General features: G+C 41.1%; 12 protein-coding genes across 13 annotated transcripts; 8 read left to right on the forward strand and 4 right to left on the reverse strand.

Annotated features, from left to right (window-relative positions):
* Positions 1–473: 473 nt before the first annotated feature.
* LOC135498589 (CDC42 small effector protein 2-like) lies at positions 474–19,003 on the reverse strand. The gene is made up of 6 exons (XM_064788907.1): positions 18,865–19,003; positions 13,725–13,820; positions 11,609–11,705; positions 10,694–10,795; positions 10,209–10,321; positions 474–7,691 (listed from the first exon to the last, which is right to left on the reverse strand). Exons 3-5 carry the CDS (start codon positions 11,666–11,668, stop codon positions 10,214–10,216), a joined length of 270 nt encoding a protein of 89 aa, XP_064644977.1. The 5' UTR covers positions 11,669–11,705; positions 13,725–13,820; positions 18,865–19,003; the 3' UTR covers positions 474–7,691; positions 10,209–10,213.
* A 982-nt stretch (positions 19,004–19,985) lies between these two features.
* Positions 19,986–25,637, reverse strand: LOC135498591 (protein disulfide-isomerase A4-like). The gene is made up of 9 exons (XM_064788908.1): positions 25,324–25,637; positions 24,850–24,939; positions 24,341–24,448; positions 23,696–23,849; positions 22,957–23,010; positions 22,767–22,862; positions 22,178–22,303; positions 22,011–22,047; positions 19,986–21,814 (listed from the first exon to the last, which is right to left on the reverse strand). The coding sequence occupies exons 1-9, from the start codon at positions 25,523–25,525 to the stop codon at positions 21,710–21,712; spliced, it is 972 nt and encodes a 323-aa protein (XP_064644978.1). The 5' UTR covers positions 25,526–25,637; the 3' UTR covers positions 19,986–21,709.
* Positions 25,549–28,709, forward strand: LOC135498593 (leucine-rich melanocyte differentiation-associated protein-like). Of its 2 annotated transcripts, none has more exons than XM_064788909.1 (6): positions 25,549–25,667; positions 26,191–26,330; positions 26,582–26,721; positions 26,867–26,987; positions 27,489–27,621; positions 27,970–28,709. In XM_064788909.1, the coding sequence occupies exons 1-6, from the start codon at positions 25,653–25,655 to the stop codon at positions 28,102–28,104; spliced, it is 684 nt and encodes a 227-aa protein (XP_064644979.1). In that variant the 5' UTR covers positions 25,549–25,652; the 3' UTR covers positions 28,105–28,709. The 2 variants fall into 2 exon arrangements, with proteins under 2 accessions (XP_064644979.1, XP_064644980.1); XM_064788910.1 differs by lacking the exon at positions 25,549–25,667 and adding an exon at positions 25,864–26,052.
* Positions 28,710–29,385: 676 nt separating this feature from the next.
* LOC135498594 (signal peptidase complex catalytic subunit SEC11A-like) lies at positions 29,386–35,047 on the reverse strand. Its single transcript, XM_064788911.1, has 6 exons — positions 34,969–35,047; positions 33,875–33,984; positions 33,219–33,368; positions 32,754–32,873; positions 31,962–32,019; positions 29,386–31,624 (listed from the first exon to the last, which is right to left on the reverse strand). The coding sequence occupies exons 1-6, from the start codon at positions 35,026–35,028 to the stop codon at positions 31,574–31,576; spliced, it is 549 nt and encodes a 182-aa protein (XP_064644981.1). The 5' UTR covers positions 35,029–35,047; the 3' UTR covers positions 29,386–31,573.
* A 3,307-nt stretch (positions 35,048–38,354) lies between these two features.
* LOC135498759 (uncharacterized) lies at positions 38,355–65,013 on the reverse strand. The gene is made up of 3 exons (XM_064789164.1): positions 64,783–65,013; positions 40,113–40,223; positions 38,355–39,696 (listed from the first exon to the last, which is right to left on the reverse strand). The coding sequence occupies exons 1-3, from the start codon at positions 64,856–64,858 to the stop codon at positions 39,560–39,562; spliced, it is 324 nt and encodes a 107-aa protein (XP_064645234.1). The 5' UTR covers positions 64,859–65,013; the 3' UTR covers positions 38,355–39,559.
* A 2,274-nt stretch (positions 65,014–67,287) lies between these two features.
* On the forward strand, positions 67,288–81,767 carry LOC135498842 (protein C-mannosyl-transferase DPY19L1-like). Its single transcript, XM_064789322.1, has 17 exons — positions 67,288–67,553; positions 69,347–69,371; positions 71,285–71,372; positions 72,021–72,158; positions 72,715–72,835; positions 73,675–73,826; positions 74,345–74,436; positions 75,102–75,279; positions 75,514–75,600; positions 76,748–76,987; positions 77,769–77,908; positions 78,380–78,407; positions 78,716–78,835; positions 79,344–79,521; positions 80,110–80,209; positions 80,505–80,630; positions 80,820–81,767. Exons 1-17 carry the CDS (start codon positions 67,370–67,372, stop codon positions 80,965–80,967), a joined length of 2,145 nt encoding a protein of 714 aa, XP_064645392.1. The 5' UTR covers positions 67,288–67,369; the 3' UTR covers positions 80,968–81,767.
* A 24,632-nt stretch (positions 81,768–106,399) lies between these two features.
* On the forward strand, positions 106,400–108,598 carry LOC135498691 (uncharacterized). Its single transcript, XM_064789074.1, has one exon. The coding sequence runs from the start codon at positions 106,400–106,402 to the stop codon at positions 108,596–108,598; it is 2,199 nt and encodes a 732-aa protein (XP_064645144.1).
* Positions 108,599–109,021: 423 nt separating this feature from the next.
* Positions 109,022–109,891, forward strand: LOC135498692 (uncharacterized). Its single transcript, XM_064789075.1, has one exon. The coding sequence runs from the start codon at positions 109,022–109,024 to the stop codon at positions 109,889–109,891; it is 870 nt and encodes a 289-aa protein (XP_064645145.1).
* Positions 109,892–110,390: 499 nt separating this feature from the next.
* LOC135498694 (uncharacterized) lies at positions 110,391–111,830 on the forward strand. The gene has a single exon (XM_064789076.1). The coding sequence runs from the start codon at positions 110,391–110,393 to the stop codon at positions 111,828–111,830; it is 1,440 nt and encodes a 479-aa protein (XP_064645146.1).
* Positions 111,831–113,680: 1,850 nt separating this feature from the next.
* LOC135498695 (uncharacterized) lies at positions 113,681–117,172 on the forward strand. Its single transcript, XM_064789077.1, has one exon. It carries the CDS (start codon positions 113,681–113,683, stop codon positions 117,170–117,172), a length of 3,492 nt encoding a protein of 1,163 aa, XP_064645147.1.
* Positions 117,173–117,671: 499 nt separating this feature from the next.
* LOC135498696 (uncharacterized) lies at positions 117,672–119,111 on the forward strand. Its single transcript, XM_064789078.1, has one exon. The coding sequence runs from the start codon at positions 117,672–117,674 to the stop codon at positions 119,109–119,111; it is 1,440 nt and encodes a 479-aa protein (XP_064645148.1).
* Positions 119,112–138,193: 19,082 nt separating this feature from the next.
* Positions 138,194–139,633, forward strand: LOC135498697 (uncharacterized). The gene has a single exon (XM_064789079.1). It carries the CDS (start codon positions 138,194–138,196, stop codon positions 139,631–139,633), a length of 1,440 nt encoding a protein of 479 aa, XP_064645149.1.
* Positions 139,634–143,577: the final 3,944 nt, after the last annotated feature.

Below are 143,577 nucleotides of genomic sequence, written 5' to 3' on the forward strand. Positions count from 1 at the left end.
CATCCTACCAATTCATAGAGTTCTTGGTCTCTTTGTGATGGCTCCTCCAGATCCAGGGACAACATTCCAGTGAGGACAATCACATCCAAGTTGTGAATTCTTCCTAAAGACGCTGGTTCGCAATTGGTGAGGTGGCAATCTCTCTCAGGGAATACATGGACACAGTCACATCCCACCAATTCATAGAGTTATTGGTCTCTTTGTGACGGATCCTCCAGATTAAGGGACAACATTTCAATGAGGACAATCACATCCATGTTGTGAATTCTTCCTAAAGACATTGGTGCCCAATTGGTAAGGTGGCAATCTTTCCCAGGGTCACGAAGCCATCACAAAGAGACCAATGACATTATGAACTGGTGGGATGTGACTGTGTCCTTGTATTCCCTGGGAAAGATTGCCACCTTACCAATTTGAGACCAGCGTCTGAAATACTGTTTCCACGGATAAGAAACCTGAATTGAACGCCAAACTATAAATGTTACAGTCATGCTTCTTTTATATCTCATACCGTGATATTATTACATCTATGTACAATTATTAAATAAGGTGCAATATAACATTCTCACAGAAGTATCATTCATCGGAGTTGCCCTAGACTGCGAGAACTCCTGCCTGGGTGAGTTACTGTCATAGAAAGGGACATGCACATCCGTGACCTGGAAAAAGCCGGCAAAGGAGGGTTATTTCTATCCAAGCAACGGGCCTCTGTGCCTGTGCTGCTCAAGTTCATGGCATTTTTAAACCAACCATCTATGGCGTTTATCTTTACTAAAAACACCAACACAGGTGACAATGAAAAGCAGACAACCCAGATTTTGAAACAAAAATTACTTGGTCGACTTCCAAATTGTAATTGCAACATTGTCGCTGGGCAGATTATACCTCTCAATCCGCTAAAAGGGGTGTGGATTAAAGCTGCTCGCTTCAGGCGCCTGCCCGCCGACAGGTTTTTAAAAATATTTCCATGGACATGGATGTGCATACTGACCCCAACAGGGCAACTCTCCTTTTCTTTCACAGGGTTGCAACAAGGCACACTTTTAGAAGGGACAACCTAAGGAACGATACATGAGACCATATATTCAAGCATGACATTTGCGTGTTCAAAACATCTCACCTATATACAATACCACTCTCATCCCTCACAGATAGTCATACTTTTTTTTAAAACTAAGAATAAGTTCTCCCTGGCAAAATGTAGGCCTTTTTCGAGACCTCAAAGAGGTAGGCTTCATTCATGGCTGGATTTTAAAAGGCAATCGAAAACTACATACTCCACATCTTTTAAGACAAATAACCGCACGCAAAAAAGCCACGTTTACCTGCAGTCTCACGAAAGTAAACATTTTGGTTCGAAATCCATTTTCAACAGTTTTTTGTAAAGCACTTTAAAAAAGACCTCGGCAAAAATGAAATGGCCAGGCGCCATGTGCTCTGTTGTCATCAGTGACAGGAATATGGTAACTGTTATGGTTACAGAGAATGTTCACCTCTGTGACTTTGTAAATTAGGTCAAGGTGTGAAACGGTTGTGTCCTCAACACTGTGACTGTGAGGGTAGAGCTAAAAATGAAGGTCAAAATAGAGGTGATTTGTGGAGGTTTAAAGGCAGAATGGCCACTCCACCTGGGAGGTGCTTTAAGAGGCAACCTATACCGACAGTGAAGTTTCAGAAACCCCTCAAATAAACCAAAATACGATCCTGACTGCTTCCATCAGTTATGGTTGCCCAACTAAACTGCTGCTGCCAAAATGAGGCACAGTGCATTATACAGTATAAACAGTGCTATATAATGCAGCCAGGGTTTACTAAAAGACCATCATTCCGTCCCCTAAATCTTCACGTCTGATAACAAATGTCCTCCAACAGGTTCTAACAAATATTCCAGAATAAATACGCATTCAACGACATGATTACACTCTCCGTCAAAAGTCAATTTAGCTTTACACCCCCACTTTCCGATATGGACTGTTCTAATGCATTAACTGGAAGAGTCCATACAGGGAAATGGGGGTGTAAAGGTTAAAGCACCCTTTCTGCTCATTTGATCCATACACTATAAGGTAAAACCACTTTCCACTTATACACTGATCCTTTAAATGAAGATTTTCATTGCAAAATGCGATATGCGTCATATCCAAAATTTCGGCATTCCTGATATAATGACTGATCTGCCTCCAAATTTCAGGACATTCAAGTCAACAGTAAAACTTTATAATCGAAAATGTACCAAATTTTCCAATGCATTTTCAGTTAAATTCAAAACTTTGATGCCAAAATGGCAAGAACCTCTCGTTTTGCGATGAAATTCTTTGCATGATTGCTAACTGAACAAAAGTGGTGTTTTCAACCTTTAGATCAGGAGAATCTCACTGGCCACCATGAAAAAAAATTCATATTTCAAATGTCTTTCCCAGCATTAATATGTTATTTCTTCATTTTCGAACTATAAAAATATATATCAAGAGGAACTGGTAACAATAACATATTCAGGAATGAGGTAATGTATTTCTCTCATCAGGTATCAGTGTAGCCTGTGCTCACACTGAGCATGCTCACAAGTGTTTTCTCTAATCCACCCCCCCCTCCACTTCCCACAGCCTATTTACAAAAGGTCCCAACAAAATTTCTCTGCTGCATGTAATCCAGGGCCCAGTGGTGTGACATACATTTGTATACTTTTTTAATTTTTTGGAGAATTCAGGTTAACCAACCCATTATAGCTGACCACCGACTAAGTTACATTTATTTTGAGACGTACAATGTTGCTTTAATTGAGGTTTTCAGATTCTGGCCCCCTGGCGGCCAAGTGACGAATCAGATTTGACTGAACTTCAGTGTAAATTCAGGGTATATATTCCATTGCTATGTCTGGAATAATCCTTGAGATATTTAACTCCTAAAAGCTTGACATTCTTCCAAGGCCACCAGATGATATAATGTTGCTTCGAAAAGGCAAAAACAAATTTCAAAGATGGCTACCAGGAGGTCAGACACTACATGTAGGTTATGTTGCGAAAAACGAAAATTATCTAGGCACATTACCCTACATGTAAGCTGTCATAATAAACACTGACTGTCATTACAACAAATTTTGGTAAAAAAGCCCTGGTGGTTAAGAAACATGCCCCAGTTACACTCTAAAATTTATGCCAGTTGACCGTGTTATATGCCAGGCTCTTTTCCCTACTTATTTTCAAGGTTACGCCTAAAGTGACCTTGAAAAGTAGTTAAAAGAACATGGGGTATTAAGTCACTTGTCCTAATTTGAAGTGATAAAGATTTTTACTCTTGGTGAGCCAATGAAACAAAATAAATTTTTTTTTTTACTAATGACTGAATTCGAATCAAAATTTCAACGTTTGAACGCATGGCCTGGGCCTTTTTCAAAATGCTTTCACTGCACAGTGAAGGGGGGGGGGGGGTTTAGAAGTTCAATTTTCCTTTTCATGGGCCCTAATCCATGTTTCACCTGTTAATAAATCAAAATGAAAAATATAAGACCTCTTAGTAGTTTAATTGATGTGATCCTAAGGTTGATCCTAAATAAAATACCAAAAGTGTATGACTTACACATGAAATTTTAGGCTCTGGACATAAAGGCCAACACCAGTTGAAACCAGCACTGAATGGTCAATACATGGCAATACATTTGAAAATATATCACGTCATACACAAGTTTACAAGTTATCAAATGCTTTCTCTTCAAAGAACAACTTTGATCAAAATCTTCAGAAAATTTACAAAATATGATGTATCTCAGCAGTGTTCTTGCCAGTCTAGCAAAGTGATTTCCAGGTGCTGTTTGTGAACCAGGGATGTCAATAAGGTCAGGCAAAAAGTCTGACACTTTTTATTCGTAAAAACCTCATTCTTTGGTCAGCACTAAAATGCTTATTTTTTGTCCAATCTTGAGAATTCGAAGATCTACCGAGAGTTGAGATGGATGTCAGTTCATTCCAGCTATAAAAATTAGCCTTTCGTGAGAGGAAAAAGTCTGAAATCCTCAAAGCACTGTGGCTTTTAGATCCCACCGGCATGTTTGGTTATGTAGTGTCTAGCTGAAGACTTTGAAAAGGTGCTATGTTTTATTATGAAATTACTGTACATGTATGAAAACACTGAAGTTCAAAGCATACAGTTTTGTGCAAATTAAAATGCACCCAAACTTATCCGTCCCAAGCTGCAAGAATATGATAAATCATTTAGTACAATAAATAGTGATAGGACTATCAGACTGCTGCAGCAAAGGGAAGGCCTCGATATATGCAAGCATTGGAAGACATGATCGAAAGGTCACAAATTATTTGATGCAAAATATACGTGAAAACTCGCAAATAAATTCCATTTCGTAAAACACAGGAGGAGAAGATCTACAAATGCACACATGAGAAGCCAATATATTCCCTGTGCCCGAAATGCTAATAAAAGCCATCATTACGTCCAACCCATTCAGCACTGATCAACCACAAGGGGCCTGATAAGCTTATGTGGTATATTTTTGTTCATAACTCACTTTTGATTAGTTTGATCAACCCATCATGTGACATCAGATTTCTTATCATTTCTTCCCACTCAACTATAAGAAAACAAACAACAAACTTGAGAGCACCTTCTGTCATTTTCCAATCTATGGCCTGAGGATTTCTGATTTCAATCCCATCAAAATTGAACAACATCGAATTTAGAACAAAAATACTTGATTTTCAAAAGAAAGGCGGTAAATTTTGCATCCAATAATTTTTAAGCGACTGTTTCATTATGGCCAAATATAATTAGGTTAGAAATATGTTGTAGAAAATAATGTATACGTTCTTTACAAATTACACAGCTGTGATATTGGACCATGTTGGACTGCATCTATCAATGTTGCCTGTACATCAAGTGGTGGTCAACAAAGGTGAAAGACTCCATCCATGGATTTTATATTCTACTATGACGCATGTGGATCTATAATGGAGAAATACACCATAGATCAATGGATAACACATGGTTGTTTCTACCACGGGCCTATCATTGATTCTATCAGAATTTCTGATGGGTGATAGAAGAATCGCTCTTAGAATAGGTGAATTATTCTTATTTTTCAGAAATCTGAAGACTGTTACTCAAATGGGTTTTGTACTCTGCTGTTCGTGTGCATTTATATGGGACCCACTGTCATTGGATCTACCATGGATCTACCATGGGCCATCATTGGAGCTATGATATCATAGAATCTATGATGGGCCATTATAGAATCTTTAGAATCTATAAATCTATGATGAGCCATTATAGAATCTATGATGGACCATTATAGAATCTATAGAATCTGTGATGGGCAATTATAGAATATTTAGAATCTATGAATCTATGATGGGCCATTATAGAATCTATGATGGACCATTATAGATTATATATATAGAATCGGTGATGGGCCATTATAGAATATTTAGAATCTATGAATCTATGATGTGCCATTATAGTATATTTAGAAGCTATGAATCTATGATGGGCCATTATAGAATCTATGATGGGCCATTATAGAATCTATGATGGACCATTATAGAATCTTTAGAATCTATGATGGACCATTATAGAATATTTAGAATCTATGATGGGCCATTATAGAATCTATAGAATCTATAATGACCCATCATAGATTCTATGATGGGATCTGAGTGTTAAACCTAGTTTGTGATAATCATTCCATCCATGGGCCTATCAATTATTCGAAGATGGAAAGTTTTGTCTGTGAAGTGTCTGAAGAGACAAACATGTCGATACCACAGTCACAAGCACGGCCAAACATTATCAAGTGATCAAGACATCAAGAAAACCACTCAAGGCCATTTCTGAGTGGAAATATCACATATGTAGTTGTCTTGGCCCAGACAACCACTCATGTGATATATTCACTCAAAAACAGACGAGTACTGTTTTCTGTTTGATATCACATACCATTATTCATGAGTAGTTTAAGGTTTTTTCAACTGGAATCCATGCAAATTTCATTCCAGAGTCCGAGATGAAATTGCGTCGTGATGACCCGAAGTAATGATGCAATGTCGTTATAATAGTAGGTCAATGAATGACGTCAATTGAGCTCGACGAAACAACGACCACGACATATCAGAGAGGTTGTACATCACAGATTTCATTTGCACCCATGTGATGCAAACATGTGATCCAGAAGCATATTGGATTTAACGCTTGACAAAGTTCGAATATAGTTGTTTTGCTGCTTCTAAAATCATTTGTAATAAAGTTCAGCTGATAGATCATGAATTAACTGCCACCATTGGTATCACATGCGATTTTGAGACAGGTTTGCGCTAAACCTCGATGGCGTCTTGGCATGTGATAAAATCAGGAACCTATCTGCCCCACAAAAACATTTTCCACTGCAAAAATTGCGGAGAGACACATTTACAATTTAGGTTTCTGCCCATATAACTTTGTACATTACAAAATAATTCGAGTGACTTTATACAAAGTTGAGTGTCCATTACTGCAAATCTGCGCAAGAGGGCTAAAACTTAAACCGACTGAGATCCTACACATTCCTACATATTCTGTTAGAAAATAATTCTTGGATCGGGTAATTCTTGACAACATGTGATCTATTGATTCAGGTAGATAACATATCATCTTGACAGTGCCAGGACAGCCGGTAGCAAGGTCTCTCACTCCAAGACCAAAGATAGATGACGTTAGATAACAGCAGCAGGCTGCCGCCAGCTATCGAGGAAATCAGGATTACAAACCGAACTAAGCGGGAAGGATATCGAGATGATAATTCATCGCTGAAAGTTTCTCGAGCGCAGATTTGCCCTAATGTCCTCTTGAATATTACAGTGCTGTACATTGCAGGAATCGTACCAGTGCTGTACATTGCAGGAAAACAAAATCATGACGTCTGGTGCTGTTTTGGTGAAATTATTCCATCTGCACTATCTATAACGCGTGTGATGGCCTTTCCCGAGCGTCACACACACTGGCCATTTCCTCTCTAATTATATCATGGAGAACTCAGACCCATAAGCCACGGAATAAGATGGACGACATTAGAGAAGTTTAAATGTACTGACTAAGCTTTGAGATAGACATTATTAGCTCTTCAGACAATATTGGGCGATTGTAATGCAAGTAGAAGGAAACCGGAGACCCCAGAGGAAATCTACGCTGTCGAAGGAATCGCCCTCTCTATCACACGAGTGTGCCAGAACCGACTAGGAATCGAACTCGGGACTTCAGAGGTGACAGGCACTGACGCTACCACTGCACCACTCCGACAGCCTAATATTCTTTCATTGTGTTTTTGTCAAGTCGACGTAGAGTAACCTGCACTCAGGTTGATATTACGTCTGAACATGAACTGCGACTGGTTTCGAAAAACTGTTTAAGGTGACACCATGTGGCTCTGAATAGGTACGGTCTTATCATTCCAGATTCCAAGAAATTCTCATCACATCTGGTTCTTCAACAAAATGATTACATCCTGTACACAGGTGGAACTTGTCTCACCAGCATCTTTGAAATTATTTACAAAATTGCATTTTTATTCCTGTCTCGTTCCATCCGTCACGTTATAAAGGAATGCTTCGAATATTGATCCATCATCACTTAATGTTTCCTCTCATTGCCACTAGGTGGCACCACAAGTCCAATGAGATGAAGTGTGAAAGATCAACGAGGGAAAAGACAATCTGAAACGAAACAGAAAATCATCAAATATCAATTAGGAACTAAACCGGTATTTTCATCAAAGGTTGACCATAGGCTAGGCCATTTCTGCTAGAACTTGAAAACCTAAAGCAATTAGAATGATAATAATAATGAGTCTTTTATATAGCGCAATTCCGTGAGACTATAGTTCTCGCTCAAAACGATTTGGGATATCATATTATGACCCCGGTCTCCACAGAAATCAATCAGGGATTTCAAGGAGCAACCAGAAGGTGCTCACTTGAACTCGACCAGAAGGGGAACTAAGCAGTGACTCGGCCGGGAGTCGAACCCACGACCTCCTGATCATGAGGCCAACTCTCTTCCACTGCGCTACCGCTGCCCCAAAGAACTCTTTCAAAATGAAGTGAATGTAGTGTCAAGGGTGGGAGACTGTTCTTTGTTTTCCCCGAGAACAGACTCCCACCCTTGAAATTAGCATTCACTTCATTTCGAAGGATTTCTAGGATTTCAAGTTCCAGCCACAATGGCCCAGCTTATGGTCAATGGCCCAGCTTTTGCTTTCTGGAACGCACAGCTAGAGCCACCTATCAGCCGACTCTATGCACTAAATTTCTAGGAAGCCACGCCCCCACAAACCTCAACCAATGAAAGCGCAGATAAACAACAACAAACCTGAACACGTTGGGGTATCGCGGCTGACTTTTGTTAAGACGTAGCGTAAACTACATTCTCTGTTCGCAATAGTACTTAACCTGGTTGACCAAATTTGTAAAGTCATTCATTGAAAAAGTACCAATTATATGAAACGTCTGAATAGACTGGAGTCGTTGCATTTGTTTATTTAAACCCACACCAGCTTATGGTCAACCCTTAAAAACACAAGTCCATGAAATCACGTCCATCTCATTATCTTGCTTGACTATGGTCTGTTCCATATTTTACACCAACCCAAGCGGTTTTGGCAGCCTAACAAAAACCAATGGCGATGAATTCAAAGCAAGGCTTCGTAGGCGCATTGTGCATTTACATTTATTTGCAATTCATTCGAAATCCAGGTGTTTAGAATTACTTGCCGAGGTTTTGCCCAACATTTCAGCTCTACCCTGAGGTGTTTTGGTGAGACAATCAATACCGCCAGTGAGGTAGGTATGAATTTCTATTCTAAAACACCTCGATTTAAAATGCTTTTTTGACAGCTTCGATTTTGCACCAATCCAAGCAATTTTGGTTGAGTCGTCTATACAAATGAATTCAAAATGAGGCTTCATAGGGCCATAGTGCATTTAAACTATAAAGTTTGATCAATTCGAAATCCAGGTGTTTTGGAATTAAATATCGACAAATAACATATACCAGACATTTATGGCGTTGTTGTTTTTTATGCCTTGAAATACATTGTAGTTGAAACGCTCACAGTATTTCCCAGAGGATGCAGCCCTGTCGAATGGGGTATTTGGAGCCCCGGTTTATTTGTAGCCCCTGCATTGTTTGATGCATGGGGATATCAATCAATATCATAGGCAGGGGCTACGATTACCTTACTCTACCTTATAATGTTCATCCTAAAGCGACTTGGGAAGTGAGTAGATGAACATTATAATATATTGAGTGGAGAGCTGAGCGTCAACTGGGACACTATTACCTCTACAAACATATAATTGGGCAATTGTAATGTAAATAGGAGGAAACCGGACACCCCGGAGGAAACCTATGCTGGTGTAGAGTTGCTCACTCTATCACATGGGTGTACAGGGACCGACAGGGCATCAAATCCAGTACCTCAGAGGTGACAGGCACTGGTGCTTTCCCTGCACCATCAGAGAGATCAGGTTGAACATTCCACAGCCGCACTGCGTATATAAGTCATTGTTTTTAAATATATCTCAGCTGCCCAGTTGCATATTGATCTAATTGCCACTCGAGCTATCAATGGTACTCTATTCGTTGCTCTCCCTACCTCTAACAGGTGGCTCGATTATTTCAACATCGATTGCAACGAAATGCAGGCAATCTACTGCGATGTCATATAGTTCAGAATATACAAGGATGTCTATAGAATACTGAATCAGTTAATATCTTCTTTAAAAGTTCATATCGGTAGTCGTGAGGGGGCACATTACTGGTACCTAGCCTTGGGGAAGGAGCCTCCTCAACTGTGGTACCTAAGGGTAGAGGACTACCAGGAGACTTGCCTCCATAGCCTGGTAAGCAACCAGTCCTGAAGAGACACCCAAAAGACAAATCTGGGAAATGTAACTCATTTGCCTTGGCAGAATCTAAAGTCCAAGAGCAGTCTACACTCATCGAAATAAAGGTTTTTGAGCTATTGAAAAACTTTACGAGGGTGTATATTTAAATACTGTTGGCGAAAAAAAATCTTTCAAAAGCTAGAGAACCTTTTTTCTGAGAGTGTGCCTTAGGGTAGTGGAATCCCAATAAAGTACCCTTGGAACGAAAGGAATCGGCACTCGACGCATAGCCTACGTAAGCATCGTCACAGAGGCAGAGGATAAACTTGATCGGGGTTAACTCACCTGTCTCATGATTCGCGTTGATTCTGTACTTCAACTACCTTTAGATCCACTTGTACCGGTGACACATACTCGTAGCCACCTTTAGACGACATCTGTTTCTGTATAGAATTGAGCTGCAAAGAGAAAGAAGGCAGTGCGATTTTTTGGAATCTTAGCCCATGCAAGTCATGCTATAATTACTGGATAACTTCACTACGCTCCTCCCAGAGCATAGGCCACTTACAACTCTCCCCCATCGTCTTTTGCCGCTGGCGATCCTCTCCAGTTTCTGCTAAGAGTGACTCATGGCCGCCATGTCACTTTTGAGACACAAACCTCTCTGATTACTAGACACAAGCCTCGCTATAATTACTAGACACAAGTCTCCCTATAATTATTGGACACAAGCCTCTCCCACATCACTGAACACAATACAAGCAGGGTCAGAACAACCTCAAATATAAAGAGTTCCGGTCATGCGCAAGGACAATGGTGAGTGTCTTTACCTGAGTTCCATTGGACATCTCCCCGGATCCTATGTGGCCTGTGTGTCGGAAATCTGTCGGTAATCCTATCATGCTCCGATCAATATTCGGACGTCGTCGCTTCTGTTATGGACAGAAATGATGTGTCAATTTGCAGTGAAATTCCCTTTTGCATCACCAACACAGCTAATAAGAGCACCCCGCCCCTCCCCCTGCCCCCTCCCACATCAAACAACAAGGAAACACACCACCCGGCAGTGAAATTCTGAACTTTGACCATTGTGACCGTGAAAAGTATGTATAATCAAAAACCCATGGATCATGTGACATATCCTTATCAGATACACCTACCATAAAAATTTGGAACCAAAGCCATTGTCAACCATTCCACAAATAATCCTTGGTTTACTCCAGGGTCAGTGAATGAGTGATGTGTGTGAGGAAAGGAGCATAAAACTTGCTGGTCCTGGTAGTCGAGGGCGGGCAATGATAGGAACCAATCTTATTGGGGGGGCGACCTGTACATTCACCCATCAGAATAAACTTCAATCCGCTACGCTATACATCAACCCCATGTGCGACCTCGAAAAAGGCCAGGAATATCAGCCATACGCAATTCAGCCTACAGTACTGTCCAGCCACTCGCCCCGGCTCTGTAAGGTTTACTATGTAACGCCCATGCGTGGAGCCATTTTCCCCCCAAGATAGCTGTTTTGAGAATGGCCAGACTATCCCAGCACTATTTTTCGAGATGACCAAACATTCACCAAGTGCTTGCCCTGTTATCTTCGAATCAATGCGCGTTTGGCGATTTGAGATCGTGGGCGTGAAGTGGAGTGTTTACTTTCGGCTATTCGAGGCCAATTCTCGTTGTAGTGGGGCAGGCCAGTGCCGGTCTTACCCTCTAGCTCTACGGCTGCTTGATAAACTACTTACCGCTGGCTGGGGCTGCTCGGTTATACAACATGTAAAACACACCATGACTTCTGACATCATAATCAGACACTACTGGACGTGTAGCGTGGATTCAAATCTGAAACAATCAAGAATAGAGGTACACAAATGAATTGAATAGTTTTACTATAGACATAATACATCCATCAAAATGTTAGTCCACTCTTTATCACGGACCCGTCAAAAAGACTATAAAAATCTAGGCTACATAATCTCTGCCACTATAGTCAGATGTACCTCCAGGCACATACATTTTTTAATATATGTGACCAGTCACAGCAAAACCAGGCGCCTGTCGCTCTGAGCTTGGCAGGTTGAGATGGTCTGCTTGTTCATTTCTCTGTTGTCTGCCTTTTGTGAAATATGAATATCAATTTCTTCCATTACCTCCTGGTGTCATTTAGGCTATCTTCTGTGCGACATGCGCCTGGTTTTGCTGTGACGGGTCACATATAAAATAAATGTAGTCAAATGAACCTTTGGCATGTCCGGAGACATTATATCAGTACATGTTTGTTATACTTTTTTTATAGTGCCATTAAAAAGGTGATTTTAAGGACATGTACATACCGGTGACGCATGCCTAGTTTTTTAGGTGTTTTTATTTTCTGAATCGAGTGTGTGTTTTATTTATTGCTGTACATGTATTGACACATAAAATAAACTATGTCATATAGACAGTTTGTTGTTAATGCTACCTGAATTGGAATGAAAATTACAAGGGACCTTTTTATCAGTACGATATAGAATCAGGACAACACTTCCCTGAGGCCATGCCATGATTCGACCATTCTGGAAATGTCATCCCTACTATGTATTAAATCCAAAGGTAAATCTTGCTGACCTGCACACATGACAGAAAATGCCAACATTTTTACAGTCCCGCTGGGAGGGGTCAAAATTATATGATTACGGAGATGGGGGGGGGGGGGAGTCATTTTGAATACAAAAACTACAAGCACTGGCCTCCTCTTAAATTTGCTGAGTGGGAGGGGGTTATCAATGCATGATGCACATCCCCCCCACCCCCACCAATCGACCCACTTCGGCTGGTAGTTTTAAGAGACATGTATCAATGATGCCTATCTAGGCCATGCTCAAGTTGATATTTAAACAAAATTATCATGCGGACCAAGATGGGTCAAGTGGTGGTTAGAATGGTTGCAAACAGTTTTTTTGTTAAATCGTTCAGTTTTTAGGCCAATGATTATGAATAAATGTAACAAAGAACTTAGTTTTAGAATGGAAACTCATGAACAGCATTTGCGTGTCCAAACAGGGTTGTTATAAGCTTTTAAAAAAAGGACATGTATGACTATGAGGTCAACTGTACATGCCACAACATGTGCAATGCCAATGGACTCATGGGTATTGTCACTGCAGCCTCCTACAACTGCAACATGGAATCATCTGCTGACGGCAGCAGCTTTAAATAATCTTTGCTTTTTTAACTCAATTAAAGAGACAGGAGCAGCCGTTACAGTCAGAATTCAATATCAAAGACGGCAACATCGCATCTATAGCATGGGGGTCGAATAAAAAATTTATACAAAACGTCATGTATCTTGGTTTGGAGTACACAATGTACAGGTATCCTACAATTTTACCAAAAACAAATATCACACTTTAAAGTTTTTGGTTTTGGCCCCCTAGTGGCCAAGTTAAGAATCACACCTATGTGAAATACAGTGTCCTCGTTCATCTGATGCGCGGGGGGGGGTTATGTGTGCATAGTTCATAGCACTACAGTGTAGCGGTTTTAAAAAAAACGTGCCAATGTTTGAAATAGGATACAGACAGCCACCAGATACTGTACCAATATATTAAAGACTCCTCTACATGAAAGTTGAGCCAAAAAATGACATTACTTACCCACAAGTCAAGAATCACACCTAAGTGAAATACAGTGTCCTTTGTCATCTGATGCGCGGGGGGGGGGGGAGGTTATGTGTGCATAGTCCATAGCACTACAGTGTAGCATTTAAAAAAACGTGCCAATGTTTGAAATAGGACACAGACAGCCACCAGATACTGTAGTACTTCATCATAGACTCCCCTACAGTACATGCACGTTGAGCCAAAAAGTGACATTACTTACCCACAGATGATACCCTGTTTCCTGTCGTACACCCCCAAGGGTGTAGGAATATCCTCGGCGATGTGACTCTCTGCAGGTTGCAGGACACATAGGCACCTGCAAACAAAACCAGATAATAACACATAGTCGGATGTTCACCCCTTAGCGGGAATCGTGTGTGTGTCAATTGTCATGTCTGTAGTGTAAACAGGAAACCCTATCTGTCACTTTCATTGCTTTGTTTTGGAATTGGTAATTTAAATAAAATTTACCTAGTAATCAGGAGACCTCTCTAAAAGGACAGCATGATTTATCAGTCCCATCAATCACTCTCAATTTGAGACAGACATCGGCAAAGGCCCAATTTCTGGGCCACAACGCCTAAAATAAATGATGATGATGATGACGATGATAATGATGATGATTACGTTTTTTGACCCAACCGAAGCAGATTCAAAGCATGATAGAATCAACAGTGATGAGACACTGCTTGGGAGTTTCGATTCATTGGCCAACTCCTACACGACATGCACATCTGACTTGAGACATGACCTAATCTTCGACACAGTAGATACAAAGTTTCAAGTCCACCATCTTGACCCTCAATGTATTGACATCGCTAAGCTTTACAGACAACGCGCGTCAATGCCTTGAAGAAAAGTACAGCATGCATTTGTATGCAATCTACATGTATTTCAAAAGAAGTTGATCGGCTATTATGGTACATGTACACACAATGGAAACAAGTTAGCGTGATGCCACTGACCATCGCTAAATTGCTCAAATCAGTGGTCTGATATCTTGGCACGTCATGTGTAACATTTTCGTGTCTCATTCAAAAACCATAATATGCTTTGCGTTGAAACTTACGCAGTGTCTAGAGAAGGTAAAAACGGCCAACCCTGTGAAGATATTTTAAAATCCATTTCTGTTAGCAGCACAGTGGCCATGGAAAGTGAGGTCGGGGTGATCGAAAAACGGATTCACCATATGTCGTTATACCGCATACGGATATTGTACATTGCATACAGCAGAATCAGATCAAAGTTGGGTGCAGTGCATCGTAAAGTGAGGCGCGCAAAATACAGAAAAATTACACGTATTTCTTCAGTGGTATGGGCGGAGGTAACGGAGGCAATACCACTGGAAGTCAGTATGCAAGTCCACAGGCAGCGGTGCTAACAGAGGGAACCGCCGCTGCTGAAAGATTTAGAAAGAACTCATCAGGTCAGCTGATCAATTTACATCACAGCACATTTCACAAGATCTGACTGCACTTCAACAAGATTTGCTTCTTCTTTGCATCACTGTCATTATGTCCTCTATCAACCCAGCAGACAGTATACTACTTCATCTTGAGTTGTAGACAAATCATTACTAAAATACTAGATTCTGACTCGGTGGAGTAGAACATTTTGACTTGGTGGTAAGGGCCCATTTGACTAAGTGGTTTCAAACTTGGACTCTACGGTACATGTAGTATGTAGGCAGGCAACTAATAGAAGGAAGAAAACACGGGATAGGATATAGATGGGGACACAAGATGCCTTGCTTGCACACAGGATTGCGGTGACATGAACCTTTTTGTGCTCGGCACAGAGATTACCACCGAGTGCCCTGCTTTCAGCTCTTCCCTTCCACACCTCTTGGCCAAAGTCAAGCTCTCTTTCCACTGTTTATAATATTGATTTTGTGTACATGTGACATCAGTTTGCCACCAGCTGGCCGCTATTGACATGACTGAGGCCTACCTCACAAGTTCGTCATGTTTTCCTCATCTGTCTATGTAGAGTGGAACCTCCCTTAGCAGACACCTCTGTAAAACAGGACTCCTGTCTTTAGTCCTGAACTGGTCACTTCTATTCAATTTGACCTCTGTAATCAGGACACCTCTCCATTCAGGACAGCATTTGCCAGTCCAAAGATTGTCCTAAAACTGGTAAAAGAGGTTCTACTGAACATGTCCATATACTTTCATACACGTCATAATCCCTTTCCCAGTGAAAGAAAAATTTGAGACCGGCTAGCCTCCCGAAACTGCGTGGTTGAAAACTTTTTGCATACGTTTGTGACGAGGCTGGTTTGTCTCCGTTTCGTCTTGTCTCTCTGTCCTTGGTTGTGACGAGTGTGATTCACTTCGGGCAGATGGCACCACTGTTCTAGGTCAAGCGCCGCCATCTCTCAACCAGTGAACACGTAGATTTTCTTCTCTCCAAACTTCTGTACATTTCTCTATACATTCTCAAGTTGTGTTCATTAAATTATTTCTATTCGATTTCTATGGTTTTGTGGATTCTTTTGAGGCCACGATACTTTCGCGAGCCGTTGTATCGTGACAACGTTGCTCGCGCTTTTTCCGTGAAGCCCTTTTGAGGTGGATCTAGGCGGGATGGTCGGTAGCATGATAAAGGCCAAGGTGTCCGCAATAGAGAGGTTTTCGCAATAGAGAGGTTATGCCAAATCGTCCGATAGGTGGATTTGAAGTTCCCGCCTTACAGGTCTTGGTTTTCTCTGTGTCGACATCTAGCGTAGAAACTTCAAACCTGTTGGCTGATCGGTATTTGCTTGTGATGTTGCGTTGAATGACGTGAGCTACTTTGGAACTCAGAGAGTGAATAATCTCTCTAGTAAAAGGTGCCCATTTTATTGCAAAATCTTCTCGACATGTCATAATGTGTGAAAAAACACCATAATTTCTGTCCATCAGCCACCTTTGATTAATAATTAATTTTTTCTAATTTCTCTACTAACGCATATTCGCCGCAACACTGACAAAACCGCGTGGGTTTATGAGTGTCCGTTGACACAATAGGCCTATGTGATTAGCTGAAAAGATGAGTAAACAAATGCCGCGGCTCAATTAGGATACAAAAACACAATGCCATGGGGTAATTACGTTGATTAATTACGCAAATATCACACCTGTCGGGCCTAGTTGACTCTCCAAGCGCACGCGGGAAACCATTGTTTTTGCCCACTGTCCGTAATTGGGAGGGAATTGGACCAAAAATTGGCTATCGCCCTGTCCGCAATTCAGTAGAGTAGAGAGGTGTCCGCCGTACAGAGGTTTTTGTTATTGGAAATGACTTAGAAAAAAATCGGGACTGGCCGGACGTGTCCGTAATGTAGAGGCGTCCGCCTGGCAGAGGTGTCCGCTAAGGGAGGTTCTACTGTACACAACTGCCTTCTCACCTGGTGCCTGGCAATTCAGAGTTAAAATGAGATAACTGTACTCGCTAGACCTCTAACTACATGTAGGGGTGACACCATATTCTATGATATTATTTCATAAATAAACTCTTCTTTCGTTATACTGGCAACCTCAACTAAAATTGTTTGTGGCAAAACATCATGGCTCTACTTTTTTCAATGAAAGAAATAATATGTTACATGTACGGTAATCATACTTTTTTTACTTGAACGCGCTTACCAAGGAGAAATTCTACATCATATACTTTGTAATCTAGGCTGAGAAGATAGTAATATAGTACATACATTTAGCAGCTGTGAGTGATCGCATACGTAGTTATCTACTGGTAAAATAGCGGCTCCAGCTCTATAAGATGAAGCTTTTGATTACTGGGCATAAGCAGAAATGCTCAAAAAAGTAAATGATTCCCTTTGATAAACCCTACATGTTATTCTTCCCACAGCCTAATCTCATCTCAAAGATGCCATTATTTATGAGTTACCATGGTAACGATCAGCGGGAGCAGGAACATGAGTCATCATTTCAGACATCTGATACAAAAGCAGATCGATGAGTGCTCCTCTGTCTCACCAAGCAGGTGAGAAAAATCTGAGCTGTCTTCGTAGATCTCATTCATGTTCATGGATTCAGAGAACCTGGTGAGACGATATTTCAGCAGCAGTGTATGATGTCACACAGCTGAATTTAGCCAATATTAAAAATATCTAAAATTTATTTTTAATCCTAATACTTGGTTGACCTTGAACCAGGCCTGCATGAAAGACTTTAAGAAATTGCTGATGAAGATGAGCGAGGTTGTGTTTTTTTATTTACCTAAAGTATTTTTCCCATCATGCAGATCGTGCCAAATCCTCTAGATCCAATTCCACCAGCATTTTTACAGAGATTTTATCATCTGCACACATGCATGACATAGTAATGATATGCCCTTGACTTTGAAGGACTGATGACTGTTACCGATACAAATGTAGTCTACTTTATCTCTGATTATTATTTCAATAAGTTATGAATCTGATTATCATAGGTACATGTCTCATGTAGTTGATAAAAATAATGACTACGGTGATGATGATGCATTTATAACTGGTATGACGCTATTGCCAATACTTAACTTTAAACTAAAGGGACAATTTAGGCGTTGACAAACTATGACATAATGTACATGATCTACGTACGCTGGAGCCCGGCAAGTAAAACTAAAAGTTAGCTTTTTTTCTTTCATGTTTTCTTCTGCCAGTTACGCCGTAACCAAATAGGGTCAGCAAAAAGTACGGTCGATGCCAGAAAATGCCCCTCTCGGGCCATTGTCTGGGGTCTTTTTCTGTGAAGATCTAATGTAAAGATGGTTTCTTTTGCCGACCCTACGTGATACCGGTCTATCTGGCAGCCAAAGAGCCTACCTGGATACGATTTTTGTCACAATAGCAGTTGTACATCATCGCCATCAGTTAAGCATCATAATGCAAGAGAAATATCAACAGGAGGGTAGATTGCGTGCCATCACTTCTGGACGAATCTTTATTCGGACTCCCGAGTCCAAATTAAGACTCCGGAATAAAGAAACGTTTCCGAATAAAGACTCGTCCAGAAATGCCATGGGCATGGTTTTTACAAATTTGCTCCGAGTGTTGATGTCATTCGATATCATATTGAACCATCTATTCCAGGCCTAGGCCTATTTCAATCCAAGGGCAAAGGGCAAGGCATTGCAGTTGCACACTCACTCCTCCACTCTCAAGTTTGGAGAGTAGCGTAGTGACAGTGTACCTACACATCACAAGAATGACATATGCACATACCATGCAATGCTAAATGTACATGTGTACTGTAATGTACTACCACAGTTACACGCATGCTTCCGGGTTAGGCCACATCTCATTTCAACTTCCGGTGAAATTATTGGACACAGTCAAGTACAAAATCAACGTATTTAGAGACAAGCCTTCTTACCACAAATAAATAAACTATTGGTCTCTGTCTTGGTAAAGTTGTCCTTGAAATCAGATTTCTAAATCCAGCCGAATCTGTGAAAATATTAGACAACAACTACACCACACAGTCAATGTTGTCAATATCGAGTCGAACTGAAACACGCATGCGCAAGCGCATTGGCGTACCGATACGCGCACCTGCTTTAATCTCAATTTGCGGACGAGCACAGGGCGTGGTTCAATCAAATTAAATCAAATAAATTCAAGCGTTTGGCATTGACGAGAGCTGGTTTTACACTTTATGGGTCATATATAAGTTTTCTTTAAGCTTAACACAACTTGAAGGATTTATGACAGTTTCTTAATTGATAATTTGCCTTTTGGTTTAGGCTCTATTTTTCAAATTGAAGTATGATTCATCTACGTTCATCGCGCGTCGCCCATTGTGGCAGAGGTGAAACGGGTATCTCGAGTAGGCCAATCTCCACACACAGACACGTGTATTCAACTATACAACAAAATCGTCATGCTGCACGAGTTTGTGGCCTCTGCACAATTTCGTCTAACTTGTATGGTTGGGTTGGATGTGGTGGAGTCTCTTGGGAGGGTTCGTTAGTCTCTGGTGAAGTCAGGTTATATTTGATGCCGTCTCTTGGAGGGATTGTTACTCTGTCTCTGATAAAGTCAGGTTAATGGATGTGATACTGTCTCTCAGAGAGTTTGTCTATGAATCATGAAGTCTGGTTATGTTATGCTGTCTCTTGGAGGGATTGTTATTCTGTTTCCGATCTGGTAATGTTAGGTTGGATGTGATGCTGTCTCTTGGAGGGTTTGTTGCTCTTGTCTCAGATGAAGTTGGTAGGGATGCCAATCCTGAGCCAAGGCATAAAGTCTGAAGTTTTTTTCTTGCACAAACCTTGTGCTTGGAAAAAATGCCTCTAAAATGTTTAGTTTTGGTCCAAATTTGAAATTTCAAAGATCCACAGGGAGTTGAGACAGTGATATGGCAATTTCAAACATCAACTGGAAGTTTTGAAACAGCCCCCATTCCGAGGCAAACTTCAACAGCATTACTCTTCTCAATTCACTCACAATGATTACTGAGGCAATATATATCATAACAGCAACATGTACCCCATGTAAATAATGGTAACATATTTATTCTAAACCATTGTGCCTGTCAAAGCACTGCAGCACAAAACGAGTTACTAACAAGCAATGATAGCCTTGGAAAGAACAGAAGTTTATAACCTTGAATTCTGATAATGTACCACCACCAACCAGCTTCCTCATCTGAAATAATATCTTGCCCATATCCAATTGGGTTTTAGCTGACAAATTCAGTCAGTCAGAGCTGGTCTTGAACAGTACATAATAATGCCTACTAGAAAATGTGATAATCCACCATCCAGGTTGTGATTCAAAAGATAGAATGTTTCTAGTAATTTACCTGACAGACGACTCTGTCTAGACGCCATGTTACACAGTGATTGTTATGTAGAAAAAAAAAGTTCATATGATTACAGTACATGGCCTGCACAACAAAAGAGACAGAACTCCATGCATTCCTGGAACAAAACAAATAAAAGGCCCGACACCATGAACTGGAAGTAATACAAGGACCTACAGCAAGCACTGGGAATCATTGAAGACCTAAACCAGAACCAGTTATGGTTTCTATGAGTAATCAGCATAGCAGTGACCCGGATCATAAATTTCATTGTGATAACTCCAAAATTTCTCCAGTTAGAGCAAACATGTAGATGCAGCAGACAATACAGAAACCAGCCAAGAACACAAGCCCCCCCCCCCCTCACTTCATTGAGTGGGTGCATTATCAAACAAGATTATCAGGTTGTTGAACACATACTTAAAGTGTCATCGAGATGATGATGTGAGAAAATGAACCATCCAGGCCATTGTGCTCACCGGAATGACATTGAAATATATGGACAAGTAGACTAGGCCTATGCATAAAACATTAACAACACATCCCTTTCCCAATTGACCATATATGTGACCCGTTCTAGCAAAACCAGTAGCATGTCACACATAAGATGAGCCCAGGTGACACCAGGAGATAATAGAAGAAATTGATGTCGTCAGACTTCACAAAAGGCAGACAATAGTGAAATGAACAAACGGTCCGTCTCAACCTGCCAAGCTCCGAGCGACATGCGACTGGTTTTGCTGGAACGGGTCACATATGGACACATGACATAGAGATTTTAGCATAATATTTGAAGGTAATATGGCCAATGATATTGAGAACGATAAAAGTAGAGAAGAAACTTCGAGAAATCAGCATGTCAAAGTCAGACTTATTTTATAGGCCTACACTGCTCGACTTGAAAATTTCCATTTGCGTAAATTAGTACTGATATGAATGAGAGCAAATTTACGCAATCAGAAATTTTCAAATCGAGCGGTGTAGGCCTATAAAATGCCTAGGATTTCCAATCTTGATTCTGCCTCCAGTATAAATGCATTATCAATGTCGATGGATATCTAATGATGTCACAAACAATTGCAGTTGTGTTGCGTACACACCCCAGATGCTCTTCAAAATGTTTTTTTTAGAAAAGCTGCAACAATGCAGTATCCTATTGATATTTTCCTTGATAACATAATGTAAAGTTGCCTTTGAATCAAAATCGTATTTGGGTTTTATAAAAAAAAGCCACAAGTCATTAGATAGATGAGAAAAACTCTCCGTATCCAAGTAAAACTAGCACTGATTGCACAACACTAAAATTGTTGTGTCACGTCACCCTCAGTCGAGTGGTGTAGGTCTCAAGTGGGGGCGGCGAACAAATTTTGGATGTCATTTTGTGAACAATGATATCCATCTCTAACAATTGCTTCTAATCCTCGTGAACATGAGGTCCTGGCCGCGAAGTTACCACCAATATCACCAACAAAGTCAGCAGCAGGGCTCCTGAAGTCAAACCAAACAAGACCGGATATTTCTGAAAAAAGAGAGATTCAGTGACTTGGTACATCTGACAGCAAATTTAACTGACGCCGTTCGTTAAAGATTTGAAATTTGTAATTGAATCAGAAAACCTCCAATTGCATAAATACATACTGAAGTGCACACCAAGTCCAGGAATTATGTCTGGCTCAATATGCAACCCTGGTTTTGCTCTTGGCTGTACTGCTTACCTTTAGGAAGCCGGCTGCTGCCTCCACAACTTTGTCACTGAAAGTAGAATAATAAGAAATAAATACCATTTGCAAGAAGCAGGCATTTTATGGCCAGGTTTAGAGACAACCCAAAAAGCCATTCAATAGAGTGTAAAATAACTTGGTCTACATATACGTGTACTTACAATGGTGATGGCACTTTCGGAACTGGTCCTGATTTAGCATTCTGATAGACAGATAGAGCAAAGCTTTCTAAAGTTTTCGTGTCATCTTTTGGAAGCTCATAATAATGCATCTTTCCTTGTCGAAACCTAAACACATAAGACATTTATTGTTAAAAATCAGAGATAAGTACTAATAAAGGTCAACACCGTTAGTCATAAATTTGAAATTTGTAATTTGAATTTGACTGGAAAGATTTTAAATTGCGCAATACTGCCTGAATAAGAATTTCAACATTGCCACTGTGTAGACAGATTATACTAAACATGTGGTTTAGCCACGATGTATGCATGATAACTTCACTACAGCATTGTGTATATGACTGTAAAAATCAGAAGGCATACCCCTTTGAGTAAGTTATGTAGCGGTCAACATGAACTTTGTACCTCCCCACCCCTGGTTCAGACACTCAACACCTATTCGATGCTAGGAAAAAAACTGAGAGCCAGACATTGATACTTCTTTGTGACGTCTTCAGATGTCCATCTTTGAGAAAACTGGCACCAGCCCTACATTAAAGGACACACAGCATGACTAACTGGTAACACTCACAGGATCAGCTCTGGACACTTCTGGATATTCAAACGTTGAACGAGGTTGGGACTCGATGCCTTGTCTACTCTACCTACTGGCTTTTTACCCTTTAAGCTGAAAAGACGAGGTAAAGATAGATACATGCATATTTGGGATGTTCATGAATCGGTGAAAACAAGAGTTTGTAGATGAAATCAATTCGACATACCTTACAGCGAGTGTCTCCCATCTTGGTAGAAGTTTATCACAGCTGCTGTCATAGCTGAAGCAAAACAAACATGACATGATTCAGTACCAAATACTGCATTTTTGCGGGTGGTTAATTCTGGCTCAGAGAAAACTGACAGTTGTGTAAACAAAACATTGTGGCATAACAAAAGAAGGGGGGTGGTCGCATGAAACGGTGCATCAAGTGTTTTGTCACTAATGCTGATGTCACCTGTCGTGAAGAGATCAAACCTGTATGTTTGTAGTACATGTACATGTAAGGTAGACTAGAATGGGGTAATTGTAGCCTCGGTTTAATTGTAGCACCTGCCTATGATATTGACTGATATCTCCATGCATCAAACAATGCAGGGGCTACAAATACCCCATTCTCCCTTACATCGAATAAAAACTTTATAAGCAAGCCCTAATAAAGTGATCATCTTTCGTCTTGAACACCATTTTATCCCCCCACCATACGTAGTACAGACTGGTGCTGATCTCTACGATTATTTGGTCAGTGTTGCGAGGTACTTTTGAACATGGCTTGTCAATTTCAGCTCGCCCTGGTACAACCCATTCTATTGCATTGTTTACCGCATGCACTTCAATGATTTTTCAATAATCCTGCTTGGAGTAGTCACGGTCATACTGGCAGCTATTTTTGTATAAAAGATATCTCATGCCCAAGTTGTCCTTTTAACATGTGAGCTAGAATAGAAGCTGATGGACCTACTCACAACATGACAAACCAGTCTCCGGTGGTTGCACCTGTCGATGCCTGTGTGTCGTGTTCAAAGTTATCATCGTTGAGTAAAATGGTTGTTGTTGACTTGGCCGTCAGGAGCCACAGGATCACATCCTGAGCTTGTAAACGTTTAGACTGGCTCACACCTGCAAGTTTGCAACAATAATAAAAAGTTATATAATCACTATCAAGTATGAATTATGCATACTTGTCACTATGTATACATCAAGTAAGCTTAAATTCACTCCATGGAATGTCCGATATGAAATCCTCATTGTTAGTTATAATATTCTGTCTTCTGGCATAGAAATTGTTCCTTGGGCTAGCCAGACCTAGGCCATGCACTTGGCCCTGTACATGTAGGATGGTTCTTGCAGTAGACCCTTCAAAGATCCTACCCTTTCCCTATGACACCCTGCCCAACCTGTGGTGTGGTCTTTCACTCTCAGGGATTTATCAGCTGCAACTATGAATGATGTCGGGGCTTGTTCTTCCAACCACTGCAAGGTCAGATGGTTGACAGGTGAGATCTCCTGAACATTTCAGACTTTCAGATTTAATACATACATAGTTTTTTGTTACAAGAATGTAGGAGTATCGTAAACCTGAATCTCAGGATGACACATGGCCAACTCACCTTCATATGGCACTGGGACTCCTTCGCGGAAGAAGATCAGGACTGGGTGGCCACTGATGCCAAACTGCATCATCTGTTCAGGTAGGAAAGAGGCGAACGCCTTTAGCCCTGAAACATATACAACAAATGTTACAGCCCGAGCTAGAAATTGTACCCAGGCAGGCGTTGGCTGAATGCCGTACCCTAGCTTTTTTACTTAAGTTTCTTGTCACAAACCAGTTTTAATTCGTCACTTGTGGGGTCCCAGAAAAAGGCAAAAACTCTGCTTTCTACTGTGCATCTGATACATTACCGAAACCCAAAGTCATGAACACATTGCTTTTGACCTCTTAGCTTCTGAAAATTGTTGGGATTGTGATGCCATTGTTTCTGGACCATTCCTTCTTGGTTTACACATTACAGGGTGTTCTTGGATCACCATGTGTCGGGTGAGTTGTGGAATCTCAGCTGGAAAACGAAACTCTCTCATTTGAGTTCTGGGATAACAAGAGCTGGCAAAGTTATCTTACCGGCAAGTTCTGGAATAGTTTCAGCCGCCTCGTCTTGGATGGCCTGAACAGTCAACAGATCGTGCAGGCATTCCGAGCAAGCTGTCTCATCTACAACAATACAAGCAACATTTGAATTTGAAAATGAAACTATTAGCGAGAATCCACATTTTCCCTGGACCCAGCCACTTGCAAGCCAAAACAAATATGGCGACGGTAGCCCGATTCGGCAATCGATTGGCATGCCTTCATTCATTGATTCAAAATAACTCAAAAACATGACCCTCAAAATGACTGAAGTGAAACTATGGTATTTCTTCAGAAGCATAATATATACTATTTAAATGGTTTTAAACCGCATATAATACTCTGTTTTGAAGTGTTGGTCACGATTGGTCATGATTGGTAGTGATTTAGTATTACCGATTACATTACATGTTCTTATGTTGTGTACAAAATGCACGACATTTTTAGATTTTATGCACAAAAACTTACACACATAGAGCAATATGTGTTTGTGCTCTTTTAGAAGCCGTGAAGTAAGATCCTGACCGGTAATGTGCTGAATCGGTGCTAGGGCCTCATGAGCGGGATGAGCTTCTCCATCCCCCGCCAGTACCGGACCGATTACAGGCAGAATTAGCAAGATTGTTGCAAAATAAATGCAGACGAAATTCACGAACGTGGTCGTCGCCATCTTGGTTTTTGTATGCCTGTCATTCTTGTCATGTGACCAGACTTTGTTCAAAATGGCTGCGCCCCTGATTTGCGATTTCTGACGTTTTTTCTTCAAAACTGCGTTTTTCGATCTTTAAAATGAACTAATGACTTTGTTGAAGGTATGCTGATGTTCCTTAGATGTCCATCAGTTATTGTAATTCTCCCCAGTATACCCGGTAGTGCGTCAAAATAGTGGATTTCCACCATTTCGGCCAAAAAAACGGTCTTACTAAACAGCGTCAACCAGCGTTCACAAACGTCCACCAGATTTAAAAGCATATTTAAAGTCATCAAAATAAAATCTAATGGTCAGAAACGAAATAAGCAGGACATTTTCCACAATTCCTGATCGTTTCGTGACATTATATTAATTTAAATACATCAATCCCGATTGGTCCACATTGGAGGAAGTATAGTATGGACGTCATTTTAGTATGACATCTATCGCTGGAATAGGCCTTTTCGAACGAGACGAATCAGAGCCAAACGAACTTCTTCAAAAAGGTCAATGATGAACAAAGGATTCTACTTTCGTTGTCTACTTTCATGTAGCCTAAATGAGCACATACATCCATGACATAGGAACATTTCCAATGGTTTGTCAAATGCCGAGTTTCATAATTCAAATATATCTTTTTTTAGAACGAAGAAATGAATGTAGATGTAAAGGCGCCAAAACGGTTCTCCTTGGCATATCAGAATGTGACCGAGATACCGGAGAAAGTGATGAAGACGTATGGAGGAACACTGGAAGAACTCGATCTCACACACAATAGCTTCTCATATCCTTTGAGTTAACAAAACAGAAAGATAGCAGAGGCTGATCATCCAGAATTCTGGATTAGATCCGGGGGTCGCATGCGAGTGGAGCCTGGTATGACAATTGCCAAGGGGGATGTACATGAGCTCCAACAGAGAAATTTTTATACATGTATTTGTAATCAGTCAACGGGATTTCAGAGCAATAAACAGTATGTGGTTGACTAATTCTTGTTGATGTGTAATGACATTGAACCTCCTTAACCATCTTCAGAGATTTCAGGTTCTTAATGGATCTACCGTGCCTCACCACATTAATTCTCGATCACAATCACATTGAATCACACGTCAAATTCCCATCATTGCAGAGTCTCCATACATTATGGATGAACCATAACGACATTGCTAACCTGGGTAGGTATTCACGCTTCGATTCTTTGATTGGAAAAACCAAAATGTGCAATACACCTGGATAAAAAAATCCAAAAAAATAAACTTTTTTCAGAAATTTTGTGAATAGCAAAATAAAACAAACGGCTGTGTGCCATTCTTGTTTCAGGTGTCATCATCAAGACATTGAGCACATACTTCCCCAACCTTCGTTATCTTAGCCTGATGAACAATCCTGCGGCTCCGAGTTATTTTAATGGCGGTACACTCATCCAGTACACAGACTACAGGTAGGTGATCTATTTGTCCCGAGATGGCATCAAGCTTCTTCTCTATTTGTCCAGGGTTCTCCACTATGCTTTTTGTCCAGGCGCAGCACCCGGGCAGAATCATCTTCCCCACTTCAGCACCCGGACAAAAAAGTTAGCACCCGGACAGATTCATAGAGTTGGTAATGGTTTTACTGTTATAGCACCCAGACAGATTTTGCTGCCAACCTGGACAGAACTGAAGTGAATTCTCAATTGTGTCAAAATATGGCGACAGCACCCGGCCCAAAAAAATTGTTGGGGAGAACACTGTTTGTCCCGAGATGGCATCAGTCTTCTTTTCTATTTGTTCCGATATGACATCATGCCACTTCTGTATTCATTCCAATATGCCATCAGGCCTCTTCTCTATTCATTCCAAGGCCTCTTCTCTATTCGTTCCAAGATAGCATCGGGCCTCTTTTCTATTTGTCCCTAGATGGCATCAGACTTCTCTATTCCTGTTTCTTAAATTACTTTCAGGCAGTATCTGATCAGCCAGCTGCCCAAGCTCGAGGCTTTAGATGACCAACCAATCAGTAAAGATGATCGCCGGGAAGCCGAGCGCATATACGGTAAAGCTGTACCCGCCGACAAAGAGGTGGTCGAGAAAAAGGTAGGCTTACTCTGGCAAGGCGATTCATCTTTATCATGACAAAATCAGCAGAAAACCAAGACTGAAATACATTGAACCAGCAGTGTATTATAGAGGCAGTATTATCTGGCCTAACCCTACACCTGCAGGTCTGCTATTAGCTGCACAGTCCACCTCTTTAGACAATGGGTGATATGAATAAAGACGAGCAAATTCTTTTATCTAAAACTACATGTACATTTACACTAAGCCTTTCTGTACAAAATTGAAGTAAAAGCATTTGCTAGACTTTATTCATATCAGCCAATATAAACCCAACTTTTGAATATTCATGTAGCATTTGTTGACTTCTTTCTCTTTTTACTCCAGGTTACCGATAGGAAGGCAAGCGTTGCCAGGGAGAGCAAGACGTCACGGAGACGCTCATCCGCGCTCAATGATGGAGTCTCACTGATTAAACCAAAATCAAGGAAGTCTCGAGCAAAACTTTTCGATGATGACTGAGTTTTGTCGATTGAATCGTACTGTTGCAATACAATTAGTATAAATTATAGTCAATTGAATCACAGTTTTTTGTGATAATCAGAGTCTCCCTTTAAAGCAGAATAACATAACCTTCTTGATCCTTTAATAACTTTACCTGTACCTCCTGGCTGTTCATGGTGCTATTATTCATAAGTGTAAAAGGGGCCGAGTGGATTGCGATAGTACCAAAAAGTACAGAGCAAATTTATTGAGACAAAGCAGGAGAGATTTTGACGTTCTCAAAACCCATTTTGCCATTCTTTCTGAAGGAAATGAGTACTTTTCACCGTTGTTGAGTGGAATATCACAACAATTAATATTGTGCTAAAAACTAGCATATATTCAGATATTTTGGTAGTTTCAATTGTGACAAAAAATGTTACTACATGTAGGTCAAGGTTAAGTGATTACATCTTATATTACTTTCTTCATCACATGCAAGTTTCAGGAAAATTGCCCTTTAGGCCACCACAATCCAAGGGATTGTTTCTCAACCACTCAGTCCTTTATCATCCAACTATGTAAACAATATTTATTATATATTTGGTGCTAAATTTAATAAACTGATTGTAGTCGTTTTAAAAGTATGAATTTGACTCTTAAGTTTTATGGAGAAAATAAGAAAAGTGTTTTCTTCTTGACAATTTTATTCCAAGTCAACACACCAAAAATTGTCTTGAGCAGATCAAACGTACACCTAGAAATGGATGGAAACCAAATTCAAGATGGCTGCGATAATTGATGGAAAGAAGGAGGTCAACAGCACCGAGGCTGACACACAGGTCGAAGGGTGAAAAAGATTAGGTGTTGCTAACAGATACAACAGCTGTAAGAGTAAGTTCCCTGCACTGAAATCGAGAGTGTTCTTTCAACTGGTCTGCATCCTGTAATGAACATTAAAGGGAACTGAAACCGCCAAGCCAGTTCGTATGACCTCGTTTTCATTTCCCGCGTATCGGGTGATCAGAACGAGGCATGAATGAAACATGGGCCTAGCTGTCAATCATTGAGTGACGTCACTACTATGGAATTTACTACGAAAACTCATGAATGAAAGATCGCATGACTCACGTGATTCTCACATGATTCTCAATAATAACAAATTGAACTGCGCATGCTCGGGCACTGGGGGCGGAGCTACAAATCTGAACTCGAATAGGAAGTTGGAAGTTTGACTTTCTCGGGCGGTGAAAGTCGAAAAGTTGAATAAATCGCTCGACGGTTCCAATTCCCTTTAAGGAATCAACAAATAGTTATGTATTAATATTTAAAAGACATTTATTGATGTTGAATATAAATGCATACATCTAACATGTAGTTTCTCAACTTGTACAGATTTACTGGGATGTCAATATTCTTGAATATTTGCAGAGGATCAACGCTTGGTTCTCACATCACCCTTGTATTGCAAAGCATTTCCTCTTCTAAATCTAATTTAGAAAAATTTCTAATTTAGAAAAATTTCTAATTTATCGTTCCAGACAATTCCACAGGAAAATGTATCTTGAACCCATTGCAATACTTCATAAGAAGCACCTTATCAATTAAAGGACCAATCAGGGCATGAGATGTGTTGGTTTTAATTCAAAATGGCTTCCAGCAGGACCAAAACACCTCCAAACAGGATAATTGAAAAATTTTTGAACTGCAATATAAACCATGCACTAGAACGGGATGTAACTACAGGCCCGCCTAAAATTCAAAAGCCATGTCTGAAACTGCCTGGCAACACTGGCAAAAATCATTATTAGAGACCAGCCTCGGTGTGATACTACCAGTGGCGGAGCATTGTGGCAAGCAGGGGTATTATTATTATCCTCCTGGCCAGATAAATCTCATGCCCAAGTTGTCCCTTTAACGACAATTTATACCACAAAATTGATATCCAGTCACTACTTCTTTGAATAAGAGCGTCGCCAATTAAACAAAATAATCAAATTGATGTGTTTCCGACACAGGGCACAAGACTTTCACCACAAACAATAATTCATCCAACCAATTAAAAACCCTAACAAAATTGAGAATTGATAAAGTAATCAGGCCCAAGATACTTTTGTGATCATCTTAATAGCAAGGCTACAGCTGGCGTACACGCGCGAAAAGGTTAGCAACCTATGTTTAACTCCAGCAGTTAACTAGAAGCAGTATACATCTGGCCTACAACCCCATATATCTTAATGTGCACAGAGCTCGAGGATAGTATGACATAGATTTATCTGTTTCTCCCCATGATTCTGTATAGAAATACATATTGATTTTAAAGTAACATCTGCTTAGCAGTGTTCTCCACAAGGCTATTTGTCAGGGCGTCCCACCCTACCTCAGAAGCAGCCACTCTACCTTGCTCTAGAACTTGTAAAATGTTTCAACAGGGCCACCCTACCTTAAACTGCTTGCCACTATACCTTGTGCTGCACACTGGCAAAACTTCCTGATGATCAATGGTACAACATTACCTTGAGAAAACCTTGTGGAGAACTCTTCTTGGTGCACGACCATCAGCAGATTGGGGTTTATGAATGGATTGTCCGATCAGGTACACCGTGCTGCTAATCGCAGATCTGCATGTATAGGCCAGATGAATACTGCTCTAATTGACTGCTGACTCAACTGAGGCGAAGCACAGTATTTGCTTAAATCCGTCTTGATAATCAACGGGACGATATAACTAGAACGCAACATAGCGAAATGTTTATGGGCAATGAATGAGATCCAATTTTTCTGAAGCATATGCAGCACTTCTTGTGCCAAGATCTTAGTTCTCTCCCCGTTTTCAATGAATTGAAATAAGCAAACACACAAACTACTACCGGACTGAGAAAAACAGAACAGGCCACGATATTCAACCCCACCAGAATAAATAAGGGACAACACATCCAAGAGGAATAAATGATTGCGTTAGATCATTATGTGCCGAGACGAAGCTTAGTGGCGTCTCATTACACATGATTTTGATTTGTCCTCATTTGACTGCAGATCCAATCAATGTTCATTCTTATTTAATTAAGAAAGGTGTAGAAAGTGACCCAACATCATTTCCAAAAATGCCACCAAACATTTTTTGAGAATGATTTGATGGTTCAACATTTTTGGTGTACTTTTCAGAATTTACGAGATTTTTTTATTGAACACTATAATCAAATTGTTTTAGTCGGAACATGATAAGTCGTGACGTTTATTACGAGTACCAGTACCATGTATTTTGAAAATAACTGAAAATTTATTTTATTCCTGATGGCTATCAAAAATCTACAGGTGCCAAAATGTATTAATGCAATTGCAAGGTAAACCACAATTCAACTTGTGAAAAATAAATTGCCAATGCCAGCCTGTTTTTCGAAACTGATATTAAAGGATAACTTTTTCAACAAAAGGGCCTAAAATTTACAAAGATATAAGGTACTCCTAGGTGTCCTCACTCCCTCTAGGTGGCCCCTTTCTCCGAATATCATTCGCGATGTATTAGCACGAATATCCCAAGGAATGCTAAAACAAAATACTGGAAGAGAGAAAAGACGTGGGTTAGATATGAAGAAATCAACTTGAAAGGTACGCTGTTCGTATTTAATCATTGGTCAGGAAAATAGCATGCCCGGATGATCGTATCTTCAGATGATCACCCACTGGGATGATCACTGAGATAATTACCAACTCCGATGATCACCAATCATAATTAATTGATCACCAATTCGCCAAGTTTGCGGAATTGATACCGAACTGGAGTTATTGGTTGTCTCACCCAAACCGTGGGGGTTTGAGCTAAAATGTTGACCAAAACCGAGGCAAAGCTGAGGCTTTGGCAAACTTTTTTTCGAACTTTTCTTTGGCGCACTCACCTTTAGTTTGGGGTAGTCGTTCATTAGTATAGTCACTATTCCCACATACGGCAAAAATCTGAAGTGAAAGAAAAGCTTTCATACAAGGGTCAAGGAGAAAAGGGCAGTCAAACCTCCCTTAGTGAACACCTCTCTATCAAGGACACCATCTCTTTTAAGGACAGTTTTGGTACCAAATTGGATGTTTCCAATCAATTTGACCTCTCTCATCAGGACACCTCTCTATTACGAACAGCACTTGTCAGTCCCGAGAGTGTCCTTAATAGAGAGGTTCTACTGTACTTTGAACTACTGAACAGAATGCTTTATAGTATACTGCTTCTAAACAACTAGGGGAATAAACTTTTCGTACCAAATGAACAGATAAATCACATGACCAGTTCCAGCCGTTTTTAGTATCCAAAGCAAGTCAAGAGCCAAAATATGTTCACTACCATCACTCTACAAGGGCTTTCAAGGAACTAAAATTCCTGGCTCTTCACAGTCCTTCGAATGAGACTCAAAACCGAGGTTCCTTGTACCTGGTATCTATGCCAGGGCAAGCTAAGACCCCACGAGAAACATGAGTAGCTTGCATGGACTCTATCTCTCTCGCCAAAGTCGGACCACAAGGCCAATAAACCCAATTGGCGCCTAACCGTAGTGGCACGCAGGATACGCTCATTCCGCCTTGGAGGAGGATTACTCCTAGGAGAATGACCCCTCCAAGTGCAGAGCGAACGCTGAAGAAGAAGAAGAATCACTCTCCAAGGAAAATGCCCAAAACAGCCTATTTGTGTTTGAAACACTCACCCTTTAGCTCTTCCAACCACATCCTTCTTCTGCAACCAAAGTTGTCCATGGGCATACAATCCTCGATCATCAACTGAATTATTGTCACCTTTTGTCAAAAATTTCACTGAGCCAGTCTCCCTGGAAGAGAAGAATGCACTCATAACCTCATTAGAAATATGTGCATTTACACTACTCACCTGAAGACCGCTTTCGAAGAGATCAATTCCTAATATTTGCTACTGCACATTACACAAACCAGGGGACTCCTCAATGAAAAAGTTTGTGAAGGCAAAGTCTTAGGAACTCCGATGTGACCCCCCACAAAAAAACACCCTCCACCAGCCTGTGAGTGACGAACACCCACCTGATGAAAACATTCGAGGCCACACTGTCAGAGTGCCAGCAGGAAGAAAATAGGATGAATCTAAATGGTAGAACTGAGGACAGAGACATACAACTTTTATGACATCAACAGCAACTTACTTTTCATGGATTTTTAAAACTCTATGAACGATTGGAATTTCTCTTCCCTGAATTTTGAAGACGACAATGTCACCAACACGGATGGGCTCCTCTTGGTAGTTGGTGAGGAGGAGGAGGTCGCCACGATAGAAAGCCGGTTCCATGCTACCACTGGAATGTGAGACAATCTCAATCTTCAATGACATCAAATTTGCACAGGCATATTGTGAACATATTTTGTATGTTCGTGAGAAGGACGAGATATTGTCAATATGTAATCGTTTACGAGAGTAAACACCCGGTCCCAGCTTTTGGATTCCGTGCAACTGCGGGCCACTTTAAATGTTATTACACGACCAAACAATACTCTACAATGCCACAGGGTAAAAACATCCATAACACCCGACGGTCAATAAAAACTAATGTTAGCCTGTTGAAGGTTCTAGGCTGTGCCCTCCGACGGCGATGTGAAAAGTGTGCTTCAGCTTGCTGTGACATTGCGCCTTTCGAGTACGAAAAGTTGTCACGGGCATTAAGAAAAACCAGCTCTGCGTAGGTAAGAGAAATACCATTCTGCACCACAACTCTAGGACTCTCACTGCCTATGATCACCACCCGTAGCACCATGACTATCAAAGGACTATCCTATTCCTATTGCCTGTGACCACCATTCTTACCTTAGCACCACAACTATAGGACTCTCACTGCCTGTGACCACCATCAGCCCTTTCCATATCATGAGAGCGGAGGAGACTATCATAGCAAAGTTTAACACCTGATAGTAGAGCTGGAAGGCAAAGCATGAAGTTAGGACATGTAACTTTATAGTAACATCATGATGACTAGGTACTGCCACAGAAATGTCTGGTATCACAGACGAGCTTCTATCTTCTGGCAAAATATGGATGGGTGATATTGATAAGAACATGGTACCTTGTCTGGGATATCTTGGCCACATTCTCTATGTTGTTTGCAACGAGGCCAAGGAAGGAACCAGAAAAAACCCGTTTCGTAAATTGTTGAGATAGTCCATCAGTGAAGTGCCTAACATTGACATGTTTGTTTTTAAATACCAATGACGTCCCAGTAACAGACTATTTCAACAAAGTTTGCTTGGGTGCTGACCAGTAAGTACAGTCGGGAATGCAATATGACAGTTCAGAACCTCTCTCCGGATATGACGATGGTACAGTTTGGACTTTGGGCATACAGATATGACCTCCACTAACACATATACTGCGTTGCGCCCTGCAAATTATTCAAAATCAGGTGGATACGACGTTGGAAGTTGAGCGCAATGCAGTACTTTAGTTGAAGGAGATATATGTTAGAGCCTGTCCGATGCACACACCGTTGACCGTACCATCGTCCTCATTAATCCTGTAGACTTGTATTGTAATACTAATAGCCCTACTACTTACTAGTAATCGGATACAGTAATGTACACGGGCCAGAAGTTCCAAAGATTTTGTATTTTAGTGCAAATATATCCGTATTTAGAACGAAACCTGTCTTTGATACGAGAGTATTGTGTAGGGCTACATAGTGTTTAGCCATACAATCAATGACACTGATGCAGTGCATAACTACCATGCATATATGTGCACGAACGTGTGTAAATGTACACCAAAGTACAAAACATATGGACGAAATGATTTCGAGTTCGACATTTCAACTTCGCAAAAACAGCAGAAAACGGCAAAAAATTACAGAAATTGTATGTGCCACATCTTCTATGGAATACAGTTCATCTACAGATTTCATACTATACCTGGCGTTTATTCATGCGCCGCACATCGTCAAGAAAACTTAGATTGTCCAGCATTCCCATCTTGCCGGTTTTAGTGCTTAGGTGGACTAAGAACGAGATCTCGTCCACCACGAGAGTTTAGCATTCTGTCTCACTAGCCAGTGCGGTGGATCCCTCCGGGCCACGTACCGGTACTAAAGTTTTAAGCCATTTTCCATTTAAAATGGTACTTTCTACCTCCTCACAACTCTTTCCGAGACGTAATCTGAAGCCGGGGGTGATTTTTGACGGCGTTTTTCACCACGACGGGTTAAATGGAGCCTCAAAACCACATATTAAGTATGCCAATTGGACTGAAATTGGATCATTTTCTTCATTTTAAACACACCTTATTCACAATTCAAGAAGAACTATATTTCAAATAGAAATTACCATTAAACTGGCACAGTGATCCTAAACTGAACTATGGTCTCACTAACCAGTTAATCTCGGTCGCCACTTTGTAACCCCCCCCCCCCAAAAAAAAACTAGTTCTTCAGACGCCGGCCGTTTCCATGGTTATTACCTTAATGGCGTGACCTTAGGTCTCATGTTCCTAAAATCATTGATTTCTCGGTCCTCACAGTATGTCAGTGTTGATTCAGCAGTTGTTTTTTTGGAGTTTCTGAAACCTAGAGCGCTACTCAATAGGCGGCTAACAAGAAACTACGCATTTACTGCTGTTGCCGACGTATGTGTACACTGAACTTGGGATGTGCGTCGGCCCCGTGTTGAAATGCCGTCCAATGCTAGTTGATGCGTTTTTCGCTGATTTGTGCAAAATTCAACATATCTCAAAAGTTCAATGGTTGACCCTCGATTTTTTTTGATTTTTGTGTAGCGTAAGCAACTGTCTTTCATGGGAGAATGGTCACTGTAAGAATTATTCAGGAAGAAATGTATGATATTTGGGGGTTTTCAGGATTGTCCGGCCCAATTGGCAATATTGCCATTTGGGATGGTGAACAGAGCTAGGAGCAAATGCGACGCTTATGATTTATTTAAAGAAATCAAATGCCCGATTCAACATCCTGCAGAATCAGGGGAATCGGGCGTTTCCAGTGATATACGACACAAATGGGTTGTCCTCATGCATTCGCTTTGGAAACGCATTTTAAAATAGATGTTACGTCCTGTAAATGGGGCACGTCATCATCGCGTACATTTGGGAAAAAACTCCCTAACGAGACCTTAGTTTCCATGTACAGAGGATGATTTGGCGCTTTAATGAGGCCATCTTGTGACCGGTTCACTACCTAGCTTATTTGGCGGTCATACGGTCATACGGTAACCATACGTACAAGCCACAGTGCGAGATTTGGCCTAGTTCAACGTGTGGCAATTCATATGGTTCGCTTCAAGCTACATTTGCATTTTTTGATGGAATTTAGAAAAGTTATTTTCCTGGCTATCGCAGGGTGGTTCCGTCTTTCGATCAGGTGAAAATAAATATGTTTTCATTATGTCTTTGACTAGACACACATCAGCATCATAGCGGGAACTTTCATTGCCACTTTTTGACCGTTTGTAGGATCTGAGGGTATAAGAGTGAAGCCACCTATTGGTTTCGTATTACATTAAATCCGTCCAAATTGCTCTAAAATGCGTCGCTGGGTCTCTACGAACCGGTCGCCACGCCCACACAATAAACACTTGGACGCCAACAGGCCTTTCCTCGCCTTTCTACGCGAGCCTTCAATCTGCCGATAGTCAATTCCTGTCATTTCAGTTCAAGTCATGCAAATTTGATCAATGAAAAGCCACAACACCTATATGTTTTACTTTATTTGATTTAAGAATAGTGTTCCCCTGGCTATCACATGGTTGTTGTTTTACTAAGAAATAAATATAATTTCACCAATCTATGACGAGGCGAACTTGACACACATCAGGCCTATTTTGGACCAATTTCACACCATTTCTATGACCCGTGTGGTACAAAAGGTGGCGCCACCTAGTGGCAACTATCAAATAGAAGCCATCGAAAGTGCTCTAAACGTCTCCCATAGATCTCTATATGTTTAGTGGTTATGAACAAAGGATTGACCTCGGAAGGAGGTCACCCCGGAGGTATCAGTGACCAAAAAATGCACCAAAGTAATAGGATAATGCAATCTACGAATATCTACGATTTGTCGTAGAAAAAGGGCCAAAATTTGGGAAAACACAAGTGTTTTCCCAAAGTTGCCTTAATTCCAATACAAAACCGAATAATCTAGCATCCAGTATCCTATTACTTACACTTGGTGTGATGATGTAACATAACTTAAAAAGATAAAAAACTAGAAAGTGTAGAGTGAAATTTGATAACTTTCTTTAAGCTAAATGTGATAGAAACCAAAAGGTTCACTGTCCTACTTGTGATAAATACGTTTCATACAACAATATGGCAGCTCACAGGAAGACTAAGAGACATTGTATCATGTGGTAGGGCTATGCCGGTTGACAATTTGCAGTGAGCATATAATGCTAATTAAAAGCTAAAGTTATAAACCAACCGACTGCCTTAGCTTTGACGATCTTTAGGGAGGTCAATAGGTTATGACAGTGGGTCAGTTCAAACAAATGGTATTTATCATGAGCGAATTTTTGGATACCTAACACGATTATACGCGCTGGCCCGCCCCCTACAAGTTGTAGAGCGTAGCGGATCGAATATTTGGTGACGAAAGTTGATCAGTGCAAACTTGTTTTTATGATGATAAGTTCTATTTCTTATTTCTAATGATCTTAATAGGTAAGTAGGTCAGTAGGTCAGTAGGTCAAGAAAGTGGGTCAGTTACACTTTCTCCTTAGCTTTTTGGATGTCAAACACGGCGAAAGCTCTGACGTGCTTGAGGAAGGGTCTGTCAAAGCCAAGAAAGTGGGTCAATTCAAGGTTATTTCCCATTAGAGAAAGTTTGAAACCAAAAAATACGTCAAAAGATGTTATGGTGTTTGAGATGGCCAGCAGGTCCCGGAAGTAGAGGTATGTTCAAACCGTCCTTACTCCTCATATGCTAGATTTGATACCAAACGCGGCCTTCTCAGCTCTGGCGCTCTTGTACTAGCAAAATATTGAGATTCGATGGCAATAATGTTGAGAGCCATATCGTGGAACGAAGGCGTGTTGACCATACTGACAGACAAAATCAATTGCTCATTCGATCGATCGATCATCACCCTTTGTCGGAAAAGGGCTCAAATCAGCATGAAAAACGCAATTTCCGAGACTTCTTGGGGATGTTCTCCCCTATAACTCCACCGCTGAACATAGCCTTTGCCAATTGGTGCTGTCCTTTGCCCAACAGCTGGTTCTCAGTTGTAACTGGATTTCCCTTTCCGAGAAGTTCCAATTAGTTTTTGAAATAATTCACATGTAGATGTAGTTGTATATCGTATAACTTTATTCAACATAAAAATATTACATTTGGAGGAATCAACTGCAGAATACCCGCGGAGAATAGCCGCGATTTCATTAATAATTACGATCAGTTAACAGTTTACTTCACTTCCCGCTTCACTCGCGTCTACCAGATTTGTTAGGTTGAAATTTGTCCTGTTACCATGGTATTACATCCATCCTGTTTCTACATATATATTATCATGGGCCAGGTTCCCGTGGCTTTTGTTCATTTGCTTGATCCAATAAATTTTCCTCAATTAAATGGCGATACCATTATGGTGCAGTCAAAATTTGCCAATAAAAAACTTACTTGATATAAATACAGTATATATTACACGAGGTGGTCGATTAGTTCAATAAAAACGTTTTTGTTAGTCCTGTTTTCAAATCCACGTTCGGGGTGTCGCAATAGGATGTCCCTATTTTGAAACTCTTGTTAGAAGCATTCGAGAAATATCTTGAACATGTTATCAAAGCTCAGTGACGTTTTTATTCTGTCGGTTCATTTTGAAATCGCAAAATTACGATTTTTCATTTAAACAATAAAGAGAAGATAGATGTTTATCGTGGTTCAACACCATACAAATATTTTCTTACCCCTCAAATTAATTCATAAGTTTTCAATGTTTGGTGTGGAGCGAAATAGCCCATTCGTTTATATCAAACTGCATTGTCTTATGAGCAGTTAACAACGAACTATGATATAAAAAAACACCTAAGCTTTAAATCTATGCAAGTGTGTTTGAAAAGATAAAAGAACATGTTAACATTCTTTTTTAAATGTCAAAATAGGGACACTTATTTTTGACATCCCATGATACATAATACTAGCAGTTTTGAAAAATCACCTACTGCGAAGTAGAAGTGTGATTTAAAATATTAGAAGCGAAAAAAACAAGAACCATGGGAACCTGGCCCGTACAATATAACAACTGATCGATGTAAACAAAATAATCGGCCGGAACAAAATCAAAGTCAGCGTCTGAGAGGTCGTTGCGTCATAGCTATTTTGCATATTATAATAGTCTCCTCTGACGTCATCAAGGCGCAACAATGCCCCAAACCAAGTGATAAACATAAACAATCCTGTCCATGCGAGGAGCATGTACCCAGTATTTATCTTCTGATATGAACTTCCCGGCAGTCTGCAGTGGACGACTGTGGACTTGAGGTCACTTCCGGTCAGAACTACCAATCTGAGAAAAATGGGTTCTGGTCCATTTCGTCGGCCTGTGGGTTGACGACATCTGGACTGGCCCTTGTCGTGATTGGCCCACCCACCTGATCTGGTCTTGGTACTTCTGGACGTCTTGGCAATCTTGGGCCTAAGCACGAAATGAAAAAGAAAAGTTCATTAAGAATCGCCCAGCTATGCAGTGTGATGCGGACTACTGGTTGGATTTCTTTGAAGTTTTTAGGGGGAATTTTCGACCATTTTTGACTCGTGAAACGACTTTTCGGCCGCGACGAGTTAATTGGACCCCTGAGATCACAATATTTAGGCTACTGAACTGAAACTTCATCATTAATTTCCTTTTATAGAGAAGAAATTCATAATTCATAAAAGTATGTATTTTTTAATGAAAAACACGTCCATACTGGTGACTGAGACCATGTATCAGAAATTCACATTCACTTTTTACTATACAACCTAGTCTCGCGTACTGAATTACTATGTGTAACCCACACGTAAGAACTTTGCATTCGACGGTCTACCAATTAACCAGGACCGTGTACCTACCACTTGCAACCCACTCTTCATCATCCATCCTTGGTGATCTGTCTGAACCCATCCATCGGTAACTAGACCATGGATACTTCCCCGGTAATCGTTTATGTCGAATGCTGGCACCTAAAATGAAAAGAGGAAGATTCGTTGTTGTCAGAATTTGAAGGGACAACTTGGGCATCAGATATCTTGGTTTTTCACACAAAATTGGCTTCCAGCAGGACCGTGACTTCTGAAAAGAGGACTTTTGAAAAAGCTACACTGAGAATACATTACTAAAACTGGAAACACTAAAACAGGTCAAAAGTCAAGAGTCAAGGTCATATATGGTCCAAATCAATACGCCAGGGGCCAATTCCTAATCTCCGTAATCCTGATTTTCCGAAGGTGTGGTGTCCACTTAGGCTACTGTCGATCTAAGTGTAATATTTTATTTGCCCTGGCACAGACACTGAGGTACAAGGGACCACGGCTTTGAGTCTCATGTCAGACTCTCTACTCATTATAAATCTATCTGATTAATCTATATCATATTGAGCATCAAACTTGTTGGGTTGGGTTTTGAGTTACTTGGAAGCCACGCCAGGTCATCCAGAAATGCACTCCTGGGTTCTCCGCGGGATCAAAACCGTGTCATATTGCTTGGTATTAACCACTAGACTGAACGGCTCATTAAAGCCATCTATTTCTGGCCATCTGACACAACGAGACTATTTTCAGACACTGTTTCATGCAAATCTGCAAATCTGTCACATACATTTTCTCGCCAAATTTAACTGTTTTTATAAATGGAAATATCCATTTCGAGTGTCGTGAATATTCAACAGACATGTCTAGAAGGTAATGTCTGAGTTAGTGTAGCAATCAGTTATGATATAACACGAACATTACGGAAGTGCACTTAGAGTGGTGACGTATTACTCAAATCGGACAAAAGAATCAATCTGGCATTGGATCCATAAATACAAATACGTGGGAGTTCTCAATCTTGTTTGGCGCATATTTTTCAAAAAACTTCCGGTTGGAACGCTTTCTGAAATGGCTAAAACTTGAAGCGTTCGACGTGGTCGGAGAACGGCAATGTTTTTCTCGTCGCCTCCGAGCATGGTTAGTTACCTGAAAGCACGCGACGGAGGAAAACTTGTCGGGTATTGCATATCAATTATCCTCGTGTCTCGACCATTCTCGTGGGTCGAACTTTGAGGTTGCAATCTTTCTGACGTGGTCATTTCTAGTGCAACTTTCGGCGGGGGACACGCTCAAAAATATGATTGCTCTACTCTCTCTTCTCTCGACGCTTAGAAATCAGGAGGCGTTTGTCTGACTACACCGGTATATCTAACATGAGCTAAATATTAAGACAGAGCACCCAATGAAGTGAAATGTAGTGGTTAAGTGGAGTTTAGCTGTCTTCTGGGTGTACCAAGTTTACTGTTACACAAAGTCATTCATGTTTTACTTTAGAATATTCGTTCTCTGAGGTCTCACAGACCCAACCCTCCGTCCCCTCAGTAGTTCCTCCAAAAAACCACAAAACTTGAGGGATTTCCCAATTAAAAAAAGGTAGCTTTTGCCAAATAATTCATGTGGTGAACACTGTATGTGGACAATTGACACGTCTTCACTCCTAGAAATAGCGTTTTTGAGCTTTAGAAAACCATTGATGGTTTTTCAGCGAAAGTAATCAACCCTTGAAGGTTTTCAGAACCTCAAAAACCGTTAGCGGTTTTTCCTTTTATTGAAAAAACCCTAACGAGGTGCATATTTTTAGTAATGTCTAGTTTTTTATCAAAAATGCCAAAAATTGTTTTTTATAATGTACTAAAATCTACTTCTTCTATTTCTGTCACACTTATTGTACGTCTTTATATAAACATTATCTTTTGTAAAGTGCTTAGGTAACGATTTTATTCGTTATTGTAGCACTCTAATTTAATAAATATTATTATTATTATTATTATTATATTTATACAAACTTTTAAAGATTTTTCTAAAGCTAAAAATACTTTATCTCGTAGAGTTTTGTTGCGGGACGTTTGGGTCATTTTACAGTCTGTTTCTGATAGAAAATCCTCTCGCTTTTCACTGATGGATGATTACTGGCAGTGATCACTGGATGCCTTCTTATCAACGAATGGATTGTTATACACTACCGACTGTTGACCTTTTAAGCGATACGACAGGCGCCGCCATTCTTTTGTTTTTATAATCATTGAATATCAGGGAATCGGCTTTGCTTCTTCTATAAATAACACATAGCAGAGATGGTAATTCAAGGGAAGGAGATAGTTTTCCAAAGAAGATGAGTTCATTTCTTTCCACCTGGATTTTTTCCCCCGTGGGCAGGACGGAGAAGCCCTTGACTTTCGGGCTTCAAGCGGTTCTGCCACGATGCAGACGACAGAACCAAGGTTTTTTCAAATAAATTTATTTAAAAGACTCTGATAGAACATAACCACCGCTTACGTAACAAATACCATGGAATGTTTAATGCAAGTAATGACTACAAGTATGGTTGATGGTCTGATTTTGATCGTGAGGCTATACGTGGGATGAAAATAAATTTGAATAGTGCGCCACCATCTGGTGTCCTCGAAACTGCTTGGATTTAAGAATGAGAACTTTATTATGATATTTGCGCCTTAGGTTTTTACCGAACATTTCAAAACTGTCCTTTATATTAGCATTTCGCGACAGGTTTTCTTCAATAATATTTGTTATCATCTGTCGAATATCATTCCCATAATTCAGTTACGCAGTTTGATATAGATGGTTGTAAATTTGTGAAAGGAGGCATCAACCCGGCACTGAACCATGTAATAGTGTCCTTTTTAAAGGATGGCCCCGCTAATCCTATCGTTCTTTTTGACTGGTTTCGCTTCGCGCACAATGTTTCCTCAATATATTGCAATCTTTCAGATTTAGTTAATTAACCCAGAAAAGTGCAGAAATAAGAGTTTGGTAGGCTTTCATCTCTGTGGCAACTAATGTCTTGGCCACTGATTCACAGGAACATAAACATCATGTTTTTCAAATCTGAAGCCAATTACTGCGCCACGCGGCATGTTATCACGAAGAGAAAACGTCATTAAAATCGCGTCAGAATGTAACTTCCAATAAGATGAGACCTCATAATGCGCGTAGCGCCAAGAAACACCACACCGCTGCCCTGAAATGTAGGATTTTTGCACATTTTTGGACTTCTAGGACAACACATGTGAATCAAAAACACAATGACACTTAGAAATAAAGGTTTTTGACCTTTAGAAAAACCTTTTGGAATTTTTAAGCCGACACAAATATGCGCCCCGTACCGGTAGAGGTTTTTCAGAGAAATGAAAAACCTCATGACCTAGTTTGGCAAGCCCGCCTTGCCAAACAGGTAAAAAATTCTACCCTGTTGGGCGTGCCGGCGACGTTACAGTACAGTACATTAGCCAATCAGAGAGAAGTGACGTCATAATTATTTGCATACAACGTAATATGCGCATAATTAACAATGGCCGATTTCTCGCTCTCGCTCTCGATTCATTTTCTTTTACTGAACTCGTGTTCTTGTCAAAAATTGATGGAGATGAATATACACGAGTATGCGATTAACTGATAAGCGTAATAAATGCATTGGGTATTGCTTAGGTCCTTCGCTACAACTCCAGGAGTGTTGTTGACCGCTTTCCCATTGAATGATAATGAGTTGTTCGACAACTATAAATATTGATGAGTTCGGCTCTCTATTTAGGGCAAAAAAGTCGCTGTTTGGTAAGCCGGGCTTGCCAAATAGTCACTTCCTAAAGGTAAAGCCTTTTGAAAAGCCATTTAGCATCCCGTATAGGTTTTCAAGGAAATGAAAAACCCCAGAAGGTGTTTGAGCAACCTTTTTACTTAGGGTGTGTAAAGAATAGATTTACAGTGAATGCGATTGCGACAAAGCATGCTACAAGTAAGACAGCTTTGAGATATCAATCACGTTCCGTGCCTTGGTTACCAATTATAGGACGTAACCTCGAAGATGATTGAACCGCTGGTAGAAAATAAGAGGCGAACATTTCAAAGTTGCTATGAAATCCTACTATTGCTTTGAATATTTAATGTGTTTTTATTAAAACTGATATTCATGCGGGTAGGATGGTGAACAAGAGCAAGAGGTAACAATGTACACTTCGAAATAATTTGTTATTCAGAAGAAAGAGTTGATTATCTCGGTACAGCCTAGATACGGTAAACAAAAGCTAGATGCGTCTCGTAGATGTTGCAATGCGTGTTTCATCCTAACTTCAGCATGGTAACCTGCCCTTTTCCTTACTTACTGAGTCCTCTTCGTCCCTGGTTCGGGGGCATAAGGCCTTTTACAGAACAACTACGTGTATTTCGACTGATGCGACACAAGGTATCGGGAATGCGTCGCGTCGATCATACACCTGCATAATGACCCAACTAAGTCATCAGCTTAGCTCAAGTGGATGGGAAAAAAGACATCAGAAACAACTGATTACCCTGCTGAACAGTTTGAGTGATTTGGGTAACAAATGTGTTTTATAAACGTGCATTGCATTTCTCGAGCATGTTGTTCATGTTGCCTCGAACTTTGCTTTAGATTTAAAGATTTATCAATGGATGCTTATTCCAGGTGTTAACCGGTGTGGCGGGGAAAGTAGTCCTAGGGCTGATAGTCCGTGTAACAATAGCCCGCATTGCTAAATGTTTTGGTTAGGGTTAGCGGTACAATAGATCATGCTGCTTAATTGGTCAAATACAATGCTACCGGACTATGACTCCAGGGGGACTATATCCGCTGTCACACCGGTCTGTTCAAAACTCCCCTTTTTACAAGCGTTTCGTGATATGATTTCTTTAAGTGCATAGCCCGTCATGTGTTAATAAGTAAATATCCCCATTAGTGATGATAATGTAGCAGAGACTGAAACTAAGCTTGCTCTTAGCCTAAGACAATAACATGAATACTATTAACACAAACAAATCCTCATGCATAGCGATTGATCCGATAGGGTAATGCTGAGAAAGTCGGGAGAGTTGATTTAACGTTGATGTTCAAAACCCACACATACTTACAGTCATCTCCTGACACATATCCGAACAACACTCATTTTATGGTGTGTTCACACTGGATGCGGATTGATGAGATCGGTATGAACCGAATTGAGTGTGACGCCCCAATACGTATCAACGTTTTAATTCGAATTCAATTCGTGTTAAAACCCCAGTGTGACCACAGCATAAGTCTTCGATCGATTCTCGGACAAGAATCCTCTATCGGCGGGACAGCCGATGAAGTGGAGGAGAGCTATATTTTTCTGTTCACTCTGCCACCTGCACGACCTCATCACCGTGTGATCGTACCCGGGCCGATTGACTTTTCAGGGCTGAGATCACTATTGACTGTTAAGTGGTATCATGGGAGATGATAAAATGGTTAAAAAGCCCTGACATGCCTAAATACTGCCTCGAATGTTAGTTATTTGGTTGGCAAACATCATTTTGGGCTTTTTTGATTTTGAAAAATATCAATTACATGTAACAGAATCCAGAATTCGATTTTGAAATACGAACTCCTTTTCTTGATTTTACGGGGTCGGAAGATGTTCTCTCACAGGCAGTAAACGCGGCCGCGTATCGTGTCAAATTCTAACATGTCTCATGAAAACGCCAAAAAACAAAATATAGAATTTTCGGAACTTTTTCAAATTTACTTATGACGACGACAAGATATAGGACTACACGTCCGTAAAGTTTGATGAAAATCCCAGCTTTGATTTTTTTAAATCACGAAAATGTATATGCATACAGAATGTACAAGGACCCTATACATGCTTCCCGAAATTGCTGGTTTGCATTGGAACTAACTTTTTCCCCCTTGTCCGTCATCAAAGGCATTTAAGTGTGTTGGTCAACCATGACTATCTCCTTTGTCCCTCCACCATAAGGCCTAGTTTTCCCTTATGACATCACTATTTCGGACACTCAGCGCCCCATTTCTGGAAAGGTGTATAGCAGATTTAATTGTGTACTGAGCAAATTTTCATTGGGGCGACAACGTTTGGGTTTACAGGTACTGCGTTTCCAAATCTCGTTCACAGGTAGCGACTTCCTCGAATGTGAAATCTTTACAGTAAGTTTCGATCCCTGCTTTGAGAAGCAAACGTGACAAAACTTACTGAGCAGATCCACTTTTTTCTTCCGAAAGATGTTCTCAAAATACCCGCAGGTGCTGAGCTGTTAGTAAGAATGCAAAATCGCTCCAATTAACCAGACGACTTCGCTTGTTGTCTAATGAATGATCAGCCATAACTCGCGGGCTCGCCACTCTGCTGCACGCACAGTTTAATCATCGTGACTTCCAGGTCTGAAGGGAGGCCATGGACCCAAACGACTCACTTCATATACGACGGGGGCGGGACGGACAGCAGATTTCTTGGTTAGGATGCTTATTATGATCAGCAACTGCCACATGCTCGACCTCGTCAAAATCAACTAAGAAAACCTAGTTTTATGGAAGAAAACCAGATTTTCTTCTTTCGAAACTTAGCTTCATGGAAGAAAACCAGGTTTTTGTTAATGAAACTGGGTTATATGGAATCCCTTTGTTCTAAATCCGTGGTATACAGCGTCTCTATTGAACCATAACCTAACCTGTCACCATAGTATACAACTCAGAAGGAACCAGAGGGACATTTAATTCTGATACACCGGTAACGTTTCTATATGAACTTGGTTAAAGTGATTAAATTGGCTTTACTGTTTTTGATGACGTTTCTGGTGTAAAAACCGACACGGTGTTCAATGTGTGTATTGCAATACCAATCCTTGTATTTGTGCCAGGATGAATTATGATGCATTGTGACCGAGGATGTCGATATTTGACTGATGGCCTGTGTTTGCTTACAGAACAAGTAAACTCCAGCCTCGTCCCGAGATATGGCTTCCGCAAATTCCTGACACATGGATTGTAACTAGTACGTTGACGGGGCGATCGACCAGCAGCATATCACGAGATCTCGCTGGGATAGGCACGTGGTTTTACCAGACTGAAGGACACTCCTATTGCCCCAAGCCCCAAATGAATTATAGATGAAACAACTGTTGCATATTGCTTTTGTTTTACCAAGACGCTGTTAATAGAACGACAGAGTATTTTCAATTATCTGAAGGGTTCGATCCTACCCTTTTATGCGTCGACAAACTGATTAGTCTGGCACTTGGGAACATTGCCGGGGTAATGGCAAGACTGGCGATGGAATACCTCGAATGTCTGTATGGGGAATCGTCGCCATACAAAAGAAAAGGCTTCCTGGACAGCTGGGCTTTGAGCAAGGAAACAAAACCAACGAAATGGGGAGCAATCACTATTTCTAACCCGACTGTTGTTTTGTTTCTGGAAAGAAAACTTTGAACTCCAGAACTGCCGTAATGTTTATGAATATCGGGTGGATAAATAAAAAAATCGCGTCGAACTTCATGGGTTAATACTCCTCGATTCTTTTCTTGCCGACGATAGTGAAATTTCGGTTATTCATAGCAACGTTATTTTTATGCTTATTCTGGAAATTTTATGCAGAAAACTTGTACCAATAATTATGCTGTAATTTCGGGATTTTAACCAATCAATATGGTTCGACTGAATCATTGGCCTTAAGCTAATATGGGTTTATTGGCGCGATTTACTCTGTTAGTATGTATTCTTGGTAAACCTTGATACCAATAAGGACATTTAAACCATTGGCTGAAGTCAACTCTCTGTTGCTACCCAGGATCATGATCAATATTTTGAAATTGCTATCATAATATCAAATAGCATAACAACTTTGTTTTTCTCGTTGTTTTCAATCTTATCAAACCTTTAAATCTTCTTGAAGTCTCAAGTGTTTTCGTCTCGCTGGTTTTCAAATGGGTGGCATCAATCACGAACAGTAAGTGTTATCAGGCTGAGATTTGATCGAATCCGGTGTACGCGTGATTGATATAATTATGATGAGATACACACGCTAAGTCATGACACTTAAAGTGAAATATAAATTATACTGGCGAGCAAACATCACAAAGAATTAAGAAAAACAGTCATTATGATTTAGTTGATGTGATTCATTGTACCAATTTACTCATTACATTTGAGCGGGTCCGCCATTTCAGTGTTCACGGCAACCACATCAAACCTAATATTATTGTAATTAGGTAATGAAGTATGTGCCAATCTTTATCCACTTTACGATTTCTTAGCTGCTGGATTTCAAATAACCGCGATTCAACGGTAAATTGGTCGCCACGGTGTCGCCGACGTCACAGGAGTCTCCTACGTGACCACATTCGCTACACTTATACTCTGTTGGCTTTTTGCTTTCTTTTTTATTTTCAGGCGCCATTTTAATAAGCTTCCATTATGGTACTTAATGAAAGGATGAAAGTCCACGGTAATACATCCTGAGATACAGCTTTTTGATATTCCTGCGTCATACACAAGATTTGAAATATCGGGAGGCGGAGTATATTGAAAACCACTGGTGCAGAATGACGGTAATAATGCCAGTTTATTAAACCAGTCTCTGAATAAACACTCGCTTACATACTTTTTTTATCGTACCCTTCCATCAAATTTAGCAGCCCTCGATTCTAAGGTGAACCATTATTGAACTTGCATATAAATCTCTTCAAACGTGGGGTGCCAGTGGTTTTTTTGGTGGCCCATTAAGATAGGTTCGATCCACTACGCTCTCTACATCTTTTGCTAGGGACGAAGCATTCACTGTTCTAGGTTTTATGGCAGTGCCGTAATAAGCGTCCCGGGATGTAGGCAAACGACAATGAACCACTGCTGTTAACATGTGGCAGCTTGATAGAATGATTCCCCTAATGGTACTAAGTGGTTCTAGCCATCATGGCATAAATCCTGACATAACTAGTGGTTATCAATATACTCCGCCTCTCGATATTTCAAACGAGGCAGGAGTATCATAAACCTGAATCTCAGAATGCCTGGCATCATAACTCTAACTGCATGCGAATACAAGCCAGTGTACAAGATACTATAAAATATACGGCCGGGTCTATTTGGCAAGCCGCTCGCCGAACAGGCATCTTTTTTTGTCCTGTTTGGAGAGCCGCTTGCCAAACAGCACTAAAAAGCCACCCTGTTCGGCCAGCCGGGCTTGCCAAACAGGTAAAAAATCTACCCTGTTGGCGAGCTGGACTAGACTTTACTTTAATATTAATGAGTTCGGCTCTCCATTCAGGACAAGAAAAAGTCTCTGTTTGGTAAGCCGGGCTTGCCAAGTAGTCACTTCCTAAAATATACAAGGCATACAAGAGATGTACTGTCTTGATTCTATTTTACATATTCGTGTACCCGTCTACCACGTTCTTGGATTCAGCGATTAAATTGGCCTAATTACTTCTCAGCGGAGTAACCAGAGTTAGTAACGACACGTATATAAACCTGTGACACCTGCAGACAACGTCTCGCGGACTATTTGAACATGACAATTTTTGACAAGTTTTCATCAGCTGTCAAAAAGGGACTACTAGTACCCGGACAATTGACACATGATCGAAGACAATGGCATAATCAGCAACGCATAAACTTTTGCCTCTTCTTATAGGCATGGTGAGGACGCAAAGCTCTTGCAATTTGTTTTTGTTATTAGCAAACGAGAGATTATCTGTTCATTTTCACAAAAGCCTCCCCCCCTACCCACCCGGAGAGCTCGTTACAAAGAAAACCCTACACAGTCATCGCGGGTTACGCTGCTATAATAGGAATACGCATTGTAAGATTAGCGTCAAGCAAAATATCACAGAACACGAAAATCTTGCGTTTTTGACATCATTAATCCGAAATTATAAGACAACGGTTATTATTGCCAGTCACGTGGGATGACTAGTATATGGATCCCAGCTTAGAATGACACTTTTGATTGATTTTCTGGCAATGAGATACATACATATGCATACATACATACCAAATTTATTATTTAATTATTATTTATAAGATCACTCAGCAATGATTTTTTAAGAGAGTAGATATTAACATATCAGTATGTAGGACTACAGACACCGTATTGTGCAGTCAGTGCATTATCGTCATTGTTGTTTTGGATTAGTTGGAGTGTTAAAGAAAGTTTGTTACTTAATAAGAGAGAAGGAGAGTGCAATATAAAGTAAGTGCTTCGGGTAATTCATTGACCTTGAGACTTGACCTACTTTAATTTTTTTTACTTGTTTCATAATTGTCGTATAAAAATTAATTAATTTCAATAACATAAGTTGCAATAACGTTAACTGTGGAGTGATGAGAACGCAAGGCAATCAATGAAGATAACAAAAAAAAGTTACGTGTAGGATCCGTACGCGTATCTGTCCTGTCCTGTCAAACAACTATAAACAAGTCCTACTGATATTACGGAATTTGATACCAACACCATATATGTGACTCGCTCTACCAAAACTAGGCGCTTGTCGCATCTGAACTCGACAGGTTGATACGGACTTGTTGTTCATTTCCCTATTGTAGACATTTTGTGAAATCTATTACAAACTGATTTGGTCACATTTCACAAAAGGTCTACAATAGGGAAATGAACAACAAGTCCGTATCAACCTGTCAAGTTCAGATGCGACAAGCGCCTAGTTTTGGTAGAGCGAGTCACATATTGCATTTTTATTGATACATCGTATCTCACCGCTGATGAGCATGACATTCTAGTGGTAACGCTTAATCTGCGGGATATACCGCATTCGCATCAGACGCAAAAGAGAGGAATAATACTTGATGAATATGAAAAAGATGGTTCGAGCAAGACTCGTAAGACTTATCATGGTATCAATCTACGCAGAGAGATTCGAATGGAAGTCGATCTGCCACTTGATGCGAATCTGATCGGCCGTCTACTCAGACACGATCAGAGAACTTCCCACTCGCTATCATTATTCATCATCCCTGTTTTGCTTAGGTTACAGTGGCGACCAGTGCGTGAGCGCATTCAATTCAAGGTTCGGCTGATAGTGTACAAATACTGAATGGGCTTGCCCCCAGTATATTTCCAATCTAGCGACGCCGTACTTTAAGCTGGAGCACTCGCGTTCAGAATCAGCATATGACTTGGTGCCCAGACCAAGATTGCGATAACATTCAGTGGAAGGGGATTTGTGACACTGATTCCCGAAAGTGGAACGCTCTGCCGATAAGCATAAGAACTGCCGATAAAATCGACAGTTTCAGGACTTCACTCAAGACATTCCTCTTCAAACGACACTTCAATGTTTGACTATTGTTTGAGCGGGGATGTGACTTCTTGAGCAAGCACTTCTGAACATCGGTTAATTTTCAATGGAAAGGGCGCTATATGAAATGTTATTTATTATTATTGTTATTATTATCCAAGGCCCGCGTTTTGGCAATATCAATAATAAATGTGAAAAACTTGTCGGCTCTGAGCATCAGGTATAGCCTACCTCGGCAACAACAAGAGCTTCGACCCCAGACAACTCATTCACTCGCTGTTCTGGCCTGTATGGTCTTATAGTCAAAATCATTAAACTTTCCTCCGTAGGTAATACGTTTATTTTCCCTTGTCGGTTTAGTTGGCCTATCGTCCGACCCCCATGAAAGCTGCTTTGTCAGTGGTGGTCGTTGTTATCAACATTTCGCTGATGACCCTTTGATAAGACTGTTGAACAATGGGAATTTAGGCCTAGGCGTGAGCGGGCTTTGTTTGGAGACAACGTACCCTGAATCGGCCTTGGCCTCGATTCTTTTAACTGCGAATTAGCGTAATGTTCCGTCTGTAACATGAATCAGGCGCGACCGTAGCCGTAAAGGGTTATTGCTGCACCAGTAAACCACCACTTACTAATGATCTACGGCTCGTACCGTCTCAAGCATTTAAAAGAGAAAAATATCCTTATTAAATTTCTTACATCAGAGGATTAACTCAGAATCAATTTCGGATCAGAGTCATTCCCGATCGGTCTAAGAAAATTGAACAATCATGACGCAATGTGGCGAAATTGGAATTTGTCTAAATTAATTCGTATCCTTTTATCCTCAGGGCTTCATATTGGTGGCGAGCGAAGGAAGCCTTAGTCATAGACCGACTGAACAGAATGGTGTACCCGCCGTAAACAGGCAGTGATTTTACTGACGAGACATAAAATTGCAACTGCCAGCGTCATTACATACACGTCTAACGCTGGATTTGATCGATGATACTGTCGCAAATTTCTAGTAAAGCGCCGCGCAAACTGGCGATTTTCAACGCTACGACCTGCGATGGATACAATCGTCGCAGGTCGCGGCCACAGAAATCGCTCGTTTGGCATTGCACGGCTCAATAAAGTGCCTCGTGAATCTTGTCTGAAGGTAATCATTACTGTTACTGAGCAATACGGCCGAAAAAAACATTCATGCTGTGAAACGTATCATCAGTTGAAGCCGATAACATGAATCAGCGGCGGGTTCCAACAAAACGAACCTTGACATCATATTTATAATAGGCCAATATCGCTGTGAAACGTATCATCAGTCGAAGCCAATAACATGAACCAGCGGCGGGTTAAAAAAAAAACGAACCTTGACATCATATTTATAATAGGCCAATATAAACTTAACCCACACTCTTTAAGGTGGTTTTCAGCTTTTGAAAAACATCTACTGGTTTTTCGGCCAACATAAATATATACCCCGTACAGGTTTTTCAGCGACAATCTCGAAAATACCTAATTTTACCAAAAGAAACATCTACGGGGTGCATATTTGAGTTGGCCGAAGAACCTCCAAAGTCTTTTCAGAAGCTCAAAAACATTTTTTGTCTAAGAATGTACTGACCAGTAACTATGGACATGCTCCTGTAAGAGCTCGTCCGGTAACATTTTCGAACGAACTTTCTGGGGAAGTGAAGGTGCACATTGATATATAGATGTTCCGACCATTTCCTGGATAGAACATTGGGCCTACCATGCCTGCTGTAGTTCAGGCAAGGAAGAAGTGTTACAGGCGATTCGTTTCAATCAGCGAAGGTGGGAATGATGTACATGTACTAAGAAGATCGATCGCATCATGGAAGCATAGCCATTTTAGTGAACTGTAAACAGTGGTAATAGTGTTTACGAGTACGCTCCGGGGGTAGTAAGGTAGTATCTTGTTAGATAATGTTGGTCTTCAAAAAAGGATGCTACAGACCATCATGATTGGCTGTTGCCGGATGGATCTGACCATGACGTACATACTGAAATGATCATATTTCTTACTCGTTCCTGCCTGCTGAAAGCGTCAAACTGGAGAAAGCTGCATGGTTTAATCTCAGTTAAAGCAGATGGTTCAGCCTACTATTTACATTTTCTCGAGCAGCGAAAATGTACCTTATCAGTTCCTGTTTAAAAGTCCGGCGCAGATCAGTTAAAGGCCTACACCGTTCGTTGAAAATTGGAAATTTGTAATTAAATTTGGAAATTTCCAAATTGCGTTAATATGTAGTTAATACAAATTTCAGCATTGCCGGTGAGAATATACAGATATACAGCTACTATATAGATACCAAGTTTCAGCGAAATTGCATGCATGCTACATATAATTGCAGTACGGCATTGTGTTTTAATGAATTGCTATTTTCCTGGACCACCAGTAATTACACATTTAAAGTTGTTCGAAAATTTTCTAAGAGTGTATGACACAGGTCGTCGACTGGACCAACTTTATTGCTTCCAGTGCTCCGGTTTAATCAAACATGTTATTCCATATTCTATTACTAAATCCTCACCAAGGGAAATGTCACAGTCAATATTGTCAAGAATCATAAAGTTAGAACTGATTAACCAAGTAATGACACTCATGCCCCGGTCACTTCCGGCATAGATAATGACGTATGGTATGACATTTATTGACGCATATCAGTGATATTATAAACGTGGTTGAAAATCAAACATTTAAGGTTAATAGCTTATTACGTTAATTGAATCAGTTTGTTTGAAGTAAAATTTATACAATGTTACCTGTTAGTTGTTAGTTGTGGTATGTAAACCGTGGAATTTACGTATTACATGAAGCAAAGTGGGGTAATTGTAACCTCCTTTAAAGAGTCTTGGCGAATCCTCGATGAGGGAAATCTGCCATAGGGTCCGTGTACATTCTGTATACATACATCTTTTTGTGATTTAAAAAATCAATGCTGGGATTTTCATCAACTTTTACAAAAGTGTATAAGTGAATAATTCGAAAAAGTTCCAATGATTCTAAATTGTTTTATTAGCGTTTTCGTGAGACATGCCAGAATATGACTCAATACGCGGGCTCGTTTACTGCCTGTGTGAGAGAATATCTTTCAGGCCCCGTAAAATCGAGAAAAGGAGTTGCTATATCAAAATCGATCTTAATTATGTTAGTTGATATCATTCAAAATCAAAAAGCCAAAGATGATGCTTGCAATCCAAATAACTAAAATTCTAGGCGGTATTTAGGAATAATATGGCTTTTTAAGCATTTGATCATAGTATACCACTAAACAGTTAATAGTTATCTCAGCCCATGAGTGAAAATACTTGTACGTGGTACTTTGATATCCATTCGTACTCAGTTTTTCTAAATTTTATACAGGCATTTATCGCCATATCATTGTACAGACTTTTCGACATCCCACAATTTACATATACAATGTACACATTTATTTGTTTATTTCATTTTTTATCACAAACAGAAAAAGTCATAGATTGATTTGATATAAACCTGCTATGTCTCCTCTATAAATGTGATACCAGCCATTAGGGATTCCATCCAATTTTAAATTTACCATCTTAAGATAAAACTGGTAACAGAAATCATTGATAAAAAGCAATTTACATGTACATATTCATTTGTTTATTTCATTTTTTATCACAAGCAGAAAAAGTCATAGATTGATTTGATATAAACCTGCTATGTCTCCTCTATAAATGTGATACCAGCCATTAGGAATTCCATCCAATTTTAAATTTACCATCTTAAGATAAAACTAGTAACAAAAATCATTGATAAAAAGCAATTTATATGTACACATTTATTTGTTTATTTCATTTTTTATCACAAGCAGAAAAAAGTCATAGATGGATTTTATATAAACCTGCCATGTCTCCTCTATAAATGTGATACCAGCCATTAGGGATTCCATCCAATTTTAAGTTTACCATCTTGAGATAAAACTAGTAACAGAAATCATTGATAAAAAGCAATTTACATGTACATATTCATTTGTTTATTTCATTTTTTATCACAAGCAGAAAAAAATCATAGATGGATTTTATATAAACCTGCCATGTCTCCTCTATAAATGTGATACCAGCCATTAGGGATTCCATCCAATTTTAAGTTTACCATTTTGAGATAAAACTTGTAACGGAAATCATTTATAAAGAGCAATGTCTCCTGTGTGTACATATCTGGAGTGATAAGCCTAGATTTTACAATATGGGTGAATAATTACATAGGTAAGGTGTCATTCCTCATTAACGTGTCATAAACATTATGTACAAAGATAAAAGTTGAAATGAATACGTCTTAATTCAGTTATGCTACAGACGTCTTATAATTTGAGACATCATAAACAAGTCTAATAACTCGTAACAAGATCGTATGCTTATAATTGAATTGGACTAATTAGGGAACAGTCCGTGGGGTACAATGGCACTGTAAGATCATTTGGACTAAAAGTGAAAAGTCTAGCATTAACATAACTAATCGGAGATAAGATGTATATGAAAAATGAAAACCGGAAAAATATCAAAGGCCTGTCAAGGATAATATGATAATAATGATATAAAAAATGATACCAAGGACAGGGAACCAATTCAATACTTACTGTAAAATTTAGTCTGGGGATGGGGGGGGGGGGGGGGTTATCTTTTTTCAATACCAAAAAAAATCAAATGTATGTGATGTTTTAATATTATAGGTCAATTAATTGTAAAGGAGCATGGTGGTGTAATTTGCCAGAATGTTCCTAGCAAAAGTTCCATTTAATGACATACGTTTGATTAAATAAAAAAAAAGAAAAGAAGATACTAAGGACAGTGCATGTTTCTCCAGCTGTGATGCAATTCATGCTTGAAGAACCTTATTACACGATAGACGCAACATTATTCCGTTGGAAGACTCCAACAATGCAATTTTCCAACAGTATTGAAACACTTTTCCTTTCCCAGGAAAAGCTAGCTTGGAAAGTTAGAAACCCTGACCGATTCTCAGAAGTCTGGGAATTGATTCTCCAGGGTGATCAAAGCAAATGCAGGTCATAATTTCAAACCAACTGGAGACAAAATGCATTGATATCAGCTACATGAGGCATAACATTCAAATTACATTTTTGGACTTCCAAGGTATCTTTTTTTTGTGTCACCTGGTAGATGTAGTCATATTGGTACATTGTATGTATTTAAGAAAAAGGTAATCAAACCCTTTTGAAATGGAGTCCCAAATGCTCGCAATAAAAACCGCAATATGACAAAACGACACCTACAATAATTTCAGCTGTTCATTTTCTCGACACGTTGTTCAATTACGCAGACAAGTTTAAAGTGTTTTTGACACATCAATAAAAAAAGCATAATTTAGGAAGAACTCGTTCGGGAAATGAGCTTTATCAAACCACATCCCGGTGTGGTGGACCTTCTTCCCTCTTTTACAACATTTAAGTCTCGTCGCAATTATCAGTGTTTTTTTTCTTCTCCAATTTAACATTGACACTAAAATATGTCAAAATGAGGTCATCATAGCTGAGACTCCGTGTTATAAGAAGTGGAGGACAATTTACAATTGGTGCAATAACTTTGCCAAGGGTGCCGCGACGCCATGGCCTCCTTCAAGGCCTAGGCCAATTATTCAAAATTTGTCATATGTAACTTGAATTTCCAATCGCGTTAACACATACTACATTAAATTTCAGCATTGGCGTTGTGTCGAAAGATATACAAATACTATAAAAAAGTTTCAGCAAATTCGTGTGCATGATAACTACATTACGGCATTGTGTATTACTGCATTTCTATTTTCCTGGATCACCTGTAATCACTAACGTAACGACAACTAGGCCTGGTTCTTCAAAACAAGTTAGTTTCTTATTTGGCTTTAACTTCCTAGCGTTAAGTCTATGGCGCTTAACTGAAAAAAGATACTTTCAGACAATAAAAGTGTAAATGTCTACCCTTCTAGTTGATAAAAGCATAGGCAGTTACAATGTTTTTAGAGAAGCGGCGTTTTCCTGAATGTGTGTATAGGCAATGATCGGTTGCGTTTGAACCTTCGGCATTCAACCTGCCTAAAACTATAATAACTTCAGTCCTGTGGTGGAGATTAAGCGGCTTGGCGTCCAAGGTCAAGCTGTGTTCCCCACACTTTTCCCTCGACATTGGTGTCTGCGGGCCAGAATTTCTGTCGTAAATCTTGGTGCAGGGGAAAATCTAGTAGGATCGCGTTTGAAACTGAGTGTCTGGCTTATCTAGATTTTTACATGTACGAGGGAGGAATGCATATCATTTGTGGCCAAACTTTCAAACTGAAAGGAAGGAAGATATCACAGTCATTTTGCCAGTATCGCGTACACAGTCTAACATATAATATGCAATGGAACTGGCTAGTCACATAATCTGATTAGACATATCAAATTCGACATGGGAAGACACAAGTGTTCACATAAATGGTGCGGTGTGCCGTTACCAAGATGGCCTTCGTATTTTCATAGTATTTCACTCATAGTCAGATCACGTACATGTACCAAAAACAATCCCATACAATCAACGGCGACTGAAGGTTTAAGGCACGAATAGTATTAAGTTTTTGCAACCTTCTTCGTATTCAGCGTTGGTTTTGCACTTGGGAATGTTATTATCCAGCAAGTAGATCCTCCTCCATAGCTGGATGAGTTTTTTTACGTTCCACTACAGTTAGGCGCCAACTGGGTAATGGCCTAGTGACTCCGTCTTCGACCAGGCAGAGGTAAAGTCCAGGCAAGCTTGTCATGTTTATAACTGGGTGGAGTTTTTTGCTTTTCCAGACAGAGACACCAGATACCAGATACAAGGAACTTTTATTGGTGGTACAATGTACGTCTCATTCGAAATTTTATTGTTCCTTTAAAACCACGTATCTACCATTGACCCATCATTGATCCATTGATGGAATCCATTATAATTTTTTGTCTGACCATCAAAGAATTTATATGAGAATTGCTGAATTATACATACATGTATTTCCAGAATTCTGAAGATTGTTACTCAAATGGGTTTGTACTCTGCTGCATACGTTCATTTTTATTACCCTACGTCAGTGGGCCTATGATGGAACTCCCATCACCGGATCGTCCTCGGTCCATCAGTTTATCTATCATGGACCATCATAGAATCTATGATGCGATCCAGTTGTAAAACACGATCTGTGAAAATCATCATGGATCAATCAATTGGCAGTTCAATGATCCATGCATGGACACTTTTGCCTTTATTATATGAGGCTCTTCGAACTGCTTTTCCAACCGCCTGGTTGGGCCGGTGTAAAAGTAAAAAGTGTCCCCCTAGAAAAAGTGTCCGGGCCTATTGTATTCTGACAGATTATGGCATATGGTTCTATAGAGGCAATGACCGTCACTAGCTCAGCGCATAATAGAATCCTTTGTTCCCGGACATTTTATCCTAGGACATTTTAAACTTCTAAACGTGTGCCTACACTTTTGACGATTAATCTATTAATTGTATGCGTATGCCTAAACACAGGGTCAATCGGAACTAAATAAAGTAGTTGGCCTGACCGGGCGTTTGATTTTTTTGCAAACCTTATTCAATCACTTTGTCTTTCAAAAAAGTGGCGAGATTTGTTGTAATAACTTGAAAGTGTAAGTCGGGTTAAAAGATCGGTAATTATTGATACTGGTGATAATAGAAGAGCTATAATGCATCATTACGTAAAGGCACTAAAGTACTACCAATAATGACTGTTACTTGTATAGAAGTGTATCGATTTTTAGTCCAAAAGGTCTATGTACTAACTAGAACGACCTAGTGACCCTCTTAGTCTTTCCGGTTTGAGTTTGGCTCTATCTATGCAATTATTTTCACAATACAGCATTTCAGAACAGAACTAACGAGTTAAGTGCATGTATCTGCTGCCTGATTAAGGGTTTGTGACCGGCAGCCATGATTTCTCTTTCTTGCAATTGATTTTTGCACTTCACTACCCCGACGCTTTCAAGGAAATAGCATGGGAGGTATGCATACACACTTTTGGGTAAAAAAAATGCCTTTGGAGCGTGCTGCTTATTTTTTAGTCTGGATATTTTTGCAACACCTTTCGAAAGCAATTATTTGCCCAAAATGACAAGCATGCACGTTCTGTACACATTCGAGGTTCGAGGCATTGTTCTGCAAAAACAATACGGGAGAAAGACGTTGTTGGCTGAAATATAGCCAAAATGTGACATCCCATAATCCAAGATGGCATCCCAAAGTGAAATGCAGTCCGTTATTGTTAAAATTGGGTGTCTCGCGACAACTTGGGCCAGTGTAATAGTTTTCATGTTTTACCCTATCTCAGCATTTTATACAGACAGCCAGAGAGACCATGCGTGACTTTTCAATAACACCCAGTGCAGGACATGCTGGGGAATCAGCACCACATTTCCGGAGGACCTGTCTCGGTTCGAGGTCGGATTTCCCGGATATGCCAACCCTATTCCCGCATAGATGGAAAAAGGCCGAAGGGTTCGCCTTGACGTGTATCTCAGTGCGAAGGAGTGGGTGCCTGTCAGAGATCAAACTCAAAAATTGCTAGCTTGGGCGCATAAATGTTAAGCAGATCCACAAAAAGCCGCTGATGCCAAATGCATCCGGTTGAGCATGCGCAATTGAGAATGCGAGCTAAATAATGGGGTCAAGGCTCAAGTAATATTTCCTCCAATTCGAGAGCAATATCCACTCAGTTTAATCAGGGATGTTTTAACTCATCTTTCAGATGAAGGTCAATCTTGTTTTCTTAATTGGACGACCAATTGTGACCCGTTACAGCAAAACCAGGCGCATGTCGCACAGAAGATGATCCTAAATGACACCAGGAGATAATGGAAGAAATAGGTGTGCTCGTATTTCACAAAAGGCAGACAATAGAGAAATGAACAAACAGTCCGTCTCAACCTGCCAAGCTCAGAGCGACATGCGCCTGATTTTGCTGTGACGGGTCACAATTTTGCCTTGATTTTTGCCAACATTTCCCGCTTGCTTCATTATCGTGTACTTCCAACACTTTTGATATACTCGAATAATTCGTATATTTGTGACTCGCTCTACCAAAACTAGGCGCTTGTCGCATCTGAACTCGACAGGTTGATACGGACTAGTTGTTCATTTCCCTATTGTAGACCTTTTGTGAAATCTATTACAAACTGATTTGGTCACATTTCACAAAAGGTCTACAATAGGGAAATGAACAACTAGTCCGTATCAACCTGTCAAGTTCAGATGCGACAAGCGCCTAGTTTTGGTAGAGCGGGTCACATTTGTATTGGTGCGAAATGTGAATAAATGAAACAAGAAGGTCATGGCATGCATTGAAATGCCCGTACTTTTGTTAATGACGTAGGGCTGATCTTGAAAAGCTCTAAATCTCAGGATGATGTGCTATGATTTATCATTCAAGATTACCGCCTGCTCTAATTGACTCGCGTTCTAATGACGTCACGCTCAAAACGACCTCTTGCATTCTGATAGGCATAGCACTTTCCAGGAATCAACCACTACACTTATGGAAATGGGGGCGGATATTGCGACATGTAGATATTTTAAAAATCCCGTAATACCATGTACGTTTCCTGCAATATTTAATGCAGTAATATGACATTTATAGTAATTTTTCTTCTTAGTTTTCATATGGGGTCACGAGTACTGTAGCCAGTCAGATTAATCTACTTTTGTTTGGCAATCCTTCTCTTGTGAGGATAAAAGTCTGTTACTTGAATACTTGACATTTGTAATTTTATTTGATAGTTTCAAACAGTGTCAATATGTACTGAATGTAAATTTCAACAATTCCGCTGTATGGACAGATAGACAAATACTACGAATCCCAAGTTCTAGCTAATTCGAACATGTATACATGATAACAACACTACAGCATTGCGTATGGGCAGAGACATGTATTCATCCACAGGTGGAAGTGTGGCACATAGTCCGTACTGAACTGTGAAGCTGTGGTAAATACATGACTGTGATGGGTGAAAGTGGATTTATTCTTCAATCTTTGGTGGATTCTTAATCTAAAGAGCCAGGCCATAACAGGGATATACTTTTTGATAATTATTTTAAGGAAATATTGTGGCCAGTTTAGAACTTGTAATAGGCCCATATCAGTCCGCGAGTGACGATTTGATGGCAATCCTGTAAACAAATCTATTTTTCTCAGGCAATCGGTATTGAAATGTTTTGAATTTTTAATATTATTTTGATAAAAGCCTCTTCATAACACATGTAAAATATGGTGGGAATTAAAGCACCCTTGGTGTACTTTTTTCACCAACCTATGTTCATTAAAATGTACACAGAATGTACACGCTGGCTAATCGAGGTCTCTGGCCGTATAACTGCTCTTTTTTTTCTTTGACCACCAATAATTACGAACGGTGTACCCCAGGTTGACATCTTGGATGCAAGCACTCAGTTCATATCATCAGATTCTTTCACTTGAAATAAAATAAAGTAGATCTTTTATATGACGCCTGGAATATTTGTAAACATTGCAGTCGCACTCGACCAGATTGGGAAATCCCCTAAAAAATATGATATCCTGTGAACACGGCCTTAGATTAGAACTGATTAGTCATTTCGACTATAAATTAGAAGTTGTGTACGACAAATACAGAAAGTTCTATTAATCATGCTCATAGAAAGTCTGAAAATTCCAAGAACTGCTTACTGTGGCTGAGATATCAACCCAAGTCGAAAATCCATAAATGATTCTTATGCAATTCTTAGTTAAGGTCTTGTTCAGTTTTGTGTACATTTGCATGCAAGTTCGTTGCAGAATTACCGTATATCTTGTGTACATGTCTTGTTCATTCGTTCAAGGTTCTTGGAATATTCTTAGTTAAGAACTTAACTAGGAATGTTGTAACAAGTGTCATTGCAAATGAACACCAAACTGAGTTATATCTTTATAACTCTAACCTTACAATATTCTTATTACAAACATCCATGCAAATGCACAGGAAATTCAATAAAATTTTAAGTCTAGTAAGAATCGTTTAAGAATCTTACCTAGATTACACGATAATCATTATACATGTTTCTAACGAGGTCTGCTGGCTTGACCTGTGATAATGCAGGTCATTTAAGAGTTGATTACACGCAATCCTAAAGCAATCCTTAGAAATCCTTCCAATTGAAGTGAGTGCAAATTTCAAGAGTGGGGGTTCATTCTCTGGAAAACAAAGAACAGACGCCCACTCTTGAAATTGACATTCACTTTATTTTGAAAGTTAGAGTTCTAATTGCTTTAGGATTTCAAGTTCTAGCCAAAATGGTGGTGCGTATGGTTAACCCTTTACCTGCATACCGATATCCCAGGAGGCAAATTCCTCTTCCCAGGCAAAGACTTCTTTCTGATGTGCTGAGGCATGCCAATTATTTGATCGGTTTATTACTAAGTACTAAGTACGTATAGATATCAGAAGTAAACTGTTTATTGGCAAAATGTTAACATGAATTAGTTATTTGCACCGTACCTAAATGAATCCCTGACCTCCCCATTTACAACTTACCCAGGTATAGAGTCTGTGGCGTTGGCAAACGTGTGGGGCTATAGCTGGGGTGGCTATAATACCCGCTATTATGCCATAAAAAAGAAATGAGACGACTCACTACTTGAGAATGATAAAAGGTTATTGGGCCAATGGTTATTAGGCTTGAGATCGAGACAGCGCTAGAGAACTCGTGTGTGCTCCTGATGTATTCGTTAAAATGTACGAATGTACTACAGCTCCATAATGCAACCATTTCCTACACGTAGATCACTCAAGACGATTTAGGGAAGGTTCCGAGGAGAGTAAGGAACGGTGCCTATGGGATAGGGAACGACTTTTCCCACTGTAACTTTGACATAGTGCCTATACATTGGATAATGTACAGTGCTGTACACACATTCGCACATATCCTAACACAGGCAAAAATGTCAATGCATGGATCTATGACGGGGATTAATCATAAATGTACCATCGATAGGCCCATTCATGATGGAGAATCCCCATCATAGATTAAAGGATGGAAACCATGGTCATATCTTCCACGGGCTCATCATCGCCATTGATCTATGGATGGAATCCGTTATACATTTTTCGACGGGCCATCAAAGAACTTTTATTAGATATTCTTATTTTCCAGAATTCTGTAGACTTTTACGAAAATTGGTTCGTGCGTTGCTGCATACGTTCATATTTAGGGTGTCTACAAAACCAAGACCCAAGACCCAAGACCCAAGACCTACAAAACCAAGACCCAAGACCCAAGATGTTGATGGGTCTTGGTTTTGTAGGTCTTGGTTTTGTAGGTTGGGGGTCTTGGTTTTGTAGGTCTTGGGTCTTGGGTCTTGGGTCTTGGTTTTGTAGACACCCTTCATATTTATGGGTCTCACCGTCGTTGGGGCTATGGTGGAACTCCCATCAATGGATCGACCAAGGGTTATCAGTGGGTCTACCATTCGCCATCATAGATTCAATGATGGTTCTGTGTGTAAGTCGTAGTTTATGGGCCCTTCAATGCTCCATGAATGATCTCATTTGGTTGTGAACCAACTAACCCTCTCAATTTTCCACTGTGGGTTAGAGACAGTTAGATCGCCAACTAGAGGCACTGTGAGGGGGCGGGCCTTGCGTACGTGAACAAGCTCTCAAACCTCTCAAGAAAACTTTCCCAACTGTACCTTGAGGCGCCGCAAAATGTACACACTACTTCTGTAACGAACCATTATCACCCAGCTTCATGTTATCTTCGTTGATTAGACAACACGCGCCCTGTGGTCAACTGGAGTGTTCAAAGAGTGAAATGATAGCATTCAACCACCTCGCTTTAAGTGTAGCTTTAAGGACGGATTTGCCAACTGATTGCATCATCATTTTTGGTATTTATTGGTTCGGTTCGCGCACAAAGTTTTCTCAACAGATGACAGATTTAAGATTCAGTGTTTACCAAAACAGCAGAAACACGAATTTTATTAATTTAACCCGTCAAAAAAATGTATTTGGATCAACGTCAATTAAACTAACAGTACGTCAGTTTGCCCCTCACCTCACAGTCAAAGAATTCGGCCCTAGCCCAACACACGGTCTAAGTCTTGATAACACTGGCCCCCACAAAGCAGCCGCCATGGGGTAGATACGCCTACACCGGCAAAAGGGACATAAACTTAACGAACCTGAAAGGTGAAGTAGAGTAGATGCTGTCCTACCTTCAGCCAGCAACAACAGTAAAAAAATTTCAGGCCTGCGCCAATACAAGGTCTGTTGTCTTTAAACAAAGCCCGCTCGTACCTAGGCCTAAATTCCCATTGTTCTACTGTCTTATCAAAGGGGTATTAGCTGTCGATAGGCTTAAAGTGGCGAATAAACTTAATAACCCAGAAAGAGTAAATGTTATCCTAAAGAGTAAATGCTAGGAAAAAGAGTAAATGCTATCCTACCTTCGGTCAGCACCAGTAGCGTGAGACACATTAAAACCAAACCCAGCAGACCTATATTGTGCCGTATCCGCGTCATCTCGATTAGCTAGTCTTCACTTCCTCGTTACAAATGCCCAATTTGCGCCGCGTATGAAAAATAAAATTCCTTCTTTGTAAACCGTAAGGGTTGCGATGGCTCCGTTCACTCTACTTTATCTCTTGCCCGTTTTACTCCGACTGCCGATGACGAGTTCTTCGCGGGACTATAACTTTCTTAGTCGAGAACCGGCAGTGCGGCGATGGATCACAGTTCCCGCTTTAGCGTGTTTAACGAAGAACATGATGATCAAATCAATAGCAATGAACATTATGCGCGCTGATCAATCCGGCTGCCGTTTCTCGCAACAGTTCTTGCATCTGCCTTTGGAGGTTGGTTGCGATTAAGAGAACACAGATGCTACACATCACTTACTATCCTCCCACTCCTACTTCAACTTCGAGAGTGAGAGTGAGTAATCGTCCAATGACAAAACTGACTCAACTAAACGTCTTCGCACTGATAAACTTCCTGTACATGTATCTCCGCAATATCATTTCAAATCCGCGATTGGACCTGTGTAAGGCAAACAATAGTTAGCACAGTGGGTAAAGGTATTGGTTCAACCATTGCAACACAATAGAAACAAGGCCCTTCCATTACAGTGTCGGAGGGGTACAATAGGATAAAAATAATAAATGTGGGCCTTAACGCCCCTCAAAATGAACTAATCCTTTGTCTGTTTCTTTTGTGTCGTTATTTCCTCTCCCGGTAAGCACGTACTTTTCTTTGGCAAACCCATACCTTTGCCCACTGTGGTTAAGTCGTATTCCAAGTCGTGGTGATGGCCTACGATTAGGAAAACGACTTCATTACGGGCAGCTCCAATTTGGAATACGTGCTGGAGGAACGTCTGTCAATTAACCTATATCGAATATATCACTAGGTAAAATGTAATTGCACCTTTGAGATGAAGTTGGAGTGGAGATGGGAGTCAGAAGGTTGCGGAACCTCTCTACTAAGATATCATCGCGTGTGCTTAAAAGAACGTCCTGCACTTAAATGGTGGGGAGTACGTTGTTACCTTTGGCGATTTCGCATTTTGCACGGGACAGTGATTTACATGTAAATGATACTTGATTGAGAAGTTACATGGAAGAATAAGTCTTATTTCACCTACATGTATCAACATTGTGCAGGATGAGAATAAATCATACGTAATAACGATACAGATAGTACAGGCGTGAATTTTGAACTGGCCGGAAGTATCTTTTCATTGACTTTATTTAAGATTTCTATCACCTGTTCCCTGGCATTTTTTTGTCGTACGATCCAACTTTGTTCTTCCCCGTTTCTCATGATCTTTGTACACAGGCAATAGTGTCTCATAAGGATCATTGATGGGCCCAGGCCCATGGGTAGATCTTTGGTGATTGTCGCAAACCACGCCTTACAGCGGGATCCCAGCACAGATTCTATGATGGCCAGTGGTAGATCCGCTGCATGGTCCATGAACTATCCATCAAAGGCGTCTCATGAGAACGATGCAGTAAAGTACAAACCCATTTGAGTTACAGTCTTCAGAGTTATGGAAAATAAGGATATACAGTTCACCAATTCTAACATAAAATCTTTGTTGGCCAGTCCAAAAAATTATCATGCATTCCACCCATTGATCAATGATGGACCCATGGTAGATACGTCCATGGATCTATGATGGGGATTCTCCATCATCTATCCCAGGATGGAACGTTGATGATTACTCGTCGTCATAGATCCATACATGGACACTTTTCCCTATGCATCTTAGCTACATTGTATGGTCACCTCAAGAAGAAGCCCATATTTGCCTCAGGGTGCAAAGGTCAGAAGTCTAGATCATTGGCGGGGAATTGTTAAACTCTGCAAACGTGCTGATTTCCGTTCTTCTTGCTTGTTTGGCAATGACAACACCACGACATCCGCGGTTCATTATTTGCCCACGGCGCCGAGTGTTGTATCAGAGCTTTTTCAAACTGTATATTGCTCAATACGTACTTCCCCATGCTTCGCCAGAGTTGGCCAATTTCCTCCCACGACGACCAGTAGCGCATTATTTGTACACGTAGGTGAGTTGGCGGCCAGCCGAAATAGCTATTGGGTTTACGTGCGTTCAAAATCTACTAGATACGGTTTTTCTATCTTCGGAATTTTAAAAGTAAGGCGCAATGTGATAGTTTCTCTATCATTAGTGTCGGTCCAGCAATCTCAAATTAGAATACTTTTGGCCATTTTATCACGTTCCAACAAATTCCGGTTATTCTATTCATTCCATTCGTTCCATCCATCCGATGAGGCCCATCTCAACCACGCTATGCCTTTTCAAGTAAACTGCCAAGTGAGGTGAATAAAGTCGTGACATCTGGAATTAGTCAGTCCCTGAAAGAGTTAATGAACAAATGTCCAGTATGATCGACCCGTGTCGTTTTAGTCATTTGGAGGCGGGACAGTCTTTTGATCTACTGCCACATGTTGCCCATCACTACAGCGGCTGCAATGTTGATAAAAACCACTATTTGCTACTAAAACAAAATGGTTCACAAGCGAAAGTATCCGTCGAAGCGTTCGGAACATTCTAGCAAATTTCCCAATGGAAGTTTCTTGCGACATGAGCGGAACGGTGGTGGCAGGCTTACGGAGGACAGGGGTGAAAGGCAATTTGGTTCAAGCTGGAAGAAAGAGAGAATTGTCTACGTCGTTTTGACTGTTTTCGCCGGTAAGTTGCTTTGTGGGATCGTGGGCTTAATCATTGTCTAAACTCTTAGAGGTTAAAGTTTTTGAGCGTCTACATAACCGGTTATTTCGGAAAACACAAATATGCATCCCGTTGACATTTTTTTGTAAGATTATAAAATAATGGTTTTGGAGATTCTAAAAAACTTCTAAAGTGTTCTTCACTTCGTTGTAAAACCTCTATGTAGTGCATATTTGTGTTGGTAAAAAAACACTTAAACATTTCTGAAAACCTCAAAACCCCTTATTTCTGAGAGTGTAGACTAATAATTTGGCGTTGTACAAATCGTATATACAAGAGATGTATCTACAATGTACCTATCATATTTCAAAAATCGAGAAACTATGAGGAGTTAAAAAATTTCAGAGCCAAACTATTATATTCCTAAAAAGGAAGTCACTAGTACGATTGCATGAAAGTAATTCAATATGGATTATTAGCCCATCACAGTGACTATGATTATTGTATTCTATCGAGCTGGGGTTGAGCAAGGTGACCCACAGGTAGAGGATGTTACTCATTTCGGGATGTTTTTTTAGGGAGAACAATGGGCACCTTCAACACATGTTGGCCACTACGCATTTTACCTGTAATTTTGCAACCGTTACTATTCTAACAATATCTGATATATGCATGCATGCCACCGCCGACACCTCCCATCCGACACAGGTCACTGCTGGCCGATGACGAGCCTCATAAGCAACAATGCACTACGTGCTGTGCAAGGATGAACCCCTACCGAAAAAGGTCGCCAAACAAAGATGGTCATCAACGTCGGGTCCTACGTATGGACCCTGACACACCTACTCATCAGAGGGCAATAGACTTTGCAGTTACTAGATCGCAAGCTCGGAACCCAGACAAAGACGTCTCTGTGCACACCTCCTGGGCACAATACGTCATTGCTGACATAAACAGTCCGGACTCGGACCCCTCCGTACGGAGGAACAACTCGATTTCTTGCTTGATAAGGTCAAGTGGCCGAAGACAAGCGCAAAGGACTGCGGGATATCATCAGACTCCGTGTGTGGCTGCAGCCAGAGCCCTCTATCAAAAACTCTGTACATTAAGTGTACATTGCTATTCATAAATTTTGATAAAAGAAGTACAGCTAGGACCAATTAATCCGTCCAAAATTGTATATGTGTCAAAAAGAACCCTTTGCCTCTTTCATGAAAAACTTTCACGACATTCCAATACCGATTGCCGGAGAAAAAATGATTTCCGTACAGCATATCCATTAAATCGTTACTCGCGCATTGATATGTGCCTATCAAAAGACAAGTTCTGAACTGGCCAGTGAGACCATTATTTATTGAAATTATTATCAAAAAGCATATTTCTGTGATGGCCAGACTCTGTAGATTTACAATCAACCACAGATTGAGAATTAATTCCACTTTGATCCATCCCAGCCATGTATTTACCACAACTTGACATTTTAATAAGCCCCATGTGACTGTGACACACTTCCGGTCGTGGATGAAACTTATAAAAAGTGCACACTTGTTTTTTTGGCCATCCGATATGACGGCCGAGTGGCATCAAAAATCCCCAAAAACGCCAGTTTCTCTGATCGATCGACGGCTTTTCAGGTGCATAAAAGCAACATGCATCTTTTGACACACCATTTTATTTTTTTACGCCACTCAGGATTATTTTAAAATGATAATTGCAAAAATTATTGTTTCAAGAAATGTGTTCATTATATCTGGAAACAGCTTGCAAGTTCCTTTGACGATCGATCGCTATATCGACCCTGCTTTGTTTTTCAGCATGCGTCGCCGGAATTATGCATAGGTAAGAACCCTGAGACTCTTTAACCCTTAAAAGGGTACGACCTCGGTATTGAATCGTGGGCAAGGTTATAGATAATGTCTTAATGCAGTTTTCATTCATGCAACTTTGTTCAAACCAGGAACATATATCATTTGTACATCTGTCTACAAAATTCAATAGTTGCATTCACATTCTGTACGTACAGTCCTTCCAGAAAGTAAATGTCCACCGTTTGTTAAAAATATCACAAAGATAGAATAAGATACTTGAATGCGGTTTTCAGCAGAGTATGGTATATTTAGTTGGTCATATGTCTGTTGTATTTAGATGCACCTAATTCCACCCCATCATTATGTAACAAACATTTCAGAAAAAAAGGTTCAAAAATCCCTTTTTTATTTCATGTGCCTTTTCAAAAAATTAAATGAGCCCATGAACTGTGCTTTATGACCCTCATTTTTTGGCACTTGCAATTCCATGGTGTGTTCGATAGTCATGACAAATGCACATTTTTGCTTTGGATTTTTATGTTTTTTTAAAAAATCTCTTCCATAACCTTAGATAAATACCCCCAATTCTTCATGTATGAGCTGAGTAGGCCATAAAGACTCTGATTAACTGCATTGCTGACTATAATGGATGTTCTCAAAGGTCACCAGCTGTCTGAAAAAAACAATCACCTGTAGTGAGCTAAAACTAATCTTCAAAATGAAAGAATTTAGCAGGAATTTTCCAGTAATGAAAGCAAAAAAACACCTTTGTTGCCTCATAGTTCACCAATACATTGTGAAAAAGAACGAAAATATAATTCAAAAAGTGGCTTTTTGGACATTTTTTAAATTGCCTGTTACATAATGAAGAGACAGGATTAGCTGGGTCCAAATACATCAGATACATGACCAACTAGATATACCATTCTGTGCTGAAAACCGCATTCAATTATCTTATTCTATATCTGTGATATCAAAAACTTGTGGACATTTACTTTCAGGAAGGACTGTACATTACCTTAAATATATATGTCCGGGCAAGTCTTTAAAGGCCTACGCCGTGCGTTAAAAGTTGGAAATCTGTAATTTGAAATTGAAATTTTTCAATGGGGCAAATATGGTAATAAATGTATATTTCAGCATTACCGTCGAGTAGAAAGATAGGCCTACACAAATACTACAGATAAAAAATGTACCAAATTCGTGTGCATATTATTAAGCTGCGTTACGACATTGCATACACTGTGCATATACTCTAGTTTCTTACTTCTAACGTCCTGCTAGATCCTTACATGGTGCACATTTCTAGGCCCGGCCCGTATTGGGGTAATTTTCAGGCCTTCTATTCAAGCTTATATTGTCATTGACGCTGCTGGTCAATCAAGTATAGGCCTAAAGAAACGCACTCCCGCCGTGGGCCATATTCCTGGGCAACCAGTAATTACGGACGCCGTGCCCTTTTAACAGCTGTCGCCGCTCTACCATAAAAGGAAGAATACTAGTGTACAACTCCTGCTGTTGGAAAGCCATTAATCAGGATTTGTTATTTTCGAGACATGTCGCCAAGGTACCTACATTGAAATGTGTTATATGATCACAACCGACGGAGTGCACTTGGTATCCATTGTCATGGTGTACACAGGCAACAACGTCCCATGCATAAATCTATGACAGGGGCTATTCATCCATGCATAGAGGATGGAGAATCCCCATCATAGATCCATACACGGTCGTATATTCCATGGGTCCATATCATTGATCCATGGATGGAATGCGTTATATATCTTTTGACGAGCCATCAAAGAATTTGTATTAGAATTGGTAAATGATATACATGTATATCTTCCAGAATTTTCGAAAATTGATGTTACTCTCGAAATCTGCAAAGAAAAAACCCTCCCGTAATAATTGGGAGGCTTACATTATTCATCTTTGGCGCTTCAGGAACCACATTGCCGGGATGTTCGAAAGGCATCTGCACTTCTCGCATCTGTCAGAACTCGATCGAGATCTCAGCCTTAAAACAGAAATGGTAAGTTGAGACAATGCGTCATACATCTTACATGTAAATACCATTGCAAGTTATCATATCACAGCGCTTAATTAGTACTATGAAAGTACTGTCTCATTCGTCCCACATACTAGAAAGAAACCTTTATATAGAAACACAGAGCGCACATACTCCGCTACGCTATTTCAAGCCAGTTGAAAGTGCCGTGTAGCACTGACCGAGCATCGAACCCATGACCATCGATCACTAGTCGGTCTTTCACTGTGCCACCGCGCTGCCAAATGAGGATGACAGTTGAGATGACTTTGACTCGTTCCTTTGGGCATGATTGCGCTCTTCGGGACAGATTTCTCGTTAGGCGTTCTCTGAATGACGATACTTATAGCAATCAGGCAGCAGGTTCGAATCCCAGTGAGAGCAATATGCTTATCATATATAAGGCACAATTGAACAATTATCGCATTGGTACAATTATCATTGATTTCCATCCTTTGTGTGCATTGATGTCCACTACTAGCGATTTTCGACAATAAAGCGGCTACATACATTGTACTGGGACTATAAATGCACCAGTAGAAACATTAAAAACAGGATTTTGAATTACAAACATTGATATCCTGTAACGTAGAACTTTTCGAATATAAATGTGCGGTACCGTTGTTCTTTTAGGGACTGTATTTCTCCTACTACAAGACCATGATTACCTCTCCGACATTTTTTGGAGGACTCAATGAAATCATCTATGACAATGTAACTGAATATCCAAAGACTATCAACACATTGAAGAGGTTTAATCTCTATCCAGAGGTAAGCCAAGAAACCTGTAAGGCATGAAAAATTACATGCATCTTCAATACTAAAATACCGCTTCTTAATAATGAGGAACCGGCGCGATTTATCCGCCGCGTGGCGCTGCAATCGATCATACCAAAACTCTCCATTTCCAATGCATTATCATGTTATTTCTGAGCCCGAAAACGATCGCTTATTTTCGACCGATTTCGGCGACGTTTGCATCTTCCTGTTTTAAATCTATTGAGCTATCAGTTTCTTAAGATAATTTTGCGGAAAATATGCGCGATGCCAGTTATTGGGCACGTTTTCTGTTGTTGAAATACTGTGCAAAAATGTACGCAATGGTTTCCCGTGATTGACCTCATGCGACGTCAACAGGCCAGAAAATGACGTCATGGCGTCAGAAGGTACGATCGATTGTGGCGCCGCCACTGGCATTTATCTTAACGCCGGTTACTCATTGTTTCGGTATCACATTCGCTTCCAAATGAAAAGTATTTTTGAAAAAGGTTAATATACGATGTTGTAGTACTGCACGTGGAATGCCCTGCCCTGGTTTCTTTTGTAGGTTGTCCTGGCAGTATGTTACAGACTGTATGACAGAGTCACCAAGTACTTCAACATAGAAACCAAACAATGTTGGAAAACGACAAGAGGCGGCCATCGGCCGCCAACCATCAGTTGTGAAGGTATGTTTATTCCACCTCGCTAGGCGTTTGGCTTTACGTTTTATAATTACGATCGAGGACACTCTTAGAAAAAAAGGTTTTTGGGCCTTTGGAAAACCTTTAAAAGTTTTTCAGCCAACACCCTGTCGATGTTTTTCTAATCAGTGAAGTGAAAAACCATTAGAGGTTTTTTTGAATGGCAAAAACTAACAGGGGCTTTTGATTTTACCGAAAAAACCCTAGGGTGCATATTTGAGCTATAGCAGAGAAACTGTTAAAGGTTTCTCAAAAACTGAAAAATCTTTATTTCTGAAAGCGTGATTAGTATATCCGACGAAGAAATATGAAGTTCTGCTCAATTAAGTTTAAAATTACATGTCTCAAATCAAAGACGGAGGCTTCGAAAACATCCAAATTATGTCGACGTGGCTGGAAAGATGTACATGTACATGTACCTATTTGATGTGGATTCCTAGCTTATTAACTTTTTTGAAATTTGTGAAGCGAGAAAAGTTACCAGTCGTAAATAAAACAGGAGTATCACCAGCTGCCCAACATTTCAGCAGCATCCGATTCGCTTGTAACGAAGATAACGCTTCAACACTTGGAACACGTAGAGAGAGATAAGGATGAGGGAGTTTCGCAAAGCCCCCGAAACGTCGACGTGACCGCATATGCCATTGTTCGACTTCTTTATTAGGCGGTCATGTCAAAAATGAGATATATAGGCGTTCACGCTAGCGTTTCCGGGGACTTGAGAAATCGCCCTAAGAGTATGTCAACCCGTACGTATTTCACTACATTTTCACTGTTTTTGTCGATGGTTGTAGCGAACCCTGACATACCTGATTATTTTCTAGGTCTTGGCGACGTCCACTACTTTTACACAGAGATGATATTCTTCGTGAATGGTGCCAGTATGACTGCACTGTTCCTTTTTGGATGGTACCTCAGCGAGAGCTTCTTCGGGGGCGTTCTCGTGGTTGCATCTTTCTTCTACAATCACGGTGAGGTGAGAAAGTCAATCTTTCAAAATGATTTGCTCTTGCATAGGATTTACTCATAGAGATTAGTCATTAGAGTTCAATATTTTGAATGAACTACAGGGTGGCCTGGACATATTTTCCCTTTCACAATAGAGTTCTATTGTGTATCCATTATGTGAGGGAATATATTTCTGGGCCACCCTGTAGTATAATATAATATGTAGGTTCATCGGTATCAAGTTGTGTTCTCTCTTTGATGAACTAAAGATCTCCATGCACTTAACGAAAACGCAAATGAAAACTGTTTAATGGGGGACAATGTTATCAAAATTTGCCCCGGTAACCATTCGATTGGACTGTAGAATAAGAAAATTTGGTCCGAGGTCAGAGCGGGTTTTGTTTAAAAATAATCGAACGTACATTGGTCTAGGGCTGAATTCTTTTAAGTACGAGGGAAGGGGAAAAAGAACGTGATGTTTATTGTGATATTAGGGAGTGTAATGACGAGAGGGGTTTCTCTATACTTGGTATCTCCTCATTATAGTGCACAAGAGTCCAGTGGTCTCCCAACCTCAGAGAGAACTTTGCCTACCCCTTCCTTGTTATACAGATGTTCACAGTCACGCTCACGCTAAAGTAAGTAATCAACATAGCTAAAGGTATACCACTAAACAAGATGCAAACAATATCAGTGTCGGGTTGGCCCAGGCCGCGTTTGACATCCGACTGACAGACTGACTACTGTACGACGGGGTGAAATTGGTCCAAAGTTGGGTGAAAATTGTCCCCTACATTTTCCACCCAAGATCATGAAGCATACAATGGTAATTTTATTTTATTTCAACATCATCATTGTGCAAAACATGTTAAAAGATAACTCAGTTGGCTAAAGTTATCATAGACTGGCCAAAAAAAGGCTTGGGAGGTGGGGCTAAAGTTATCATAGTCTGGCCTAGATATAACTTTTGGAGGTGGTGCAATTTACCCCCCAGGGCCGCTTTCATCCACTTTACGATACTAGTAGTTTGGTAGTTTGAGTAACACAAACCCATTCTCCCTGCAAGATATACATGCATACGTTTTGTACAAATGAAATAAAGTGAAAAAGCGACTCGAAAATTACGATAGAAATACGAAATTTTTAATTCATTCTCAATTCGGCCATTGGCATGTCACGCCTGCTAGTGATGCTTGCTGACTGTAAACACTATTCAGATTGTACAAGTTAGCGTCGAAAATTGTTATATGGCACATGTATTTCGGGAAGATTTTCATTACGAACCTTGACTCCTCTTTTCCAGATCAACACAGCCAGACCATAAACACAGCCTCTTGATCGCACTGGCCACCGCGTGTTTCATACTGCCTTGGCAGTTTGGACAGTTTGTTCTCGTGACCCAAACTATGTCTCTGTTTGCCATGTACATTCTACAAATTATCAACTCGCACAAACTGATAGTCATACTCGTTGGGCAGTCGGTGAGTCCTGAAGAGAATTCCTATGAACATAATCGTACTCGTGCCTTAATTAGTTTAGTCTAAAGGGGGACAATTTGTACATGAATATATACTGTTTATTTTCTAAAGTTAAGGGCTCATAATTATTTTGCTGAGTCATTTGAGGAATATTCCCAATAATTTCTCTCTCTTGCATTATTTTTTGCACTTCTCCAATACCCAGGAGAGTGATGCAATGCAACTTGTCCTTTTCAGGTTGGCCTTTGGGCGAGCTTCATCTTCCTGTTTGGGAATGAGATGTTGCTGACGTCATATTTATTTGCTGCTTTAGTCACTGCACACGTACGTACACATCAAGCAGCACACTTTTAAAACAAGGGTTTTTGAGGTTTTTATAACATTTTAAGGGTTTTCAGCACTCCGTAGAGGTCTTTAAGGTCTTTTAACAGGCTCTCTGGCCAACTTCAAGACATTTTTAGGAAAATTTAGGGCAGTTTCAGTTCACATTTAGGGAGTTTTAGGGATATTTGTAGCCAATTATAAGGTTATTTAGGGCATATTATTCATTATCTAATGGATTACCTATGTACTATTTCCTGGATTTCATGCACATACTCACAAAATACTTGTCCAGATGCGTTTGGCAAACCTCTACTGCCCGTGTGTTGGAGACCGGTAATCAAATCTAACCAACACCAGGATATGAAAAGATATGCCAGTCACATCAGACATTGAGCAGCGCGTGATCACCGGAACAAGAGAAAATTTGGGATTTATAGGGAAAATGAGCTGAAATTAGGGATTTTTAGGGAAAGTCAAAACAATAGGGGATTTTTAGGGTCGCCAAAAACCTGCAAACTAAAAAATCTCTTGGGGTTTGTCGCGGGGTCGCTTCCCGGAAAAACCTCTCGGGCGTGCATATGGCAATGTATGTGCGTTGGCTGTAAACCCCAAAAGCTTTTTCTGAAGCTCAAAAATCATTATTTTTAAAAGGCCACTATATACCTTCCCTATACAGAACACTGTAAAAGGTAAAATAGATTATTGCTTAACTTTATGACGTAATGATTGCACGAGCCAATCAGATCCTTGCAGTGCAGTTTCACCATGGTTAATCTGTGGTGATTAGTACGAGAACATGTTATTGTTTTGAAGGAAAACGAAAATCCTGCCATATAAATTTACATTCACAATACGAGTTCCGACCAGTCGATAGAGTTGCAGATTATCCGGAATTTGTGTGTGTTTGTATTTTCCGGTCACAATTTAAATTTTGCTCTTAGAGCAGGGTTTTTGATCTCTAGCCATAGATATCAGTAAAATGATGACCTTCAGTGTCTACATTGTCAAATTTGTTGCTGCAGCTATTTAACGTCAATATACTGCCATTTTTTATACCCATCCGATATCATATTAAGGGTGTATTTGAAATTGTTAAGAGGCGAAATATATCTTGAAAAAAATTGAGATTTGCTTTGTCGTCTTTCAGATTCTTACCAGTTTCGAATCGTTTATTTTCCAAATCAAGAGACCTCTGATAATAATGATGATACAAGGGGCATCTTTAGTCGCTGGTACACTAACAGTGAAGCGGGCGATGTCGATGATGCTGTCCGTGAAGGACGATGCCCACATCAGCGCGATCCTGCTTAGCAAGTTCACCAACTTCAGCAACTTCCACACCAAGATGTATACATGCAATTCCGAATTCGACTTCATGGCATTTGAGGTTAGTTCAGCAAGGCTATTGATGTATCGGAAGTATCTCCAGAAAACGACAACCACGCCAGCGATTAAATTTTTGGTTGCGAGATAGCGCTTGGCCGTTGGGCCTATATCAGTTATCACGCGACAGCGACCAGGGAGGGAAAATGCTCCAGTAGAATCAGGCCTTCAATCTGATTCGCGCCATTCCGCATTTTAAAGCCTTTGATTTTTATATCTGAACCCCTGGTAAATTTTCAGACACGTCAGAAGATATTTTCAGAATTATACGCATCTAATAGGAGCTTTGCTGCTCGTAACTACTGGTGGTCCAGGAAAATTAAAAGGCCGCGGCTATTCTTACGACTATCCCTAATGTATTTTACATACAAAGTGCTTGTTATTCTTACGACGATCATTTTCACCTTTTTGGGCCTTAATCCTAACCCTGACGCTCACCCTGACCCTTGCACTTACTCCTAGCGCCAACCCCAACCCTAACCCTTCCTTTACACTAGTCTTATCTCCCTTGATCCTCAGTTTAATCTCTGAAATCGCATAAATCCTAAGTTACGACTAGTCGTAAGAATAGCCACGCAGTTACATACAGTGCCGTAGTGCACATGCATACATGTACGAATTTGCGGAAACTCGGTATTCATAGTAGTTTTTATCTGTCGACACAATAGCATTGTTGAAATTTAGTTCGAATATTCAACGAACGTCGTAGCAAGCTGACACGATTGAGATGTCTACTCATCAACAACACCGCCAGAAACACGTGTTATCTTTCTCATTTTTTTCAGATTCCAATGCGAATGTCGAAGACACTACTATTGCCATCTGTAGGTATTATAGTGGTCGCCATAATTTGCAATGTTCTCAAGAAACCATTTGAAGGCTCGCGGAATACACAAATGAAAAGTGTCATGGAACATGATACATTGTAAGTACGAGAAAGTAACTTAACTCATGGAGTGAGTTGGCAAAACCCCTTAAATCGGGTGATATTTAAGTGGGAAGACAATCTGTTCCATAAAAAGACCTTGTTCATTGTACACAATGTACTTCATCTTTAGGACCCTCAATGAAAGAGTCATTTATGAAAAATTGCTCACTTAAGCTGTTGATAAATCAATCAATTCTTTCATGAATCTATCGATTCTTTCTATAGCTCGTCACTTAATCGAGACGGTAAGCAGCTGAATCAGCCTTGGAGGGCGATAATTCTGAGATAGGCCTTCCCATCAATGTCACATGCAGTACAATGGGCGGTCTCGGTTGCTCAATCGACCGCTGCAACGTTGGTCGAACGTTACTTGTGTACATTAAATTTACTGAAAGCTATAACGCTTAGCTGCTTGAGCAACAATATGGGCCCTGATGTGCACTCTCTAGCATTTCTTTTTAATTTCAGAGCACATGGATTTGAACCACATGCTGAGGTGAGCGAAAGATTAATGGTCAGCGGTCAATATAATCAAGAAGAAATAAAAACGGCTTTGACATTCTTCGTCTTTATCATTCTTGACACAATGATTGTGTTTAGCACACTCGAATCCCAGTAATTTATTGCCAAATCTGCGGTAGTTAATTCTAAAAAAATGTCATCCTTCAAACCATAAAGTACTGAATTGTCATTGTTTTCTTAAAGTTTCGCATAAAGTTTTGCTTTGGTTTTATTTAGGTACAGCAACAACATGATGAAATTGCCGATTATCATGAAATTCATCTTTTGTCAAATATGTTTCAGCTAGTCTACCATGTGTTCCAGTTGGCCTCCTTCAGCCTGATGGCAATGATGATAATGAGATTGAAACTGTTGTGGACGCCCCACATGTGTCTCGTCACCTCACTGCTGGCTTCGAGAAAGGTGAGTGGAGCCAAAGGACAAGTAAATAGACTGGCCATGCAACGCTAGTCCATTGATGCCTGACCAGACAAGATGGGTGCAGTGGCTAGTACAGCGAATTGCATATTATCTCGCCCGGGTCAAACTACTTTACAAGCTCGGAATAATTCATTGGAAAAAGGCCTACCAGTAAGTTAAAGGCCATATATCTAGGTCTGCACCACCGTTTTGGCAACGACTTGAAATCATAAAGCAAAGAGGACTCTTTTAAAACGAAGTGAATAACACTTTCAAGGGTGTGAGTCTTTATTTCCTGGGGCTCCCACCCTTGAAATTGGTATTCAGTTCATTTTGAAGAATTTTTCTCATTGCTAAAGGATTTCACGTTCTAGAGCAAAAATGGTGCCTATGGTCATTTCATCTCAAACGAAAAGTTATTCGGCACAAGCTACATCGTCGACCGTTTTCTTAACAAAGATTTAACTTCGCTTAATAATCGGCCTGATAAGTTATTCTTATCATTTTTCAGTTGTTTGGATGCCTCTTCAGCGAGAAGAGGAGTCATCTTTCTGCGATCGTCTTGGTTTTAGCGCTGATGAGTTACCAAGGTGTACAGAATCTCGCACACCAGTGGGCCGTCAAAGGGGAGTTTGCCGATTTACCCTTGGAAGAAATGACACAATGGGTTAAAGGCAACACACCACGGGGTAAGGACGGGCTACCTTTATTTAATACATATACAAGGGCTAATGGAAATAATGAAATGGTAAGGGGCAATTGTGCTTACCGGTGTGCAAGGGATAGTAGTCCTAGGGCTGATAGTCCGTGTAACAATAGCCCGCATTGCTAAATGTTTTGGTTAGGGTTAGCGGTACAATAGATCATGCTGCTTAATTGATCAAATACAATGCTACCGGACTATGACTCCAGGAGGACTATATCCGCTGTCACACCGGATTGAACGTTGGTATACTCTATTTCCTATTGATGCATTGAATGTTTTGGATATCCATGACAAAATGGGTTTTACCGGTGTGACAGCGGATATAGTCCCCCTGGAGTCATAGTCCGGTAGCATTGTATTTGATCAATTAAGCAGCATGATCTATTGTACCGCTAACCCTAACCAAACATTTAGCAATGCGAGCTATTGTTACACGGACTATCAGCCCTAGGACTACTATCCCTTGCACACCGGTAGTAACATTCGTGACCACCCACTTGAACTTGCGTTAGTCATATTAAGCTAATCATTCATGTGCAGCCACCTGTATGACAAAAACTTGTGTTTGCAGATGCTGTATTTGCCGGACCAATGCCGACAATGGCGACAATTAAGCTAGTCACTGAACGATCTATAGTAAATCATCCACATTATGAAGATGCCCAACTGAGGTGAGATCCCTCTTGCTTATAGAAACAAAGTGTCGGTCCCAGATTTATATTTTGAAAGAGGCCCATTGACATTATCCCCTTCAGTATAATTGACCACACTAAGCGCCATGAAAGTGAAATGACTATCTTAACAACCAAACCCTGCACCAGTGAAGAGTTCATAATGCTGACAGAGACTTGCGAATTTGCAGGGTCAGTAAATGGGGCCGACCAGTATCACATCTGTCAAAATAAAAATCAGAGCAAAAACGGTATTCTGAGTATTGACAGTTAAACATTGCCCAATTGTTTCCAGGGAACGAACGAAGATTGCCTACGCTTGGTGTAGTCGCAAGCCACCACATGAGGTGAAAAGAAGCTTAAAGGGATTAGGGGTTGATTACTTAATTATGGAAAGTGCATGGTGTTTCGGCCATTCAAAGTAAGTTCTTTCACACTTATATATGGGGGTATAAAATGCAAACATGTACATTGTAAAGAATGTCTTCTAAAATCCTTCATAGATATGATTGCCCGGGGAAGGATTTGGAAAGGACAGTTTTTGCAGGTGTTCATGACAGCCAATGTGACTACAGATATATTTTCTAACTTCTGTAATGTTTTCTTTCAGTACTGGATGCACAATGCTGGATACCTGGGATGCAGATGATGTCGAAAATCGCAACCGGCCTTCGACATGTGTGGAACTATTCAAAAAGCCGGAACCATACTTCAAAGCAGTCTTCAAAAACAACGCATATGTTATTCTGAAGTTATGATGATTTTCAGCAAGATAAAAACCTGTGGATCATGGTACCCGAGAAGTTATCAACGGCGTTTTCTCCGAATTTGCTGCAGTAAGATCTGGAGTTCCACAGGGAACGGTCCTGGGACCACTCCTGTTTTTGGTGTATATCAATGATTTGCCAACTGGTGTTTGCTCTCAAACCAGCAGGTTGTTTGCTGATGATTGCCTGCTGTACAGGATAATAAAGTCTACCGCGCGTTGACGCCGAAATCCTACAGACTTGCACAGGTACAGAAACTGAAATGGGAAATGCATTTTCATCCATCTTAATGCGAGACAATTCAAGTCAAAATTAATGAAACAAAGGAGAAATGAAGTCTTTTGAGTGCCGCTGCAGCAACTTCGGCTGTGATTATCGAGAGGCGGAATGATAACAAACGCAAGTGAGTGTGGACCAGGCCCTCGATAACTATGACATGTATGAGGAGGCAGCGTGGAGCACTTCACTGCCTGTTGAGCGTCATTCCTGATATTTCGCACACATTTGTCTATACGTTCCACATAGTATGTCAGCAAGTTGTAAAATTACCACACATTTTTTCTATAAATTGATAATTGACACCTTTCCTTCCAAATGCATTTTATGTACATGAGATACGCTCACTAACAAATATCAAATGGCAATGCCCTAGAAATGGGGGGGGGGGGGTAGAATATTGGTATGAGTACTGCTCCCGCTTAAATTTGCGGGTTTAGGTCCTTCCTTTCCATTTTACGCATATCAGAGTCGTAACTTAGAGATCTAGGGACTTGAATGTCTTGATAAAAGAAACTGGCTCTTTTATATTTGATTCTGAAACAATGTACTTTCCTGTTTGTATCTGGTTGAGATTTAACTTAACCAATCGACAATGGTGTTGTGTTTGTTTCTTCAGCCACATAAAGGACCTGCATGGTTTGGTGATGATGCAGTAAACAGCACATGCTGAAGCGCTGGGGGTGTACTTCCTTGTAAAGACGGATGTTATTGGTATTGAAAGCTTTCCTCTAATGAATATTCGTCCTGGAAACAAACATTTACAGGGCAGGTTGACCACAGGCACCGCCATTTTGGGCTATAGAACAGAGAACATGCTCCATGGCTTTAAATGGGCATTGAGTTCATTTTGAGGGAATTCTAATTGCTTGAGAATTGCAAATTCTAGCTTAAATTGGGGTGCCAGTGGTGAACCTTAGACCCAGAGTACTTCAAGACGACGTCACGAACTCCTCCGCCACAGGAGTGACCTGACCTGTTCATTGTGTTCAACCTCGACATCAGGGGTCTACTTGATTAGCATTCAAAATGGCTGCACCACTGGACTTTGGATACTCGTGTATGTCATATCACTCGTCATCGCCAGAATCTGGGGATGACGTAGAAATTGTGACCTATGACCCGTCTATTTGGGCACTACGTGTCAGCACTGTTTCAACATGACCAAAAACCGTTTGTAGCCGATCAAATAATTGTAAAATTGAACAATTATCACAGGATGTATACAGATAAAGAAGCCTTATACTTAAATATATAAAACAAATTATCAAAAGGGTTTTTAAAATAACCTTTTCACAGTGTGAGAGATGTGGCCGACCTAGAAGGCTACATCGACGAACTACTTACAGGCTTACGCCAATAATTCAAAATTTAAAATTTGTCATCGATTTTGAATTTTTCACTTGCATTAATATAAGCATATAAAATATATATAAATACTTCAAATACCCAAGTTTGTCTACACAACGTCATTGTTGAAATTTATATCACGTACGAAAAATTCAAATTCAATTTCAAATTTCAAATATTTAACGGACGGCGTAGGCCTTTAAATGAATGCAGACACGGCCCTGCAAAAATGCACGCATGTATGTAGGTTTATGTCAATTAACCGACCTGAACTCCATTCTCGATAGGATGATATTTCAGATCCAGTTAATTTCGTGTTTAAAATCAGAAGCCTTGCCACATAATGTGTTCCGACAACATTGCACAATCTCTGCCAGTGTCCAAAGTAGATTTTATAGCAGCCGCCCGCTGAGGTAACATATTCCATCGGCAGATTGCTTATCTTTCTAGTCACTGTGCCCACACTGAAAATTAAGGACCTTCCCATATTATCCAGATGCATCACAAGGTGAACCCATTTATTAACAGGACATTGCGATTTTAACTCGTATACAACAGTTTTTTCGTTGTGACTATTCCTGTATAAAAGTGCTTCATGTCCACTGAATAATAGTAGGCTACAAGTATGTCTCTCATCCTGCTTTACTATTTCCATGTATACACCGAATAAAACAAAATTTCCATGCCCCCTCCTAAAATCCGCAATAGCGTAGACCTGTCTGGCACCAGTGGACAGAAAATAAATATCGCACGCGACTGTAAATATTGAATGATAATAATATTGTGAATTAAAAGAGAACTCTAAAACACTTGGTCCAGCTGGTGAATGATGGTTTAGACAAGATAATTCCTTTGCAGTATGTTCTATTTGATCAGGGCCAACCACCAGTTGCGCTGGTCCGAAATTTTCTATCAAATTATGTTCACTTCCAACAATGTTATTGTTGATATTGAACTTGTCTAAGGGCCAGTACCAAAGGATTGTGTTTACGCATTTGATCCCGAGATACAGTAAAAACAAAGTTCTTACCATCATCATGGTGGTACACAAACTCCTGAGTTCTTCCTCACTCGATGCAAAGTTTTGCTATTCAAATTTGATGAAATACACGATAGTGTACATGTGGGGAGGAGATGTATGTCATTCTGACTTACCGGCGGTGAACGTCAATCCTGAATAAAAGTGTCCTCCTTTCCCCGCCGGTCCAATGGGCCGAGATATCCGGCGAATGAGCCATGTATCTGACTTCCTAAGGCAGCTTTGTGGAATTTGGCGAAAAAGCCGGAATAGCATATAATACTCCTTAGAAGTAAACTTATTTTCGTTATTTTCGATTCTTACCTCGCAATCGAAAGCGGTCGAAACTGCCAGGTCGTCCATCATATCACCTGATGAAAAGTAGTTCATCCTCTGTTGGGTTTGTGTAAAAACTAAACTATAATGAGCAAACACACAACCGGCGCTGCGAAAACACGCGGCGTTGCTTTGGGGAAGTGTAAGATTGCTTCCAAAATATGACCCAGATAAAAATTTTGGCGCTGTTAGCTGCCTGAGTACTGAATGGGATAATCGAGTAAAGACGTCTTAAGTAGGTCCTCAGCTCCAAGCAGCGCGTCACCACGCATTGATCCGCACAAAAAAGGATCTCTGCATGAAGGCTTCACTCGGGTCCAGTCGGGATTATAATCGGAAAACTACGATAATTCATTCGGTTTTCGAGTTTTTCCGTTTCCGGCGTGTTATGCTCGGAACTGCTACTGTAGAATGGAAGGTGTCTGGTATGGGTAGCCGACATCCTGAATTTAGAGGCAACACTCAGCACTTGTGACCGAGCTTATGCCCTGAATAAACCAACATGCTTCACACAGCATACACGCCATTCGATGATAAATGTGTACCATTTATTTTCTCGAAATCGCATTTCAAATAATAAAAAAACTGCTTTCTGGTTACTCAATAAGTTATATGAAGAATTAAACGCTACAAAAAGACAGCGTCTTACAAGATCGTGTAATTACAAGAAATTCCGCGTTTTTTGCATTCAAAATTTCAGCCAATGAGAGTGCTGGAAAGATGTGATAGCCATTTTGATTGGGCGAAGTGGATTTGTCCGCCTCATCTCGCAAATTACAATCGGCTTACCTCAGGGTAAGTAGTGTCCGAGGGGAGGAATATACGGCTGATTCTGATATTCGAGGATGCGCAGCCAATTTTGACCCTGATCGATCTGATGCAATTTCACAGAATCTTTCCTACATGGCAAATATTGATAACATCGACCCCCACGAAATAGTTTTCATGGGGGTCGATAAGCTTAAACCGGCAAGGGCAAATGAATAAAACGATGAAGGACGTACATGCGCTTCAAAACGCCACTGTCTTTGATCAGGTGATCAACAGTGTGGACCAACCAACCTCGACAATAACCTCGTCCACAGGCTGCAATATTTCGATAATATCTAGTCCGCTTAGAGTGAAAGAAATTGGGTGAAAATCTACACAGCTGCACCGCAAGACCAGCGGTCCTTGCAATTGGGTACGATGCATGATATAAAGGGCTATGAATCCTGCTATATCGCGTTATAACTGCTGAGAACGATTGCAGGAATCTGTTAGTAGGCTTTGGCAAATCAACAGGTCGATCCGGTGTAGGTCGAAATGAAAACAGGACCTCGAGTTCAAAAAGCCAGTACCGGTTGGAAATCACGGGAATTACTAAGCTTGTTTTTTGCTTCCATCAGACATAAGCCGCAACTGCACCGAATCCTTGTCACTCTCTGACGGCTGAAATGGCCTTCAAGAGCGTTAAAGATACACAATAGTATTGTTTATCCATGCTAACTAATCTAACCATTAATAATGATGTGTTTTCTATCCCAAAACCGACACTCCTAAGACCAGGATCTCCTCGAATACACAAGGGAGTTGTAATGACGATTTATCGCAGTACACGCCTACAATGAATTTTACTAAACAGCATTGCTGTATGTATCGCTGTGCAATAGCTCTCAATACACGTGCTGGAAATAACTTTGGGTGTTTATCCTCTGTACATGAGAGCATTAGCAATACTTCGTAACAGGTCCTGCGTACCAGGTTCACTGAGATTCGTATTGATCAGCCTGCAATAAACAGTGTGTCTGTTGCGTTATTTTTTTCGAGTGTTCCATCAATGGCTATCGCTCATGTTATCATCAATCGATTCCTTTGATTAAAGCACTACCTGTGATTTTCTGTACGTATGTACTCATGACCTGTACAATATGCATCTAAATTATGAAAAATGATCGCTTCAGTCATTTCCTAAAACTTAAAACCTCTAAAGCCTTTTGGTCAACCCAAGCCCGTAGAGGCTCTCTTGTTCCTGGACCATTCGAACGACGTATCCCTAAGAAACGTTGAATGTGAACATTTCCAACCATGCTTATAATAACTAGCCGCTGTGGAGACTGATAAACATGTACAACTATTATTAATGCCTAGTGTCACAGATTCGATATTGCGCCGAGATTGACGCTGCGACCAGTGATGACACAAACGACGGGTATCTGCACTTCACGTTTAATATAGGAACTAAAATAGAATAAACAGGAAACATACTAAGTAACTGGTAACTCGCCCGGGTCAAAATACTTTACAAACTTGGAACAATTCATTGGAAAAAGGCCTACCAGTAAGTTAAGAGTCTGCACCACAGTTTTGGCTACAACTTGAAATCATGAAGCAAAGAGGGCTCTTTCCAAACGGAGTGAATACCACTTTCAAGGGTTAGCATATTTGTATGAGTACTGCTCCCGCTTAAATTTGCGGATTTAGGTCCTTCCTTTCCATTTTACGCATATCAGAGTCGTAACCTAGAGATCTGGGGACTTGAATGTCTTGATGAAATAAACTGGCACTTTTATATTTGATTCTGAAACAATGTACTTCCCTGTTTGTATCTGGTTGAGATTTAGCTTAACCAATCGACAATGGTGTTGTGTTTGTTTCTTCAGCCACATAAAGGACCTGCATGGTTTGGTGATGATGCAGTGAAAAGCACATGCTGAAGCGCTGGGGGTGTACTTCCTTGTAAAGACGGATGATATTGGTATTGAAAGCTTTCCTCTAATGAATATTCGTCCTGGAAACAAACATTTACAGGGCAGGTTGACCACAGGCACCGCCATTTTGGGCTATAGAACTGAGAACATGCCACATGGTTTTAAATGGACATTCAGTTCATTTTGAAGGAGTTGTAATTGCTTGAGAATTGCAAATTCTAGCTCAAATTGGGGTGCCAGAGGTGAACCTTAGACCCAGAGTACTTCAAAACGACGTCACGAACTCCTCCGCCACAGGAGTGACCTGACCTGTTCATTGTGTTCAACCTCGACATCCGGGGTCCGTTTAATTAGCATTCAAAATGGCTGCACCACTAGACCTATGTAGACCTACGCACGTATGTAGGTTTATGTCAATTAACCGACCTGAACTCCATTCTCGATAGGATGATATTTCAGATCCAGTTAATTTCGTCTTTAAAATCAGAAGCCTTGCCACATAATGTGTTCCGAATATATTGCACAATCTCTGCCAGTGTCCAAAGAAGATTTTATAGTAGCCGCCCGCTGAGGTAACATATTCCATCGGCAGATTGCTTATCTTTCTAGTCACTGCGTCCACACTGAAAATTAAGGACCTTCCCATATTGTCCACATGTATCACAAGGCGAACCCATTTATTAACAGGACATTGCGATTTTAACTCGTATACAACAGTTTTTTCGTTGTGACTATTCCTGTATAAAAGTGCTTCATGTCCACTGAATAATAGTAGGCTACAAGTATGTCTCTCATCTTGCTTTACTATTTCCATGCATACACCGAATAAAACAAAATTGTCATGCCCCTTCCTAAAATCCACAATAGCGTAGACTTGTCTGGCACCAGTGGACAGAAAATAAATATCGCACGCGAGTGTAAATATTGAATGATAATAATATTGTGAATTAAAAGAGAACTCTAAAACACTTGGTCCAGCTGGTGAATGATGGTTTCGACAAGATAGTTCCCTTGCAGTATGTTCTATTTGATCAGGGCCAACCACCAGTTGCGCTGGTCCGAAATTTTCTATCAAATTATGTTTACTTCCAACAATGTTATTGTTGATATTAAACTTGTCTAAGGGCCAGTACCAAAGGATTGTGGTTGCGAATTTGATACCGGGAGACAGTAAAAACAAAGTTCTTACCATCACCATGGTGGTACACAAACTCCTGAGTTCTTCCTCACTCGATGCAAAGTTTTGCTTTTCAAATTTTATGAAATACGCGATAGTGTACATGTGGGGAGGAGGTGTATGTCATTCTGACTTACCGGCGGTGGACGTCAATCCTAAATAAAAGTGTCATCCTTCCCCCGCCAGTCCAATGGGCCGAGATATCCAGCGAATGAGCGATGTATCTGACTTCCTAAAGCAGCTTTGTGGAATTTGGCGAAAAAGCCGGAATAGCATATAATACTCCTTAGAAGTAAACTTACTTTCGTTGTTTTCGATTCTTACCTCGCAATTGAAAACGGTCGAAAGTGCCAGGTCGTTCATCATATCACCTGATGAAAATTAGTTCATGCTCTATTGGGTTTGTGTAAAAACTAAACTATAATGAGCAAACACACAACCGGCGCTGCAAAAACACGCGGCGTTGCTTTGGGTAAGTTTAAGATTGCTTCCAAAATATGACCCAGATAAAATCTTTGGCGCTGTTAGCTGCCTGAGTACTGAATGGGATAATCGAGCAAAGACGTCTTAAGTAGGTCCTCAGCTCCAAGCAGCGCGTCACCACGCATCGATCCGCACAAACAAGGATTTTTTTCGAGTGTTCCATCAATGGCTATCGCTCATGTTATCATCAATGGATTCCTTTTATTAGAGCACTACCTTTGATTTTCTGTACGTATGTACTCATGACCTGTACAATATGCATCTAAATTATGAAAAAAAGATCGCTTCAGTCTTTCTAAAAATTTAAAACCTCTAAAGTCTTTTGGTCAACCCAACCGCGTAGAGGCTCTCTTGTTCCTGGACCATCCGAACGGCGTACCCCTAAGAAACGTTGAATGTGAACATTTCCACCCATGCTTATAATAACTTGCCGCTGTTGAGACTGATAAACATGTACAACTCTTATAAATGCCTAGTGTCACAGATTCGATGTTGCGCCGAGATTGACGCTGCGACCAGTGATGACACAAACGTCGGGTTTCTGCACTTCACGTTTAGAACTAAAAGAGAATAAACAGGAAACATACTAAGTAACTGGTAACTCGCCCGGGTCAAAATACTTTACAAACTTGGAACAATTCATTGGAAAAAGGCCTACCAGTAAGTTAAGAGTCTGCACCACAGTTTCGGCTACAACTTGAAATCATAAAGCAAGGAGGACTCTTTCCAAACGAAGTGAATACCACTTTCAAGGGTGGGCATATTTGTATGAGTACTGCTCCCGCTTAAATTTGCGGGTTATGGTCCTTCCTTTACTTTTTACGCATATCAGAGTCGAGACCTAGAGATCTAGGGACTTGAATGTCTTGATGAAATAAACTGACTCTTTTATATTTGATTCTGAAACAATGTACTTTCCTGTTTGTATCTGGTTGAGATTTAACTTAACCAATCGACAATGGTGTTGTGTTTGTTTCTTCAGCCACATAAAGGACCTGCATGGTTTGGTGATGATGCAGTAAACAGCACATGCTGAAGCGCTGGGGGTGTACTTCCTTGTAAAGACGGATGATATTGGTATTGAAAGCTTTCCTCTAATGAATATTCGTCCTGGAAACAAACATTTACAGGGCAGGTTGACCACAGGCACTACCATTTTAGGCTATAGAACTGAGAACATGCTCCATGGCTTTAAATGGACATTCAGTTCATTTTGAAGGAGTTCTAATTGCTTGAGAATTGCAAATTCTAGCTCAAGTTGGAGTGCCAGTGGTGAACCTTAGACCCAGAGTACTTCAAAACGACGTCTCGAACTCCTCCGCCACAGGAGTGACCCGACCTGTTCATTGTGTTCAACCTCGACATCCGGGGTCTTCTTGATTAGCATTCAAAATGGCTGCACCACTAGACCTTGGATACTCGTGTACGTCATATCACTCGTCACCGCCAGAATCTGGGGATGACGTAGAAATTGTGACCTATGACCCGTCTATTTGGGCACTACGTGTCAGCACTGTTTCAACATGACCAAAAACCGTTTGTAGCCGATCAAATAATTGTAAAATTGAACAATTATCTCAGGATGTATACAGATAAAGAAGCCTTATACTTAAATATATAAAACAAATTATCAAAAGGGTTTTTAAAATAACCTTTTCACAGTGTGAGAGATGTGGCCGACCTAGAAGGCTACATCAACGAACTACTTACAGGCTTACGCCAATAATTCAAAATTTAAAATTTGTCATCGATTTTGAATTTTTCACTTGCATTAATATAAGCATATAAAATATATATAAATACTTCAAATACCCAAGTTTGTCTACACAACGTCATTGTTGAAATTTATATCACGTACGAAAAATTCAAATTCAATTTCAAATTTCAAATATTTAACGGACGGCGTAGGCCTTTAAATGAATGAAGGCCTACCAGTAAGTTAAGAGTCTGCACCACAGTTTTGGCTACAACTTGAAATCATGAAGCAAAGAGGGCTCTTTCCAAACGGAGTGAATACCACTTTCAAGGGTTAGCATATTTGTATGAGTACTGCTCCCGCTTAAATTTGCGGATTTAGGTCCTTCCTTTCCATTTTACGCATATCAGAGTCGTAACCTAGAGATCTGGGGACTTGAATGTCTTGATGAAATAAACTGGCACTTTTATATTTGATTCTGAAACAATGTACTTCCCTGTTTGTATCTGGTTGAGATTTAGCTTAACCAATCGACAATGGTGTTGTGTTTGTTTCTTCAGCCACATAAAGGACCTGCATGGTTTGGTGATGATGCAGTGAAAAGCACATGCTGAAGCGCTGGGGGTGTACTTCCTTGTAAAGACGGATGATATTGGTATTGAAAGCTTTCCTCTAATGAATATTCGTCCTGGAAACAAACATTTACAGGGCAGGTTGACCACAGGCACCGCCATTTTGGGCTATAGAACTGAGAACATGCCACATGGTTTTAAATGGACATTCAGTTCATTTTGAAGGAGTTGTAATTGCTTGAGAATTGCAAATTCTAGCTCAAATTGGGGTGCCAGAGGTGAACCTTAGACCCAGAGTACTTCAAAACGACGTCACGAACTCCTCCGCCACAGGAGTGACCTGACCTGTTCATTGTGTTCAACCTCGACATCCGGGGTCCGTTTAATTAGCATTCAAAATGGCTGCACCACTAGACCTATGTAGACCTACGCACGTATGTAGGTTTATGTCAATTAACCGACCTGAACTCCATTCTCGATAGGATGATATTTCAGATCCAGTTAATTTCGTCTTTAAAATCAGAAGCCTTGCCACATAATGTGTTCCGAATATATTGCACAATCTCTGCCAGTGTCCAAAGAAGATTTTATAGTAGCCGCCCGCTGAGGTAACATATTCCATCGGCAGATTGCTTATCTTTCTAGTCACTGCGTCCACACTGAAAATTAAGGACCTTCCCATATTGTCCACATGTATCACAAGGCGAACCCATTTATTAACAGGACATTGCGATTTTAACTCGTATACAACAGTTTTTTCGTTGTGACTATTCCTGTATAAAAGTGCTTCATGTCCACTGAATAATAGTAGGCTACAAGTATGTCTCTCATCTTGCTTTACTATTTCCATGCATACACCGAATAAAACAAAATTGTCATGCCCCTTCCTAAAATCCACAATAGCGTAGACTTGTCTGGCACCAGTGGACAGAAAATAAATATCGCACGCGAGTGTAAATATTGAATGATAATAATATTGTGAATTAAAAGAGAACTCTAAAACACTTGGTCCAGCTGGTGAATGATGGTTTCGACAAGATAGTTCCCTTGCAGTATGTTCTATTTGATCAGGGCCAACCACCAGTTGCGCTGGTCCGAAATTTTCTATCAAATTATGTTTACTTCCAACAATGTTATTGTTGATATTAAACTTGTCTAAGGGCCAGTACCAAAGGATTGTGGTTGCGAATTTGATACCGGGAGACAGTAAAAACAAAGTTCTTACCATCACCATGGTGGTACACAAACTCCTGAGTTCTTCCTCACTCGATGCAAAGTTTTGCTTTTCAAATTTTATGAAATACGCGATAGTGTACATGTGGGGAGGAGGTGTATGTCATTCTGACTTACCGGCGGTGGACGTCAATCCTAAATAAAAGTGTCATCCTTCCCCCGCCAGTCCAATGGGCCGAGATATCCAGCGAATGAGCGATGTATCTGACTTCCTAAAGCAGCTTTGTGGAATTTGGCGAAAAAGCCGGAATAGCATATAATACTCCTTAGAAGTAAACTTACTTTCGTTGTTTTCGATTCTTACCTCGCAATTGAAAACGGTCGAAAGTGCCAGGTCGTTCATCATATCACCTGATGAAAATTAGTTCATGCTCTATTGGGTTTGTGTAAAAACTAAACTATAATGAGCAAACACACAACCGGCGCTGCAAAAACACGCGGCGTTGCTTTGGGTAAGTTTAAGATTGCTTCCAAAATATGACCCAGATAAAATCTTTGGCGCTGTTAGCTGCCTGAGTACTGAATGGGATAATCGAGCAAAGACGTCTTAAGTAGGTCCTCAGCTCCAAGCAGCGCGTCACCACGCATCGATCCGCACAAACAAGGATTTTTTTCGAGTGTTCCATCAATGGCTATCGCTCATGTTATCATCAATGGATTCCTTTTATTAGAGCACTACCTTTGATTTTCTGTACGTATGTACTCATGACCTGTACAATATGCATCTAAATTATGAAAAAAAGATCGCTTCAGTCTTTCTAAAAATTTAAAACCTCTAAAGTCTTTTGGTCAACCCAACCGCGTAGAGGCTCTCTTGTTCCTGGACCATCCGAACGGCGTACCCCTAAGAAACGTTGAATGTGAACATTTCCACCCATGCTTATAATAACTTGCCGCTGTTGAGACTGATAAACATGTACAACTCTTATAAATGCCTAGTGTCACAGATTCGATGTTGCGCCGAGATTGACGCTGCGACCAGTGATGACACAAACGTCGGGTTTCTGCACTTCACGTTTAGAACTAAAAGAGAATAAACAGGAAACATACTAAGTAACTGGTAACTCGCCCGGGTCAAAATACTTTACAAACTTGGAACAATTCATTGGAAAAAGGCCTACCAGTAAGTTAAGAGTCTGCACCACAGTTTCGGCTACAACTTGAAATCATAAAGCAAGGAGGACTCTTTCCAAACGAAGTGAATACCACTTTCAAGGGTGGGCATATTTGTATGAGTACTGCTCCCGCTTAAATTTGCGGGTTATGGTCCTTCCTTTACTTTTTACGCATATCAGAGTCGAGACCTAGAGATCTAGGGACTTGAATGTCTTGATGAAATAAACTGACTCTTTTATATTTGATTCTGAAACAATGTACTTTCCTGTTTGTATCTGGTTGAGATTTAACTTAACCAATCGACAATGGTGTTGTGTTTGTTTCTTCAGCCACATAAAGGACCTGCATGGTTTGGTGATGATGCAGTAAACAGCACATGCTGAAGCGCTGGGGGTGTACTTCCTTGTAAAGACGGATGATATTGGTATTGAAAGCTTTCCTCTAATGAATATTCGTCCTGGAAACAAACATTTACAGGGCAGGTTGACCACAGGCACTACCATTTTAGGCTATAGAACTGAGAACATGCTCCATGGCTTTAAATGGACATTCAGTTCATTTTGAAGGAGTTCTAATTGCTTGAGAATTGCAAATTCTAGCTCAAGTTGGAGTGCCAGTGGTGAACCTTAGACCCAGAGTACTTCAAAACGACGTCTCGAACTCCTCCGCCACAGGAGTGACCCGACCTGTTCATTGTGTTCAACCTCGACATCCGGGGTCTTCTTGATTAGCATTCAAAATGGCTGCACCACTAGACCTTGGATACTCGTGTACGTCATATCACTCGTCACCGCCAGAATCTGGGGATGACGTAGAAATTGTGACCTATGACCCGTCTATTTGGGCACTACGTGTCAGCACTGTTTCAACATGACCAAAAACCGTTTGTAGCCGATCAAATAATTGTAAAATTGAACAATTATCTCAGGATGTATACAGATAAAGAAGCCTTATACTTAAATATATAAAACAAATTATCAAAAGGGTTTTTAAAATAACCTTTTCACAGTGTGAGAGATGTGGCCGACCTAGAAGGCTACATCAACGAACTACTTACAGGCTTACGCCAATAATTCAAAATTTAAAATTTGTCATCGATTTTGAATTTTTCACTTGCATTAATATAAGCATATAAAATATATATAAATACTTCAAATACCCAAGTTTGTCTACACAACGTCATTGTTGAAATTTATATCACGTACGAAAAATTCAAATTCAATTTCAAATTTCAAATATTTAACGGACGGCGTAGGCCTTTAAATGAATGCAGACACGGCCCTGCAAAAATGCACGCATGTATGTAGGTTTATGTCAATTAACCGACCTGAACTCCATTCTCGATAGGATGATATTTCAGATCCAGTTGATTTCGTGTTTGAAATCAGAAGCCTTGCCACATAATGTGTCCCGACAACATTGCACAATCTCTGCCAGTGTCCAAAGTAGATTTTATAGTAGCCATCCGCTGAGGTAACATATTCCATCGGCAGATTGCTTATCTTTCTAGTCACTGTATCCACACTGAAAATTAAGGACCTTCCCATATTATCCAGATGTATCACAAGGCGAAACCATTTATTAACAGGACATTGCGATTTTAAATCGTTTACAACAGTTACTTCTTTGTGACTATTCCTGTCAAGTGCTTCATGTCGACTGAATAATAGTAGGCTACAAGTATGTCTCTCATCCTGCTTTACTATTTCCATGCATACACCGAACAAAACAAAACCGCCATGACCCCTCCTAAAATCCGCAATAGCGTAGACCTGTCTGGCACCAGTGGACAGGAAATAAATATCGCACGCGACTGTAAATATTGAATGATAATAATATTGTGAATTAAAAGAGAACTCTAAAACACTTGGTCCAGCTGGTGAATGATGGTTTAGACAAGATAGTTCCTTTGCAGTATGTTCTATTTGATCAGGGCCAACCACCAGTTGTGCTGGTCCTTAATTTTCTATCAAATAATAGTGTTCACTTCCAACAATGTTATTGTTGATATTGAACTTGTCTAAGGGCCAGTACCAAAGGATTGTGTTTACGCATTTGATCCCGAGATACAGTAAAAACAAAGTTCTTACCATCATCATGGTGGTACACAAACTCCTAAGTTCTTCCTCTCTCGATGCAAAGTTTTGCTATTCAAATTTGATGAAATACGCGATAGTGTACATGTGGGGAGGAGGTGTATGTCATTCTGACTTACCGGCGGTGAACGTCAATCCTAAATGAAAGTGTCCTCCTTTCCCCGCCGCTCCAATGGGCCGAGATATCCGGCGAATGAGCCATGTATCTGACTTCCTAAGACAGCTTTGTGGAATTTGGCGAAAAAGCCGGAATAGCATATAATATTCCTTGGAAGTAAACTTATTTTCGTTATTTTCGAGTCTTACCTCGCAATCGAAAGCGGTCAAAACTGCCAGGTCGTCCATCATATCACCTGATGAAAAGTAGTTCATCCTCTATTGGGTTTGTGTAAAAACTAAACTATAATGAGCAAACACACAACCGGCGCTGCGAAAACACGCGGCGTTGCTTTGGGTAAGTTTAAGATTGCTTCCAAAATATGACCCAGATAACAATTTTGGCGCTGTTAGCTGCCTGAGTACTGAATGGGATAATCGAGCAAAGACGTCTTAAGTAGGTCCTCAGCTCCAAGCAGCGCGTCAGTACGCATCGATCCGCACAGAAAAGGATTTTTTCGAGTGTTCCATCAATGGCTATCGCTCATGTTATCAACAATCGATTCCTTTTATTAGAGCACTACCTGTGATTTTCTGTACGTATGTACTCATGACCTGTACAATATGCATCTAAATTATGAAAAAAAGATCGCTTCAGTCATTTCAAAAACGTAAAACCTCTAAAGCCTTTTGGTCAACCCAACCGCGTAGAGGCTCTCTTGTTCCTGGACCATCCGAACGGCGTACCCCTAAGAAACGTTGAATGTGAACATTTCCAACCATGCTTATAATAACTTGCCGCTGTGGAGACTGATAAACATGTACAACTATTATTAATGCCTAGTGTCACAGATTCGATATTGCGCCGAGATTGACGCTGCGACCAGTGATGACACAAACGACGGGTATCTGCACTTCACGTTTAATATAGGAACTAAAATACATGTAGAATTAACAGGAAACATACTAAGTAACTGGTATCTCGCCCGGGTCAAAATACTTTACAAACTTGGAACAATTCATTGGAAAAAGGCCTACCAGTAAGTTAAGAGTCTGCACCACAGTTTTGGCTACAACTTGAAATCATGAAGCAAAGAGGGCTCTTTCCAAACGGAGTGAATACCACTTTCAAGGGTTAGCATATTTGTATGAGTACTGCTCCCGCTTAAATTTGCGGATTTAGGTCCTTCCTTTCCATTTTACGCATATCAGAGTCGTAACCTAGAGATCTGGGGACTTGAATGTCTTGATGAAATAAACTGGCACTTTTATATTTGATTCTGAAACAATGTACTTTCCTGTTTGTATCTGGTTGAGATTTAACTTAACCAATCGACAATGGTGTTGTGTTTGTTTCTTCAGCCACATAAAGGACCTGCATGGTTTGGTGATGATGCAGTAAACAGCACATGCTGAAGCGCTGGGGGTGTACTTCCTTGTAAAGACGGATGATATTGGTATTGAAAGCTTTCCTCTAATGAATATTCGTCCTGGAAACAAACATTTACAGGGCACGTTGACCACAGGCACTACCATTTTAGGCTATAGAACTGAGAACATGCTCCATGGCTTTAAATGGACATTCAGTTCATTTTGAAGGAGTTGTAATTGCTTGAGAATTGCAAATTCTAGCTCAAATTGGGGTGCCAGTGGTGAACCTTAGACCCAGAGTACTTCAAGACGACGTCACGAACTCCTCCGCCACAGGAGTGACCTGACCTGTTCATTGTGTTCAACCTCGACATCCGGGGTCTTTTTGATTAGCATTCAAAATGGCTGCACCACTAGACCTTGGATACTCGTGTACGTCATATCACTCGTCACCGCCAGAATCTGGGAATGACGTAGAAAGTGTGACCTATGACCCGTCTATTTGGGCACTACGTGTCAGCACTGTTTCAACATGACCAAAAACCGTTTGTAGCCGATCAAATAATTGTAAAATTAAACAATTATCTCGGGATGTATACAGATAAAGAAGCCTTATACTTAAATATATAAAACAAACTATCAAAAGGGATTTTAAAACAATCTTTTCACAGTGTGAGAGAAGTGGCCGACCAAGAACCCTATAGAAAGATAGATACTTTATTCGTGACATGTCATAGATAAATACACAGGACAATTATAATTGGTGTGAACATAAGCAAAGAATGGTGCAAACAAAAAACAACAACACACACAACATAAAAACCTATACCGCACACAGGAGAAATCAGGTGAGAAATAATGATATTATTATAAACACAAGAAGTGAAGTATATTATTGACTTGTTCTCTTTCTGCTGGGTTAGCATCCCTGTACTCGGCGAACTCACGTATGGCACGCGCCCGCCGACGAAGGTCTTCGTCAGGCATGCATATATTATGAATGGCACAAGGATTGAGATGAAGTGTGTCCCTGGGTATATTGAGAGCTTGAGATAAAAAGGTAATATTATTTGAAACTGAAGAACCGCTGCCTCTGAGCGCGAGGTTTCCTGAGAGTTTGATAAGAATGTTTGAATGGTTTGATGTTTGAATCCTATATCGACGAACTACTTACAGGCTTACGCCGATAAATCAAAATAAAAAATTTGTGATCCATTTGAATTTTTCACCTGCATTTATGTAAGCATATAAAATATATATAAATGCTACAAATACCCAAGTTTGTCTACACAACGTCATTATCGAAATTTATATCACGTACGAAAAATTCAACTTCAATTTCAAATTTCAAATATTTAACGGACGGCGTAGGCAAAAATGAATAAATAAATGCAAACACGGCCCGGTAAAAATGCACGCATGTATGTAGGTTTATGTCAATTAACCGACCTGAACTCCATTCTCGATAGGATGATATTTCATATCCAGTTAATTTTGTGTTTGAAATCAGAAGCCTTGCCATATAATGTGTCCCGACAACATTGCACAATCTCCGCCAGTGTCCAAAGTAGATTTTATAGTAGCCGCCCGCTGAGGTAACATATTCCATCGGCAGATTGCTTATCTTTCTAGTCACTGTGTCCACACTGAAAATTAAGGACCTTCCCATATTGTCCAGATGTATCACAAGGCGAAACCATTTATTAACAGGACATTGCGATTTTAAATCGTATACAACAGTAGTTTCTTCGTTGTGACTATTCTTGTTGAGTGCTTCACGTCCACTGAATAATAGTAGGCTACAAGTATGTCTCTCATCCTTCTTCACTATTTCCATGTATACACCGAATAAAACAAAACCACCATGCCCCCTCCTAAAATCCGCAATAGCGTAGACCTGTCTGGCACCAGTGGACAGAATATAAATATCGCACGCGAGTGTAAATATTGAATGATAATAATATTGAGAATTAAAAGCAAACTCTAACAAACTTCGTCCAGCTGGTGAATGATGGTTTAGGCTAGATAGTTCCCTTGCAGTATGTTCTATTCGATCGGGGCCAGCAACCAGATGCGCTGATCTGGAAGGCTCTTTCAAATTATGTTCACTTCCAACAATGTTATTGTTGATATTGAACTTGTCTAAGGGCCAGTACCAAAGGATTGTGTTTACGCATTTGATCCCGAGAGACAGCAAAAACAAAGTTCTTACCATCATCATGGTGGTACGCAAACTCCTGAGTTCTTCCTCACTCGATGCAAAGTTTTGCTATTCAAATTTGATGAAATACACGATAGTGTACATGTGGGGAGGAGGTGTATGTCATTCTGACTTACCGGCGGTGAACGTCAATCCTAAATAAAAGTGTCCTCCTTTCCCCGCCGGTCCAATTGGCCGAGATATCCGGCGAATGAGCCATGTATCTGACTTCCTAAGGCAGCTTTGTGGAATTTGGCGAAAAAGCCGGAATAGCATATAATACTCCTTAGAAGTAAACTTATTTTCGTTATTTTCGATTCTTACCTCGCAATCGAAAGCGGTCGAAACTGCCAGGTCGTCCATCATATCACCTGATGAAAAGTAGTTCATCCTCTGTTGGGTTTGTGTAAAAACTAAACTATAATGAGCAAACACACAACCGGCGCTGCGAAAACACGCGGCGTTGCTTTGGGGAAGTGTAAGATTGCTTCCAAAATATGACCCAGATAAAAATTTTGGCGCTGTTAGCTGCCTGAGTACTGAATGGGATAATCGAGTAAAGACGTCTTAAGTAGGTCCTCAGCTCCAAGCAGCGCGTCACCACGCATTGATCCGCACAAAAAAGGATATCTGCATGAAGGCTTCACTCGGGTCCAGTCGGGATTATAATCGGAAAACTACGATAATTCATTCGGTTTTCGAGTTTTTCCGTTTCCGGCGTGTTATGCTCGGAACTGCTACTGTAGAATGGAAGGTGTCTGGTATGGGTAGCCGACATCCTGAATTTAGAGGCAACACTCAGCACTTGTGACCGAGCTTATGCCCTGAATAAACCAACATGCTTCACACAGCATACACGCCATTCGATGATAAATGTGTACCATTTATTTTCTCGAAATCGCATTTCAAATAATAAAAAAACTGCTTTCTGGTTACTCAATAAGTTATATGAAGAATTAAACGCTACAAAAAGACAGCGTCTTACAAGATCGTGTAATTACAAGAAATTCCGCGTTTTTTGCATTCAAAATTTCAGCCAATGAGAGTGCTGGAAAGATGTGATAGCCATTTTGATTGGGCGAAGTGGATTTGTCCGCCTCATCTCGCAAATTACAATCGGCTTACCTCAGGGTAAGTAGTGTCCGAGGGGAGGAATATACGGCTGATTCTGATATTCGAGGATGCGCAGCCAATTTTGACCCTGATCGATCTGATGCAATTTCACAGAATCTTTCCTACATGGCAAATATTGATAACATCGACCCCCACGAAATAGCTTTCATGGGGGTCGATAAGCTTAAACCGGCAAGGGCAAATGAATAAAACGATGAAGGACGTACATGCGCTTCAAAACGCCACTGTCTTTGATCAGGTGATCAACAGTGTGGACCAACCAACCTCGACAATAACCTCGTCCACAGGCTGCAATATTTCGATAATATCTAGTCCGCTTAGAGTGAAAGAAATTGGGTGAAAATCTACACAGCTGCACCGCAAGACCAGCGGTCCTTGCAATTGGGTACGATGCATGATATAAAGGGCTATGAATCCTGCTATATCGCGTTATAACTGCTGAGAACGATTGCAGGAATCTGTTAGTAGGCTTTGGCAAATCAACAGGTCGATCCGGTGTAGGTCGAAATGAAAACAGGACCTCAAGTTCAAAAAGCCAGTACCGGTTGGAAATCACGGGAATTACTAAGCTTGTCTTTTGCTTCCATCAGACATAAGCCGCAACTGCACCGAATCCTTGTCACTCTCTGACGGCTGATATGGCCTTCAAGAGCGTTAAAGATACACAATAGTATTGTTTATCCATGCTAACTAATCTAACCATTAATAATGATGTGTTTTCTATCCCAAAACCGACACTTCTAAGACCAGGATCTCCTCGAATACACAAGGGAGTTGTAATGACGATTTATCGCAGTACACGCCTACAATGAACTTTACTAAACAGCATTGCTGTATGTATCGCTGTGCAATAGCTCTCAATACACGTGTGGAAATAACCTCGGATGTTTTATCCTCTGTACATGAGAGCATTAGCAATACTTCGTAACAGGTCCTGCGTACCAGGTTCACTGAGATTCGTATTGATCAGCCTGCAATAAACAGTGTGTCTGTTGCGTTATTTTTTTCGAGTGTTCCATCAATGGCTATCGCTCATGTTATCATCAATCGATTCCTTTGATTAGAGCACTACCTGTGATTTTCTGTACGTATGTACTCATGACCTGTACAATATGCATCTAAATTATGAAAAATGATCGCTTCAGTCATTTCCTAAAACTTAAAACCTCTAAAGCCTTTTGGTCAACCCAAGCCCGTAGAGGCTCTCTTGTTCCTGGACCATTCGAACGGCGTATCCCTAAGAAACGTTGAATGTGAACATTTCCAACCATGCTTATAATAACTTGCCGCTGTGGAGACTGATAAACATGTACAACTATTATTAATGCCTAGTGTCACAGATTCGATATTGCGCCGAGATTGACGCTGCGACCAGTGATGACACAAACGACGGGTATCTGCACTTCACGTTTAATATAGGAACTAAAATAGAATAAACAGGAAACATACTAAGTAACTGGTAACTCGCCCGGGTCAAAATACTTTACAAACTTGGAACAATTCATTGGAAAAAGGCCTACCAGTAAGTTAAGAGTCTGCACCACAGTTTTGGCTACAACTTGAAATCATGAAGCAAAGAGGGCTCTTTCCAAACGGAGTGAATACCACTTTCAAGGGTGGGCATATTTGTATGAGTACTGCTCCTGCTTAAATTTGCGGGTTATGGTCCTTCCTTTCCATTTTACGCATATCAGAGTCGAGACCTAGAGATCTGGGGACTTGAATGTCTTGATGAAATAAACTGGCACTTTTATATTTGATTCTGAAACAATGTACTTCCCTGTTTGTATCTGGTTGAGATTTAGCTTAACCAATCGACAATGGTGTTGTGTTTGTTTCTTCAGCCACATAAAGGACCTGCATGGTTTGGTGATGATGCAGTGAAAAGCACATGCTGAAGCGCTGGGGGTGTACTTCCTTGTAAAGACGGATGATATTGGTATTGAAAGCTTTCCTCTAATGAATATTCGTCCTGGAAACAAACATTTACAGGGCAGGTTGACCACAGGCACCGCCATTTTGGGCTATAGAACTGAGAACATGCCACATGGTTTTAAATGGACATTCAGTTCATTTTGAAGGAGTTGTAATTGCTTGAGAATTGCAAATTCTAGCTCAAATTGGGGTGCCAGTGGTGAACCTTAGACCCAGAGTACTTCAAAACGACGTCTCGAACTCCTCCGCCACAGGAGTGACCCGACCTGTTCATTGTGTTCAACCTCGACATCCGGGGTCTTCTTGATTAGCATTCAAAATGGCTGCACCACTAGACCTTGGATACTCGTGTACGTCATATCACTCGTCACCGCCAGAATCTGGGGATGACGTAGAAATTGTGACCTATGACCCGTCTATTTGGGCACTACGTGTCAGCACTGTTTCAACATGACCAAAAACCGTTTGTAGCCGATCAAATAATTGTAAAATTGAACAATTATCTCAGGATGTATACAGATAAAGAAGCCTTATACTTAAATATATAAAACAAATTATCAAAAGGGTTTTTAAAATAACCTTTTCACAGTGTGAGAGATGTGGCCGACCTAGAAGGCTACATCAACGAACTACTTACAGGCTTACGCCAATAATTCAAAATTTAAAATTTGTCATCGATTTTGAATTTTTCACTTGCATTAATATAAGCATATAAAATATATATAAATACTTCAAATACCCAAGTTTGTCTACACAACGTCATTGTTGAAATTTATATCACGTACGAAAAATTCAAATTCAATTTCAAATTTCAAATATTTAACGGACGGCGTAGGCCTTTAAATGAATGCAGACACGGCCCTGCAAAAATGCACGCATGTATGTAGGTTTATGTCAATTAACCGACCTGAACTCCATTCTCGATAGGATGATATTTCAGATCCAGTTAATTTCGTGTTTGAAATCAGAAGCCTTGCCACATAATGTGTCCCGACAACATTGCACAATCTCTGCCAGTGTCCAAAGTAGATTTTATAGTAGCCATCCGCTGAGGTAACATATTCCATCGGCAGATTGCTTATCTTTCTAGTCACTGTGTCCACACTGAAAATTAGGGACCTTCCCATATTATCCAGATGTATCACAAGGCGAAACCATTTATTAACAGGACATTGCGATTTTAAATCGTTTACAACAGTTACTTCTTTGTGACTATTCCTGTCAAGTGCTTCATGTCGACTGAATAATAGTAGGCTACAAGTATGTCTCTCATCCTGCTTTACTATTTCCATGCATACACCGAACAAAACAAAACCGCCATGACCCCTCCTAAAATCCGCAATAGCGTAGACCTGTCTGGCACCAGTGGACAGGAAATAAATATCGCACGCGACTGTAAATATTGAATGATAATAATATTGTGAATTAAAAGAGAACTCTAAAACACTTGTTCCAGCTGGTGAATGATGGTTTAGACAAGATAGTTCCTTTGCAGTATGTTCTATTTGATCAGGGCCAACCACCAGTTGTGCTGGTCCTTAATTTTCTATCAAATTATAGTGTTCACTTCCAACAATGTTATTGTTGATATTGAACTTGTCTAAGGGCCAGTACCAAAGGATTGTGTTTACGCATTTGATCCCGAGATACAGTAAAAACAAAGTTCTTACCATCATCATGGTGGTACACAAACTCCTAAGTTCTTCCTCTCTCGATGCAAAGTTTTGCTATTCAAATTTGATGAAATACGCGATAGTGTACATGTGGGGAGGAGGTGTATGTCATTCTGACTTACCGGCGGTGAACGTCAATCCTAAATGAAAGTGTCCTCCTTTCCCCGCCGCTCCAATGGGCCGAGATATCCGGCGAATGAGCGATGTATCTGACTTCCTAAGACAGCTTTGTGGAATTTGGCGAAAAAGCCGGAATAGCATATAATATTCCTTGGAAGTAAACTTATTTTCGTTATTTTCGAGTCTTACCTCGCAATCGAAAGCGGTCAAAACTGCCAGGTCGTCCATCATATCACCTGATGAAAAGTAGTTCATCCTCTATTGGGTTTGTGTAAAAACTAAACTATAATGAGCAAACACACAACCGGCGCTGCGAAAACACGCGGCGTTGCTTTGGGTAAGTTTAAGATTGCTTCCAAAATATGACCCAGATAACAATTTTGGCGCTGTTAGCTGCCTGAGTACTGAATGGGATAATCGAGCAAAGACGTCTTAAGTAGGTCCTCAGCTCCAAGCAGCGCGTCAGTACGCATCGATCCGCACAGAAAAGGATTTTTTCGAGTGTTCCATCAATGGCTATCGCTCATGTTATCAACAATCGATTCCTTTTATTAGAGCACTACCTTTGATTTTCTGTACGTATGTACTAATGACCTGTACAATATGCATCTAAATTATGAAAAAAAGATCGCTTCAGTCATTTCAAAAAACTTAAAACCTCTAAAGCCTTTTGGTCAACCCAACCGCGTAGAGGCTCTCTTGTTCCTGGACCATCCGAACGGCGTACCCCTAAGAAACGTTGAATGTGAACATTTCCAACCATGCTTATAATAACTTGCCGCTGTGGAGACTGATAAACATGTACAACTATTATAAATGCCTAGTGGCACAGATTCGATGTTGCGCCGAGATTGACGCTGCGACCAGTGATGACACAAACGACGGGTTTCTGCACTTCACGTTTAATATAGGAACTAAAAGAGAATAAACAGGAAACATACTAAGTAACTGGTAACTCGCCCGGGTCAAAATACTTTACAAACTTGGAACAATTCATTGGAAAAAGGCCTACCAGTAAGTTAAGAGTCTGCACCACAGTTTCGGCTACAACTTGAAATCATAAAGCAAGGAGGACTCTTTCCAAACGAAGTGAATACCACTTTCAAGGGTTAGCATATTTGTATGAGTACTGCTTCCGCTTAAATTTGCGGGTTATGGTCCTTCTGTTCGGTTGTTGGTCAAATAGGACCTGAGTTAATTATTTTGTTACAACATGTATGGTGCTGGCTTGTGGTGGACGCCATCAAGAGACTTGTTTACAAACACAGTTTATTTTAGGCCTATGCACTTACCTTCTTACGTAAGTGCATAGGTTCATTTTCTATCAGTTTTCTTATACTCGCCCCATTCGTATACACAGCTGTGGTGTGAGAAGACCGGGAGGACGTTTGCTCCTGTGTTTTTATTCGTGTTCAAGGATCCGAACTTTGAGTATTTCTATTACGTTCTTTCCACGACTGATGGAAAGAAAGATTTACTGTGTGTCTCGAGCTTTGACAATTCTTTAATTCGTAACTATGCATAGAGCCAAGCACGTGTGTGCATAGACCATACATTTTGGCTACATTTCGTAGCACTGCTTACATCGTTCGTAACAAGTGTCTGTGGCGGCCGCAAGGAGCACCTTTACATGTAACCTTTATACGCAACGTTTTACGTGGATATACGTCGGATATCTGTACTTCCTGTTTGCGCAATCGTGACTTGTCTTTTGTCACTCACTTCCGGTACCGGGCTTGCACTTTTTCTGTGACGTCATCGACATGTACATGACTGTGTTTCTACGAGTTGGAGCTTCTTTGGATATGTGTTTCTCAACCAGATTGACTGACTGATGTGTTTGTGCAAGTGTCATTCATAGCAGAGAGCTCTACATTGCCACCATATAGACCATTACCTAAGTTGCTTATGTAAATAAAGTGTGTTTGTGTATTTGTGTAAAACAGCTTCAGGGTTTGTGTTTCTTCTGGTAATTTAGTAGTGTTTTTTCATGTAGCTGTGGTACATTGGTCTCTCCGACCGGATTTTTTCATCCAGATCACATTCTTCGAGGCTGTTTTGCTGATAAATTTTTCTTTCCAGGAGCATATTTCATTGGTGATTGTTTGTTGTCTTTGTAGAGATCTATGTCACAAGTTCATGCATTTCTGACATCAATTTTCATGCCTACATGTATTTCATAGCGTACCGGTTGTGTGAATGCGTCATGTGCGTGCAACGTTACGTTTGCGTCATTGTAAATGAGTCATGTGCGAATGCGTCTTGTGTGTGTCACTGTGAATGAGATGTGAATGAGGTGTTTCTTGTTTCTTACATTTTCATTTACAATTCTGGTGTGGTCGTTTTGTGCGTGTCATCACTATTCACACGGCATATTTCATTCGGTACGACATTTTGGTATCATGTTCTATTCAATGAGTTAGAGTTGTGTATTGCAAAATGGGCCAAATGCATATAAGTGCATTTGTTATTTTCAGTTGTTTGAGCAACGGTGCTCTGGTCATATAATTTGATGATGTGTTGCATATACATGTACTCTTATAGTGATCAGTAACGTTACGTGTGTTTCATTCATTCACTGGTATTAATTTGTTACGTGACATATTTGTGCATAAGGTAGTGTTGAGCCGAGGACTATCGGGTGTAGAGATTCTAAATAAGAATCTAAGCATTTCGTCGTGGGTTTAAGTGGAGAACCTTTGGAGCATACTTGTCGAGATTGGCACTAGCTGATTAGAAACGGTGCGTGCCAATTGCGACCGGTCATCTCGTATAAAGCATTTATTGTGCGGTGTAAAACATCCTCCCCTCAGTGTGTCTTTATTTTCATACTCAAGTACAATAGTACAATATGGCGGCAAGTTTAAATGAGTTGCTTGAGAAGAGGCGAATCACCAGAGGTCGCTTCACAAAATATATCACTGTGACAGATACAGCTGCTAAGGAAGCTGAAACACTTGTTGCTGATGATGAGTCTAATGAAAAAGATGTGCATATAGCGATACGTACAGCTCTTTCTTCATTCAAAAGGGTTGAGGAAGTTTATGGGGAGTTATCAGGAGTGCAGGATCAAATAGATTATCATGCAGACAATGATGCTCGCCTAAAAGCGGTGAAAGATGATGATGGTGAGGTGAGATACCTCAAAGCGTACAATCATATGTGTGCTTCGATACAAGGGTTAGAGGCATGTTTATCACCTGTGCAGGAAGCAAGTGAAGCATCCGGAAAATCTGCTAAATCTGAGTTCAGCCCGGAAATGTTTGCAGAAAGCTTGTCAAAGGCTCTCGCCGGAGTGAGCACTGGCGTTTCTGAGACACAACTAGAAGAAATTCTTTCTACGCTGACGCACAAGAAGCGAGTTATTCAGATCCCAAAATTCAAGGGCGATACTGAGCTATTTGATCAATGGCGAGATCTTGTGGGTGCAGAGGTTAGAAAACCTGGGTACAGTGACGTCGAGAAGACTCATGTTGTAATTTCATTACTCGATGGAGAGGTAGCAAAGTTGGTGTCTGGTTTGAAAGACCCAAGCTACGAAGAAATAATCGAGTTCTTAGAGAATCGTTACGGAGATGTGTTAGCTCGCATTGAGAAGGCTGTCAATGAGATAGCTAGTGTTCCAGTTGTAAAAAGTCCCACAGTTCGAGAGTTGGATCCTGTGCTGAACACACTGGTGGCAAACTGGAATTACATTAAGAAGAGGACACACGATGACCCAGAGCTCATCCGATCTAGTTGGATTCTCACTGCGTTAGTAAGGAGGAAGATGCCGAAGAGTTTGGTGAGAAAGTGGGACAGCGAACGAATCAAAGAAGAAAAGAGAACGACAGCTCCGTCCAACCTTCCAATTCGAATTGACGACTTGATCGAGAAGATCCAAGATGCAGTGAAGGTTGCTAGAAGGTCAGAGTCCCTTCCAAACGATCCAAAAAAGGAAAGATCATTTGAAAGGCGTCCATCTGGCCACGCCTTGAATGTGACCCCACAAACACAGGAGAGTACCGAAAGTCGGTGTGTCTTTTGTGATAATGCACACCAATCCTATTCGTGTCCGTCCGTTTCCAAGATGCGTGTTGAGGAGAGATGCGAGCGTGTGAAAGCAGCAAGGGCTTGCTTCAATTGCTTGTCGAGATTCCACATGGTAAAAACATGTCGATCTAGGGGATGCAAATCGTGTAAGAAGAATCACCATACTTTGCTCCACTTCGAGAAAAGAAGTGGAAGTGACAACGCTGCGAGAAGTAATGTATCAGGTTCTTCTAACCTTACATCAAAGGTACTACATCAGAACAAAGTTGAATCGACTGCAGGACTGGTCAAGTCTACTGGTTCAACGAATGTCGTCATGCAGAGCGGCATAGTCAAACTTGAGTCAAAGTCTAGGGTTGCGGAAGGTCGCGTGTTACTGGACACCGGGAGTGGTGTTACGTTCATTAGCCGTTCAATGGCAAAAAGATTGAATTTGAGAGGCCCCAAGGTTGAAGGTGAGTTCATCTTGGCAGGTGGAGAGGTGATGGCTACCACTACTGAGAAGGTCAAGTTCTATCTATCGGGAATTCTTCCTGGCTGGAAGGGAGAAGTTTTCGAAATTTCTGCGTACATTTTGGACAAGCCAAGTGCTCCGATAAATGCTGTCAACGTGGATTTCACCAAGATGAGTCATTTGAGGGGTCTACAGCTCGCGGAAAGATTTCCTGTCCAGGCAAACTCTGAAGTGGATGTTCTTCTGGGCATTGAAGACACTCTCAACATCTTAAAAGAGAAGAGAATCAGAGGGCCTCCAGGAACGCCCATGGCACAGAAGACTCACATATGCTGGATCCTATGTGGGCCGTACTCAACCCAGACCGAAGTCAACCGTACTTATTGTGTCCACCGCGTCAGCTTCCAAGAACAAAATGAAACTGAGATGGCAACCAGTTATTGGGACCTTGAACACCTGGGCATTCGTCCTAATGAGAGTAAGAACTCGACTGAACTTGAGACTTCGGCCTTGGAGCAACACCGAATGATGACAACACGAGTAGGAGACCATTATGTGACTTGATTACCACGTCATCCAAGTTACAAGGATAGGATCCTCAAAAGCAACAGAGCCTTAGCTACCAATCGTCTAATAGGACTCGAGAAGAGACTGAAGAGAGACCCCAGATTAGCATCCGAGTATGAAGCTCAGATTCAAGACCTGCTCTCAGCTGGAAGAGCCGAAAAGGTATTGGAGGATAGAGAGCCTGACAATCATCAGGTTTGGTACCTTCCTCACCATCCAGTCGTGCGAAGAGATAAGACGACGACCAAAGTGCGTGTTGTTTTTGATGGGTCCATGATTGGATATGAAGGTGTATCGTTAAATGAGACATTGCTGCCAGGGCCAGCATTGCAGCCGGATCTCCCAGGGGTTTTGTTGCGATTTAGACGCCACAGAGTGGCATTAGTGGCTGACATCGAGAAGATGTTCCTTCAAGTTAAAATGAGAAAAGAGGATCAGGATTCTCAGAGGTTCTTATGGAGAGGTTTGGACAAGTCCAAGGAACCGGAGGTTTATCGTTTAACAACGGTGACTTTTGGTCTCACTTCATCACCATTCTCAAGTATACAGACGATTCTTGACCACGTGAAGACAAAGAAGGAATCATATCCAAAAGCTGTCGCTGAGATCGAAGACAACATCTTCGTTGATGATGTTCTTACTGGTGAGGAATTAGTAGAAGACGCGGCAACTTTAACAACTGATTTGAAGACTGTTTTGTATGACGGAGGGTTTTCTTTGCGAAAATTTATTTCGAACAAGCCAGAGGCTCTATCTCATTTAGAAGAGAGAGACTTAGCTTCATTTCACAAGGTTGCAACATTTGCCGAGGAAAGCACAAAGACGCTGGGCGTGAAATACTCACCACGTGAAGATGTCCTCATGTTTTCCTTCCTTGAGAGAATGGACGATAGGCCGGTGGAGACTCGTCGTTCTGTTCTACAGCAGTTACACAGAGTATACGATCCGTTAGGAATGCTTTCTCCGTTCACCATAAAGGCAAAACAGATTTTCCAGAGAACATGGCTGACACAAGGGACATGGGACGACCCTTTACCCGAGGAGCTAGATCATGAATGGAGGGCTTGGAAGGAACAAGTTGAGATCCTCGATGAAATCAAAGTTCCTCGATGCCTCAAACCTGAAGATTTCCAGAATCCAATTTACTCCCTCCATGGTTTTGGCGATGCGTGCGAAGCTTCCTACGGCAGTGCAATCTATCTCTTGGCTGAAGATAGACCATCTGGAAGGAAGTATTCTACACTGCTCTTTTCAAAGACTCGTCTGTCTCCTATTTGGGAAGAGACGTAGCATTCCTGAGCTGGAACTCATTGCCGCGCTCATCAATGCTAGACTGGTGACATACGTCAGAAATGAACTCAAGCTGCTGATAGAGAAGACAATCTGTTGGACTGACTCTCAGGTCGTGTTGCACTGGATTTCAAAGCCAGCGTATACATGGCAAGTTTTCGTTGCTAATCGGGTGTCAGAGATTCAACAGCTTGTTAGACCACTGAATTGGAGATACGTGCCCGGCAAACTTAATCCTGCGGACCTATGCTCACGAGGTGTCACAGCGAGAGCAGTGGTCGACTCCGCACTGTGGTGGGATGGACCACTGTTTCTGAGGCAAAAGGAAACGGAGTGGCCCCCAATAATTGTGGTCTCTAATGAAGCCGAGAAGGCTAACGAGAAGAAGAAGACAACAAGTACCTCGTTGGCGGTTTTGCCCAGTCAAAGACTCAAGGACTCCGAGGTAGAACAATATGTGGAGAAATTTTCAGACTATGAGAAATTCATCAGAGTCATGATGAGATTGAGGAGTTGGATCACACTATACCGAAGAGACAAAGCAAACAAAGATGTAGACACTGTCCCAGATGAGGGGAGTGATCGATTGAGTGAGAGGAGGAAGGAAGAACTTCATTGGATACAATGGGCCCAAGAGAAGCATTTCCAGAAGGAGATACAGAAGCTTAAAGCTGGAGAGAGTGTAGAGAAGACAAGTGTCATCGTCCAATTGAACCCATATTGGGATAAGCGATCACAAGTTATCCGCGTAGGTGGTCGCCTCAACTATGCCCCACTGCCAGAAGAAGTGAAGCACCCAATCGTTCTTCCGACTCACAATTCGTTCGTGAAGATGCTTGTGATGCATTACCACAAGATTACCTTGCATCCTGGAGCGGCTCAGACTCTAGCAAGTCTACGAAACAGATATTGGATTGTCCATGGGAAACAAGAGGTGCGGCGGATACTCAATACGTGCAAAACCTGTCGAGAACCTCTCAAGATCGACCAACGAATGGCACCTTTGCCAGAGGAGTGTATATCAATCGCACCAGCATTCACTAATGTCGGTGTCGATTTTGCTGGGCCACTCTTCGTGAGGGTCACAGTTGGAGGTGAATCAACAAGCAAAGTGTACATTTGTCTGTTTTCCTGTATGGTGACTAGGGCCATACACCTTGAGCTTGTCGAAACACTGACTACTGAGCAGTTTATGTTGGCCTTGCGGAGAATGATGAGCCGAAGAGGACGATGTCGGATGATGTTGTCGGACAACGCTAAAACTTTTAAGAAGGCTTCAGACATAGTCCAGAAGATTTTCAAGAAGCAGGATGACGTTAGAGACAAGTTAGAACAAGAGGGCATACGCTGGAAGTTCATCACTGAACGTGCTCCATGGCACGGTGGGTTTTACGAGAGAATGGTTGGATCGGTAAAGAGACCATTGAAGAAGGTTCTCGGGAAATCGAAGCTCACCCTGATCGAGCTGATGACTGTTTTAACGGAAGTAGAGGCACTGGTGAACTCGCGTCCATTGACCATGGTGTCGAGTGATACAGAGGATTGGTTGCCCCTCACTCCGGGGCACCTTGCCATAGGACGAAGCCCCCAGTCTCTTCCGGAGGTTGACAAGGTTACTGCACAGACCACACTTGGCAAGCGTTGGCGGTACCAACAGTCTCTTATGAAGCAATTTTGGAACAGATGGACAACAGAGTACCTTCTCCAACTCCAGCAGATGCGGAAGTGGACCGATGTAAGGGACAACCTTCAAGTTGGAGACGTTGTATTTTTGGCAGAAGAAGGGATGCGAAAGGGAGACTGGACGTTGGCCAAAGTGGAAGAGTTGCACCCAGGCAGGGACAACTTAGTGAGGTCCGTGACAGTGAGGACAGCTGCTGGTCTGAGACGGCGACCAGTACAGAAGTTAAGGTTACTTGAACCAGTAGATAATCAGTAGATTATCGCGTACGATTATTACTTATAGATTAGGACATGATGAAGTCATTGCAATTTCCGATGATAATGTTTGCACCACTAGTATACTTTGTTCAAACGATTCATATAGTAAAATGCTACAAGCGCAGCGCGCGCAAGCAACATAGAGATTTCAGAGGGGAGGATGTTCGGTTGTTGGTCAAATAGGACCTGAGTTGATTATTTTGTTACAACATGTATGGTGCTGGCTTGTGGTGGACGCCATCAAGAGACTTGTTTACAAACACAGTTTATTTTAGGCCTATGCACTTACCTTCTTACGTAAGTGCATAGGTTCATTTTCTATCAGTTTTCTTATACTCGCCCCATTCGTATACACAGCTGTGGTGTGAGAAGACCGGGAGGACGTTTGCTCCTGTGTTTTTATTCGTGTTCAAGGATCCGAACTTTGAGTATTTCTATTACGTTCTTTCCACGACTGATGGAAAGAAAGATTTACTGTGTGTCTCGAGCTTTGACAATTCTTTAATTCGTAACTATGCATAGAGCCAAGCACGTGTGTGCATAGACCATACATTTTGGCTACATTTCGTAGCACTGCTTACATCGTTCGTAACAAGTGTCTGTGGCGGCCGCAAGGAGCACCTTTACATGTAACCTTTATACGCAACGTTTTACGTGGATATACGTCGGATATCTGTACTTCCTGTTTGCGCAATCGTGACTTGTCTTTTGTCACTCACTTCCGGTACCGGGCTTGCACTTTTTCTGTGACGTCATCGACATGTACATGACTGTGTTTCTACGAGTTGGAGCTTCTTTGGATATGTGTTTCTCAACCAGATTGACTGACTGATGTGTTTGTGCAAGTGTCATTCATAGCAGAGAGCTCTACATTGCCACCATATAGACCATTACCTAAGTTGCTTATGTAAATAAAGTGTGTTTGTGTATTTGTGTAAAACAGCTTCAGGGTTTGTGTTTCTTCTGGTAATTTAGTAGTGTTTTTTCATGTAGCTGTGGTACATTGGTCTCTCCGACCGGATTTTTTCATCCAGATCACATTCTTCGAGGCTGTTTTGCTGATAAATTTTTCTTTCCAGGAGCATATTTCATTGGTGATTGTTTGTTGTCTTTGTAGAGATCTATGTCACAAGTTCATGCATTTCTGACATCAATTTTCATGCCTACATGTATTTCATAGCGTACCGGTTGTGTGAATGCGTCATGTGCGTGCAACGTTACGTTTGCGTCATTGTAAATGAGTCATGTGCGAATGCGTCTTGTGTGTGTCACTGTGAATGAGATGTGAATGAGGTGTTTCTTGTTTCTTACATTTTCATTTACAATTCTGGTGTGGTCGTTTTGTGCGTGTCATCACTATTCACACGGCATATTTCATTCGGTACGACATTTTGGTATCATGTTCTATTCAATGAGTTAGAGTTGTGTATTGCAAAATGGGCCAAATGCATATAAGTGCATTTGTTATTTTCAGTTGTTTGAGCAACGGTGCTCTGGTCATATAATTTGATGATGTGTTGCATATACATGTACTCTTATAGTGATCAGTAACGTTACGTGTGTTTCATTCATTCACTGGTATTAATTTGTTACGTGACATATTTGTGCATAAGGTAGTGTTGAGCCGAGGACTATCGGGTGTAGAGATTCTAAATAAGAATCTAAGCATTTCGTCGTGGGTTTAAGTGGAGAACCTTTGGAGCATACTTGTCGAGATTGGCACTAGCTGATTAGAAACGGTGCGTGCCAATTGCGACCGGTCATCTCGTATAAAGCATTTATTGTGCGGTGTAAAACATCCTCCCCTCAGTGTGTCTTTATTTTCATACTCAAGTACAATAGTACAATATGGCGGCAAGTTTAAATGAGTTGCTTGAGAAGAGGCGAATCACCAGAGGTCGCTTCACAAAATATATCACTGTGACAGATACAGCTGCTAAGGAAGCTGAAACACTTGTTGCTGATGATGAGTCTAATGAAAAAGATGTGCATATAGCGATACGTACAGCTCTTTCTTCATTCAAAAGGGTTGAGGAAGTTTATGGGGAGTTATCAGGAGTGCAGGATCAAATAGATTATCATGCAGACAATGATGCTCGCCTAAAAGCGGTGAAAGATGATGATGGTGAGGTGAGATACCTCAAAGCGTACAATCATATGTGTGCTTCGATACAAGGGTTAGAGGCATGTTTATCACCTGTGCAGGAAGCAAGTGAAGCATCCGGAAAATCTGCTAAATCTGAGTTCAGCCCGGAAATGTTTGCAGAAAGCTTGTCAAAGGCTCTCGCCGGAGTGAGCACTGGCGTTTCTGAGACACAACTAGAAGAAATTCTTTCTACGCTGACGCACAAGAAGCGAGTTATTCAGATCCCAAAATTCAAGGGCGATACTGAGCTATTTGATCAATGGCGAGATCTTGTGGGTGCAGAGGTTAGAAAACCTGGGTACAGTGACGTCGAGAAGACTCATGTTGTAATTTCATTACTCGATGGAGAGGTAGCAAAGTTGGTGTCTGGTTTGAAAGACCCAAGCTACGAAGAAATAATCGAGTTCTTAGAGAATCGTTACGGAGATGTGTTAGCTCGCATTGAGAAGGCTGTCAATGAGATAGCTAGTGTTCCAGTTGTAAAAAGTCCCACAGTTCGAGAGTTGGATCCTGTGCTGAACACACTGGTGGCAAACTGGAATTACATTAAGAAGAGGACACACGATGACCCAGAGCTCATCCGATCTAGTTGGATTCTCACTGCGTTAGTAAGGAGGAAGATGCCGAAGAGTTTGGTGAGAAAGTGGGACAGCGAACGAATCAAAGAAGAAAAGAGAACGACAGCTCCGTCCAACCTTCCAATTCGAATTGACGACTTGATCGAGAAGATCCAAGATGCAGTGAAGGTTGCTAGAAGGTCAGAGTCCCTTCCAAACGATCCAAAAAAGGAAAGATCATTTGAAAGGCGTCCATCTGGCCACGCCTTGAATGTGACCCCACAAACACAGGAGAGTACCGAAAGTCGGTGTGTCTTTTGTGATAATGCACACCAATCCTATTCGTGTCCGTCCGTTTCCAAGATGCATGTTGAGGAGAGATGCGAGCGTGTGAAAGCAGCAAGGGCTTGCTTCAATTGCTTGTCGAGATTCCACATGGTAAAAACATGTCGATCTAGGGGATGCAAATCGTGTAAGAAGAATCACCATACTTTGCTCCACTTCGAGAAAAGAAGTGGAAGTGACAACGCTGCGAGAAGTAATGTATCAGGTTCTTCTAACCTTACATCAAAGGTACTACATCAGAACAAAGTTGAATCGACTGCAGGACTGGTCAAGTCTACTGGTTCAACGAATGTCGTCATGCAGAGCGGCATAGTGAAACTTGAGTCAAAGTCTAGGGTTGCGGAAGGTCGCGTGTTACTGGACACCGGGAGTGGTGTTACGTTCATTAGCCGTTCAATGGCAAAAAGATTGAATTTGAGAGGCCCCAAGGTTGAAGGTGAGTTCATCTTGGCAGGTGGAGAGGTGATGGCTACCACTACTGAGAAGGTCAAGTTCTATCTATCGGGAATTCTTCCTGGCTGGAAGGGAGAAGTTTTCGAAATTTCTGCGTACATTTTGGACAAGCCAAGTGCTCCGATAAATGCTGTCAACGTGGATTTCACCAAGATGAGTCATTTGAGGGGTCTACAGCTCGCGGAAAGATTTCCTGTCCAGGCAAACTCTGAAGTGGATGTTCTTCTGGGCATTGAAGACACTCTCAACATCTTAAAAGAGAAGAGAATCAGAGGGCCTCCAGGAACGCCCATGGCACAGAAGACTCACATAGGCTGGATCCTATGTGGGCCGTACTCAACCCAGACCGAAGTCAACCGTACTTATTGTGTCCACCGCGTCAGCTTCCAAGAACAAAATGAAACTGAGATGGCAACCAGTTATTGGGACCTTGAACACCTGGGCATTCGTCCTAATGAGAGTAAGAACTCGACTGAACTTGAGACTTCGGCCTTGGAGCAACACCGAATGATGACAACACGAGTAGGAGACCATTATGTGACTGGATTACCACGTCATCCAAGTTACAAGGATAGGATCCTCAAAAGCAACAGAGCCTTAGCTACCAATCGTCTAATAGGACTCGAGAAGAGACTGAAGAGAGACCCCAGATTAGCATCCGAGTATGAAGCTCAGATTCAAGACCTGCTCTCAGCTGGAAGAGCCGAAAAGGTATTGGAGGATAGAGAGCCTGACAATCATCAGGTTTGGTACCTTCCTCACCATCCAGTCGTGCGAAGAGATAAGACGACGACCAAAGTGCGTGTTGTTTTTGATGGGTCCATGATTGGATATGAAGGTGTATCGTTAAATGAGACATTGCTGCCAGGGCCAGCATTGCAGCCGGATCTCCCAGGGGTTTTGTTGCGATTTAGACGCCACAGAGTGGCATTAGTGGCTGACATCGAGAAGATGTTCCTTCAAGTTAAAATGAGAAAAGAGGATCAGGATTCTCAGAGGTTCTTATGGAGAGGTTTGGACAAGTCCAAGGAACCGGAGGTTTATCGTTTAACAACGGTGACTTTTGGTCTCACTTCATCACCATTCTCAAGTATACAGACGATTCTTGACCACGTGAAGACAAAGAAGGAATCATATCCAAAAGCTGTCGCTGAGATCGAAGACAACATCTTCGTTGATGATGTTCTTACTGGTGAGGAATTAGTAGAAGACGCGGCAACTTTAACAACTGATTTGAAGACTGTTTTGTATGACGGAGGGTTTTCTTTGCGAAAATTTATTTCGAACAAGCCAGAGGCGCTATCTCATTTAGAAGAGAGAGACTTAGCTTCATTTCACAAGGTTGCAACATTTGCCGAGGAAAGCACAAAGACGCTGGGCGTGAAATACTCACCACGTGAAGATGTCCTCATGTTTTCCTTCCTTGAGAGAATGGACGATAGGCCGGTGGAGACTCGTCGTTCTGTTCTACAGCAGTTACACAGAGTATACGATCCGTTAGGAATGCTTTCTCCGTTCACCATAAAGGCAAAACAGATTTTCCAGAGAACATGGCTGACACAAGGGACATGGGACGACCCTTTACCCGAGGAGCTAGATCATGAATGGAGGGCTTGGAAGGAACAAGTTGAGATCCTCGATGAAATCAAAGTTCCTCGATGCCTCAAACCTGAAGATTTCCAGAATCCAATTTACTCCCTCCATGGTTTTGGCGATGCGTGCGAAGCTTCCTACGGCAGTGCAATCTATCTCTTGGCTGAAGATAGACCATCTGGAAGGAAGTATTCTACACTGCTCTTTTCAAAGACTCGTCTGTCTCCTATTTGGGAAGAGACGTAGCATTCCTGAGCTGGAACTCATTGCCGCGCTCATCAATGCTAGACTGGTGACATACGTCAGAAATGAACTCAAGCTGCTGATAGAGAAGACAATCTGTTGGACTGACTCTCAGGTCGTGTTGCACTGGATTTCAAAGCCAGCGTATACATGGCAAGTTTTCGTTGCTAATCGGGTGTCAGAGATTCAACAGCTTGTTAGACCACTGAATTGGAGATACGTGCCCGGCAAACTTAATCCTGCGGACCTATGCTCACGAGGTGTCACAGCGAGAGCAGTGGTCGACTCCGCACTGTGGTGGGATGGACCACTGTTTCTGAGGCAAAAGGAAACGGAGTGGCCCCCAATAATTGTGGTCTCTAATGAAGCCGAGAAGGCTAACGAGAAGAAGAAGACAACAAGTACCTCGTTGGCGGTTTTGCCCAGTCAAAGACTCAAGGACTCCGAGGTAGAACAATATGTGGAGAAATTTTCAGACTATGAGAAATTCATCAGAGTCATGATGAGATTGAGGAGTTGGATCACACTATACCGAAGAGACAAAGCAAACAAAGATGTAGACACTGTCCCAGATGAGGGGAGTGATCGATTGAGTGAGAGGAGGAAGGAAGAACTTCATTGGATACAATGGGCCCAAGAGAAGCATTTCCAGAAGGAGATACAGAAGCTTAAAGCTGGAGAGAGTGTAGAGAAGACAAGTGTCATCGTCCAATTGAACCCATATTTGGATAAGCGATCACAAGTTATCCGCGTAGGTGGTCGCCTCAACTATGCCCCACTGCCAGAAGAAGTGAAGCACCCAATCGTTCTTCCGACTCACAATTCGTTCGTGAAGATGCTTGTGATGCATTACTACAAGATTACCTTGCATCCTGGAGCGGCTCAGACTCTAGCAAGTCTACGAAACAGATATTGGATTGTCCATGGGAAACAAGAGGTGCGGCGGATACTCAATACGTGCAAAACCTGTCGAGAACCTCTCAAGATCGACCAACGAATGGCACCTTTGCCAGAGGAGCGTATATCAATCGCACCAGCATTCACTAATGTCGGTGTCGATTTTGCTGGGCCACTCTTCGTGAGGGTCACAGTTGGAGGTGAATCAACAAGCAAAGTGTACATTTGTCTGTTTTCCTGTATGGTGACTAGGGCCATACACCTTGAGCTTGTCGAAACACTGACTACTGAGCAGTTTATGTTGGCCTTGCGGAGAATGATGAGCCGAAGAGGACGATGTCGGATGATGTTGTCGGACAACGCTAAAACTTTTAAGAAGGCTTCAGACATAGTCCAGAAGATTTTCAAGAAGCAGGATGATGTTAGAGACAAGTTAGAACAAGAGGGCATACGCTGGAAGTTCATCACTGAACGTGCTCCATGGCACGGTGGGTTTTACGAGAGAATGGTTGGATCGGTAAAGAGACCATTGAAGAAGGTTCTCGGGAAATCGAAGCTCACCCTGATTGAGCTGATGACTGTTTTAACGGAAGTAGAGGCAATGGTGAACTCGCGTCCATTGACCATGGTGTCGAGTGATACAGAGGATTGGTTGCCCCTCACTCCGGGGCACCTTGCCATAGGACGAAGCCCCCAGTCTCTTCCGGAGGTTGACAAGGTTACTGCACAGACCACACTTGGCAAGCGTTGGCGGTACCAACAGTCTCTTATGAAGCAATTTTGGAACAGATGGACAACAGAGTACCTTCTCCAACTCCAGCAGATGCGGAAGTGGACCGATGTAAGGGACAACCTTCAAGTTGGGGACGTTGTATTTTTGGCAGAAGAAGGGATGCGAAAGGGAGACTGGACGTTGGCCAAAGTGGAAGAGTTGCACCCAGGCAGGGACAACTTAGTGAGGTCCGTGACAGTGAGGACAGCTGCTGGTCTGAGACGGCGACCAGTACAGAAGTTAAGGTTACTTGAACCAGTAGATAATCAGTAGATTATCGCGTACGATTATTACTTATAGATTAGGACATGATGAAGTCATTGCAATTTCCGATGATAATGTTTGCACCACTAGTATACTTTGTTCAAACGATTCATATAGTAAAATGCTACAAGCGTAGCGCGCGCAAGCAACATAGAGATTTTGTTTTTAGTTTGTAGTGAAAATCTTTATACTTGGGTTAATTCGATTTTCAGAGGGGAGGATGTTCGGTTGTTGGTCAAATAGGACCTGAGTTAATTATTTTGTTACAACATGTATGGTGCTGGCTTGTGGTGGACGCCATCAAGAGACTTGTTTACAAACACAGTTTATTTTAGGCCTATGCACTTACCTTCTTACGTAAGTGCATAGGTTCATTTTCTATCAGTTTTCTTATACTCGCCCCATTCGTATACACAGCTGTGGTGTGAGAAGACCGGGAGGACGTTTGCTCCTGTGTTTTTATTCGTGTTCAAGGATCCGAACTTTGAGTATTTCTATTACGTTCTTTCCACGACTGATGGAAAGAAAGATTTACTGTGTGTCTCGAGCTTTGACAATTCTTTAATTCGTAACTATGCATAGAGCCAAGCACGTGTGTGCATAGACCATACATTTTGGCTACATTTCGTAGCACTGCTTACATCGTTCGTAACAAGTGTCTGTGGCGGCCGCAAGGAGCACCTTTACATGTAACCTTTATACGCAACGTTTTACGTGGATATACGTCGGATATCTGTACTTCCTGTTTGCGCAATCGTGACTTGTCTTTTGTCACTCACTTCCGGTACCGGGCTTGCACTTTTTCTGTGACGTCATCGACATGTACATGACTGTGTTTCTACGAGTTGGAGCTTCTTTGGATATGTGTTTCTCAACCAGATTGACTGACTGATGTGTTTGTGCAAGTGTCATTCATAGCAGAGAGCTCTACATTGCCACCATATAGACCATTACCTAAGTTGCTTATGTAAATAAAGTGTGTTTGTGTATTTGTGTAAAACAGCTTCAGGGTTTGTGTTTCTTCTGGTAATTTAGTAGTGTTTTTTCATGTAGCTATGGTACACCTTCCTTTACTTTTTACGCATATCAGAGTCGAGACCTAGAGATCTAGGGACTTGAATGTCTTGATGAAATAAACTGGCTCTTTTATATTTGATTCTGAAACAATGTACTTTCCTGTTTGTATCTGGTTGAGATTTAACTTAACCAATCGACAATGGTGTTGTGTTTGTTTCTTCAGGCACATAAAGGACCTGCATGGTTTGGTGATGATGCAGTGAAAAGCACATGCTGAAGCGCTGGGGGTGTACTTCCTTGTAAAGACGGATGATATTGGTATTGAAAGCTTTCCTCTAATGAATATTCGTCCTGGAAACAAACATTTACAGGACAGGTTGACCACAGACACCGCCATTTTGGGCTATAGAACTGAGAACATGCCACATGGTTTTAAATGGACATTCAGTTCATTTTGAAGGAGTTGTAATTGCTTGAGAATTGCAAATTCTAGCTCAAATTGGGGTGCCAGTGGTGAACCTTAGACCCAGAGTACTTCAAAACGACGTCACGAACTCCTCCGCCACAGGAGTGACCTGACCTGTTCATTGTGTTCAACCTCGACATCCGGGGTCCGTTTAATTAGCATTCAAAATGGCTGCACCACTAGACCTATGTAGACCTACGCACGTATGTAGGTTTATGTCAATTAACCGACCTGAACTCCATTTTCGATAGGATGATATTTCAGATCCAGTTAATTTCGTGTTTGAAATCAGAAGCCTTGCCACATAATGTGTTCCGAATATATTGCACAATCTCTGCCAGTGTCCAAAGACGACTTTATAGTAGCCGCCCGCTGAGGTAACATATTCCATCGGCAGATTGCTTATCTTTCTAGTCACTGTGTCCACACTGAAAATTAAGGACCTCCCCATATTGTCCAGATGTATCACAAGGCGAACCCATTTATTAACAGGACATTGCGATTTTAAATCGTACACAACAGTAGTTTCTTCTTTCCTGTAAAGTGCTTCATGTCCACTGAATAATAGTAGGCTACAAGTATGTCTCTCATCCTGCATTACTATTTCCATGTATACACCGAACAAAACAAAACCGCCATGACCCCTCCTAAAATCCGCAATAGCGTAGACCTGTCTGGCACCAGTGGACAGAAAATAAATATCGCACGCGACTGTAAATATTGAATTATAATAATATTGAGATTTAAAAGAGAACTCTAACAAACTTGGTCCAGCTGGTGAATGATGGTTTAGACAAGATAGTTCCTTTGCAGTATGTTCTATTTGATCAGGGCCAACCACCAGTTGCGCTGGTCCGAAATTTTCTATCAAATTATGTTCACTTCCAACAATGTTATTGTTGCTATTGAACTTGTCTAAGGGCCAGTACCAAAGGATTGTGTTTACGCATTTGATCCCGAGATACAGTAAAAACAAAGTTCTTAGTACCATCATCATGGTGGTACGCAAACTCCTGAGTTCTTCCTCACTCGATGCAAAGTTTTGCTATTCAAATTTGATGAAATACACGATAGTGTACATGTGGGGAGGAGGTGTATGTCATTCTGACTTACCGGCGGTGAACGTCAATCCTAAATAAAAGTGTCCTCCTTTCCCCGCCGGTCCAATGGGCCGAGATATCCGGCGAATGAGCCATGTATCTGACTTCCTAAGGCAGCTTTGTGGAATTTGGCGAAAAAGCCGGAATAGCATATAATACTCCTTAGAAGTAAACTTATTTTCGTTATTTTCGATTCTCACCTTGCAATCGAAAGCGGTCGAAACTGCCAGGTCGTCCATCATATCACCTGATGAAAAGTAGTTCATCCTCTATTGGGTTTGTGTAAAAACTAAACTATAATGAGCAAACACACAACCGGCGCTGCGAAAACACGCGGCGTTACTTTGGGGAAGTGTAAGATTGCTTCCAAAATATGACCCAGATAAAAATTTTGGCGCTGTTAGCTGCCTGAGTACTGAATGGGATAATCGAGCAAAGACGTCTTAAGTAGGTCCTCAACTCCAAGCAGCGCGTCACCACGCATCGATCCGCACAAAAAAGGATCTCTGCATGAAGGCTTCACTCGGGTCCAGTCGGGATTATAATCGGAAAACTACGATAATTCATTCGGTTTTCGAGTTTTTCCGTTTCCGTGTTATGCTCGGAACTGCTACTGTAGAATGGAAGGTGTTTGGTATGGGTAGCCGTCATCCTGAATTAAGAGGCAACACTCAGCACTTGTGACCGAGCTTATGCCCTGAATAAACCAACATGCTTCACACACCACACACGCCATTCGATGATAAATGTGTACCATTTATTTTCTCGAAATCGCATTTCAAATGATAAAAAACTGCTTTCTGGTTACTCAATAAGTTTATGAAGAATTAAACGCTACAAAAAGACAGCGTCTTACAAGATCGTGTAATTACAAGAAATTCCGCGTTTTTTGCATTCAAAATTTCAGCCAATGAGAGCGTGTTTAGATGCGGTGATTGTTATGGCAATCGTGCTGGGAAAGATGTTATAGCCATTTTGATTGGGCGAAGTGGATTTGTCTGCCTCATCTCGCAAATTACAATCGGCTTACCTCAGGGTAAGTAGTGTCCGAGGGGAGGAATATACGGCTGATTCTGATATTCGAGGATGCGCAGCCAATTTTGACCCTGATCGATCTGATGCAATTTCACAGAATCTTTCCTACATGGCAAATATTGATAACATCGACCCCCACGAAATAGCTTTCATGGGGGTCGATAAGCTTAAACCGGCAAGGGCAAATGAATAAAACGATGAAGGACGTACATGCGCTTAAAAACGCCACTGTCTTTGATCAGGTGATCAACAGTGTGGACCAACCAACCTCGACAATAACCTCGTCCACAGGCTGTAATATTTCGATAATATCTAGTCCGCTTAGAGTGAAAGAAATTGGGTGAAAATCTACACAGCTGCACCGCAAGACCAGCGGTCCTTGCAACTGGGTACGATGCATGATATAAAGGGCTATGAATCCTGCTACATCGCGTTATAACTGCTGAGAACGATTGCAGGAATCTGTTAGTAGGCTTTGGCAAATCAACAGGTCGATCCGGTGTAGTTCGAAATGAAAAGAGGACGTCAAGTTCAAAAAGCCAGAACCTGTTGGAAATCACGGGAATTACTAAGCTTGTTTTTTGCTTCCATCAGACATAAGCCGCAACTGCACCGAATCCTTGTCACTCTCTGACGGCTGAAATGGCCTTCAAGAGCGTTAAAGATACACAATAGTATTGTTTATCCTTGCTAACTAATCTAACCATTAATAATGATGTGTTTTCTATCCCAAAACCGACACTTCTAAGACCAGGATCTCCTCGAATACACAAGGGAGTTGTAATGACGATTTATCGCAGTACACGCCTACAATGAATTTTACTATAAAACAGTATTGCTGTATGTATCGCTGTGCAATAGCTCTCAATACACGAGCTGGAAATAACTTTGGATGTTTATCCTCTGTACATGAGAGCATTAGCAATACTTCGTAACAGGTCCTGCGTACCAGGTTCACTGAGATTCGAACTTAGGTCTGCTGGTGGTGGTGAAATCTGGCGTTTTCAAAAGCCAACTCTGACTTGGCGGGCTACTGCATGGTCTGCAAGTGCCTATAGCATCCCTTGAGACTTCTGTTTTTGATCAAATACCAGCATTTAGGTAAATCTATGGCAGTTTTGAATTGGGCATGCCATAACGAATGCTTGAGTAACGTAGCCTATATTATAGTTCTCAGCGATTACTGGTGTCATAATGAGGCGCTATGCAAGGTGATATCAAAACAATATATCGGGTTGATCGATAAAGTGTATTGATCAGCCTGCAACAAACAGATGGTCTGTTGCGTTATTTTTTTCGAGTGTTCCATCAATGGCTATCGCTCATGTTATCAACAATCGATTCCTTTGATTAGAGCACTACCTGTGATTTCCTGTACGTATGTACTCATGACCTGTACAATATGCATCTAAATTATGAAAAAAAGATCGCTTCAGTCATTTCAAAAAACTTAAAACCTCTAAAGCCTTTTGGTCAACCCAACCGCGTAGAGGCTCTCTTGTTCCTGGACCATCCGAACGGCGTACCCCTAAGAAACGTTGAATGTGAACATTTCCAACCATGCTTATAATAACTTGCCGCTGTGGAGACTGATAAGCATGTACAACTATTATAAATGCCTAGTGTCACAGATTCGATGTTGCGCCCAGATTGACGCTGCGACCAGTGATGACACAAACGACGGGTTTCTGCACTTCACGTTTAATATAGGAACTAAAAGAGAATAAACAGGAAACACACTAAGTAACTGGTAACTCGCCCGGGTCAAAATACTTTACAAACTTGGAACAATTCATTGGAAAAAGTCTACCAGTAAGTTAAGAGTCTGCACCACAGTTTCGGCTACAACTTGAAATCATAAAGCAAGGAGGACTCTTTCCAAACGAAGTGAATACCACTTTCAAGGGTTAGCATATTTGTATGAGTACTGCTCCCGCTTAAATTTGCGGGTTATGGTCCTTCCTTTACTTTTTACGCATATCAGAGTCGAGACCTAGAGATCTAGGGACTTGAATGTCTTTATGAAATAAACTGGCTCTTTTATATTTGATTCTGAAACAATGTACTTTCCTGTTTGTATCTGGTTGAGATTTAACTTAACCAATCGACAATGGTGTTGTGTTTGTTTCTTCAGCCACATAAAGGACCTGCATGGTTTGGTGATGATGCAGTAAACAGCACATGCTGAAGCGCTGGGGGTGTACTTCCTTGTAAAGACGGATGATATTGGTATTGAAAGCTTTCCTCTAATGAATATTCGTCCTGGAAACAAACATTTACAGGGCAGGTTGACCACAGGCACTACAATTTTAGGCTATAGAACTGAGAACATGCTCCATGGCTTTAAATGGACATTCAGTTCATTTTGAAAGAGTTCTAATTGCTTGAGAATTGCAAATTCTAGCTCAAGTTGGGGTGCCAGTGGTGAACCTTAGACCCAGAGTACTTCAAGACGACGTCACGAACTCGTCCGCCACAGGAGTGACCTGACCTGTTCATTGTGTTCAACCTCGACATCCGGGGTCTTCTTGATTAGCATTCAAAATGGCTGCACCACTAGACCTTGGATACTCGTGTACGTCATATCACTCGTCACCGCCAGAATCTGGGGATGACGTAGAAATTGTGACCTATGACCCGTCTATTTGGGCACTACGTGTCAGCACTGTTTCAACATGACCAAAAACCGTTTGTAGCCGATCAAATAATTGTAAAATTGAACAATTATCTCAGGATGTATACAGATAAAGAAGCCTTATACTTAAATATATAAAACAAATTATCAAAAGGGTTTTTAAAATAACCTTTTCACAGTGTGAGAGATGTGGCCGACCTAGAAGGCTACATCAACGAACTACTTACAGGCTTACGCCAATAATTCAAAATTTAAAATTTGTCATCGATTTTGAATTTTTCACTTGCATTAATATAAGCATATAAAATATATATAAATACTTCAAATACCCAAGTTTGTCTACACAACGTCATTGTTGAAATTTATATCACGTACGAAAAATTCAAATTCAATTTCAAATTTCAAATATTTAACGGACGGCGTAGGCCTTTAAATGAATGCAGACACGGCCCTGCAAAAATGCACGCATGTATGTAGGTTTATGTCAATTGACCGACCTGAACTCCATTCTCGATAGGATGATATTTCAGATCCAGTTAATTTCGTGTTTGAAATCAGAAGCCTTGCCACATAATGTGTCCCGACAACATTGCACAATCTCTGCCAGTGTCCAAAGTAGATTTTATAGTAGCCGTCCGCTGAGGTAACATATTCCATCGGCAGATTGCTTATCTTTCTAGTCACTGTGTCCACACTGAAAATTAAGGACCTTCCCATATTACCCAGATGCATCACAAGGCGAAACCATTTATTAACAGGACATTGCGATTTTAAATCGTTTACAACAGTTACTTCTTTGTGACTATTCCTGTCAAGTGCTTCACGTCCACTGAATAATAGTAGGCTACAAGTATGTCTCTCATCCTGCTTTACTATTTCCATGCATACACCGAACAAAACAAAACCGCCATGACCCCTCCTAAAATCCGCAATAGCGTAGACCTGTCTGGCACCAGTGGACAGAAAATAAATATCGCACGCGACTGTAAATATTGAATGATAATAATATTGTGAATTAAAAGAGAACTCTAAAACACTTGGTCCAGCTGGTGAATGATGGTTTAGACAAGATAATTCCTTTGCAGTATGTTCTATTTGATCAGGGCCAACCACCAGTTGCGCTGGTCCGAAATTTTCTATCAAATTATGTTCACTTCCAACAATGTTATTGTTGATATTGAACTTGTCTAAGGGCCAGTACCAAAGGATTGTGTTTACGCATTTGATCCCGAGATACAGTAAAAACAAAGTTCTTACCATCATCATGGTGGTACACAAACTCCTGAGTTCTTCCTCACTCGATGCAAAGTTTTGCTATTCAAATATGATGAAATACGCGATAGTGTACATGTGGGGAGGAGGTGTATGTCATTCTGACTTACCGGCGGTGAACGTCAATCCTAAATGAAAGTGTCCTCCTTTCCCCGCCGCTCCAATGGGCCGAGATATCCGGCGAATGAGCCATGTATCTGACTTCCTAAGGCAGCTTTGTGGAATTTGGCGAAAAAGCCGGAATAGCATATAATACTCCTTAGAAGTAAACTTATTTTCGTTATTTTCGAGTCTTATCTCGCAATCGAAAGCGGTCGAAACTGCCAGGTCGTCCAACATATCACCTGATGAAAATTAGTTCATCCTCTATTGGGTTTGTGTAAAAACTAAACTATAATGAGCAAACACACAACCGGCGCTGCGAAAACACGCGGCGTTGCTTTGGGGAAGTGTAAGATTGCTTCCAAAATATGACCCAGATAAAAATTTAGGCGCTGTTAGCTGCCTGAGTACTGAATGGGATAATCGAGTAAAGACGTCTTAAGTAGGTCCTCAGCTCCAAGCAGCGCGTCACCACGCATCGATCCGCACAAAAAAGGATCTCTGCATGAAGGCTTCACTCGGGTCCAGTCGGGATTATAATCGGAAAACTACGATAATTCATTCGGTTTTCGAGTTTTTCCGTTTCCGGCGTGTTATGCTCGGAACTGCTACTGTAGAATGGAAGGTGTCTGGTATGGGTAGCCGACATCCTGAATTTAGAGGCAACACTCAGCACTTGTGACCGAGCTTATGCCCTGAATAAACCAACATGCTTCACACAGCATACACGCCATTCGATGATAAATGTGTACCATTTATTTTCTCGAAATCGCATTTCAAATAATAAAAAACTGCTTTCTGGTTACTCAATAAGTTATATGAAGAATTAAACGCTACAAAAAGACAGCGTCTTACAAGATCGTGTAATTACAAGAAATTCCGCGTTTTTTGCATTCAAAATTTCAGCCAATGAGAGCGTGTTTAGATGCGGTGATTGTTATGGCAATCGTGCTAGGAAAGATGTTATAGCCATTTTGATTGGGCGAAGTGGATTTGTCCGCCTCATCTCGCAAATTACAATCGGCTTACCTCAGGGTAAGTAGTGTCCGAGGGGAGGAATATACGGCTGATTCTGATATTCGAGGATGCGCAGCCAATTTTGACCCTGATCGATCTGATGCAATTTCACAGAATCTTTCCTACATGGCAAATATTGATAACATCGACCCCCACGAAATAGCTTTCATGGGGGTCGATAAGCTTAAATCGGCAAGGGCAAATGAATAAAACGATGAAGGACGTACATGCGCTTAAAAACGCCACTGTCTTTGATCAGGTGATCAACAGTGTGGACCAACCAACCTCGACAATAACCTCGTCCACAGGCTGCAATATTTCGATAATATCCAGAAGTATTAAGGTAGCAGGAAGGGTTGGGCGTTTGTGGTTTCTGAGTCTGAGGGGGTTGGTGTCTGTTGACTGTGCTTTAAGAGAGACTAGGCATGGCGCCAGTCTCTCTTAAAGCACAGTCAACAGGCATTTGGTCTCAGTATTTGGGTTTTGATTGCCATGACTGTACCCCTGTAAAAGTCAGAGGAGGAGAAGTTTGGAATGATGAAAGCATTGAAGAAGAAGAAATGTTATTATTGAGGAAAGCAAAATTTATTATGAGACTAGAAGGCAGTGTCCTGACTTGATTATTTTGAAAATGGCGGTCTGAACACATTAAAAGGTGGAACATGGCATTTAATCGACTTTGAAGTGTTCCGCAGTTAAAGGGAGACTATAGGCAGCAGCTAGGTAGGCAAGATAAAGTCATACAAATTTGCCAATAGGGGTCAGTCATATCTCTAGGCATGGCGCCAGTCTCTCTTAAAGCACAGTCAACAGGCATTTGGTCTTAGTATTTGGGTAAGTACAGAATCAAGGCAGCTCAGAGAGCAATGATTGAACGATGCTGTGGACAAGTCCAAGGATACTGCATCAGTCACGACCAACTTCTCATCAGAAAGCGTCACCACCAGCATATTCAATGTTCAGTTCCAACCTGTACCAGTCCAATGCACGCCTGTCATGGTCAGCAGTGGTCAGCTTAGCGCGATATGGGACATTCTTCCGAAACTCAAGCGAGGGAAGTCTGCTCATTAGCCTATCTCGCGCACTGCTCCTTCTTGTCAAACATCGTAGTGAAATCGTGGTACAGTGGGGCGTCCTCGAGGATTGCAGCTGGTCGGACAGACGTGAGGTGGAATGTGGGCGGCTGCACTTCTTCGTTGATGTGCGATGGCAGATAGCACAGTTGTTGCGTTGCATGACAGCTGAAAGTGAATGTGATATCATAGAACTGAGGCGTTTGCAATGAGACTATAGGTGAAGTAGAAGCAAGGAGTGAAATGGGCCATCTTCCAGTGACTAATATACAGAGTAAGGGCACTGGGTGTTGTTAGATTCAGCATTGAATGTATTCCTCGTACAATTGTGAATAGTGTGGACATACAGTGAGAGGTGAGAGACCCCTATTGACTACTTCTTGTAACTTTATCTTGGATATTTTATTAGTATTGAACTTCTAGCCATGGAATATGAAGAAATTGAAGTTGTAGGCATGGAATATGAAAAATTATTCAACGGTGAAAGACATTATTCCATGAGGCTTTGCCGTGATCGCAAAGGACGCGACGCGATTGGTTCACATGCTAATGACGTATGATAATGATAATTACCTCTATAATGCTACTTGGATAGCGACTGTGTCGTTGATTGCAACAATGGTCTATGTCAATGTGTGCCTGTAATGTCAATGAAGTATGATGAGGTGATGACGATAGTGCAATTATTAAATATTGGCAAGAGATCATACTACAACATAGGTCTTGTTTTTGACAGATGACTGTGCGACATTCCCATTGGGTCTTGTTAGAGTCAGCGCTGCATGTATTCCTTGTACAAACTTGAATAGTTGTGACGGACTTTGAGGGGTGAGAGACCCCTATCGGCTACTTCGGCTAACTTTATCTTGCCTACCTAGCTGCTAGCAATAGTGCCCCTTTATCAAGACTGAAACCCACTGTGCGGGGCTAAGAAATTACCTTTATAATCCTAGTTGGATAACCACTGTGTAGATGATTTGAAGAGTGCTCTGTGGATGTGTGCCTGTAATGTCAATGAAAGTATGATGAGGTGATGACGATAGTGGAATGACGAAATATTGGAAAGAGATCTAGTATTCCTAGAAGAACATATGTCCTGTTTTGACTAGGTGGCGCATTTTAGAATCAGCAGTGAGCACTGTGTGTAACATGGTGGAGGCAGCGGAGATAATAACTGTGTCGAAAGTATTGTTATAGGGCCTTCCCTAGGCCCATGGGGTTAAATTTACAATCCACGATTGAAAAGACGTAGTTTGATCGCATTCAACTATAAATCCATTGAACAGTTGTGTTCCTTTAGTCAACCGATGACCTTTTGTTGGGCCATGATCGGGGATTGTAAACTGTAAATGTATTATGGACTGGGAGACGGGGGAAACACAAGTGAAATAGACCAAAACAAGTGATTTTGGGGCTTTGGTTTAGACGCATGCCCCACATGCGCCATGCGGGATTATACGGTTCATGTGAACTTGTTGACATCTACATGATCTAGTGCTGTTATTGGTCATGGTACATGGTAGGCCTAATCATCATGGCTATATGTTTCAGGAAAAGCTCGGAGTAAAATGAACTGCCGATGAATAATGATGTTGTTCATGTTTACCATGTTTACTAGTACATAGCCATAGGGTATGCACTGGCCAGTGCACTTTCTGCACGTCGTCATGGTCATGTACGTGATACCTTGCATATTTTGTTTTTTGAATGCGCATGCTTTTTGGGCAAAATCACTTGTATCAACACTAATGAATAATGTCTTCTTATCCCTATGACTCCATACACAGTGAGGGCATTGTCCCATTCCCATCATGGTAACTTATTGTACCGTATTAGGGTGGAAGTTGGGGAGCAGATACCTACCGTTGCACGCCTGTCATAATCAGCAGTGATGAGCTTAGCGCGATATGGAACATTCTTCAGAAACTCAAGCGAGGGAAGTCTGCTCATTAGCATATCTCGCGCACTGCTCCTTCTTGTCAAACATCGTAGTGAAATCGTAATGGAAAACGTCTGGCTTTGCGCCAGACGTTGAGACTAATAAGTGAAGAACTAATAGGTAAAGAACTTCTACTTGCGCGAGACTGCTCTGATAAAATTATCATTGCAGAGACTACGGTGACGTACACATATATTTTTTACAATCAAAAATGCCCTCAAAAGACGACATGGAATGATTTTTTTATTGATATTTCCTACTATATACCTTCCAATTATCACTTTATACAAATAGATCGGCGTTAGGTCGCATGCTTTTCTTTCCTGGTGACACTATAAAGCAAAATAGTTGCAACCCCGTAAATGCGCTATAAGTCCAATAATAAGTGACGGTGACCCGTTATAAATGTTTCGCCAGCTTCGCTTTTTTGCCGCTACGCGGCGCGTTGGGCCCTTGCGTCTAGTCCGCTTAGAGTGAAAGAAATTGGGTGAAAATCTACACAGCTGCACCGCAAGACCAGCGGTCCTTGCAATTGGGTACGATGCATGATATAAAGGGCTATGAATCCTGCTATATCGCGTTATAACTGCTGAGAACGATTGCAGGAATCTGTTAGTAGGCTTTGGCAAATCAACAGGTCGATCCGGTGTAGTTCGAAATGAAAAGAGGACGTCAAGTTCGTAAAGCCAGAACCTGTTGGAAATCACGGGAATTACTAAGCTTGTTTTTTGCTTCCATCAGACATAAGCCGCAACTGCACCGAATCCTTGTCACTCTCTGACGGCTGATATGGCCTTCAAGAGCGTTAAAGATACACAATAGTATTGTTTATCCATGCTAACTAATCTAACCATTAATAATGATGTGTTTTCTATCCCAAAACCGACACTTCTAAGACCAGGATCTCCTCGAATACACAAGGGAGTTGTAATGCCGATTTATCGCAGTACACGCCTACAATGAATTTTACTAAACAGCATTGCTGTATGTATCGCTGTGCAATAGCTCTCAATACACGAGCTGGAAATAACTTTGGATGTTTATCCTCTGTACATGAGAGCATTAGCAATACTTCGTAACAGGTCCTGCGTACCAGGTTCACTGAGATTCGAATTAGGTCTGCTGGTGGTGGTGAAATCTGGCGTTTTCAAAAGCCAACTCTGACTTGGTGGGCTACTGCATGGTCTGCAAGTGCCTATAGCATCCCTTGAGACTTCTGTTTTTGATCAAATACCAGCATTTAGGTAAATCTATAGCAGTTTTGAATTGGGCATGCCATAACGAATGCTTGAGTAACGTAGCCTATATTATAGTTCTCAGCGATTACTGGTGTCATAATGAGGCGCTATGCAAGGTGATATCAAAACAATATATCGGGTTGATCGATAAAGTGTATTGATCAGCCTGCAACAAACAGATGGTCTGTTGCGTTATTTTTTTCGAGTGTTCCATCAATGGCTATCGCTCATGTTATCATCAATCGATTCCTTTGATTAGAGCACTACCTGTGATTTTCTGTACGTATGTACTCATGACCTGTACAATATGCATCTAAATTATGAAAAATGATCGCTTCAGTCATTTCCTAAAACTTAAAACCTCTAAAGCCTTTTGGTCAACCCAAGCCCGTAGAGGCTCTCTTGTTCCTGGACCATTCGAACGGCGTATCCCTAAGAAACGTTGAATGTGAACATTTCCAACCATGCTTATAATAACTTGCCGCTGTGGAGACTGATAAACATGTACAACTATTATTAATGCCTAGTGTCACAGATTCGATATTGCGCCGAGATTGACGCTGCGACCAGTGATGACACAAACGACGGGTATCTGCACTTCACGTTTAATATAGGAACTAAAATAGAATAAACAGGAAACATACTAAGTAACTGGTAACTCGCCCGGGTCAAAATACTTTACAAACTTGGAACAATTCATTGGAAAAAGGCCTACCAGTAAGTTAAGAGTCTGCACCACAGTTTTGGCTACAACTTGAAATCATGAAGCAAAGAGGACTCTTTCCAAACGAAGTGAATACCACTTTCAAGGGTTAGCATATTTGTATGAGTACTGCTCCCGCTTAAATTTGCGGATTTAGGTCCTTCCTTTCCATTTTACGCATATCAGAGTCGTAACCTAGAGATCTGGGGACTTGAATGTCTTGATGAAATAAACTGGCACTTTTATATTTGATTCTGAAACAATGTACTTCTCTGTTTGTATCTGGTTGAGATTTAGCTTAACCAATCGACAATGGTGTTGTGTTTGTTTCTTCAGCCACATAAAGGACCTGCATGGTTTGGTGATGATGCAGTGAAAAGCACATGCTGAAGCGCTGGGGGTGTACTTCCTTGTAAAGACGGATGATATTGGTATTGAAAGCTTTCCTCTAATGAATATTCGTCCTGGAAACAAACATTTACAGGGCAGGTTGACCACAGGCACTGCCATTTTGGGCTACAGAACTGAGAACATGCCACATGGTTTTAAATGGACATTCAGTTCATTTTGAAGGAGTTGTAATTGCTTGAGAATTGCAAATTCTAGCTCAAATTGGGGTGCCAGAGGTGAACCTTAGACCCAGAGTACTTCAAAACGACGTCACGAACTCCTCCGCCACAGGAGTGACCTGACCTGTTCATTGTGTTCAACCTCGACATCCGGGGTCCGTTTAATTAGCATTCAAAATGGCTGCACCACTAGACCTATGTAGACCTACGCACGTATGTAGGTTTATGTCAATTAACCGACCTGAACTCCATTCTCGATAGGATGATATTTCAGATCCAGTTAATTTCGTGTTTGAAATCAGAAGCCTTGCCACATAATGTGTTCCGAATATATTGCACAATCTCTGCCAGTGTCCAAAGAAGATTTTATAGTAGCCGCCCGCTGAGGTAACATATTCCATCGGCAGATTGCTTATCTTTCTAGTCACTGCGTCCACACTGAAAATTAAGGACCTTCCCATATTGTCCACATGTATCACAAGGCGAACCCATTTATTAACAGGACATTGCGATTTTAAATCGTATACAACAGTTGCTTCTTTGTGACTATTCCTGTAAAATGCTTCAGGTCCACTGAATAATAGTAGGCTACAAGTATGTCTCTCACCCTGCTTTACTATTTCCATGTATACACCGAATAAAACTAAATTGTCATGCCCCTTCCTAAAATCCGCAATAGCGTAGACTTGTCTGGCACCAGTGGACAGAAAATAAATATCGCAGGCGAGTGTAAATATTGAATGATAATAATATTGTGAATTAAAAGAGAACTCTAAAAGACTTGGGCCAGCTGGTGAATGATGGTTTCGACAAGATAGTTCCCTTGCAGTATGTTCTATTTGATCAGGGCCAACCACCAGTTGCGCTGGTCCGAAATTTTCTATCAAATTATGTTTACTTCCAACAATGTTATTGTTGATATTAAACTTGTCTAAGGGCCAGTACCAAAGGATTGTGGTTGCGAATTTGATACCGGGAGACAGTAAAAACAAAGTTCTTACCATCACCATGGTGGTACACAAACTCCTGAGTTCTTCCTCACTCGATGCAAAGTTTTGCTTTTCAAATTTGATGAAATACGCGATAGTGTACATGTGGGGAGGAGGTGTATGTCATTCTGACTTACCGGCGGTGAACGTCAATCCTAAATAAAAGTGTCATCCTCCCCCGCCAGTCCAATGGGCCGAGATGTCCAGCGAATGAGCGATGTATCTGACTTCCTAAAGCAGCTTTGTGGTATTTGGCGAAAAAGCCGGAATAGCATATAATACTCCTTAGAAGTAAACTTACTTTCGTTGTTTTCGATTCTTACCTCGCAATTGAAAACGGTCGAAAGTGCCAGGTCGTTCATCATATCACCTGATGAAAATTAGTTCATGCTCTATTGGGTTTGTGTAAAAACTAAACTATAATGAGCAAACACACAACCGGCGCTGCAAAAACACGCGGCGTTGCTTTGGGTAAGTTTAAGATTGCTTCCAAAATATGACCCAGATAAAATCTTTGGCGCTGTTAGCTGCCTGAGTACTGAATGGGATAATCGAGCAAAGACGTCTTAAGTAGGTCCTCAGCTCCAAGCAGCGCGTCACCACGCATCGATCCGCACAAACAAGGATTTTTTTCGAGTGTTCCATCAATGGCTATCGCTCATGTTATCATCAATGGATTCCTTTTATTAGAGCACTACCTTTGATTTTCTGTACGTATGTACTCATGACCTGTACAATATGCATCTAAATTATGAAAAAAAGATCGCTTCAGTCTTTCTAAAAATTTAAAACCTCTAAAGTCTTTTGGTCAACCCAACCGCGTAGAGGCTCTCTTGTTCCTGGACCATCCGAACGGCGTACCCCTAAGAAACGTTGAATGTGAACATTTCCACCCATGCTTATAATAACTTGCCGCTGTGGAGACTGATAAACATGTACAACTGTTATAAATGCCTAGTGTCACAGATTCGATGTTGCGCCGAGATTGACGCTGCGACCAGTGATGACACAAACGACGGGTTTCTGCACTTCACGTTTAATATAGGAACTAAAAGAGAATAAACAGGAAACATACTAAGTAACTGGTAACTCGCCCGGGTCAAAATACTTTACAAACTTGGAACAATTCATTGGAAAAAGGCCTACCAGTAAGTTAAGAGTCTGCACCACAGTTTCGGCTACAACTTGAAATCATAAAGCAAGGAGGACTCTTTCCAAACGAAGTGAATACCACTTTCAAGGGTGGGCATATTTGTATGAGTACTGCTCCTGCTTAAATTTGCGGGTTATGGTCCTTCCTTTACTTTTTACGCATATCAGAGTCGAGACCTAGAGATCTAGGGACTTGAATGTCTTGATGAAATAAACTGGCTCTTTTATATTTGATTCTGAAACAATGTACTTTCCTGTTTGTATCTGGTTGAGATTTAACTTAACCAATCGACAATGGTGTTGTGTTTGTTTCTTCAGCCACATAAAGGACCTGCATGGTTTGGTGATGATGCAGTAAACAGCACATGCTGAAGCGCTGGGGGTGTACTTCCTTGTAAAGACGGATGATATTGGTATTGAAAGCTTTCCTCTAATGAATATTCGTCCTGGAAACAAACATTTACAGGGCAGGTTGACCACAGGCACTACCATTTTAGGCTATAGAACTGAGAACATGCTCCATGGCTTTAAATGGACATTCTGTTCATTTTGAAGGAGTTCTAATTGCTTGAGAATTGCAAATTCTAGCTTAAGTTGGGGTGCCAGTGGTGAACCTTAGACCCAGAGTACTTCAAAACGACGTCTCGAACTCCTCCGCCACAGGAGTGACCATCATCATCATGGTGGTACACAAACTCCTAAGTTCTTCCTCTCTCGATGCAAAGTTTTGCTATTCAAATTTGATGAAATACGCGATAGTGTACATGTGGGGAGGAGGTGTATGTCATTCTGACTTACCGGCGGTGAACGTCAATCCTAAATGAAAGTGTCCTCCTTTCCCCGCCGCTCCAATGGGCCGAGATATCCGGCGAATGAGCGATGTATCTGACTTCCTAAGACAGCTTTGTGGAATTTGGCGAAAAAGCCGGAATAGCATATAATATTCCTTGGAAGTAAACTTATTTTCGTTATTTTCGAGTCTTACCTCGCAATCGAAAGCGGTCAAAACTGCCAGGTCGTCCATCATATCACCTGATGAAAAGTAGTTCATCCTCTATTGGGTTTGTGTAAAAACTAAACTATAATGAGCAAACACACAACCGGCGCTGCGAAAACACGCGGCGTTGCTTTGGGTAAGTTTAAGATTGCTTCCAAAATATGACCCAGATAACAATTTTGGCGCTGTTAGCTGCCTGAGTACTGAATGGGATAATCGAGCAAAGACGTCTTAAGTAGGTCCTCAGCTCCAAGCAGCGCGTCAGTACGCATCGATCCGCACAGAAAAGGATTTTTTCGAGTGTTCCATCAATGGCTATCGCTCATGTTATCAACAATCGATTCCTTTTATTAGAGCACTACCTGTGATTTTCTGTACGTATGTACTCATGACCTGTACAATATGCATCTAAATTATGAAAAAAAGATCACTTCAGTCATTTCAAAAAACTTAAAACCTCTAAAGCCTTTTGGTCAACCCACCCGCTTAGAGGCTCTCTTGTTCCTGGACCATCCGAACGGCGTACCCCTAAAAAACGTTGAATGTGAACATTTCCAACCATGCTTATAATAACTTGCCGCTGTGGAAACTGATAAACATGTACAACTGTTATAAATGCCTAGTGGCACAGATTCGATGTTGCGCCGAGGTTGACGCTGCGACCAGTGATGACACAAACGACGGGTTTCTGCACTTCACGTTTAATATAGGAACTAAAAGAGAATAAACAGGAAACATACTAAGTAACTGGTATCTCGCCCGGGTCAAAATACTTTACAAACTTGGAACAATTCATTGGAAAAAGGCCTACCAGTAAGTTAAGAGTCTGCACCACAGTTTCGGCTACAACTTGAAATCATAAAGCAAGGAGGACTCTTTCCAAACGAAGTGAATACCACTTTCAAGGGTTAGCATATTTGTATGAGAACTGCCCCCGCTTAAATTTGCGGGTTATGGTCCTTCCTTTACTTTTTACGCATATCAGAGTCGAGACCTAGAGATCTAGGGACTTGAATGTCTTGATGAAATAAACTGGCACTTTTATGTTTGATTCTGAAACAATGTACTTTCCTGTTTGTATCTGGTTGAGATTTAACTTAACCAATCGACAATGGTGTTGTGTTTGTTTCTTCAGCCACATAAAGGACCTGCATGGTTTGGTGATGATGCAGTAAACAGCACATGCTGAAGCGCTGGGGGTGTACTTCCTTGTAAAGACGGATGATATTGGTATTGAAAGCTTTCCTCTAATGAATATTCGTCCTGGAAACAAACATTTACAGGGCAGGTTGACCACAGGCACTACCATTTTAGGCTATAGAACTGAGAACATGCTCCATGGCTTTAAATGGACATTCAGTTCATTTTGAAGGAGTTCTAATTGCTTGAGAATTGCAAAGTCTAGCTCAAATTGGGGTGCCAGTGGTGAACCTTAGACCCAGAGTACTTCAAAACGACGTCACGAACTCCTCCGCAACAGGAGTGACCTGACCTGTTCATTGTGTTCAACCTCGACATCCGGGGTCTACTTGATTAGCATTCAAAATGGCTGCATCACTAGACCTTGGATACTCTTGTACGTCATATCACTCGTCACCGCCAGAATCTGGGAATAAACGGAGTGGCCCCCAATAATTGTGGTCTCTAATGAAGCCGAGAAGGCTAACGAGAAGAAGAAGACAACAAGTACCTCGTTGGCGGTTTTGCCCAGTCAAAGACTCAAGGACTCCGAGGTAGAACAATATGTGGAGAAATTTTCAGACTATGAGAAATTCATCAGAGTCATGATGAGATTGAGGAGTTGGATCACACTATACCGAAGAGACAAAGCAAACAAAGATGTAGACACTGTCCCAGATGAGGGGAGTGATCGATTGAGTGAGAGGAGGAAGGAAGAACTTCATTGGATACAATGGGCCCAAGAGAAGCATTTCCAGAAGGAGATACAGAAGCTTAAAGCTGGAGAGAGTGTAGAGAAGACAAGTGTCATCGTCCAATTGAACCCATATTGGGATAAGCGATCACAAGTTATCCGCGTAGGTGGTCGCCTCAACTATGCCCCACTGCCAGAAGAAGTGAAGCACCCAATCGTTCTTCCGACTCACAATTCGTTCGTGAAGATGCTTGTGATGCATTACCACAAGATTACCTTGCATCCTGGAGCGGCTCAGACTCTAGCAAGTCTACGAAACAGATATTGGATTGTCCATGGGAAACAAGAGGTGCGGCGGATACTCAATACGTGCAAAACCTGTCGAGAACCTCTCAAGATCGACCAACGAACGGCACCTTTGCCAGAGGAGCGTATATCAATCGCACCAGCATTCACTAATGTCGGTGTCGATTTTGCTGGGCCACTCTTCGTGAGGGTCACAGTTGGAGGTGAATCAACAAGCAAAGTGTACATTTGTCTGTTTTCCTGTATGGTGACTAGGGCCATACACCTTGAGCTTGTCGAAACACTGACTACTGAGCAGTTTATGTTGGCCTTGCGGAGAATGATGAGCCGAAGAGGACGATGTCGGATGATGTTGTCGGACAACGCTAAAACTTTTAAGAAGGCTTCAGACATAGTCCAGAAGATTTTCAAGAAGCAGGATGATGTTAGAGACAAGTTAGAACAAGAGGGCATACGCTGGAAGTTCATCACTGAACGTGCTCCATGGCACGGTGGGTTTTACGAGAGAATGGTTGGATCGGTAAAGAGACCATTGAAGAAGGTTCTCGGGAAATCGAAGCTCACCCTGATCGAGCTGATGACTGTTTTAACGGAAGTAGAGGCAATGGTGAACTCGCGTCCATTGACCATGGTGTCGAGTGATACAGAGGATTGGTTGCCCCTCACTCCGGGGCACCTTGCCATAGGACGAAGCCCCCAGTCTCTTCCGGAGGTTGACAAGGTTACTGCACAGACCACACTTGGCAAGCGTTGGCGGTACCAACAGTCTCTTATGAAGCAATTTTGGAACAGATGGACAACAGAGTACCTTCTCCAACTCCAGCAGATGCGGAAGTGGACCGATGTAAGGGACAACCTTCAAGTTGGGGACGTTGTATTTTTGGCAGAAGAAGGGATGCGAAAGGGAGACTGGACGTTGGCCAAAGTGGAAGAGTTGCACCCAGGCAGGGACAACTTAGTGAGGTCCGTGACAGTGAGGACAGCTGCTGGTCTGAGACGGCGACCAGTACAGAAGTTAAGGTTACTTGAACCAGTAGATAATCAGTAGATTATCGCGTACGATTATTACTTATAGATTAGGACATGATGAAGTCATTGCAATTTCCGATGATAATGTTTGCACCACCAGTATACTTTGTTCAAACGATTCATATAGTAAAATGCTACAAGCGTAGCGCGCGCAAGCAACATAGAGATTTTGTTTTTAGTTTGTAGTGAAAATCTTTATACTTGGGTTAATTCGATTTTCAGAGGGGAGGATGTTCGGTTGTTGGTCAAATAGGACCTGAGTTGATTATTTTGTTACAACATGTATGGTGCTGGCTTGTGGTGGACGCCATCAAGAGACTTGTTTACAAACACAGTTTATTTTAGGCCTATGCACTTACCTTCTTACGTAAGTGCATAGGTTCATTTTCTATCAGTTTTCTTATACTCGCCCCATTCGTATACACAGCTGTGGTGTGAGAAGACCGGGAGGACGTTTGCTCCTGTGTTTTTATTCGTGTTCAAGGATCCGAACTTTGAGTATTTCTATTACGTTCTTTCCACGACTGATGGAAAGAAAGATTTACTGTGTGTCTCGAGCTTTGACAATTCTTTAATTCGTAACTATGCATAGAGCCAAGCACGTGTGTGCATAGACCATACATTTTGGCTACATTTCGTAGCACTGCTTACATCGTTCGTAACAAGTGTCTGTGGCGGCCGCAAGGAGCACCTTTACATGTAACCTTTATACGCAACGTTTTACGTGGATATACGTCGGATATCTGTACTTCCTGTTTGCGCAATCGTGACTTGTCTTTTGTCACTCACTTCCGGTACCGGGCTTGCACTTTTTCTGTGACGTCATCGACATGTACATGACTGTGTTTCTACGAGTTGGAGCTTCTTTGGATATGTGTTTCTCAACCAGATTGACTGACTGATGTGTTTGTGCAAGTGTCATTCACAGCAGAGAGCTCTACATTGCCACCATATAGACCATTACCTAAGTTGCTTATGTAAATAAAGTGTGTTTGTGTATTTGTGTAAAACAGCTTCAGGGTTTGTGTTTCTTCTGGTAATTTAGTAGTGTTTTTTCATGTAGCTATGGTACACCTTCCTTTACTTTTTACGCATATCAGAGTCGAGACCTAGAGATCTAGGGACTTGAATGTCTTGATGAAATAAACTGGCTCTTTTATATTTGATTCTGAAACAATGTACTTTCCTGTTTGTATCTGGTTGAGATTTAACTTAACCAATCGACAATGGTGTTGTGTTTGTTTCTTCAGCCACATAAAGGACCTGCATGGTTTGGTGATGATGCAGTAAACAGCACATGCTGAAGCGCTGGGGGTGTACTTCCTTGTAAAGACGGATGATATTGGTATTGAAAGCTTTCCTCGAATGAATATTCGTCCTGGAAACAAACATTTACAGGGCAGGTTGACCACAGGCACTACCATTTTAGGCTATAGAACTGAGAACATGCTCCATGGCTTTAAATGGACATTCAGTTCATTTTGAAGGAGTTCTAATTGCTTGAGAATTGCAAATTCTAGCTCAAGTTGGGGTGCCAGTGGTGAACCTTAGACCCAGAGTACTTCAAGACGACGTCACGAACTCCACCGCCACAGGAGTGACCTGACCTGTTCATTGTGTTCAACCTCGACATCCGGGGTCTTCTTGATAAGCATTCAAAATGGCTGCACCACTAGACCTTGGATACTCGTGTACGTCATATCACTCGTCACCGCCAGAATCTAGGAATGACGTAGAAAGTGTTATCTATGACCCGTCTATTTGGGCACTACGTGTCAGCACTGTTTCAACATGACCAAAAACCGTTTGTAGCCGATCAAATAATTGTAAAATTAAACAATTATCTCGGGATGTATACAGATAAAGAAGCCTTATACTTAAATATATAAAACAAATTATCAAAAGGGTTTTTAAAACAATCGTTTCACAGTGTGAGAGAAATGGCCGATGAAGAACGCTATATCGACGAACTACTTACAGGCTTATGCCAATAATTCAAAATTTAAAATTTGTGATCGATTTTGAATTTTTCACTTGCATTAATATAAGCATATAAAATATATATTAATACAACAAATTCCCAAGTTAGTCTACACAACGTCATTGTTGAAATTTATATGACGTACGTATCTATGAAATTAAAAATTCAAATTCAATTTCAAATTTCAAATATTTAACGGACGCCGTAGGCCTTTAAATGAATGCAGACACGGCCCTGCAAAAATGCACGCATGTATGTACGTTTATGTCAATTAACTGACCTAAACTCCATTCTCGATAGGATGATATTTCAGATCCAGTTAATTTCGAGTTTAAAATCAGAAGCCTTGACACATAATGTGTTCCGACAACATTGCACAATCTCTGCCAGTGTCCAAAGTAGATTTTATAGCAGCCGCCCGCTGAGGTAACATATTCCATCGGCAGATTGCTTATCTTTCTAGTCACTGTGTCCACACTGAAAATTAAGGACCTTCCCATATTATCCAGATGCATCACAAGGTGAACCCATCTATTAACAGGACATTGCGATTTTAACTCGTATACAACAGTTTTTTCGTTGTGACTATTCCTGTTTAAAAGTGCTTCATGTCCACTGAATAATAGTAGGCTACAAGTATGTCTCTCATCCTGCTTTACTATTTCCATGCATACACCGAACAAAACAAAACCGCCATGACCCCTCCTAAAATCCGCAATAGCGTAGACCTGTCTGGCACCAGTGGACAGGAAATAAATATCGCACGCGACTGTAAATATTGAATGATAATAATATTGTGAATTAAAAGAGAACTCTAAAACACTTGGTCCAGCTGGTGAATGATGGTTTAGACAAGATAATTCCTTTGCAGTATGTTCTATTTGATCAGGGCCAACCACCAGTTGCGCTGGTCCGAAATTTTCTATCAAATTATGTTCACTTCCAACAATGTTATTGTTGATATTGAACTTGTCTAAGGGCCAGTACCAAAGGATTGTGTTTACGCATTTGATCCCGAGATACAGTAAAAACAAAGTTCTTACCATCATCATGGTGGTACACAAACTCCTGAGTTCTTCCTCTCTCGATGCAAAGTTTTGCTATTCAAATTTGATGAAATACACGATAGTGTACATGTGGGGAGGAGGTGTATGTCATTCTGACTTACCGGCGGTGAACGTCAATCCTAAATAAAAGTGTCCTCCTTACCCCGCCGGTCAAATGGGCCGAGATATCCGGCGAATGAGCCATGTAAATGACTTCCTAAGGCAGCTTTGTGGAATTTGGCGAAAAAGCCGGAATAGCATATAATACTCCTTAGAAGTAAACTTATTTTCGTTATTTTCGATTCTTACCTCGCAATCGAAAGCGGTCAAAACTGCCAGGTCGTCCATCATATCACCTGATGAAAAGTAGTTCATCCTCTATTGGGTTTGTGTAAAAACTAAAATATAATGAGCAAACACACAACCGGCGCTGCGAAAACACGCGGCGTTGCTTTGGGGAAGTTTAAGATTGCTTCCAAAATATGACCCAGATAAAAATTTTGGCGCTGTTAGCTGCCTGAGTACTGAATGGGATAATCGAGTAAAGACGTCTTAAGTAGTTCCTCAGCTCCAAGCAGCGCGTCACCACGCATTGATCCGCACAAAAAAGGATCTCTGCATGAAGGCTTCACTCGGGTCCAGTCGGGATTATAATCGGAAAACTACGATAATTCATTCGGTTTTCGAGTTTTTCCGTTTCCGGCGTGTTATGCTCGGAACTGCTACTGTAGAATGGAAGGTGTCTGGTATGGGTAGCCGACATCCTGAATTTAGAGGCAACACTCAGCACTTGTGACCGAGCTTATGCCCTGAATAAACCAACATGCTTCACACAGCATACACGCCATTCGATGATAAATGTGTACCATTTATTTTCTCGAAATCGCATTTCAAATAATAAAAAAACTGCTTTCTGGTTACTCAATAAGTTATATG

The sequence above is a fragment of the Lineus longissimus genome, chromosome 14, assembly GCF_910592395.1.
Source record: "Lineus longissimus chromosome 14, tnLinLong1.2, whole genome shotgun sequence".
Lineage (NCBI taxonomy): Eukaryota > Metazoa > Nemertea > Pilidiophora > Heteronemertea > Lineidae > Lineus > Lineus longissimus.

What these genes read in the sequence shown, in the direction of transcription:
- LOC135498589 (XM_064788907.1), bottom strand. Translation starts at nt 11,668, where the DNA reads ATGATGTCAGAAGTCATGGTGTGTTTTACATGTTGTATAACCGAGCAG. An exon ending in CCGAGCAGCCCCAGCCAGCG is followed by an intron (nt 10,796 to 11,608) that starts GTAAGTAGTTTA and finishes TGTCCATAACAG; the next exon opens with AAGCGACGACGTCCGAATAT. An exon ending in AGATGTCCAATGGAACTCAG is followed by an intron (nt 10,322 to 10,693) that starts GTAAAGACACTC and finishes TTCTCTTTGCAG; the next exon opens with CTCAATTCTATACAGAAACA.
- LOC135498591 (XM_064788908.1), bottom strand. Translation starts at nt 25,525, where the DNA reads ATGGCGACGACCACGTTCGTGAATTTCGTCTGCATTTATTTTGCAACA. An exon ending in TGGGAGACACTCGCTGTAAG is followed by an intron (nt 22,863 to 22,956) that starts GTATGTCGAATT and finishes TCGTCTTTTCAG; the next exon opens with CTTAAAGGGTAAAAAGCCAG. An exon ending in CCGAAAGTGCCATCACCATT is followed by an intron (nt 22,048 to 22,177) that starts GTAAGTACACGT and finishes TTCTACTTTCAG; the next exon opens with TGACAAAGTTGTGGAGGCAG.
- LOC135498593 (XM_064788909.1), top strand. An exon ending in TAACGACATTGCTAACCTGG is followed by an intron (nt 26,722 to 26,866) that starts GTAGGTATTCAC and finishes TTCTTGTTTCAG; the next exon opens with GTGTCATCATCAAGACATTG. An exon ending in ATCCAGTACACAGACTACAG is followed by an intron (nt 26,988 to 27,488) that starts GTAGGTGATCTA and finishes AATTACTTTCAG; the next exon opens with GCAGTATCTGATCAGCCAGC.
- LOC135498594 (XM_064788911.1), bottom strand. Translation starts at nt 35,028, where the DNA reads ATGGGAATGCTGGACAATCTAAGTTTTCTTGACGATGTGCGGCGCATG. An exon ending in GGCGCATGAATAAACGCCAG is followed by an intron (nt 33,985 to 34,968) that starts GTATAGTATGAA and finishes TTTGCCTTCCAG; the next exon opens with CTCTACTATCAGGTGTTAAA. An exon ending in CCTATAGTTGTGGTGCTAAG is followed by an intron (nt 33,369 to 33,874) that starts GTAAGAATGGTG and finishes CTCACATTCCAG; the next exon opens with TGGTAGCATGGAACCGGCTT.
- LOC135498759 (XM_064789164.1), bottom strand. Translation starts at nt 64,858, where the DNA reads ATGACGCGGATACGGCACAATATAGGTCTGCTGGGTTTGGTTTTAATG. An exon ending in GCTACTGGTGCTGACCGAAG is followed by an intron (nt 40,224 to 64,782) that starts GTAGGATAGCAT and finishes TTTTCATTTTAG; the next exon opens with GTGCCAGCATTCGACATAAA. An exon ending in TGAAGAGTGGGTTGCAAGTG is followed by an intron (nt 39,697 to 40,112) that starts GTAGGTACACGG and finishes TTTCGTGCTTAG; the next exon opens with GCCCAAGATTGCCAAGACGT.
- LOC135498842 (XM_064789322.1), top strand. Translation starts at nt 67,370, where the DNA reads ATGGTTCACAAGCGAAAGTATCCGTCGAAGCGTTCGGAACATTCTAGC. An exon ending in GGTTTAATCTCTATCCAGAG is followed by an intron (nt 72,159 to 72,714) that starts GTAAGCCAAGAA and finishes TTTCTTTTGTAG; the next exon opens with GTTGTCCTGGCAGTATGTTA. An exon ending in TCATACTCGTTGGGCAGTCG is followed by an intron (nt 75,280 to 75,513) that starts GTGAGTCCTGAA and finishes TGTCCTTTTCAG; the next exon opens with GTTGGCCTTTGGGCGAGCTT.
- LOC135498691 (XM_064789074.1), top strand. Translation starts at nt 106,400, where the DNA reads ATGGCGGCAAGTTTAAATGAGTTGCTTGAGAAGAGGCGAATCACCAGA.
- LOC135498692 (XM_064789075.1), top strand. Translation starts at nt 109,022, where the DNA reads ATGAGAAAAGAGGATCAGGATTCTCAGAGGTTCTTATGGAGAGGTTTG.
- LOC135498694 (XM_064789076.1), top strand. Translation starts at nt 110,391, where the DNA reads ATGAGATTGAGGAGTTGGATCACACTATACCGAAGAGACAAAGCAAAC.
- LOC135498695 (XM_064789077.1), top strand. Translation starts at nt 113,681, where the DNA reads ATGGCGGCAAGTTTAAATGAGTTGCTTGAGAAGAGGCGAATCACCAGA.
- LOC135498696 (XM_064789078.1), top strand. Translation starts at nt 117,672, where the DNA reads ATGAGATTGAGGAGTTGGATCACACTATACCGAAGAGACAAAGCAAAC.
- LOC135498697 (XM_064789079.1), top strand. Translation starts at nt 138,194, where the DNA reads ATGAGATTGAGGAGTTGGATCACACTATACCGAAGAGACAAAGCAAAC.